The sequence below is a fragment of the Myodes glareolus genome, chromosome 2, assembly GCF_982192425.1.
Source record: "Myodes glareolus chromosome 2, mMyoGla1.1, whole genome shotgun sequence".
Lineage (NCBI taxonomy): Eukaryota > Metazoa > Chordata > Mammalia > Rodentia > Cricetidae > Myodes > Myodes glareolus.
In genome coordinates, this window is record NC_142027.1 from 96,152,071 (window position 1) to 96,273,966 (window position 121,896).

At 46.5% G+C, this 121,896-nt stretch overlaps 4 protein-coding genes and 1 long non-coding RNA gene across 15 annotated transcripts; 2 read left to right on the forward strand and 3 right to left on the reverse strand.

Annotated features, from left to right (window-relative positions):
• Window positions 1-4,809: 4,809 nt before the first annotated feature.
• Igll5 (immunoglobulin lambda like polypeptide 5) lies at window positions 4,810-13,206 on the reverse strand. Its single transcript, XM_048452269.3, has 3 exons — window positions 12,914-13,206; window positions 6,847-6,962; window positions 4,810-5,250 (listed from the first exon to the last, which is right to left on the reverse strand). The coding sequence occupies exons 1-3, from the start codon at window positions 13,096-13,098 to the stop codon at window positions 4,931-4,933; spliced, it is 621 nt and encodes a 206-aa protein (XP_048308226.2). The 5' UTR covers window positions 13,099-13,206; the 3' UTR covers window positions 4,810-4,930.
• A 22,337-nt stretch (window positions 13,207-35,543) lies between these two features.
• Window positions 35,544-38,700, reverse strand: Vpreb1 (V-set pre-B cell surrogate light chain 1). 6 transcript variants are annotated; one of them, XM_087903241.1, is made up of 4 exons: window positions 38,564-38,700; window positions 36,413-36,748; window positions 36,208-36,330; window positions 35,544-36,120 (listed from the first exon to the last, which is right to left on the reverse strand). In XM_087903241.1, exons 3-4 carry the CDS (start codon window positions 36,251-36,253, stop codon window positions 35,729-35,731), a joined length of 438 nt encoding a protein of 145 aa, XP_087759367.1. In that variant the 5' UTR covers window positions 36,254-36,330; window positions 36,413-36,748; window positions 38,564-38,700; the 3' UTR covers window positions 35,544-35,728. The 6 variants fall into 6 exon arrangements, with proteins under 6 accessions (XP_087759367.1, XP_087759366.1, XP_087759374.1 ...); XM_087903240.1 differs by having other exon boundaries at window positions 36,208-36,333; XM_087903248.1 differs by having other exon boundaries at window positions 36,208-36,333; window positions 36,413-36,617; window positions 38,560-38,700.
• On the forward strand, window positions 38,557-67,021 carry Top3b (DNA topoisomerase III beta). Of its 6 annotated transcripts, none has more exons than XM_048452411.3 (18): window positions 38,557-38,687; window positions 50,649-50,837; window positions 51,882-52,013; window positions 52,255-52,361; window positions 55,080-55,154; window positions 56,986-57,182; window positions 57,577-57,733; window positions 58,332-58,445; window positions 59,796-59,886; window positions 60,503-60,657; window positions 60,784-60,889; window positions 61,469-61,615; window positions 61,723-61,896; window positions 63,425-63,553; window positions 63,988-64,137; window positions 64,491-64,591; window positions 65,418-65,619; window positions 66,448-67,021. In XM_048452411.3, exons 2-18 carry the CDS (start codon window positions 50,768-50,770, stop codon window positions 66,927-66,929), a joined length of 2,589 nt encoding a protein of 862 aa, XP_048308368.3. In that variant the 5' UTR covers window positions 38,557-38,687; window positions 50,649-50,767; the 3' UTR covers window positions 66,930-67,021. The 6 variants fall into 6 exon arrangements, with proteins under 6 accessions (XP_048308368.3, XP_048308367.3, XP_048308371.3 ...); XM_048452410.3 differs by lacking the exon at window positions 38,557-38,687 and adding an exon at window positions 38,782-38,923; XM_085684627.2 differs by lacking the exon at window positions 38,557-38,687 and adding an exon at window positions 51,347-51,466 and having other exon boundaries at window positions 50,652-50,837.
• A 3,138-nt stretch (window positions 67,022-70,159) lies between these two features.
• Ppm1f (protein phosphatase, Mg2+/Mn2+ dependent 1F) lies at window positions 70,160-98,864 on the forward strand. Its single transcript, XM_048452409.3, has 8 exons — window positions 70,160-70,242; window positions 74,791-75,059; window positions 82,329-82,474; window positions 86,187-86,389; window positions 87,231-87,419; window positions 90,476-90,619; window positions 93,812-93,905; window positions 95,087-98,864. The coding sequence occupies exons 2-8, from the start codon at window positions 74,857-74,859 to the stop codon at window positions 95,464-95,466; spliced, it is 1,359 nt and encodes a 452-aa protein (XP_048308366.1). The 5' UTR covers window positions 70,160-70,242; window positions 74,791-74,856; the 3' UTR covers window positions 95,467-98,864.
• A 12,363-nt stretch (window positions 98,865-111,227) lies between these two features.
• On the reverse strand, window positions 111,228-120,942 carry LOC148123071 (uncharacterized). Its single transcript, XR_015735277.1, has 3 exons — window positions 120,713-120,942; window positions 112,953-113,013; window positions 111,228-111,675 (listed from the first exon to the last, which is right to left on the reverse strand). It is a non-coding gene; the product is annotated as an uncharacterized LOC148123071 (long non-coding RNA).
• Between the last annotated feature and the right edge of the window lie 954 nt (window positions 120,943-121,896).

The following is a 121,896-nucleotide window of genomic DNA, read 5'->3' on the forward strand; positions in this document are numbered from 1 at the left end:
CGGGAGACAGAGGCAGGAGGATCTTTGTGAGTTTGAGGCCAGCCTGGTCTACAAGAGCTAGTTCCAGGACAGGCTCCAAAGCTACAGGGAAACCCTGTCTTGAAAAACCAAATAATAATAATAATAATAATAAAATAAAGGTCCTGGTGTGACTAAAAATAGAAAGGATATATCTGAACATAATAAAGGTAGTATACACCAATGCTACTGCCAACATCATCCTAAATGGGCAAAAATGAAAAAGTATTTTCATTAAAATCAGGAATAAGACAAGGCTGCCTACTCTGTCCATATCTATTCAATACAGTACGTGAAGTTGTAACTGCTGCAATAAAACAACTAAAGGAGATCAAGAGGCTACAAATTGGAAAAGAAGTCAAAGTATCATTATTGGCAGATGATATGATGGTATACATAAGCAACCTCAAAAATTCTACCAGGGAACTCCTACAGCTGATCAACACCTTCAGTAATGTGGTGGGATACAAGATTAACTCAAACAATTAGTATTCCTCCTATATACAAATGACAAACAGACTGAGAAAGAAATCAGGGAAACAACATCCTTCACAACAACCACAAATAATATAAAATATCTTGGTGTAGCTCTAGCCAAGCAAGTGAAAAACCTGTATAATAACAACTCTAAATCTTTGAAGAAGAAATAGAAGAAGATAGAAAGCTCTCCCATGTTCATGGATTGGTAGATTAACATTTTCTGTTACACAGAGAAACCTTGTCTCAAAAAAATGGTCATCTTACCAAAAGCAATACACAGATTCAGTGCAATCCCCATCAAAATTCCAACGCCATTCTTTGTAAAAAATAAATAAATAAATAAATAAATATATTTATTTCTTTATTAGGCATACAATATTCTGTCTGTGTGTGTGCCTGCAGGCCAGAAGAGGGCACCAGACCCCATTACAGATGGTTGTGAGCCACCATGTGGTTGCTGGGAAATGAACTCAGGACCTTTGGAAGAGCAGGCAATGCTCTTAACCTCTGAGCCATCTCTCCAGCCCCCAATACCATTCTTTACAGACTTTGAAAGGACAACTTTCAATTTCATATGGAAAAACAAACAGAAAAAAAAGATAGTTAAAATAATCCTGATCAATAAAAAACTTTCCAGAGGTATCACCATCCCTCATTTCAAGCTGAAACAGAGCTATAGCAACAAAAACCACATGATATAGACATAAAAACAGACACTTTGATTAGTGGAATCAAATCAAAGATCCAGACATAAATCCTCACACCTATGGGTAAAAAAAAAGTGAGACATGCACAATGGAAAAAGAAAGTATCTTCAACAAATGGTGCTGGTCTAACTGGATTCTGCATGTAGAAAACTGCAAATAGATCCATATTTATCACCCTGCACAAAACTCAAGTCTGGCCAGGTGGTAGTGGTACACACCTTTAATCCCAGCAGTTGGGTAACAGAGGCAGGCAGATCTCTGTTAGTTTGAGGCCAACCTGGTCTACAAAGAGAACTTCAGAACAGCTGGGGCTATTACACAGAGAAAACCTGTCTCAAAAAAAAAAAAAGCCCTCAAGTCCAAGTAGATCAAGGACATCAACATAAAACCAGACACACTGAACCCTATAGAAGAGAAAGTATGGAACCACCTTGGAAGCATCGGCACAGGAGAAAACTTACTGAGCAGAATACCCATCGTGCAGGCACTGAGATCAGCCATTAATAAGTGGGACCTCATGAGCCTGACAAGTTTGTGTAAGGCAAAAGACACAGGCACTATACCAAAATGGCAGCCTACAGAATAGGAAAAGATTTTCACCAACTCCACATCTAATAGAGAGCTAATATTCAAAATATATGAATAATTCAAGAAACTAGACATCAGCAAACCAAATAATCTAATTAAAAAGTGGGGTACAGATCTAAACAGAGAACTTTCAATAGAGGAATCGCAAATGACCAAGAGACATTTAAAGAAATGCTCAACATCCTTAGCTATCAGGGAAATGTAAATCAATATTACTTTAAGATTTCATCTTACACCTGTCAGAATGACTAAGATCCAAAACAAAAATGACAGTTCATGCTGGTGAGGATAGAGGATATGGAGCAAGAAGAACATTCCTCCATTGCTGGTGAGACTGCAAATTTGGACAGCCACTATAGAAATTAATATGGTGATTCCTCTGAAAATTGGAAATCAATCTACCTCAAGACCCCAAAAGAAGTTCCACAACCACAAGGACACTTGCCCAACTATATTCAAAGTGATTTTATTCATAACAGCCAAAACCCGGAAACAACTAGATGTCTCTCAGCTGAAATGGGTAAGGAAAATGTAGTACATATACACGATAGAGTATTACTAAGATTTTTTTTAAAATTACATTATGAAATTTGCAGGTAAATGGATGGAACTAGAAAAACTAATCCTGAGTGAGGTAGCCCAGACCCAGAAAGACAAACATATTACTCTCTTATAAATGCGTGTACTGTGTAAGTAAAAATAATCATACCACAATCCACAGACCCAGAGAGGCTCAGTAACAGGGAGGACAGGGAATGCATAGCTCTCCCTGAGAAGGTGAATACAATAGATTTTGCAGTGAACTGCGAGCAGATGGGGATAGGATCAGGTGGGGGAGGGAGAGATGGAGGGAGAGAGTACAGGGAGAGATAACTGAAATTAGCGGGGGGGTGATGTGGAAACCTAGTGCAGAAGGTGACCCTGGCAATGGAGGATATGGAGCCTGAACTGCCCATCTTCTGTAACCAGACAACTTCCAGTGCTGAGACTGAGACACCAACCTACCTACAAAATCCTCAGCCTACAATCTGTCTAGCCTGCAAGATGTGCTGGGCAATGGTGACTCAGAGCTTATGAGAGTGGCAAACCAGTGACTGGTCCAACTTGAGACCCATGCCGTGAGAGGGAGCCCATGTCTAACACTGCCTGAATGGCCAGGAATCAGAAGCTGGATGGTTCAGAGACCTAGGACAGAACCAAAAAAAAAAAAAAAAAAAAGGCAGTGAAGTGATTTCTCGTGATATTCTGCTATACTTATAGATCCATGCCTAGCCCAGTTGCCATCAGAAAGGCTTCTTCTAGAAGCTGATAGGAGCATATTCAAAGACTCACAGCCAAACATAAGTCAGAGCTCAGGGAAAGAAGGTGAGGAAGGATTGTAGGAGCCAGAGGGGTCAAAGACACCAGAAGAACACGGCCCACAGAATCAACTAAGCAGGACTTATAGGGACTCACAGAGACTGAAGTAGGAATCGCAGAGCCTGCTTGGGTCAATACTATGTCATTTACATATATGTTGCGATTGTTTAGCTTGGGGTTCTTGTGGGACTCCTAACAGTGGGAGTCGGGGTGTCTCTGACTCTTTTGCATGTTCTTAGGACACTGCTCCTAGTGGGTTGCCTTGTCCAATTGATATAAGGGTTTTATTGCATCTTGTAATGCCGTATTTGGTTGATACCCCTGGGAGACCTTCTTTCTGAAGGGAAATGGAAGTGGTGGATGTAGGGGAGGGGACTAGGAGAAATGGATGAAAGAAAAGCAGCAAACGGGATGTATTTTATGAGAGAAGAATAAATAAAAGCAAAAAAGCAGAGACCAGCATAAATGAGGCAGAATCTTCTGGGAAGTGTTTCCTCGGGGTGAGCACACAGAAGCTGTGATCTAGACAGAGCCAAGGCTGTGTCTGGTGCAGGCAAACTTGGTAATATGTTTTTCAGGTAGTACTTACTGGTCATTGAGACTGGTCAAGCTGGACTCCAGTGGAATCGTTACTGTAGTCCATCACCAGTTCCCCATCTGAGGTGAAAAGGCATTTGTTCACCTCTCCCTGGGGAAAGTCATACAGCAGCTGGCCACTCCTGTAAGCTCAGGCTAAAATTAATGTGAACTTCGACCTAAATTAGAACTGAGGGTGATGAGGAAAAGGGGAAGATAGCCAAGCTGCAACCAGAAGGACCAGCAACAAACAGACTGGATAGACTCCATGTGAAGAAGTTGCCTTTGATTGCGCTCCAATCCCAGTTCTGATTGGGACTCAGATGCGACCTGGGCCACTTCCTACTGTCTGTAAGCCTTGACCCCTCAGACTAGAGATAGAAGGACGGTATCTCAGGAGGTCCTAGTTCCATCCTGAAGGGAGGCAGGAGTAAGGAAAGGACTACACTGGAAGGAGAAAGAAAACACAGGGGAGGTAACATGGACCAAAATCCTGAAAACCACACTTGTGAGTGCCTGTTCTCCAACACAAGCAACTGCCATCTTGGGGCATTCAGCCACACCCCCCGCAAAAATCATCCAGCTGGGCTTGTTGATGGTTTACACCCCCCAAATGGAGGGGTGGAGAGGGCATGGGACTCTTACCTGGGTATCACACTCTTCCCCACAGCCTGTTGAGTACAACTCTGCCTTAACTGGTGAGGGCTATGGAAAAGCCTTCACCCCTTCTGGCAAAGGTTTTTCAGGTACAGGCCTTGCTGTGAGGAGGGAGGGGCCACACACCCCTGTAAGTAACCCCTCACCTAGACTCTGTCAGGGAGCAAAGAAACTCTTTGGTTCTCCAGGGTGAACTTCGGTGGAATCATGCCTTGGTTTATCGCTGGGACCTTAGAAGGAGGGGAGATGTTGCTTATGTCTCCCTAGGAAGGGACTTTAGCAATAACACTGTTTCCCAGGTAATGTGCAGGTTGTGGACTCTCGCTGGGTGAGTTTCCCACTGAGCTCCAGACTCCCCAACTCTGAAGTTCCTGGGCATGCCAGTGAAATATAACATGGGGACAATGAGATAGAGAAGACTCTCTGTGGGTGACAAGATATTTATTGAGTATTGGGCACAGGAGAGAGAGTGGGGGGCGGGCAAAATAGACCTTTATTCCGGCACTTCAGATCCAGGCCCCTGAGGCTTCAGGGAGGATCATGGTCTAGGAACACTGAACAGGTGACACGCTCTTCTCCACAGTGTTCCCTTCATGAGTGACCTGGCAGCTGTATCTGCTGTGAGGTGTCCACTGGTCAGAGGTCAGTGTCAGGTAGCTGCTAGCTGTGTACTTGTTGTTAGTCTGCTTGGAAGGCTGGGTTGTCTCTATACCCTGCGTGACAGGGATTCCATCCACTTTCCAGTTCACCGTCAAAGTGCCTGGGTAGAATTCGCTCACCAGACACACCAGTGTGACCTTGCTGGCCTGGAGATCCTTCAGGGAAGGCAGGAACAGCGTGACCAAGGGGTCAGACTTGGGCTGACCTGTGCAGATAGAGAAGGGGATGAGAGATGTCCCAGGAGAGCCCAAATGACAAGGAAGCACCCTTCTCCTGACAGGAGCTCTGTGACCATTCATGATACCATCAGAGTTCCATCCTAGGACCCTGCTTCCTTCTTCTTTTCAGTCCACTCAAGTCCTCTAGAGAGCAGACAGCCTGGTACCTTATTAAGTGACATGACCCAGACCCAGACCCTTACAATCTCAGTTTCCCCACTAGGCCCAATGCTGACTCTGTTCCTGTCTCCCAGTAGCTAGAGTCTGAATTGGGACCTGACGCTGACCTCCTGTACATCCATCCACTCTGATTCAGCCCCACCACCTTCACTACTTCTTCACTGCTCAGAGACTCCCCTATGAACTGGAATACTCCTTTATTCTGGGAGCTTGGTCCTGGGGAGTAGATATTGAGGTGTGCCTGCTGTCTAAGGGCTCTGGTGCCTGGGCTCCAGACTCCATTCAGTTATGTCACCAAGGATTAGATTCCGTCCGGAAAAACCCTAGGAACTTCTCCAAGGATCTGACACTTTGTGCACAGTGGTTACCTAATCACAGGACCCTGCATTGGCTGTGTTCCTGGGGCTCCATCTCCCAGACTATGATGATAGCAACCCCCTGAGCACCCCAGAAGTCTCTGGTGACTTTTGATTTCATTTGGCACCATTTGCTCCCTCATTCCTCATCTAAGTCTAAGGATATCTAAGAAAGAAGGACAAGAGAAACACCTCGCCAAGTTAGCGACCAGGCCCCAAGCCTGAGAGAGCCCAAGAGCAATTGACAGTCTACATTCTTTTTTCTAGTAAGCATCCCAGGAGGACCAGGTTCTAGTTACCTTGTCACCTTGAGCCTTTGTGTGTCCCTGAAACCTCGTGGCCCAGTCGAAAATTAGAGGCCTGCAGCCTAGACTGAGCCAGAACCGTCTCCCGGCCTCTGTGATCTTCCACCTGGAGTGACCTGAGCTCTAAAGGCTGGGTTCATGGCACCAGCCGTACAGATGGCCCTACTATGTGTGGGTTCATGGCACCAGCCATACAGATGGCCCTACTATGTGTGGGTTCATGGCACCAGCCATACAGATGGCCCTACTGTGTGTGGGTTCATGGCACCAGCCATACAGATGGCCCTACTGTGTGTGGGTTCATGGCACCAGCCATACAGATGGCCCTACTGTGTGTGGGTTCATGGCACCAGCCATACAGGTGGCCCTACTATGTGTGGGTTCATGGCACCAGCCATACAGATGGCCCTACTATGTGTGGGTTCATGGCACCAGCCATACAGATGGCCCTACTATGTGGCCTTCGCAGTTTGGATATGCATCTGGGCCTCATTTCAGATGCTGAGGTCTAGTGGTCTTTAAGGCCTGAAAACCCAGCCTTCAAACCCTGTTAGGGATCTGTCTCTAAAGAGTAGATGAAGTTATTGGGGTCCTTCCTGTGGTTTACCCTAAGACTGCCGCCTCTCCCTTACCCACAGAAAGCAGTATATGTCAGGCTGTAAGCTGAGGAAGGCAGATGGGGAGAACGCCCTCGAGGGAAACCAGACTTTTCTGAGGCAGTCGGATCAGGAGAGCCGCTTACCTAGGACTGTGAGCTGGGTGCCACCTCCAAAGACCAACGATGACTGGGGTTCAGATGAAAACCCATGGGGCCAGCACCTGGGGCCTGTGCCCCGTGGGATGGTCTGGAACAGGAACCTGTTGCGCAAGACAGGCACACGGCCACAGTAAATGAACTACGTCCTTGGCAGAAAGGAGATGAGCAGTAAGTGTCCCACACGTCTTGCTATCCATCTGCCACTTCCATCTCTGAATTTTTCGATATTGATAGCAACACCAGGCCCAAAAGATTCTCAAAAAAAATTCCTGGGTGGTGTCTCTTTACTGATGGGAATGGTGGAACCAAGAAGGTCTGTGTGTGTGTGTGTGTGTGTGTGTGTGTGTGTGTGTGTGTACATGCTCGTGTGCACGTGTGCACGTAGTTTGTTTGTGTTTTAACAAATAAAGCTTGTTTGAAAATCACAGTGCAGAACTAAGCCACTAGAGGCCAGGCAGTGGTGGCACACACGTTTAATCCCAGGACTCAAGAGACGAAGCAGATGGATCTCTGTTAATTCAAGGCCACCCTGGGCTACACAAAATTGATTCAGTCTTTTTAAAAGAGAAACAGAGCTCACACAAAGGTGATCCCAGGACTTGGGATCTCATGCCTTTAATCCCAGCACTAGGAAGTTGAATATAGGAGTGATATGACTGGGCAGAGAGAGGAATAAAAGGCAGGAGGAGACAGGAGCTCAAGGCAGTCTTAGCATGCCGTCTGAGGAATCGGGAAAGGTAAAAAGTGGCTTGCTGAACTGCTACTTGTTTCGTCTGCATGTACTGGCTTTTTGGGATCCTAGTCTGTTTGGATGCTCACCTTCCTAGACCCGGAGGGAGGGGGGAGGAACTTGAATTTCCCATAGGGCAGGAAACCCTGACTGCTCTTAGGACTGGAGAGGGAGGAGGAGAGGGAGTGGGGGGGAGTGGGAGGGTATTGGGAGGAGGGGAGGAAGTGGAAATCTTTGTAAATTAATAATAATAATAATAATAAATAAAATAACTGTTAGCGATAAAAAAAAGAACTTTGGGTGACTGTCCAGGAGGTGGGATGTCTCTGTCAATTCTAGAGTTTTCAAAGTTGTTTACAATGAACTTTCTGTTTACTTGGGTAATATTATATCCTTCTGGGGTCTTTGATGGAGTTGAATAAAATATAGTTATAATTATGGTTTTCATTAGTTATGATAAAAGATAAAGTAATATAAATATTGTAACTGTAATTCTTGCTTGACAACTGCTTTGTTACATATAATTTTCTGTGTTAAAGTTAAAATCTTCCTTTTTATTTAAACAGAAAAGAGGAGGTGATGTGAGATTCCCCTCTGTATGCTATGAATACCATTGGTTAATAAAGAAACTGCTTTGAGTCTATAGCAAAGCAGGGAAGAATATAGGTAGTAGGGAAAACTAAACTGAATTCTGGAAGAAAGAAGGCAGAGTCAGCAGAAGCCATGTAGCACCGCCAGAGACAGACCCCAGATGGAACTTTACCCGGTAAGTCACAGCCACGTGGAAATACACAGATTAATAGAGATGGGTTAGTTTAGAATATAAGAGTTAGCCAAAAATATGCCTAAGCTATTGGCCAAACAGTATTGCAAATAATATGGTTTCTGGGTGATTATTTCGGGAGTCTGGGCAGCCTCCTCGTACAACAAATACCCAAACTCATTGTGTCCAGATGAGAATGACCCTGACTCCATCAGTTCTTTCTATCTTTGAAACAACCATGACTCTTCTTCTACCTTATAAATCACTGCTACTATAAGGAGTAATTAGGTTTTTATGATGCAGAATAATGCTTTTGCTTCAAATCCCTATTGCTTTAAAATTATAAGAACATAAAACAATTAAGCAAATATAAATGCAAAAATTGTGATAAGATAAACGTAACAAGTCAGACACGGTGGCATGTGCTGGCAATGCCAGTGTATGGGATTAGGAGACGGGAGGATCAGGAGTTTAACGTCAGCCTAGACTATGTAGGAAGACAGTGTATTTTCCCATTTACGTCATCTCTACCTGCTCTGGTGTGGATATACGCTCATACTGTTGTGGACCCTTCCCCAATCATACAGTTTTTCTGTACTCATTACACAATAACTTCTCATTCCCCTCCACCTGCCTCTTGTCACATTGACTGTGCCCTTGCTATGAATCTACACTTGTGAGGTACTCTACATGAGTGGAATCACTATTGGTCCTTTGGGGTCAGGCTTATTTCACTAAACACAATGTCTTCAAGTTTCTTCCACATTGTATATGATTTCTAAATTTTGTTCTTTATTAACTGATACAAGATAGATTTCAAAGTAAATAACAATTGCAACCTACTATCACCTACTAAAAGTCATTCAAAATTTATTTCTCAAAAACAAAGAAAGTGATTCCTACAGCATGGCTAGGAGACATTTACTTGGCCAGAGGATATGCTGGCTAGTATTATATCAACTTGATCCAAGCTACAGCTTGGTGCAACTCAGAGCAGACCATCTTATTATCTGAGACAGGGTCTTGTACTGAACCTGGAGGCCAGGGATTCAGCTAGACTAGCTGCCCAGTGAGCCACAGGGCTCCCCCAAACTTCCCTGTGCTAGCATTAGCAACATTGGAGAGGAGGGAGCATCAACTGAAAAAATGCCTCCTTAAGATCTGGCTGTAGGAAAGCCTTTGAGGCATTTTCTTAATTAATTAGTGATTGATGTGGGAGGATCCAGCCCATAGTGGGTGGGGCCAACCCTGAGGAGGCCATCCTGGGTTCTATAAGAAAGAAAACTGCTGGGTGGTGGTGGCACAAGTCTTTAATCCCAGCACTTGGGAGGCAGAGGCAATCAGATCTCTGTGAGTTCAAGAACAGCCTGGTCTACAAGAGCTAGTTCCAGAACAGGCTCCAAAGCTACAGAGAAACCCTGTCTCAAAAACAATGGGTGGGGGAGGAGCTGGAGAGATGGCTCAGCAAGTAAGAGCACTGCCTGTTCTTCCAAAGGTCCTGAGTTCAATTCCCAGCAAACACATGGTGGCTCACTGCCATCAGTAATGAGATCTGGTGCCCTCTTCTGGCCTGCAGGCACACTATATATAATAAATAAATAAATCCTTTTTAAAATGTGGACGCTGGAGAAATCACTCAGTAGTTAAGAGCACTGACTGCTCTTCCAGAGGACATGGGTTCAATCCCAAGCACTCACATGGCAGCTCACAGGTACAGCTGTCTGTAACTCCAGTTCCAGGGGACCTGACACCTTCACATCAATGTACATACAGTAAAGTTTAAAACGAAATAACTGGTGAAGGAAGGATGAGCATGCCATGAAGAGCAAGACAGTGAGAAGCATTCCTCTGTGGCCTCTGCACCAGCTCCCGGCTCTAGTTTCCCACTCTGTCTGAGCTCCCGTCCTGGTTTCCTTTAGTGATGAATTGCGATGTGAAAGCACAAGAACTTTCCTACCCGAGTTGCTTTGGCCGTTGTGTTTATCACAGAGGTCTTTGCCAGATTCTTCAGGAATGGTCACTGGTTGTGCTGTTGTGCCACATATGAATTTCAAGATGTTCGTCTGTTTGCTTTATTTGTGTGTTGAAACAGGGTCTCACACTATATCCCTGGATGACTTGGAAATCACTAAATAGACCAGCCTGGTTTCAAACTCACAGATATCTGCCTGCCTCTGCCTCCCAAGTGCTGGGATAAAAGGTGTGCACTACCACACCCAGTTTTATTCTTTTCTATTTATGTGAGGGAAAAAAAGGTGATTGAATCTTGATAGGGGTTACATTGAGTCTAGTCACTCTGGATAGTATAAACATTCATGACTGACCTGCTGGCAAAGGCGCCATAACAGTTCAAAGTGAGAATTACCATTCAACAAATGGCTCAGACAAAGGGACAGTCACTTCCCTGCCTCATGCCACACACATGAGCTGATCAGAGATCTCAGAATAAGAGCTACAACTTAAATGATGGGGTTATATGAAAATGAACGTGAAATCTGTTTACAAAAGAAATGTTTAGGACTCTTCCCCAAAGCTGCATACCACCTACTTTGAACATAGCCATAAAGGAAAATGACAATAAATCTGAACTAGGGGGTGTCATGTCCAATTGAAGTCAATTACCACACTGGAACTGAAAGTTAAGTGAACGCCTACACCTTGAAAGCTGAAATTCTTTAAGGCCTCTTTTCTCTTTTAGTGTCCCCAAATACTAGAAGCTAGTTTTTAATCTTCCAGGAAAACGGCGGTAAGATCTAAGTCAAGGAAAAATACCTAATGATGTTGAAGCATCTTGCCAAATTGTCCAGCCAAGATCACAGTGTAGTGAGGACCACAGTCTACCATCACCAGTGTTACAGTGTCCTCTGCACAATGTCCCGTTCTCAAGTAAAGAACAGACAACACTGTCACATGCCGGAAGAGGCTTCCAATGGGAAAGAGCAGTTTTCCACATCAGCATTGAGTTTTTTCCACAGAAGAAGGACTACAGGCTTGTGTTGTTCTTGTATCATTTTGATAGCTTGTGTTTTAAATGTGTTGGGACAAAGTATTTCTGATGCATACCTTCAACTATAGCACCTACTATGATGACCTCCACCCTGTCACAAGTAAAGATTTCCTTACCTGAAACTCTTAAATATTTCAGATTTGGGGATTTTTTTTGCACATATCTGATCTGTGAGGAATGAGCCCCAACTCTAAACAAAGCAGTATTTATATTTGCTATGCACACCATACAATAGTCTGGAAGTGTTTTTATATAGCAGTCCCAGTGTGCCTGCATTTTGACTATGAGGTCATTATACAGCATTCCCAGTGTGCATATATCTTGACTATGAGACCATAATACGACATTCCCAGTATGCTTGCATTTTGGCCATAAGGCCAATTACACAATTCTCCACGAGCAGAGCTAGGTTTGCACTCGTGAAGCTTGGGAGTTTGGAACATTTTTGAGTAGATATGTTCAACCTATATGAAGAGTAGTTTTATAATTTTGCTTTTATTTCTTCCATTTTCTTGATCATTTCTAATGTTTTTAATTATGACTTATTAAAAAATTTAATGTTTCATTAATTTTTTTTCTTTAGCTATGATTATTAAAAGTGGGATCCCGTTCAGTAATCAAAGAACAAAATATTGATAAAACAACTTGGATAAATCACAAAAGTATCATACTGAGCTAAAGAGTACAAGTTCAAAGATTATATACACTGAGATTCCTCATCTTTAAAAAAAGGAAATAACTAGTGATCCCTTCACTCCCTGATGAACATCCAATAAATCAGGCCAAATGAAAAATACAGTGCTTCCCTCTGCAGAACACAGCCATGGTGCAACTCAGAGCAGACCATCTTATTATCTGAGACAGGGTCTTGTACTGAACCTGGGAGCCCAGGGATTCAGCTAGACTAGCTGCCCAGTGAGCCATGGGGCTCACCCAAACTTCCCTGTGCTAGCATTAGCAGCAAGGCCTATCACTTCCCATTGTTTCCATGCGTGCCGACTCAGGTCCTCATGTTTGAGGGGCAAGGTCTTCTGGACCGAGCCATCTCTGTGGCTCCAGTTTCTACTCTCCCCACCCAAGACTTCCATAATATTTAGTGTCCTATTTGATAATTCTCTAAGAATAAATTTCTAGAACTACAACTACTTGACAAAGATGAACACACACAGTTAATTCTAAATGAATTAAGACCGTGGGACACTAAAATGATCTTGGGCCACGGCCTTAATCGCAGCTATTCCAGACAGTGTAGGATGGAAGATGGCAAGTTCAAATCATGCCTAGGCCACAGAGAGTAATATCAGCCTGGGCAACCTAGCAAGACCTTTTCGAAAAATGAAAAAAAGAGATGGGCTAAGGGTGTGGTTCATTGATAGAAAACTGACCCCACCATGAGCAAGGTTTAAACTTAATTTAAACCATCATCTGCCCAGAGCCCTCCTCCCAGGCAGATCCTCCCTTCTCACACCTCTGGCCTCAAGGGCCACCTTCCTTCCTAGTCACCCATTCCAGTCCATGGGCCCAAATATTCACCTACAAGCAAGTGCCTTACCTGCCTGGCAGGGCCCACAGACTAGGTCTGCTGCTTTTCATTGAAGCTCCAGGGCCTGTGGCTCTGCTCCTTCGTGCTGAGCTTGGAGAAAGTACACCACCTACTAGGCCCACCAACAGCAACAGGAGGAGAACTTTGCACTGCCTGGGGATGGTACCCAGTGACTGTCCTGTTCTGAGTTCCATTATCCCTAATGTTCACAGTTAACTCTGGCCCCACTTGCAGGGTAGGTTTCCTGGCAAAAAAGGCTTGCTCCTCCACTGATGGCCAGGAGCTGTGCCAGCGCAAATGGCTCTGTGTAGCCAAACCCCAGGTTGTCTCTTGTTTCCACCAGCAGCAGGCACCCTCTAGTGCCCATGGTCCTCTTCTGCGGAAGCCTCTCCCAGAGGGACATCTGAAAACTACCCTGTTGCGGTTGGAATGTAAGCTCACACCTGCCTGTCTAACCCCATCCTTGGAGCTCTGGGGGGATCTGCCTAACTGATATCCAGTTCCCCAAGGGCCCCTGGGTCTGTAGAGCAAGTCCCCAGAGCTTAGAGAGGCCACAGAGAGCAGCTAAACACCTGCCTAACAAAACAAGAGTCTCTAGAGGCTTAATGCCAAGGAGGTGCGGTTGTAGCTAATGCAGGGTCACGGGTGTCCTGAAAGCAAGGTTTGAATTTAGCAAAAAAACCGTTGTTGTTGTGATCCAGGAATTATGAGATAGTATTTAGAATGGTGTTTATTGCACCATGCTCAGCACCCATAGGTCTTTATAGATAACACTCTGTATCTGTAAAAGTATAACTGATAAGCATTAGCTGCTCATGGTGGCACCTGTCTGCAATTCAACACTGGGGAGGCTGAAACAGGAGGATGGTGAGTTAAAGGTCATCCTGAGACATAACAAGATCCTGTTGCAAAGAAAGAGACAAAACAGAGAAAATAATGAATTGTACAGTAGTATATTCCATGCTCATTGGATACACACCTTATGTGTGCAGTGTGAAATAGCTTGAACTCTTGTTTTCTGTATGATCAGATCATGTTAAGTCTACCCTCGTCACCATTTTTCAATGACATGTTAACTTCCTATGGCATGGCAGAACTTCAGAACTCATTTGTACGACCTTCGCCCAAAGCCCATAGGCTTCTTCGCCAGCTGTGGGAGCTCTTGCTTGGCCAGGCAAGGCTCTCCCATCATCTGTCCAGCCACACTGTGGGATTCTGTAACAAGCAGGTATCTTGCTTGTCCCACAGAGATTATGAGGGCCATAGTGAGCCCAGACACCGTGAACTCATGAGATTCTGCTTGGATCCCTGTGTCCTCAAAAACTGACTGCAGACCCTGAGAGACAAGTACTACATCTTGGAGTGCGTCCGGTCCATCCAGACAAGGATAAAGTACCAGAAAATAGAGTGTGAGTTCCCTAATAGATGTGAAGTACAGGGCTGCTTCTGGTGCAGCCTAGCTTCTCCTCACTTGAGGCACATGGCACTGCCTACTTTGGGCTCTTTATAACTTAAACATTGAAGGAAGAATCCAAAAGAATATTACTATGTTGTTCTACCCCAGAAACTCCACATCCCTGGATTCGTGGGTGCCCCCTTGGAGCAATGCCAGATCTCCAGTCCTTCCCAACTATCTTCTGAGTCCTGGTCCTACCATGGCCTCTGGGCAAGAAGCAGCCGCAAACCACAGCTTCCTGCAGTTATCCAGATGTAGCCATCAGACCGCGCCCTCGCTTAACACTCAAGATGCCTGACTCCTCTATTCAGGTAGAAAACTGTCTCCTCTTCAGGTACTTTAGCCCTGCTTTGGGACCAAAACATGCCCCCTTTTCTCTAGCTCCTGCCCATCTCTCCCCTCAAGGGTCCAGAGAGGCTGCCTGCCACCATTGCACACCCACCTACACAGACTAATTTTAGGACAGCTACAGAACTGCTTTTTCCAGATCACACTTGCTGATGCTCTAAAAGCCTCCTGGCTTTCAGAATCCCTGACCTGTTCTGTGGCTCCCAACACCCGCTCTGGGGTGGCTTCTGTGATTTTTGGAGGGCGCAAACCACTCTCCAAAGCCCAGAGGTTTCAAGGCTTCCTTGTACATGAGAATGATAATGTAGCAACCCCTGGCAAGTATTGAGGCCAGTGTGGTGAAGTCTATGTGTTTCTGTGGCTGAGCCACAGAGCCCAGGGACTTGGTCAAACATTAATCTTGATGTTTTGTGAATTATTTTGGTGAAATTAATATTTAAATCATGGACTTCAAATAATATAGATTTCCTTTTGTGATATGGATAGCTTCATCTAGCTCACTGGAGTACAAAGATGGAAATTCTCTGAACAAGAGAAAATTTTGCCGGCTGATAACTTTGAACATGAACAGCAACTCCTCGCTGGGCTTCCAGTCCGACAGCCCCCTTCAGATTCTGAACTTGCCATCTTCGAGCTGTGGACAACAATTCCTGAAAATCTTAATCTCTCTGCATCACGCACACACACACACACACACACACACACACACACACACACACACACACATTTTTTCTCTATGCTATTAATAAATCAGCTATGTTATCTGATATCCATGGAGTGTTCACTACAGTCTCTCATAGATGGGCTCATTGAAATGCAGAGGTCTGTACTGGTACACTTGCTGCCCAAGCCAGGAAAGAATAGAGGGCCTAAAGTCCAAAAACACTAAGCCTTTTATGAGTCATGAATATCTTTGAAAATATGAGGAAAGCCACAGAAAACCTTTCAGAAAAATAATGTATGCTTCTGACCCCTGGGGCTTCATAGTTAACTACATGTGTTAGAATTGAAACATGGGGTGAATGGGAAATGTCCACATTCATTACAGCTTCTCTGGTGCACTGAACCCCAAACATGATGGCACTCAGTGGCTTCAGGATTCACAGAGTTCAGTCCAGACAGGCGTTTCTAATCAGGATACATGAGATATAAAGTATAGTCAAGGCTCTCTTGATGAAGAGAATCACAGAAAGATCAAGTTCCAGATAAAAGACAAATCTAGTCACTAATTCTGGTGCCCCTGCCCCCCAGCAGAGGCCGACTAGAGCCATGGATACGAATCTGCAGAACTTACAGTGACCTGGGCATACTGGCCCTTTGGTCAGTGAATGAGGTGAACACCCACAGATAACCAACTCTGCCCTCCTCCCCTGCCCTGCCAACACTTCCTGGAAGAGATAAACCAAAACCCACAGCGACTGAAAATGCCAAAGCTGGGACTGGCCTGAGCAGAGCTAACAGCACAATTCTGAAAGGACTGCCCTTAAAGGAGACGCCTGGGTTGCACGTGCTAAAGAAGATTTCCATCACAGGCCAGTTAGAACTCTTCAGAACATCTATGTCAGAAAAGGACACACACGGGTGCCATGTGTGAGCGTAGAAAAAAAGCAACTCCCTCTCCCTGACACCCACTCTCTATGGTGTGGATGTAGTTTGCCCTCTAAAAGTTCATGTGCTCAAAGCTTTGTCCCCAGCATGACAATCCTGAAGATTGTGGGACCTTTAAAAGGTAGGGTGTGGGGGCTGGGGAGATGTCTCAGAGGTTAAAGTGCTTGTCACACAAGGGAGAGGTCTGCAGTCTGAACCCCCAGAGCCACATAAATGCCCATCTACACTCCCAGCACTCTGAAGATAGAAAGTGAAGATTCCTTGGAGCAAGCTGGCTAGCTAGACCAGCTGAATTGCTGAGATCTGGGTTCAACTTCCAACGTCTATATACAACACACAGACATCAAACACACACACACACACACATACACACACACACACTAACATGTGTACACAATACACATTCAAACAGAGGTAGAGTCTATTAGAAGGTAATTAGGTAATTGGGGCATTCACCTATGGAATGGTTTAGTAGAACCATACCAGACGATTGTATGGAGATCGTAATACTTGCAAGGCCAATGGTCTTACAGCATTTAAAGGGGCAAGGTCCCAATATCAGCACAAGGATGTTAGGCTTATAGAGCCACGAGTTCTAATGTCTGAGATCTGTGCAGGGATTTAAAACTGCTAGGCCCAAAGACTCTGATGCCTGAGGTTACCTGGGATGATAACATTTGTACAGCCTACCTATTTTTACCATTTAGTGATATTACCCACTTATGGAAATAAAAATTACTAGAGACCGGCATTTAAAAAGCTTTCCTTGCCCAACCAAAAGTCCTATCCACATAGAACAAGAGTCCTCAACCAGCTGGTTACTGACCATTGTCTTGCTCCCAGTAATACTCTTTGATTTAGAACATAACTGCCTAGAACTTCTCAACGCAGGAGACACAGCTCACCCACTGTCTTTCCCTAAGGAGTTTACTTAAGCCAAGTATGCCACACTATCTCCTCTCCCGAGCCTGGCTCTACTCCCACAGCAGCTCCTGCGCTGACCCAGTCTGAAGTTGGAATCAATATAAGACCAAGAAAGGAAGTTCACAAAAAACAAACACTATGAAATACCAAGATACTATGTTCCCTCCCTCGCCAAACCCACCCTTTAGTACTATAGAAATGTTCTCCAAAGAGAATTACTTAGATAAACCTCAGCACACATAAATTAAGAGAACAATCATAAACTTGAACAAAGAATCTAAAAAGATTAAAGAAGACATAAAAAAAACCTCAATTAACTTAAATGGATAACAAAAAGTACCTAAGGTATGTCTATAGGTGAATAAAATGATGAAGATAATTCAAGACTCAAAAGCTTACTTAAAGAGATAGAAATATTGAGAGCTCAAGTTGAAACAAAAATGGAACTGAAAACTCAATAACACAATCAGAAAGCTGAAGGGGAAGCCTTATAAGTATGATCAAGTAGAAGTAGAAGACAAAATATGTGAACTTTAAGGTAATGTGGAGGAATTAGACCACACAAGCAAAGAATATAAAAACAATACTTTAAACACATGAAGGAAACTTGTGGGAATTGTAAGATACCATAAAAATACCAAATATTCAGATTATAGATGAAGGAGAAGAATACAAAGTCAATGGCATAGATCAGATCTTCAACAGGATTACACAAGAAAAACTCCCTAAATTAAGGGGGAACATACACATACAGATACAAGAAGTACCTAGAATACTAAAAGACGGGATCAGAAAAGAAACTCCCCTTATCAATCAGGGTTCTCTAAAGGAACAGAACTGGTAGATGAACTTCTATGTAAGGGAACTTTATTAGAGTGTGGAGGACCGCAACCACATACTCCATTACAAGATGGCGCTGGCATCCCATTTCACCGCCAGGTGAACGCACATGTGCTTGGTAACTTTCCACTGCTGCGTCCCTGCCTACTTCTGAGGCATCATCTGGGATAATGGGCAGCGGACCAATCCAAGAGTGACACGTCCGAAGTGAGGACTGTTTCCTTTATAAGGGCTGGGTTCCCCTCGTCCTGGGTCTCTGCCATGTAAGCTTATGCTCTCTCTCTCTCTCTCTCAAGAAGCATTAAAGTTTTTCTGCAGAAGGATCCTAAAGTGTCCCATGTCGTTCTTGCAGGCGAGATGGTAGCGCGGGATATCTGGTGCTGAAGCCCGGGACGCCGGGAGACCCTGACCACTACTCGCACCATCGGAGACCCCTTGGACACAAGGAGGATTCAGAACTGCAGGTCTGCATGCTCAGAGAGGTATGACTATTCCTGGACTTTTCAATGTTGGGCTTGACTTGTCTCCACCTTGGAAAAGTTTCGTAGAGGCCTTGGTACTTCTTAGCAGTTCTCTATCACTTTGAAAGTGCTTAGAAGATGAATCCTGCCAGGCAGTTGTTGCAGAAGGACGAAATGTATTGGAGGAAGTCCGGGATAGCATATCAGAAACTGAGTGCAGTGAGAGGTTGGGCGTGCGCGCAAGAAAAGGACAGTGCCAAATAAGGAAAAAGGACCCCCCGGTGGTTCTAAGAAAATGAGAATAGGGGAGAAGACTGATCTACAAGGTCAAAAGCTTTCTGATACCAACAATAAGAAAAAAGGACAGATATATGTTATGTTGTTTGTGTTGTCTCTTGTGTACTGGACAGGAGAAAGATATTTGAATTTAGGAACTGCTAAGGATATAATGTTTTGGAAAAGAGGTTCTGTTTTCGTCTCTACAGAAAATGAGAGCCTAAGGGTGTACTTGAGATTTATGTGGTTTGAATCACCGAGACCTCCTGAAATGTTGTAGTGTATACCCCTAAAATGCAACGTCCCAATTCAACAGGAAGTAGCCAGAGAGACTAACGACGCCCAAATTCCCTAAAAGATTAAATGAGGTCCTTTCAGTGGTTGCAGAGCAGCAAGCCTGCTTCTCTGAGTTCTGCTTTACTCCGTGCACCAGTTTGGACTCGGAATGAATGCAGCTGCGGCTGGAGGGCGGCTGGAGCGGAGCTTTGCTGGGTGGCTATGGTGGGGGGCACGTTGCGCCGGCTCAGTCAGTGCCTGGCCTGGAGGGTGTCACAGCAGTACCGAGAATGAGAGCGGTGCCACAAGCTGCCAGGCCAGAAGGCTTGCAGTGTGCCTGAAACTGTGAGGGGCTCTGAGGCTGGAGTGGCTTCTGCTCCGCTTGGCTGAGCTGAGCTGTGCTGACTTTTCAGACAGGACTGGTCGTAATTATCATAATAAAAGCGTGCCAACATGGTTACCCGTATCCTAGGTAACAAAGGTGGACCAATAGCCTGGGGCAACGGGCAGGGCAAACAATGCTGGCTACTAGCCCTTGAGATTTTCCATCTGAATAAGGAGCTGAAGAGATAGCTTAGGGGTTAAGAATGCTGACTGCTCTTCCAAGGGTCGTGAGTTCAATTCCCCAGTGACCACATGGCAGCTCACAACTAATGTTTCAGGATCTACAGGGAGGTAGATGCGAAAAGCCCTTGGATTTTTAAGGTGATAGGGTCATTGGCTAAATCTGTGACTGTGGCACATGTTGAGAGTCTACTAATTATCCCATCTGCTCTGTGAGCCCGGGGCTGGCAGCGAGGCTTCCCTGAAGGGGCAATGTCCAACGAGGTTTGCCTGCCAAGTGCAGCCTAGGGGAAAAAAGCCCATAGTTTCCAACACACCTCTGGTAGACTTCTTGATGCAGCTGGAGAATTGCGCCCCTGCGATCCCAGATGCAGTGACTGATTATTAAGCAATTGTCTAGTTATCTTCTAGGTAATTGGACTGGAAAACTTGATGAGAAAGTAACAAGGATGACCCTCTAAACAATGACAAGGGCATGGCCTATACCGATACCAGTTCTTGTTAAAAACAAAAAAAGGGGGAATAATAAAGGAGTTGCCCCCGACGCCAAGAGTGGCCATTGCCATGGCTCTGTTCACTATAATTTTTTTTTAAATTTGGATGATAATGGCCAAAATGCTGCAACACGACATTGTTCGGATCCGCAGCGGCCCAAGGATTTGGTTAAATGGAAAGATGTGTTTTCTAATAAATGGAAAGGCCCGGATCCCATTCTATTGAGATCCAGGGGAGCTGTTTGTGTGTTCCCACAGGATCAAGAAAACCCATTCTGAGTGCCAGAGAGACTGACCCGAACGGTGAAAAGTGACCCACAACATGCGGACTCGCCTGAAGATTTGGCTTCTGTTCCTCCTGCCATTTTGCGGATGGATGACAACGGTTATGATGGAGCAGTGATGGGGGATACTCTCAGCCTTCCCGAAGCCGACACCAGTCAGCCATAGAATGGTGGTGTTTCCTCGGTTTTTTATAACCAATAAGACTCTGGGGCTCCCCTACCTTCCTAGAGATGATTTATAAGCTTAGCCGAAGGATTCCAGTCCTGGGTCGTGTCCTTCATCTCCTACTTTAAAGAATGGGTTGGGGTGGAAATGTTTGGAGCAGCCCTATGCTGTGGAATAGTGTTTCTCCTCTGAATGGTCTGCTGATTCAAATCCCAAAGTCATAGGGACAAAGTAGTTATTGCACAAGCTCTGGCTGCCCTAGAACAGGGGGCCTCTACTGATATGTGGTTATCTATGTTGAACCAGTAAGGTTTATGCCAACCAGCTCCTGCACCCCTAGGACAGTGGTCCATGGCACAGGGTGGAGTGCTTGGCTTAGCTAGCCCTGAAGGTTGTCGAGCTGAAGAGCATCGCACAGAGAGTGGCCCTCTCTGAGAGATATGTCACCCTGCATAAGGGTTTCCTGCTGCATATTCCCTTTCCCAGAAAAATGGCAGAGGGCAGGCCGGATAAGTTCCAGGTGTCATGAACCTAGGGGCAGATTCCGTGCAAGCCCATCATAATGTTTCCACTTTGGGAAGTGCGACCTCTATCTTTGCCTTCTGAGGGAGTTGCCTTTCTGCAAAGAAGTAAAAAAGGGGGAGATGTGGAGGACCGCAACCACATACTCCATTACAAGATGGCGCTGGCATCCCATTTCACCGCCAGGTGAACGCACATGTGCTTGGTAACTTTCCACTGCTGCGTCCCTGCCTACTTCCGAGGCATCATCTGGGATAATGGGCAGCGGACCAATCCAAGAGTGACACATCCGAAGTGAGGACTGTTTCCTTTATAAGGGCTGGGTTCCCCTCGTCCTGGGTCTCTGCCATGTAAGCTTATGCTCTCTCTCTCTCAAGAAGCATTAAAGTTTTTCTGCAGAAGGATCCTAAAGTGTCCCGTGTTGTTCTTGCGGGCGAGACAGTAGCGCAGGACATTAGAGGGCTTACACGCTGTAGTCCATCTGTCACTATCTCCCAAGAACCCAATAGCTCTTCATTCCACGAGGCTGGATACCTCAGTTTTTCATCAGCATACATCAAAATCCTGAAGAACTAGGCTAGAATACCAGTGAAGGAATCCTTCTGTAGCAAGATAAAATGTCAGGGAGAGTGAAAGCCAACAGGCAAAAAGCAAAAGCTTTCTTCTTCCATGTCCTTTATATGGACCCAAGTGTGGCCTAGGTTTAGGGGGGTCTTCTGACCTCATATGATCCAGATTTAAGGTTGGCCTTCCAACCTCAAATGATCCAATCAGGAAAAATCCCCGACAGGTGTGCTTCGTTGCTTGCGTTTGTCGTAAATTACAGATGTAGTCAAGGTGACAACCATGAATAGCCATCAATTCCCTACAATATCGTACAGTTACAACGCTAGATATAAATAATAAAGAGAGGGTACCAAAAGCTGCAAGAGAAACAGCGCAAGTCACATACAAGGGACACCTATTGGGATTACAGATGATTTCTAAGTGGAAACTTTAAAAGACAGCAGGGCCTAGAACAATATACTTCAAGTTCAAAAAGACCATGGATGACAACCTAGATGATTACCAGCAAAGCTACCTACTATAGTTGAATGAGAAAGAAAAATGTTACATAATATACACAGGCTAAAAGAATTCATGTCCATCAAATCAGACTTAAAGAAAATACTGGAAGCAATACTCAGTGTGAAGAAAGGAATAAGCAAAGCTCATAGGCAACCATCATCAGAGAAGCCTCTTCCTGCAGCAAATGGGATCAAAAAGAGACCCGCACCACAACCAGAAAGCATGCAGAGTGAGACCTTGAAACTCTAAGCCCTAATGAGATTTCTCCATCAAATCCCTCCACTCAGGGCTCATGGCGGTCCCAAAAACAGAGTACAGACCCCCTCTGGTTCCCTAAACGTTTCTGGCCATCCAGTAAGGTGTTTCCCCAGCTACTGGTTTTCTTTATTTACCCCATCCCATTTTGTCCCCAAGCACTCCTTTTCATCTGTGGGGTCCTTAGATCCATCAGCACAGCCTGCTTCAGGGTGGAGGGGATCTGAGAGCCAACTCCAGTTCTGAGGGGACCTAAGAGAGAGCAGACCAGAAAAATCCCCCAAGTACAGAGTTAGCCACAGCAAAGATTGGAACAAGACACCAAGACTCTCCTGCTGCAGACACTAAGAGACCATGGATGCAAGCCCAGACTACTATACCCAGCAAAGCTTTCTTTCACCATCGATTGAGAAAATAAGATATTCCAGGACAAAAACAGATTTAAACAATACATACCCACAAACCCAGCCTTAAAGAAAGTACTAGAAGGAAAACCACAACCCAAGGAAGCCAACAACACCCACAATAACACAGACATCTGACAACCCTCCAACAGCACAACTAAAAGAAGGGAAACACACAAACACTACCACCAAAAAAATAACCGGAGTTAACAACCACTGGTCATTAATATCACTTAATATCAATGTACTCAATTCGCCTATAAAAAGGCACAGGTTAAGAGAATGGATACAAAAACAGGATCCAACATTCTGCTGTTTATAAGGAACACACCTCAAACTCAAAGACAGACACTACCTCAGAGAAAAAGGTTAGGAAAGTTTTCCGATCAAATGGACCTAAGAAACAAGCAGGTGTGGCTATACTAATATCTAACAAAACTGATTTCAAACTAAAATCAATCAGAAGAGATGGAGAAGGACACTTTATACTCAGAGCATGAGTAATTCATCAGGATGAACTCTCAGTCCTGAATATCTATGCCCCTAATATAAAAGCACCCACATATGTAAAAGAAATATTACTAGAACTCAAATCACACATCAAACCCCACACACTAATAGTAGGAGATTTCAACACTCCTCTCTCACCAATGGACAGGTCAACCAGACAGAAACTTAACAGAGAAATAAGAGAACTAACATATTTAATGAATCAAATGGATTAACAGACATTTATAGAACATTCCACCCAAACAGAAAAGAATATACCTTCTTCTCAGCATCTCATGGAACCTTCTCGAAAATTGATCACATAGTCGGTAACAAAGCAAACACCCACAGATACAAAAAAATTTTAGTAACCACCTGTATCTTATCGGATCACCATGGAATAAAGTTAGAATTTAACAACAATTCTACCCCCAGAAAGCCTACAAACTCATGGAAACTGAACAGTCAACTACTGAACCACCCCTGGGTCAAGGAAAAAATAAAGAAAAATATTAAAGACTTTCTAAAATTCAATGAAATGACTGCACAACATACCCAAACTTATGGAATACCATGAAAGCAATGTTAAGAGGAAAGTTCATAGCCCTAAGTGCCCACATAAAGAAAACGGAGAAAGTGGCTGGACAGTGGTGGCACACGCCTTTAATCCTAGCACTCAGGAGGCAGAGGCAGACGGATCTTTGTGAGTTTGAGGCCAGCCTGGTCTACAAGAGCTAGTTCCAGGACAGGCTCCAAAGCTACAGAGAAAATGTGTCTTGAAAAACCAAAAGAAAAGAAAAGAAAAAGAAAAGGGAGAAAACTCACATTAGAAACTTAACAGCACACCTGAAAGCTCTAGGGAAAAAAAGAAGCAGACTCACCAGGAAGAGTAGAAGATGAAATAAACAAACTGAGGGCTGAAATCAACAAAATAGAAACACAGAAAATAATCCAAAGAATCAATGAAACAAAGAGCAGGTTCTTTAAGAAAATCAACAAGATTGACAAGCCCCTATCCAAATTAATCAAAAGGCAGAGAGAGAACACACAAATTAACAAGATCAGAAATGAAAAGGGGAACATAACAATGGACACTGAGGAAATTCAGAGAATCATTAGGTCTTACTACAAAAGCCTGTATGACACAAAATTGGAAAATGAAAAAGAAATGGACATTTTTTAGATAAGGACCATATAACAAAATTAAATCAAGATCAAGTAAACAATTTAAATAGACCTATAAGTCATGAGGAAATAGAAGCTGTCATCAAAAACCTCACAACCAAAGAAAGCCCAGGACAAGATGGTTTTAATGCAGAATTCTACCAGAACTTCCAAGAAGAGCTAATACCTATACTCCTTAATGCATTTCACATAATAGAAACAGAAGAGTCATTGCCAAACTCTTTTTATGGAGCTACAGTTACCCTGATACCAAAACCACACAAAGACTTAACCAAGAAAGATAATTACATGCCAATCTCACTCATGAACATCAATGCAAAAATTCTCAATAAAATACTGGCAAACCGAATCCAAGAACACATCAAAAAAAAAATCCATTATGATCAAGTAGGCTTCATCCCAGATGTGCAGGGCTGGTTCAACATACAGAAATCTATCAATGTAATCCATCATATAAATAAAATGAAAGAAAAAATCATCTGATCATTTCATTTCATGCTGAAAAAGCATTTAACAAAATCCAACACCCCTTTATGATAAAGGTCTTAGAGAGATTAGGTATACAAGGATCATACACAAATATAATAAAAGCAATATACAGAAAGCCAACAGCTAACATCAAATTAATGGAGAGAAAATCAAAGCCATTCCACTAAAATCCTATATACAAAGGATAAAGAAGCAGAGAGGGAAATCAGAGAAACATCACCTTTTAGATAGCCACAAATAGCATAAAGTATCTTGGGATAACTCTAACCAAGAACGTGAAAGATCTATTTGACAAGAACTTTAAGGCTTTGAAGAAAGAAATTGAAGAGGATACCAGAAAATAGAAGGATCTCCCATGCTTTTGGATTAGTAGGATCAACATAGTAAAAATGGCAATCCTACCAAAGGCAATCTATAGATTCAATGCAATCCCCATCAAAATCCCAACAAAATTCCTCACAGACCTTGAGAGAACAATAATCAACTTTATATGGAAAAACAAAAAACCCAGGATAGCCAAAACAATCCTACACAATAAAGGAACTTCTGGAGGCATTACCATCCCTGACTTCAAACTCTATTACAGAGCTACAGTATTGAAAACAGCTTGGTATTGGCATAAAAACAGAGACACTGAACAATGGAATCGAACTGAAGACCTGGATATTAATCCACAAACCTATGAACACCTGATTTTTGACAAAGGAGCTAAAATTATACAATGGAAGAAAGAAAGCATCTTTAACAAATGGTGCTGGCATAGCTGGATATCAACCTGTAGAAAAATGAAGATAGATCCATATCCATCACCATGCACAAAACTCAAGTCCAAATGGATTAAAGACCTCAATATAAATCCGACCACACTGAACCTGATAGAAGAGAAAGTGGGTAGTAGCCTGCAATACATGAGCACAGGAAACCACTTCCTACATATAGCCCCAGCAGCACAGACAATAAGGGCAATATTGAATAAATGGGACCTCCTGAAACTGAGAAGCTTCTGTAAAGCAAAGGACACAGTCATTAAGACAAAAAGGCATCCTGCTGAATTGGAGAAGATCTTCACCAACCCCACATCAGACAAAGGTCTGATCTTCAAAATATATAAAGAACTCAAGAAACTAGACATTAAAATTCTAAATAACACAATTAAAAAATGGGGCATTGAACTGAACAGAGAATTCTCAACAGAAGAAGTTCAAATGGCCAAAAGATACTTAAGGACATGTTCAATTTGCTTAGTTATCAGGGAAATGAAAATCAAAACAACTTTGAGATATCATCTTACACCAATCAAAAACACCAATGATAACCTATGGTGGAGAGGATGTGGAGTAAGGGGAACACTCATCCATTGCTGGTGGGAATGCAAACTTGTACAACCACTGTGGAAATCAGTGTGGCGATTTCTCAGAAAATTGGGAGTCAATCTACCTCAAGATCCAGCAATATCACTCTTGGGAATATACCCAAGAGATGCCCAATTATACTACAAAAGCATTTGTTCAACTATGTTCATAACAGCATTATTTGTAATAGCCAGAACTTGGAAACAACCTAGATGCCCCTCAATGGAAGAATGGATAAAGAAAGTGTGGAATATATATGCATTAGAGTACTACTCAGTGATAAAAAACAATGACATCTTGAATTTTGCATGCAAGTGGATGGAAATAGAAAACACTACCCTGAGTGAGGTAACCCAGACCCGAAAAGATGAATATGGTATGTACTCACTCATTAGTGGATTCTAGCCATTAATAAAGGACATGAGCCTATAGTTTACAATCCAAAGAAAAACATATATAGATCCTCCTGGAGTGTTAAGAGAAGTGCCTTCAAAAGAAAGCTGGAAAAATCTCACACTAGCAAATTTACAGAACACCTGAAAGATCTAGAACAAAAAAAACTCACCCGAAGGAGTAGACGGTGGGAAATAATCAAAGTGAGGACTGAAATCAATAAAATAGAAACAAAGAAACTAATACAAAGAATCATTGAATGATAAGAAGAATCATTGAGACAAAGAGTTGGTTCTTTGAGAAAATCTACAATATTTACAAACCTTTATCCAAACTAATCAGAAGACAGAGAGAAAATATCAAAATTAACAAAATCAGAAATGAAAAGGGGGATGTAACAAGAGACACTGAGGAAATTCAGAGAATCATCAGGTCATACTTCAAAAACCCATACTCCACAAAACTGGAAAATATAAAATTAATGGACAATTTTCTGAATAAGCATCACATACCAAATTAAATCAAGACCAAATAAACAAATTAAATAGATCTATAGCCCATAAGGAAATAGAAACAGTCATCAAAAGTCTCCCAACAGAAAAAAAAAGCCCAGGATCAGATTATTTCAGTGTAGAGTTCTACCAGAATTTCAAAGAAGAGCTAATACCTAAACTCCCCCAAATTGTTCCATATAACAGAAGCAGAAGGAACATTTCCAAACTCTTTTTATGAGGCTACAGCTACCCTGATACCCAAACCACACAAAGATGCAACTAAGAAAGAGAACTACAGACCAATCTCCCTCATCAACATTGATGCAGAAATACTCAATAAAATACTGGCAAACCAAATCCAAGAACACATCAGAAACATCATCCACCATTACCAAGTAGGCTCCATCCCAGAAATGCAAGGATGATTCAACATATGAAAATCTGTCAATGTAATTCAATATATAAACAAACTGAAAGAAAAAACCACATGATAATCTCATTAGATGTTGAAAAAGCCTTTGACAAAATCCAACACCCTTTCATGACAAAGGTCTTGGAGTGATTGGGGATACAAGGAACATTTCTAAACATAATAAAGGCAATATACAGCAAGCCAACATCAAATTAAATGGAGAGAAACTCAAGGCGATTCCACTAATATCAGGGACAAGGCAAGGAGTCCAGTCTCTTCATATCTATTCAATATAGTACTCAAAGTCCTAGTTAGAATAATAAGACAACAAAAAGGAGATCAATGGGATACAAATTGGAAAGAAAGGGGGCTGGAGAGATGGCTCAGTGTTTAAGAGCACTGATTGTTCTTCCAGAGGTCCTGAGTTCAATTCCCACCAACCACATGGTGGCTCACAACCACATGTAATAAAATCTAGTGCCAACGTCTGGCCTGCAGGGACACATGCAGGCAGAACATTGTATACATAATAAATAAATAAATAAATAAATAAATAAATAAATAAATAAATAAATAAATAAATTGGAAAGAAAGAAATCAAACTTTCACTATTTGCTGATGATATTATAGTATACATAAGTAACTCCAAAAACTTTACTAGGGAACTCCTACAGCTAATAAATACCTTCAGTAATGTGGCAGGAAACAAGATCAACTCAGAAAAATCAGTAGCCCTCCTATACACAAATGATAAAGAAGCTGAGAAAGAAATCAGAGAAATATCACCCTTTGTAAAAGCCACCAACAACATAAAATATCTTGAGATAACTCTAACCAGACAAGTAAAAGACCTATAGAACAAAAACTTCAAGTCTTTGAAGAAAGAAATTGAAGAAAACACCAGAAAGTGGAAAGATCTCCCAAGCTCATGGATAGGTAGGATTAACATAGTAAAAATGTCAATCTTACCAAAAGCAATCTGCAGATTCAGTGCAATACCCATGAAAATCCCAACACAATTCTTCACAGACCTCAAAATAACAATGTTCAACTTAATGTAGAGAAGCAAAAAACTCAGGATAGCCCAAACAACCTTGTATAATAAAGGAGCATCTGGAGGCATCACCATCCCTGACTTCAAGCTCTTTTATAGAGCGACAGTACTAAAAAACATCTTGGTTCTGGCATGAAAACAGACAGGTGAACCAATGGAATTGAATCGAAGATCCTGATATTAACCCACACACCTATGAACAACTGATTTTTGACAAAGAAGCTAAAAACATAAAATGGAAAAAAGACAGCATCTTCAACAATTCTTGCTGGTATAATTTGATGCCAACATGTGGAAGAATGCAAACAGATCCACATCTATGCCCATGCACAAAACTCAAGTCCAAATGGATCAAAGACCTCCAGCCACACAATCTGTTAGAAGAGAAAGTGGGAAGTAACCTCAAACACATTGGCACAGGAGACTACTTCCTAAATATAACCCTAGGAGCACAGATACTGAGAGCATCAATTAATAAATGAGACCTCCAAAAACTGAGAAGCTTCTGTTTACAGGAAAGGACACAGTCAACAACACAAAATGGCAGCCTACAAAATGGAAAAAGACCTTCACCAATCCCACATCAGACAGATTGTTGATCTCCAAAATACACAAAGAACTCAAAAAACTAGACATCAAACTACCAAATAATCCAATTAAAAATGGGGCACATATCTAAATAGAGAATTTTCAACAGAAGAATCTCAAATAGCCACAAGACACTTAAGAAAATGCTCAACAACTTTAGTCATCAGGGAAATGAAAGTCAAAACAACTCTGAGATATCATCTTAAATCAATCAGAATAGCTAAGATTGAAAACAATGATGACTGGAGAGGATGTGGAGTAAGGGGAACACTCCTCCATTGCCGGTGGGAGTATAAACTTGTACAGCCATTGTGGAAATCAGTCTGGTGATTTCTCTGAAAATTAGAAATCAATCTACCTCAAGACCTAGCAATACCACTTTTCGGCATATACCCAAAGAGGCACAATTACACCACAAGGACATTTGCTCAACTATGTTCATAGCAACATTATTCATAATAGCCAGAATCTGGAAACAACCTAAATGTCCCTCAACAAAGAATGAATAAAGAAAATGTGGTACACTTACACAACGGAGTACTACTCAATGGTTAAAAAAAAAATGAATCTTGAAATTTGCAGGCAAATAGACAGAACTAGAAAAAAAAAATCCTGAGTAAGGTAACCCAGATCCAGAAAGACAAATACGGTATGCACTCACTCCTAAGAGGATACCAGTCATAAAGTAAAGATTAACCAGCAACCCCAGAGAAGTCCCCAGCCCCAGAGAAGCTAGAATCCTCTTTCAGAAACAGATGGAAACAATGCAGAAATCCACAACTAAACACTGGGCCGAGCTCCAGTCGAAGAGAGGGAGGAGAAATACTATGAACAAAGGGGGTCAAGTCCACAATAGAGAAACCCACAGAATGCAGAGAGTCAACTGACCCCAAACTAGGGTGAGATCACTAATTCCATACTGACAACTGAAGAGCAACTGAACTAGGCCCTCTGGCTGCAGGTGACAATGGTGCGGCTTGGGCAGTATATGGGGCCCCTGGCAGTGGGACCAGGATCTAACTCTAATGCATGTACTGACACGGTGGAGCCTATTCTCTCTACAGAGACACCTAGCTCAGCCTAGGGGCTTGGTCCTCCTCAAGGAGGTGATAAGACAGACTTAGTTGACTTCCCAGGGGAGACCTTAACCTCTCTGAGGAACTGAATGGGGCTGGGATGGGAGAAGGGAGTGGGAAGAGAGGAGGGAGGGGGAACTGGAATTGGTATATAAAAATAAATAAATATTTTTTTTAAATGGGAAAAGGTGGAGTTGTCCTTTGGTTCCAGGGATGTTCATGTTCCTTGTGTAGAATGGCATATTTGCTAATTACTAATTACTGGTTTATAATGAGAAATCTGAAGTTCTTACCACTGCCACTCTAGGAGTGCTGACCGGGGCTGTTTTGTTAGGCTCCCGCTCTCCTGTAGAGACTTCTAGCAGGGGCCTCCCCTGAGTATACTCATTCTGCAGTTTTCAGGAGACAATTCAAGAGGGAGGGACTTGGGTCCTCCTAGACCTTCCAATATTAAGAACTGGTCAGTGTTTGCGTACTCTTTATGAGCCAGGGTTGAAGCCTGGTTGTTGAGAAGAAGTTAGTTTAGGACCTTTGTCAGCATCAACCAGCCATGACCTGTTTCTAAGTAACGACAGAGAAGCAAATGTGGAACACATACATCAGCATCATCACAGGCTAAGTCAGACAAGCGGGCACTGCAGGGAAAATAAAGGATAAGGCAAAATAACGTAATGACTTCTCTGTGGGATTGGATGACAAAAATCTAAGTGACTCCCTGTAAGACCCTCCCCCAGGAGCCCCTCAGATCCCCTCCCCCAAGGACTCAGAGGGAAAAGGTAGCCAGAAACAAGCCAAGCTAAGGCTGGGCAATTATAAGAAAGAATAAGCCTCTGTGTGTGATTTATTTGGGAACTGGGAGGTGGGCCCCCCAAAAGAGCAAAGAGTAAAATACCAACACAACATCCAGGAGCCCCTCAGATCCCCTCCCCCAGAGACTCAGGATCTTTCTCAGGTCAGAATGTTTGAGTCGCTGTCAACATGTCCAGTTCAGTTGGTACTGTTTCCTGTTGCATTTGGAAGCTGTGTGCATAGGTCACCGTCCTCAGAACCCCACAGTTCCACACGACTGTCGGGAGTCCTCTTGATTCCCTAAGCAGAGTCTTTGCCTACTGGGCAGTGGGCCCTGGCACTGGGACCCAGCCCCTCCACTAGCTCTCTGGCTCAGGCTCAGAAGGTTCCCTGAGTTTCTTCAGTGCCTTCGCCTCCTTCAAGCTTCGCCTTTCCGGGCCCCTCTTGGTTACAGCATTCAGTCACTTGTTTCATTAGTCAGTCATCAGAGGATATTAATGCGACAGAGAGAAGCAACAGAGAGACAGATGTACAGACAGTGAGAGAGTGTGGCCAGTCACAAATGTGAATGTGAGCCTGGGCTTCTCCCCAGTCTCCAGGAATCGCAGTGACCCCAGCCACTGTGGGGTCCCGATGAGATCCTAATGAGAGTAGCCTAGAATTCCCTCGCCCATGCATTCATCTCTCATTCCCTAGCTCACCGGCCTGTCTCATCACCTGGAGTGTTTATCACAGGCAGAGCCTCCAGCCAGCTGGGAATTTGCAGGCTAGTGTAAGAGCCTTGCTAAATAAAACCAGGGCTGCGAGGCAGGTGCTAACTGTAATTAGGAAAACAGGCTGTCTGCCCACTGGAGGGAGGTAACAACCGAAGAGCGGCCAGGAAGCGGTTGCCCAAGGAGGGGGGGAGGAGAGATCGCTGTGGAGCCTTGCCGCCCTGCAGAGGGCAGACACAGTCCAGGGACAGGAAACCCTCCCTGTGTAAGCAGCTTGAGGGAAGGTTTGGAGGCGACCAAGCGAACCAGGCACCTGATCAGTGGCAGTTAGCTGGACGCGGCAGAAATGGGCAGTGCAGGTGGGCGGGACAAGACAGGAGTTCCCGCACAGGAAAGGCTGGATGATGAGGAATCTGAATTCCGTCCCTTCAGTCTGCGTTCTTTTCATACACCATACACAGTTGTTGTGGTTCTGAGCTGAGGTAAACCACAACTGTAAAAGCATACTGGATTTCAAAGATGGAATACCAAAGAAGTAATCCTCATACGTGCCTATTATACTGGTTGCTTATTAAAATAACTATATTTGGGACATGTTGTGTTAAATAAAATATATAATTAGAAATCATTTTAAGTGCTTTTTTTCTACTTATTTCTTTTTTTAAGCTCAAGGACAATTTCATTAGCATTGAAAAGAAAAACAACAGGATAGGCAGGCTGAAAATAGCAGCTGCCCAAGGAGAGAGGGAGGTGGAGAAGAAAGAGTAAAAACCATGCCCTTTCAGTTAGGTCTGGAGGGTCAGCAGACAGCCACCTAGCAAAAAGGGGGTGGATTCAGAGAAAGACTGAAAAAAAACTAAAGTGCCAGAGAAAGCATACTTGCATTCTGGCCCACATTCCAAAGAAAAAGACAGAAAAGAAGAAAAAAGGAAAGTTCCACTTTTCTGAGTCGGGACTTAGATGAGGGGATCTCACTATGTTGCCCAGGCTAACCTCAAATTTAATTCCCCTGCCTCAACCTCCAGGATTAGAGATTCATGCCAACATACAGTCACTTTATTTGAAAGCGGTGACGAGAAAGTTGGGGGCTACAGGCATGGCTAGCCCCCATGCCTCAGAATAGAGGAAACAGTCAGAGTGAGGGCAAGATTGGACGAAGGGACAATAAGGATGGAGGACAAGTCACAGCTACAGCAGAGGGAGAGGTAGGAAGTACAATGAAAAGACAACACCTACACTACTCACTGAATACAGAAAAGGTGGGCTGGTGCCTCCCTGGAGTCTTCACCCCTACAGAGTAGTGTTCATAAGAAGGTACTCCGCATGGTACCAAAGAAGAGAGGTAAACCCCAACCCAGCTACAAACCCAGCAATCTACAAAAGTGGTCTGCCTGCAGAATCTGCTGATGCAGTGAGGACACAAAGCTTGTGGGAGTAACCAACCATATCTGTCCTGAGTTAAGGCCTACTCTGAGGTGGAACCCATCCCCAACACTGCTTGGGTGATCACGAACATGAGACTAGATAGGCCAGGAACCTAGAGGAAAACCAAATGCTACTGTTTGGAATGTAGCAATAAAGTGACTCCTAATGAACATTCTGCTACACTTACAGATCCCTGCCTTGCCCAGTCATCATCAGAGAAGCCTCCTCCTACAGCAGATGGGAACAAATAGACAATATGCAGAGTAAGGAGACCTTGGAACACACAGCTCTAAAGGGATGTCTCCATCAAATCCTTCCCCTCAGCGCTTAGGGAACCCTGCAGAAGAGGAGGGGAAAAAAGTGAAAGAGCCAGAGGGGATGGAGAACACCGGGAAGTCAAGGCCTTCTAGACACAGCTGGGCAGTGCACATTTGAACTCACGGAGACTGTGACAGCATGCACACAGCCTGCATGGGTCTCGACTAGGTGGGGTCCTAGAACTGAAAGGAGAAATGGACACACAGCCCATCCCTAACCCAGAAGCTATCTCCAACTGACGGCCACTTGCAAATGAAATATTTGTGTCTCCAACGGAGTCTCACTGGGGAAACAAACCACTCTTAAAGAGAGGCCCCATGCCCAGCAGTGGATGCCAACACAAAACAAACCCAATGGCATCTTTGGGGGGGGGGGAATCATAATGCTGAGTCAGAGTGTGTGTGTGTGTGTGTGTGTGTGTGTGTGTGTGTGTGTGTGTGTGTGTCCTGTGTGTCCTTCATGTCCTTTTGTGTATATTTTGGATTCTGGTTTTGGATTTTTGTGGGATTCCTGAGTGTTCCAACATGTGTGTCTCTGAGTCTATATGTGTTTTCTTGTTTTGCTTTGGCTCTTTTTGTTTGGTTGGTTGGTTCGTTCATTGGTCCTACTCTGATTTGTTTTTGTTTTATCTTATTATATTTTATTATTATTCCTCAGATACCTTTTTATTTTCTAAAGAGAGATGAAAAGGGTGTGGAACCAATGGGAGGGAAGGTGGGAAGAGCAGGAAGATGGGAAACTGTAATCAGAATATATGAAAAAGAGAATATATTATATTAAAATATATATTTTCAAAAAAAGAAAAAAGATAACAATTCAAAAACATATACAGACCTTTCACTTTATTTGTTGAATTTATTTTGATGTAATGTTTTATGTTGTCACTATTTTCGATGATTGTCTTGCATTGTTTGGACATCCCCCACACCGTGTGTGTGTGTGTGTGTGTGTGTGTGTGTGTGTGTGTGTGTGTAACTTCTATACCATTTCATTCATGGTTCCCAACAGACTCACATAAGATAACTTGTAGTTTCAGCAGTTTATTTTAAGCTGATAAATATTTGCAAGAACGCTCTGCTTTCTACCTCTCCTCCCTTCACACTGTACTCACTGATGTCACAATTTGCAACTATTCTTATAATGTGTTCACTAGAATTATTTAACCATAGTTATTTTAAATACTTTTGTTCTTTGACTTTTACAGAATGACAATTGACTTACTAACCAGCTGCAGTAATAGAGAATTATTTCACAGGATGATGGTGGCACATGCCTTTAATCTCAGCACTTGAGAGGCAGAAGCAAGAGGATTTCTGAGTTCCAAGACAGCTAAGGGTATAGAGTAACCCTGTCTCAAAAAAAACATCAATAAAGAAAGAAAGAAAGAAAATAATTATTTCTTGTGTATATAGTTTTTTAAATACTGGCTGGCCCCATCACTCCACTGCACAGAAGGGAGATGTATCTCTCTCACCCTGGGGATCTTTACTACTACCTGGAGCCATCTGGGGTTGTCATCACTTACAGTGGGGACATGTGCTGTGCACTGCATCTGGTAGTAGAGGCCAGAGAAGCTGCTCAACACTTGCAATGCAAAGGCAGCCCCATGACGAAGCAGTCTCATCCCTAAGCATCACTAGGTACCAAGGAGGGGAACCTGCTGTACCCCAAAGTGGAGGGCCAGTGATAGTGTGCCCTAAGCTCCTTCATTCTGTGACTAGGAAGGCGACAATAGAAAACCCAGTCCCTGGCATGGAGGTCCCCCTCCAGGATGTTTCTGTCATCCACTTGCCCCATGATCATAATGAGCTTGTTGTTCACGGTCCCTGGTCAAGCTGAGAATGACCAGTCAGGTTCAAGGGACTACTAGCCAGTTCTTACATTGGTTCTGAGATCACAAACCAGCCAAGCCAAACTCAGAGAAACAGCTTTAATTCTATAACCCAGCCTCCAGTGGGGCTCACAGCAACACTGCAAGACAAGGGAAAGCTGAATGGCTCCATGTCCTTGGCTCTGCAAAGCCCCATGCTCTACCCCTCCTCCCTATACCAGCCTAGCCGAGCAAAGCAAACTGCACCTAAAGTTCAGGGTCTGAATGTCTCTAGAGCCTGGGATCCCGAATCTGGAACAACTTTTCTCCTCCTCTCTCCCTCTCCATCCACTTCTCCCTTTCCTGGCTCCGGGGCCCCATGGAGCAGTAATACACAGCCTCGTCTTCAGGCTGCAGTTCAGAGATGCTCAGATACCCCAGGTTCCTGGCCACGTCTTTGGATCCAGAGAAGCGAGCGGGTATATTGGGACCCTGGTGTTTGTCTGAGTGTGAGAAATGTCTTAGCAGGAACCTGGGAGGGTGACCCGGCCTCATCTGGTACCAGTAAATACTGTAAATATCGATGTTATGGTTGCTGCTCAGGGCACAGGTGAGACGAATGGTGGTTCCAAGCGAGGAAGAGGCAGATGGTGGTTGATGCAACACGAGCTGAGGGCCACAACCTGGGAAGACAGAAGCATGCTCATCACCCGGGCAGAGCAAGGCAAGAGGAGGGACAAAGAGGCTCTAGGACCCAGGAGTTCCCTTACCTGTGAGGTGGGCCAGCAGCATGATCAGAATAGAAGTCCAGGCCATGGCTTACGACCTGCAGCAATTTGCTTCCCACAGCCACTGCTCCTGGGGCCCTTGCCAGCTGGGAAACACTCTCCTCCCTGCTTTGAGAAGAGGGTCATTGCACCCTGGTTCCTGCTCACCACCTTCCTGAGCTTTCAGGGGCTCTGGAGCGTCACTTACCAGAATAGTGTAACAGCAGCCTTTGTGGCTCTGCTTTGGTCCTGTGGAAGTGTACTGGGAGGAAGCACCTGCTAGAAGCTCGTGGACCAGAACCCAGGAGCTGGCTGGTGGGCTCATCTCCCTGAGGGAGGGTGACCTCAACTCCCCTTGAGAAGCTGAGCTCCGTGGAAACAGATTTCTTGTTCACATTTAAATGCCTGGTGAACTGGGGCGAGAGGGTGCATCCTCAGAGCAGGAAAAGCACCTCTTCACACAGCAGGAAATTGGGGGTCCTAGGAGATGGGTGCTCTGACCCCTTCTAAACTCTGAAGAGCTGTCAACCCAGGTCTTTCCCTCCTAGAACAAAGCCAGGTGAAGAGAATTCAAAACAGAAGCAACAGAGATCATAATCTGATGGACAAAGGCGGGGGGGCTGCTCTTTAGAATGGACTCACCCCTGCCAGGATGTTACAATGACAATTTAAAGACAGACACTTATGCTATCAGACTATTGTCCCCAAAGAATTAAAATTTCCCCAGGAATCCCATTCTGATAGAGGGGGAAGGCTGAAGACTTGGGGCCAGCCACCGAAGGGCCTTGCCTCTCAGGAGGAGATTTTACTCAGTCTGACAATCTATCAGATCACTGTGTGACAACGATGGGCAGATTATGGGCAAGCCCACACCTCGGAATGAAATAAAGAACTAAAAAGGAAAGGAAAGGCCATGACTGCTCCGAGGCATAGTGGAGGAAAAGGTTTATGATAGATAAAAGGCAGAGTGTAGCTAGAGACAGAGGCAGGGACATCTGGCAAAGTCCAGGTTGAGCTGGGCCATGGGGGTGGGGAGTGGGGGCCACGGAGAGAAAAGAGAGGGAAACCTGGTGCAGCAACCAGGAGGCCAAAGGGGCGGGTGACCAAGGAGTCTGGATTATATATGGAAGAGCCTCTGAGGGAAGGGCAGCACAGCCCCTGGCCTAGAGAGTTCAGGGTAGAGGGCAGAGGAATGCCAGCAGGCAGGGACTGAGGATGCTGAGGGAACCCGGAGGCCAGGTTCGCTTTGATATGTTAAATAGGCACCTCAGCCATTTATTCCAAGTTTGGAACTTAACAAGCTTGACCAAGTAGTAATGTAGTTAAGCATACCTCTTGCTCTCTACTTAAACCTAAGTCTCATTTCAGGACCCCAAGAACTTGTGAGGAGAGTTACTAGACCTCATTAGTTGTTACTCTACCAATTGTGAGCACATTGAATAAACCTCTTTTCTCTGCTTTTTAGTAATACTTATCTCTTTATTTTTATTTATGTCGTGTGCACATGGCCAGCTTGGCAGTCAGTGTCTTTACATGCCGTGCTATCATGCAGCCTTAGTTGTCTCTTTCACTGTTGTATTGAGGATGGGTGCCCAACCCTAGCTTGTTAGGACTGTCAGGGCCATGGCTTAGTTACAGAGTGATGGTTTAAAAACAGGAGAACGAACTCTCTCTATCTATCTCCATCTGGTTTTGTTTTGTTTTGTTTTTGAGACAGGGTTTCTCTGTGTAGCCCTGACTGTTCTAGAACTAGCTCTGTAGACCAGGCTGGCCTTGAACTCATAGAAATCCACCTACTTCTGCCACCCCACCCCATTCTGGAATTAAAGGTTATGTGTCACTACACCAGGCTATTAAGAACAATATGCTAATAAAGTCATGAAAACTATTTTAAAACTTCTGTGATCCTAATGCTCTAAAAAAAATTATACATCATCTTCCAGATATATTAACACAAATAGTACCGTCTACAAAACTTTAGGTGGTGTTTTGTTTGCTTTGTTTTGTATAGCGTGTAGTCCAGGCTAGAATGAAACTCAATGTGTAGCTCCTGACTGGCCTCAGTCGCCGGATTACTGAAAGAATTCCTGGTATGAGTCACCATCTTCAACTCTAAAAAGTTTCTAACTCTGAAAGAAGCCTGTTGTCTGCAATTTTAAAATTATTTTAATTACTAATAGCATCTGTTTTCATGTCAGTTTTCATAACCATAATGACAATCATCATCATTGTTTCTCTGGGTGATTTTGGGGGGACCCCCCCTTTCCAGGATGCAGGGAGAAGGGATATAGTGGAGACTTGGGGAACCGCAGCTGCACCAAACCGGACGCAGACAGCTGGGCGCCCGGAACTCACCAACCTCGGAACTTTCAGACACCCAAGTGTCGACATCGGAGAACAAACGAGGGAACGCCACATGCGGACAGAGCCGGAAGTGGATGAGCGAGTGGCCACCGGAGAAGCCCGGTGTAGCGGCACAGCGGGTGAGCGGTGGGCTGCTGCAGGCGCGAGGAAGCGGAAGACGCTAGCTTTCCTCAGGCATTTCCGGAATAATAGCGGAGCTCAGACCCGGGCGGGAGCGCGGGGCACGGTCCCTGCCTGGCGCCGCTTTCTCTCCGCCGCGCCGCGCCCCGCCCTCGCGGTGGGGCTTCTGGGCCATGCTGGGCCGGCGCGGAGTGGGCGACTGTGGCTCCTCCACCGAGCGCCCCGCGGCCCCGAGGTGAGGTGTTCCCCTCCCCCCCCCCCCCCGACTCACGTGTAGAGAAACAGGCTGGGGAGGCAGTGCGGCCCGCAGAGGCCCGCGCGCCGCCTCTAAGCTAAAGGTTCCACTCGCTTGCCTCTCCGTTTGGAGACCGCAGCTGTTCTCTGACTTGGAGAAAACTTGGGTGAACCCGTGAACTAGAATCGAGGGCCAGCACTTAAACATAGGTGAGAGGGAAGATGGTGACCTCCCTGAACCTGTTTGTCACTCGCGCCTTTGGCAACCGGTCGTAAGAAGCCAGAACAGTCAGGGTTTGATAGTAGGAGAGGCAAAAACAGAAACAAAACTTGCCAAGATTCCTTCTCACTAGTTCCTAATTGTTGCAAACTGCAATTTACTCTGGCTTTAAAACTTCAACTGCTGAGATGGCTCAGCGTTCTTGCCACCAAACTTGGCAGCCCGATTTCCATCCTTGGAACCGACATGGTGAAAGAAAAGAGCCGAATCCCAAAGTTGTCCTCTGACCTCCACTTGTGGCCTGCAGCATGTGTGCACCCATACATGTACACACACATAAAAAAATAAATGTTTTTTAATTTAACTCCTATTTTATAGAGATGTTGGTAGATAGAACTGCAGCATACTCAGTACAAAGAAGGAGCTTAAAAGGTGGGCAGTTTTCCTGGGTCTGTAAGTGTTTAAACGCCACTGGAGTGCTAAATACTCAGACTTTCGATGCTTTGCTGACCTCTTCCAGGCTTCCTCTTCAAACGAAATTTACTACTTCATAAGACACTGACCCGAAAGGAAATGCCCATATTTACAGTGATGGTGGCACTGGCAGTGAGATTTGGCAAAGTATAAACAGGCTGCCTTGCTAGTCTCTCTTTGCAGTGAACACATAAATAGCGCTTGCTTACCTCACTCCCGAACAGGACAGACTAGTCTCAGAGCGTTGGGAAACAAGATCGAACTTGGTGTATCATGTAGGTTTATGTTACGGAGTCTATTTTATTTATTTAAGTGATCATATAGAAAAATCTTAGCAGACATTTTGGCATTTACCTGTATTTCCCAACACTCAGGAGTTAAAGGCAGAAAGATTGAGAATTAAAGGCCATCCTTGGCTACATAGTGAACCTGAGGCAAGCTTTGGCTACACAAGGCACTGTCTCAATGTCCTCTCTTCACGTACACGAAAAGCAAGAACTTAAGTGAATTGCCGTGTTACTGAGTCCGGAGTGAGTGCAGTAAATAAGTGATGCTTGTCAGCCTTCACGTTCGGGTTTCTCATTAGTTTTCATTTTGAAATGGAAGATGTGACTTCATGGAGAATCAGGAGGTCTTGAGAGTAATCACAGTTACATCTGCAGAAATCTTTTTAAAAGGTAGAATCTGGTCTGGGGAAAGGGAAGTGTTCCTTTCTTGGATGTATATAATGTATATGTGTATATATGTATGTATAATTCCAATTATATTCCTTTTCCTGGACAAAAGACATAATCCCTACTAAGGCAGAATGTTTGTGACTGAAGGGCCTTGACAGTTTGTTCAATAACCTAGAATCTTGGGCTGCAGAGGAGAGGTGGAGATGGAAGAAGAGCACCTAGGATAGAAGTGTCTGCAGCCCCCTATGGTTAAAGTGTTGTGCTGCCCTTGTCATTTTTATGTTCCGAGGTGTCACTATGTAGTCCTGGCTGGCCTGGAACTCACTGTATGGACCAGGCTGGCCTCAAACACACACTGAGATCTGCCTACCTTTGCCTCCTACCATGACCTGCCTGAAGTAAGTTTTATTTTCAGTTTTCTTGTTTTGTTTTTGTTTTGTTTTTTAATTTTAAGACCCTAAAGCATTTTATTTGCATTACAGATAAATTTTTCTCTTGTATTCAGACATTCATTCAACAGGGTTTGCTCACCATATACTTCTTCCCATTAGAGTGAGCAAAGAAAAAATCCTTGTTCTCCTAAAACTTGCTTATGTTCTAGGGGCTCTAAGACAAGGACCTGATAGAGTCCACATCCGGCTTAGTAAGTGCTACAGGGCAGTGCAACAGAGAGATTCTCAGAGGCAACAGGATAAAATCTTAGAGCACAGGTTTTGGAGAAAACAGGGCCAGGGCAAATCCATGTCCTTCCACTCCTGCTCTAGTGTGACCCACCTTCCCATTATAGAGCAATATAATGACAGTGCCCCCATCCCAGCAACCCTGGCAGGACTATCCAGTGCCTCTCCTTTTTTAGAAGAGACAGGAAACTCAAAAACCCTTCATAGAACAGTCTCTTCCTGCTTCCAGTTTTCCTTTCTGGCTTCTGACATCTCTGTATGAGAGAAAGGCAGACCCCATGTCTCCTTTAAATTTCACTTCTAGGCCTCTGACTATAGTTAAGCCAAAACTTGCCCAGAATGAGCATCAGAAACATGGCTGTTCCATCCATTCATTCATTGTTCCAACAAACGGGTATTGTGCACTCAGTGCCAAAGATACAGCAGTAAGCAAGGCAGTGGAGGCGCACACCTTTAATCCCAGCACTCGGGAGGCAGAGGCAGAACTCTGTGAGTTCGAGGCCAGCCTGGTCTACAAGAGCTTGTTCCAAAACAGGCTCCAAAGCTATAGAGAAACCCTGTCTTGAAAAACCAAAACAAAATACAGCAGTAACCGAGACACAATCCATATAGAGACAGACCTATGGTGCCAGAGTATGGTTTTCAGGGGCAAATGAGTCAGGAAGTCAGAACAAATACATTTTTTTAAGAGCTTGGCTCTTTTCCCCTGAGATTGTATATTTAGGGAAAACATTCAAGTTTTTATTTGGGGCAAAATGCATTTCTTTATGGCTCTACAGGAAGAACTGACAGCCCAGGCTAACCTTGACTTAGGCTACTTCCATACATCATAAGGAGTAGCAGAAACCCCTTTAGTTAGTGGAGGAGTGTTTGTTGACGTCTCTGTTGTTTTTGAACAGTGCTCTTTGCAGCCCTCAGTATTCTAAAATCCATTGTCTTTGTTCTCTTCCATCAGTCACGCATCCATGGCACCAAATTTTTAAATCATACAGAGGAGATAGTGACAAGCTAGAACCACCACCACCGCCAAACCTTCATTCACACCCTTCCCAGGCAACTGCTTCCAAGTTGTATGCAGATGCATCTGCCTTTTGTAAACGAGCCTGTGTACACATAGATGTGTTTGATCACTGATAACAATGCTTTCTATTTGGGTTAATTGCATAAGTGTAACGTGAGGGCCGGCTTGTTGGGGTTTCTGTCCCACCCAGTACCCCACTGCCGGCATACCCCAAGGAAAATCACACACGGGACTCCATAAGATTAAAAAGCTGATTGGCCCATTAGGTCAGGCTACTTTTTAGTTCTTATGACTTATGTTACCCCATTATCCTTATCTATGTTAGCCACATGGCTCAGTACCTTTTCCAGCGGGGGCAGCTTACATCTTTCTGGTGGTCTGGGCAGAACTGTAGAGTGAGCTTCCTGCTTTCCAGAATACTCCCAGTCTCTTTGCTCCACCCCTACTTCCTGTCTGGCTTTCCCGCCTATACTGCCTGCCTGGCCAATCAGCGTTTTATTAAAATATGATTGACAGAATACAGACAATTCTCCACACCATTTCCCTCTTTTTTTTTTTTAAACAAAGGAAAATACCCATAGTCCATTTGTTGGGAATGTGGGCGTAGTATTTCAGGCTACTTCCTGCTGGTTAGGGGCGCTGATGATCTTATGGGGACCTAAAGAAAATTTAGAGTTATAATCAAGTCCTGACTGGAGTATCCTGTGAGTCTTGATCATCTCAGGCAGCCGTCTTTAATCTGTTCTGGATGTAGAACTCTGTCATCTGGGCCATCTGTTCCTATCGGAGACTTCTCAGGTGGTCTTCCTTTTTCGAACCTGATTTTTCTTAACTCAGAATGAATCCACAGCCTCTCATTTTCTGTGGAAACAAAAGCAAAATCTCTTCTCCAAAGTAACATACCTTTTGACTTCAATTTTGAAGCCAAGGTATTTTTAAAATACCTATCTTGGATTAATTCTGCAGCATTTATAAGCAAATGTCTTTTGGCGACTGTTGCTCCTTCCTCAGCATTCAAACAATTAAAAGAGAGCATAGTAGCATACAGTATCAAGATTCTCTGTGTATTTTCCATCTTTATGCGGCTTTATTTCAACCTCTTTCTTTTATTTTTACTTTTAACTTTTGGCTTTTTGAGACAGGGTCTCTGTATTTATCTTTGTCCTGGAATAACTCTGTAGACCAGGCTGTCCTTGAACTCACAGAGATCCCTCTGTCTCTGTCTCCCAGGCATTGGGATTAAAGGCGTGTGCTACCACACCTTGAAGTCACAGAGGTCAATCTCTACCTCTGTCCCTTGAAGTCACAGAGGTCAATATGCCTCTGCCTCCCAGGCATTGGGATTAAAGGTGTGTATCACCACACCCTACTTCTCTTTCTTTTTTCTTTTTAATGACTTTAACCTTTAGCCTGCATATATTTTTAACACACTGTAAACCATTTAGAGGTTTTTTCTTCGTCTTTGAATCTCTCTTTACTGTATATCTCTCTTTTTCTGACCACATGAGTCTTTAAGGAGAGGACTAAAACTGTGGCTTTTACGGCTGGAATTAGCCCATTCCTTAGCTTTCCAGCCTCATGGCTGAGGTACCGACTGCAGCCATTTTTATTGCCACAACTCTATGGCGTTTCAAGGTCCCTGCCAGCAAGCAAGCTGCAACATTCCACTCACACTCAGTCGGGACTGCCTTCCTGAAAGAGTCAGAGTTTGCCCTGGCAGGACAGCCCAGAAAGTCGGCATTTTAAAACAGCACAGCTTTTTTCCTGTTATGGCTGAAAACCGAAAAGCATGCGTTCAGCTTTTCATCAACACTGTTTAAGTGTTTCGTGGCAGGACCTCTTAATGAGCTGCAACATTTTGCATCTAAAGCTGAGTTAGGAAGCCTCTCTTAGATGAGAGCATTTGCTTGCCTCTAGCAAGCAGAGCAGAACCGAAAAATTGCTGCTACCAAGAAAACATGCTTTACTCTATTCTTTCCCAAGCTTTCTCAAGCTTTCTGCGGATTCAGTTATCCACGTTGGGTGCCATATGTAACATGAGGGCTGGCTTGTTGGGGTTTCTGTCCCACCCGGTACCGCACTGCCGGCATACCCCAAGGAAAATCACACACAGGACTCCATAAGATTAAAAAGCTGATTGGCCCATTAGGTCAGGCTACTTATTAGTTCTTATGACTTATGTTACCCCATTATCCTTATCTTTGTTAGCCACATGGCTCAGTACCTTTTCCAGCGGGGGCAGCTTACATCTTTCCTCTCTGGTGGTCTGGGCAGAACTGCAGAGTGAGCTTCCTGCTTTCCAGAATACTCCCAGTCTCTTTGCTCCACCTCTACTTCCTGTCTGGCTTTCCCGCCTATACTGCCTGCCTGGCCAATCAGCATTTTATTAAAATATGATTGACAGAATACAGACAATTCTCCCACACCACATAAGGTTCCCTATGTAACTCATCTTGGTGACCCCTGGATGTTCTGAGGTATTTACATGGCATTCTTTTATGTAACCAGTCCCCTGTTGACTACTGGGTTGGTGCTGCTCTTTTACTTAGAATGATGGTGCTGCAGAGAATTCCCCAGCAGTGTTTTCTCGTACATGTCTCATCTGGTCCTGCCTCAAGGGGCTCGCTCTCCACATGAACTCTTGCTAGCACTTACCTCTTCTTGTTTCTGTGGTCCCTCAGATCAGTGTTCATTATCTGAGCCTATCCATATTCCTGACTCAGTATCTTGAAAGCCAAGAGTTGCTCCCTCTGACTTCATTCCCACCTTAGTACCAAGATTTTTTACTATTAGAGACAACATAACACAGTGTTGTAGCCCCTTCCAACACCCTTTCCTTCCCCTCCCTAGAATCAGGTTGCCATTTTGATCATGCCTCTCAACCTCTGCCCTCTCCTGATCTAGCAGTGCCACCTCTTTTGCTTCCTGTCTGAGCCCCAGACTGCCTGAACACCCTCCCCAGCCTTTTCTCCATGCCCTTGGCTAGCCAGCCACCTCTCGACCCTTCACCCACTCTGATATCACTCCAGCAGCTTCCCCACTCCCTCATCTTCCTTCTGTTCTACAGGGACAGTTATCATGCCATTCATCTAAAACAAAATGTAAAAGCACACTTGGGATTTTCTAGAATTTATCCCATCAGCCTTTGCATTTATCACTGAATAGATGGCTCCCATCAGGGTCACTGGGTTTCATTCAGATTGCTTAAACTCATGGTCAGTTCTTGGCCACCATATCACACAGCCTGCATCTGACACTGTAGTGCTATCATAAAAGACACTGAAGTGTTCTCTTTTCTTAGATTTCAGGCCTCACCTCTCCTGCCACAAGCCAATGGCTCCTCTTTATCTCCTTGGCTCCCAGCTGCATTCCTTCCATGTACCACTGCTGCTGCTTCCACCACACCTTAACCGCTCCTGAATTCTGACTTCAGCTGCTGTTCACTCGAGTTTCCATCAACCAGCAGGAATCTCTTCAGTTGCCTCAGCCAAAGATCTAGAGGTTATCTGTGTTATCCATACCAGTCTCGCCTAGCCCTGGCTCTTTAGGGTCCAGTCACCTGTGTATCAGCTGTGTGTCCCTTTAATATTTGAGGTCAGGTTGTTAGACTCCACGGTAATCCTTCACTGACACCCGGCTTCCCCACCCCACACCACCCACTTTATTGCCCTCCAACTGTCCAGCCACCCGTCTCCAAGCCTCACCTTCCCTGATCCCTCGCCTACACACATCTCTCAGATGCCATCTTGTCCAGTCCTACCCTGACCCTTCTCACCCATGGAGACATAACGCTGTAGTGTGAGCTCTAAGAAGACATGAACCAGTGTTGCTTTGTATCATCTTACCCAAACCCAGGACTGGACCAAGAGTATAGTGGTTGCTCAATAAAATTGCTGTTGATGGCATTCATTTCTAGGCAGGGAATTGCTGAGGAGGTGCACTTACACAGATGGCTCTGGTTTAGCTGTCCCACACTGGTCTTTGCTACTAAGTAGAGATTTCTTTTAGCTCTTCTTTTTTTTTTTTTATGAGTGTTGTCACGCAGCCTTTCATATCACAATAATGTTTTTTAGATTTTACCTTTAATTATGTATATATAAGAGGGGGTGTATATAAGTATAGTGCCCATAGAGGCCAGAACTTGGAACTCGAGTTACAAGTAGTTGTGAGATACCTGTATGGGTGCTGGGAGCAAACTCCAGTCCTTTGCAGGAGTAGTAAACACTCTTACCTGCTCAACCATCTCCAGCAAAATTCTAGTTCTCTTTTACAATTCCTCAAAATAAGGGAGCAGTCCAATTATCCCCAATTGTGAGTAAAATATATAAGCAACTCTAAGTAAACAGAAAAAGAAACTTCTTATGTTTGCAGATATGCTTGCCCTTGCAGGCCAGAAGTCAGGGTTTTCCTTTGCTTGCTCTCCACTTATCTTTTTGAGACAGAATCTCTGGTAAGTCTGAAGCTCGTCATTTCTACTAGATTAGCCAAGCACTGAGCACCATCACCAGCCTGGCTCCATTTTTCCAGCCCTGGAATTCCAAGCCCATACCGCCACCTCTAGCTTTTCTATGGGTTCTCAAAGTTGCGTCCTTAGGCCTGCACAGCAAGCACCTTGCTCACTGAGCCATCTCAAGTTATGAAGTAAATGTCTCACATCACTTTCTTCCCCAGAAGGTTGCCTAGTTGTCTGAACAAGGCTCTTTGAGTTTTTAATATATACAATTCTGTATTTATAAACATTAATGCAGTTGGGCATGGTGGCTCAAGCCCATAATCATGTCACTTTGAGAGACTGAGACAGAATTAGCACCAGTTCAAGGCAAACCTGGAATAAAGAGGTTTATTTATCCTCTTTATCCATCTCAAAATAATCCATCTCAAAATAATAATGCTGTATGTCTGTAGATCAAAAAGGAAGGGAAACTGGAGGTAGCATTCATGTTTCGGCATTTGCCTGGCTTCCATGAAGCCCTGGGTTCAAACCCCAGCACAACAAATAAAAGGAAAGTGGAGCTGGAGAGATGACTTAGCAGTTAAGAGCATCTGTTGCTCTGGCTGAGGACCCAGGTTCAGTATCCAGCACCCATGTGGTAGCTGACAGCCATCTGTTAACTCCATTTCCTGGGAATCAACACCCTCTTCTGGCCTCCACAGACCCTGCATGCATATGATGCCCAGACACACATACCAGACACACATATAGACAAAACATCTGTACACATAAGAAATCTTGAAAGTAAGAAATGCAAATCTCACACATACACACACACACACACTCCATTTTATTTTGGTTGGTTTGGCTGATGTGGTTTTGGTTTGGTAGGGTTTTTGTATTTATTGTCTTTTTTTCTGCTCTACCATCAGGTTTTAGTGTTTCAGAAAACAAAAGCAGGGGCCAACAGTGGTCCAAGTAAGAAGTTTGCATGACCTCTTGCAAGGGATCACTGGCCATAGTGCAGTGTAAAGTGAGTTAGTTAAGATGGAAGCCTGGCCAAGGGCGGTGGGTGTGAGAGGAGAGTGATAGGGGAGTTCAGCCAATCACATCCTCTTCATGGGGCGTGTTGCCCTAAGGCAAAAGTTTACCTATAAACCTGGCGGGTGAAAGCCCCCCCCCCTCGACTTGGCCTGGATCCAGCATTCCAGACAGGTGGGATTCTGTGTTTTTTCTTCTGTTTTATTAAAGCTGTATCTTTTGTAAGATAGTCTGGGGACTTTTCATTACCGATGGCACTGCGACATCAGGAGAGTCTTGACTCTGGTAAGCAGTGTTAGAAGAACTCTGCGGACAGTACAGCTCCATGCCCTGCCCCAAAAATAAGCCAAAAAGAAGAGGGTCACTAAAACAGTTCAGCCAGGGAGCACAGGCAGAGGCTCTAAATGGATGTTTTTTTGGTTTTGCTATTTTGAGATAGAGTCTCATGTAGTTCAGGCTGGCCTTGAGTTCTCTGTGTAGCCAGTGACCTTAAACTATTGATCCTCTCACCTCTGCCTTCTAAGTGCCCAAATATGGTTGGATTGTTTTGTTTTATTTTTTAAGGCATTTTTAATGAAAAAAAAAGATTTTTACCTTTTCATACAATATATTTTGATCATGTTTTTCCCTCCTCCAATTCCTCACCACCTCTCTATGCACTCAACTTTGTATTCTTCTCCCCTGCTTAAAAAATAAAGCAAAACACACACACACACACACACACACATACACACACAAAATACAAGTGAAAATCAAACAAGAAAAAGATCAATAAGACAAAAAAAATCCCAAAACAAAGCAAAATGAGACAGAAAGACTACAAAAAATCCTATTCAGTTCATTTTGGGTTGGCCAACTACTCCTGGGCATAGTGCCTGCCCTGAGGTATGGTTAATATACACATGGAGATTCTGTTGGAGAAAACTAATTATTCCTTTGTCAGTGGATATCAATTGCAGATAGCTTCTTAGTTAGAGATGGGAGCCCATCTCCACTTCTTTCTCTTAGTGCTAGGACTCCATCTGGCTTAAATTTTTTGTATCCTGCCATAGTCTTTGTGAGTTCACATGTGCCGCAGTCCTGTTGTGTCTGGAAGACACTTTTATTGAAGTCTTCAAGTTTTCTATCACCTCTGGCTCTTAAAGCCTTTCTTCCTCTTCCACATAGCTCCCTGAGCCCTGAGGAAAGGGGTTTGGTAGAGACATCCCATCTAAATCTAAGACTCTTATTCTCTGCTCATTGTCCTGTTGTGAGTCTCTGTGTTAGTTCCCATCTCCTGAGGAAGGCACCGATCTGTGTGTATAGAAGAATGTCATCGGGAGTCATTTTACTATTGTGTTCCTGTAGGAACAGTAGTATATGATCTTGCTGTAGGCCCAGGAGCTATCTACTATCAGGTTCTTGGCTATTTTAGCAGCGTCAGGTATGGGTTCATGTCATGGAATGTTCCTTAAGTCCAATCAGGAAGTAGTTACTCCCATAGCATTCGTGCCACTGTGGTACCAATAAAATTAACTTGCAAGTCTCTGTTGTAGAACACGAAGATTGTAGCTGGGAGAGATGATAATTTCTTCTCTGATGGCATGCAGAGTACTTTGCAATACCATAAACACTAGTCAGTAGGGTGAAACCTAGTTTGGCACAAGCTCTGCCTCTCCACGTTTGATGGCATTCGTAGGTGTTCTCCTCGGTAATAGAACCTTAGCACTGGGCTGTGGAGAACAACCAATAGCCTTAACAACAGCCTGCTAAGATTGGGATTTCTAGGGGGCCCCATAGGCTCACTCAACAAGATGTAACTCATTCCTGACACTGAAGGTTTTACTTATGGTGGCATAAGATCTCTAGTTGGGGTATTGTCTCCTCTATTATTCGGCAACTCCTTTCTGGTTTCTTTCATATGATTATTTTAGGAAGCTTCTGCAGGAGTAAGTTTCCATATGGTTTCTCAAATGCCTTTTAGTATTAGTTGCCCCTCCTCGTTTTCCTTCCTTTATTCTTCTAGTCCCTTCCCTATTTAATCCTCCTATTCTAGTTTCCTCTTCGTTTCTCCATTACAGTGTATTCTGTTTCCCTTTCCTTGGGGAATCCTGTTCTTTCTCCTAGTCCAAATAGGTTTTCCCCGCATTGGGTGAATACGTAATTTGTAGAATATGACCTGCAAAATAATAGGGTAGTAAGGTAAATGTGAGACTACTTAAGAAGAGCTTGCGGTGTTCTAATGGGGACTGCACTGTGCAGTTAGTGGGTCTCAAGCCATATGATAGCTTTCATAGGGCCTAGAGGGCGCTGGCCTGGCCATCTGCATTGAGTAACATGGGTAGCCAATACCCAGCCAGATAAAGTACCTTTCTCAACCTAGAAATTAGTCATTCCTCTGCCATATAAGATATGAGTTCTCAGACAGGTATCCCAAGTCCAGGGACTTGGACATCCATATCCTGCCCTAGCCTATGAGTCTAGGTCTGTAGTTCCCAGCATCTTTCCAGCAAACTTGACGTAAAACTGTAGTGTCACTTTTGCTTCCCCTGCATAAAGCCAGACTCCCACTTGCTTTAGCCTGAGCAGTTGGTTGTAGGCCAGATTTTGTCCAGTTTACCCAGATTTTCTTCTTGCCCCCAGCTTTCATTAATTTAGTTTCCTTAGGACTGGGGTACAACTGAGTGGTAAAATATTTGCTTAGCATACTGGTGGCCCTCGGTACCATCTCCAGTACCAACGTAAGAAAGAAAAGTGATTTTCGTTATTCTACCCACCTAGCCATCTTGCCAACCCAGTCATTTAGCAAATGTTAATTATACCTACTAGTGAGTTTCATCATGACATTTTCATACATGAATATAATGTATTTTTATTACATTCATGACTGATTGCCCTTTTTGCCCCATTCTCTGTGAGTTCCTTCTTCCCAACTTGTTGCCCTCTGCTTTCATGTTACTTGTGTGTGTGTGTGACTCAGTAAGTTTCATTAGGTTATTTACAGGGTCCTGGACACTACACCACTGAAGGAAATGTTTCTTCTTCCCTCAGCAACTGTTAACTGCACTTAGGTCCTTGTTGCCTGGAAGAAGGCTTTCCACGTTTCACTCCTTCTAGCCCGTACCGTCTTCCTGCCCTCTTCACAGAGTTCCCTGAGCCCTGGAGGGGATGGGGTACATGTACTGTCTTCTCTTCCCTTCAGGAGTCAGCACTGGCAGCTGTGTGGAGCTACAGAGGAGACGTTTCTAAGCTTTTTCACTGCTGTTGTCTTGGGTGTGGGTGCTACAGTATAAACACAGGCCCTGACAGCCAGAAGCAGGAATGAAGACCGTGCTCATGGTAGCAGAAAAGCCATCCCTGGCACAGTCCATTGCCAAAATCCTCTCCCGAGGTAAGAAAAGAAAAAAATGCTAGACTGTGTGATTGTTTTAATCTGTGAGCACAGTCATTTGTGCTTTTTAGGGCATTTCTTTTTCCAAAAGTATACCTTTCCCAGTTGGTAGGTTCGGCTGGGATTGACAGGTTTTAGAAGCACCTCAGTAGCAAATCTCCTATGAAGTTTTGTTTCCACGTGTGCAATACCAGGGATGAAGCCTGCAGGAAAAACAGTGAAGTAAAAGAGGCAGTGTTTGTCATCATGCTGGACCAGTAAGGGGCAGTGCTCATAAGCACAAGAAGCAGTCCTAGAAGGAGGTAGATGAGACTGTCTTGAATTTTGCACCACTAAATACTCACTACTGCCTATTAGACCCTTGAGGTAGCTAGCGTTACATCCTCTACAGTTCATATCACTCACAAGTGGCCAGTGACTTACGAGCCAGGAAAATAGAGGAAGATTTTCCCATCAGGATCCACTCTGCAATTGAGGCCATACATAGGGGCTTGTTTCCCTCTAAATAGGAAGAGCACTTGGATCCTGGATACTGAGTACCCAGCAATGACAGACGTCCACTTTGACCTCCCAGTTGGAGGAGGAAGAGCCCCTACTTAAGCTGAGGATGCATCCAAAGGTCCAGAGGGGTACAGAAGACATCATCTCATCTCCAAGTACCAGGAGTATTCAGCTGAGGGAACATATTATAGAATATGATAATTACGAGGTTTCTGGTAACCTTAAAATCTAAATAAATGAAGGTAAAACTCAAAGTGAAAAAAAGAAAACAGAAATACGGTGAGAATCCAAGAGTCTCTGCCCCTAGTTCTCAGCCAATATAGGACTCTGGTATGAGTCACTATTAAATTTTCATAAATTCTTTTGTCCCTGAGCACCATTAAGTCACCCAGTACCTAGTTAACTGCAGTTGAGCTGGGGAAAGTTACCAGTGACTACTTTGGAGAAGGAGGACTCTTGTCCTCTGAGAGTCAACATGGAGGCTCAGGGACCCACAGCATCTGCAGCTCAACCTCACAGCTGTCTGTGTGCTTTCCTCCCCAGGGAACATGTCCTCACACAAAGGGCTGAATGGGGCATGTTCAGTGCACAAGTACACAGGAACCTTCGCTGGCCAGCCTGTCCACTTCAAGATGACATCTGTCTGTGGTCATGTGATGACCCTGGATTTTCTGGGTAAGATGATGATTCTCCTCCTGTCCCTGTCCTGTTGAAAGGAGCACTGTACAGCACTATCCATGATCCAGTTAGAGCCTGTTTCCAACAAATCATGAAGTGGGTTAGCAACTGGGTAAAGTACCATACCCATCTCTGCATGATGTGCCCTACCTTGTAGCTAGGGTTGTGACAACTGCAGAGGCTGAGCCTTTGTGAACTGTGAAGTGTGATTCAGTGTCTTCATGGGTATGGTTTACAGGAAAGTACAACAAGTGGGATAAGGTGGATCCTGCGGAGCTATTCAGCCAAGCTCCAACAGAGAAAAAGGAAGCTAACCCCAAGCTGAACATGGTCAAGTTCCTGCAGGTATGTGAGGGAGTAGGAGCTCACCAAGGAGGCCCCTCCCAGCTCCCTATATCATAGGTGCCAACAGCTGTCTTGTTGCACCATTATTTGTGTCCTCATCTACATCTTAGTACCCAAGGCTTCTTGGTGGCAGCCCTGGACCCATCTTTCTACCCTTTCTGTGAGTACTCTCTGCTGGTCCACTATCTATACCTGATTCCCTGTCCCAGACATCCTTGTGACCAGTTTTGGAGAGCTTTTATAATGGCTCAGTAAAGGGTTTTCCCAATTTTAAAATAAATATGTACAGGCTGGAGAGATGGCTCAAAGGTTAAGAGCACTCTGCTCTTCAAGAGATCCTGAGTTCAATTCCCAGCAACCACATGGTAGCTCACAACCATCTATATCTTCTGGCTTGCAGGCATATATGCAGGCAGAACACTGTGCACATAATAAATAAATAAATCTTTTTTAAAAAAAGTAAATAAATATGTAGACACTATTTTTTAAAAAACTAAAAGTAAAGATAAATTTAAAGAAGAAAAAAGTATAACCACATGATCCAAAACAACCACTATTAATATTTCAGCTCATTGAATGTTTATTTAGGTCGGGGCATTAAGGTCATATTGTAGGAGAAAAAGAGGGTTAGTGAAAGTGAACAAGAAAAATAATGGGGTTGAATATAATCAAAGCATATATGTGTGTGTGTGTGTTTGTGTGTGTGTGTGTGTTTGAAAATATTAAAAATAAAACCTTCAATAAGTTTGCTTTAATCCTTTATTTCCCTCTGAAAATTAAGGAGCACATATGTTTTGTGGCCACATAATAAAAGTAAGTATTTTTAAATATCTATCATAGGGGCTAGAGAGATGGCTCAATGAGTAAGAACACTTGCTGCACAAACATGAGAACCTGAGTTTGGATCCCAGCACCCGTGGTGAGTGCTGTGGAGTGCAGAGGCAGAAGGATTACTGAGATTTGCTGGCCAACCACATACCTCCAGGGTTAGCAAGAAACCTTGTCTTAAGGGGATAAGACAAAATGGTAGAGCAAAATATCCAGAAACCTACTCTGTCCTTTGCCAGCAGGTTTATGTACCTGCACAGCCTTGCACATACACCACACCACATGCAGAAGTGTAGCTACAAATATTCTCTGTCCATTGGTGCCCCTGGGCCAAGTTTTCTCCACTGCCTGTTCCCAAAGCTGCTTAGAAAATAACCAGTGTGCGGCTTAATATTAATTACATACTCTTTGGCTCATTAGCTCACGCTGCTTATTAACTCACTCTTACATCTTTAATTAACCCATTTCTGTTAATTTGTGTATGGCCACAAGGCTGTGGCTTACCAGTAAGGTTCTGACATCTTTCTCTTTTGGCAGCTACATGGCGTCTGCCTGACTCTGCCTTCTTTATCTCTTCATTCAATTTAGTTTTCCTGCCTACCTATATTCTGCCCTGCCATAGGCCAAAGCCTTTATTAACCAATGGTAATAAGACATATTCACACCATACAGAGGGGAATCCCACATCATCTCCTCTTTTTTGTCTAAGTAAAAAAGAATGTTTTTAACTTTAACATAGTAAAATTACATATAACAAAACAGTTATCAAGCAAGAATTATAGAACAATATTTAGTCCATTTCCATTTGGCAAATTAAGAAAGATACTCTATCCTATCTTTGTAAGTCTAAAGTTCTATATCTAATTCATCTTCCATCACAACCAAAGAAAGCTATAATTATAACTATTTGTCTTCAACTCCATCAAAGACCCCAGAAGGACGTAATATTACCCAAGTAAACAGGAAATGTTTTGTAAGAAACTTCCAAAGTTTAGAATTAACAGAGACATCTTGCTGCCTGGACAGTCACCCAAAGTTCTTTTGTAACATTGAGGCATCCATCTTCAGCCTACAGGCCCATAGTATCTGACAGACTTTTCATTGAAGCAGGAAATTTGAAAGATTGTTTCACCTATATTGGCAGTTTATATCCTGCAGAATGTCTGGGAGCCTCTTTCTTGAAGCTGGAACCCTGAAGGACTGTCTCGTGTTTAGACAAGTTCAGCAGTCACTTTTCTGTGGGTCCTGCATGTCCAGTTTGTACAGCAGATCGTCTAGCAGTCCAGGCAAGAGCGGTTTCTTACCCACATGGCTAGCAAACTCGTAAGGAGCCTCTTTGATGCCTCCTGAAGTAATTGGCACTGCCAGAAGCAGACATGTCTCACTGTCGAGAAAAGTCTAAGTTCTTAAAACCTTTAAATGCCATATTCTGTAGATCTTTGAAGTGTTGAAGATTATCTTACTGAAATATGTCTCTGTACATCTAGAAAACCTAACTAGCATGACTACAAGTTTGACTATAATAAATGACTATCTATTAATCCATAATTTTTAATTATACATTACATTTTTAAATGAGCTGTATAAAAATAGTACCTTAAATAAGAGTAGAAATATACATATAACTAAATTGACCTTAAATTTATAGCAATATACCAAAGTCCATACCAATGTATTCATTTCTATATCACAGAAGGATTGATCATATTGTAATTATAATTTTTTGATCTAACAATATGATAGTTCTGAACCAAAATCTTTTCTGAGTTCTAAGATAGCCTCACTTCAGACAGCTCCTTGCTCATCCAGGCTTGGTCCTCCACCTGACTTCATCTCCTGTCCGAAAAGGGAATGCTACAGAGATGGTTGTCAATGTGTGATTTGTGACAGGTGGAGGGCAGAGGCTGTGACTACGTCGTGCTGTGGCTGGACTGTGACAAGGAAGGCGAGAACATTTGCTTTGAGGTGAGTGTGAGGAGCACTCTGGTTCCCTTTAGACCTTTTCCTCACCCTTCCTGACCTGAGTTTGTCACTATTCTTCAGGCTAGCATAGGGAGTATAGTGGCTTTAAAACAAAAGTCTTCTCCCACTCTCCGTTTCAGAAAATCTGTAGCTACTTTAAAATGCATAGACCTAAGGCTGGAGAGATGGCTCGGTGGTTAAGAGCTGCTCTTACAAAGGACCCAGGTTTACCCTCTGTAATTCCCAGTTCCAGAGCATCTGATGCCCTCTTTCTGACCTCCCAGGGTGCCAAGCATGCACATGGGGCACATACATACATATGGGCAAAACACTCATACACATAAAGTGAAATAATTATTTTTTTAATTCATAAACTAGATGGTTCCTCAGGTAAAGGCGCTTGCTACCAAGTCTGACAACCTGAATTCAGTTCCCAGAGCCCCACATAATAAGAGAAAGCCAACTCATGAAAGTTTTCCTCTAACCTCTATACTCACACCGTGTCACATAAACACACATACCAATATTAATATTTTGTTGTTGATATTATTATTATTGTCATCACTTTATATATATTTTTTAAAGCCCCATTCTGGGTCAGTACAAATTTCCTAGTTTTCAGTGTTTGCCTAGCTCCATGCCTGTATCAGACCTTTAGTTGCTGTAGTAATCTTCTTGGCAATCTCCTAATACATATGAGTGTTTTGTCTAGATGTGTGTGTATGTACTGTGTACAAGTCTGATGCCCTCAGAAATCAGTAAAGAGTATCAGATTTCCCAGAACTCGAGTTACTCGTGGTTGCAAACCTGAGTCCTCTGCAAGAGCAAGTGCTCTTAACCAAGGAGCCATCACTCCAGCCCCAGGCTCACCTCCCACCTTCACATGTCCTCTGCCCTACTTATCCTTGGGAGCCCTGCCTGTACAGGCTGGTGAAGGTTTTTGATGTGCCCTCTGTAATGACACTTTAATGCTGCTGGCTATGCCTGCTGTTCCTACTAGTGCCCCTCGTGCTGTGGCTCCATACAGGTCACCTCTGTGTCCTTATGTTCCAGCCCTCCCTGGCAATTGACATACTTAAATGCAGGAGATGGTTCCAGTAAAACAGGAATTCAGGGTACCCAGCATTCTCGTATAGCTCTCCTAGCAAACTTAATTCCATACTGTCCCTTCTCAGATACCTGCTTCTCTCCTTTCCCTGTCCACTCACAGGAGTACACCCTCTGGGGCTAGAAACAATAGCAGCTCATGGGTCCTGCTTTCCCTTCATGATGTCACTGCATGTCCCACCTTCTCTGGTGGCTTTCCTCCCTCTGTATAGCCTAAGCCTCAATTCCAGGGCCACATAGCTCCCACACACACATAAGGTCTGCGGTAACCTTCCCATTCTTACACATTTTCTCTTTTCCTTGTCTTCTCCTGTCATGTAAAAATTCTGCCTATCCATCTAAGCACCCCCTACTTCCAGAAAAGGGAAGGGGTTTGGAGTGTGAGGTCCTCTATGTGCTTGGCACTGGCACTCACTGGTTGGTTTGGATAAAAGCACAAGAGAAGTGAAAGAGGGTAGTGGCTGTGGGGCAACACTAAGAAAGGAACTGGGCTAATGGGGTGGGTGGATATCTTATCTGGAAGTGTATGCAAGCAGAGAGAGAGAGAGTCAGCCATGTGATAAGGGATTTGTGGGGAGTCAGAGTTGTCTAGAAGGACAAAGGGATATAGGGGGACCTAGGATGGGTGGGGAAAGATTAGCCCTGGAAAGGGCTAACCCTGCAGTGGGGCCAAACAGTGAAAGACAGGGATGTAGGAATTAATCACAGCCAGTGTTCTTCCTCCCAGGTTCTTGACGCCGTTCTGCCTGTCATGAATAATGCCCACAGTGGTGAGAAGACAGTGTTCCGGGCCAGGTTCAGTTCCATCACTGACACAGACATCTGTAGTGCCATGACCCGCCTGAGCGAGCCAGACCGCAATGAGGCACTCTCAGTAGATGCCCGCCAGGAACTAGACCTACGCATCGGCTGTGCTTTCACTAGGTGCTGTTTCCTACCACATGCACATAATGCCCCTTGAGCTAGGGTACTGTCTTGCCAAGGGCTTTCGGAGCCTGCATAAGCAACCAGAGATACCTTTTTAAAGAAAAAAACTCAATAAAATTACATATTTATCAGGTGCACATCACATAGGCCACAACTTCAGAAGCAGATTATTTGTGTGCATTCTATCCTCGCTCCATCCTATGCACACAGAATGAACATCCTGCTCTTTGACGCTTCCTGCTCTGTCACTTTTGCTGTCTTCTAAGTGAAGAGCATCCTCCTTGTGTGACCTCTCTAAGCAAAACGAGCAGATCCACAAGCTGGGTTTGCTTAGGATTTGTCTAGAATGAATTGCTGATCCGCCATTTTTATCTCTTCCCCAATCCTATAGGTTCCAAACAAAGTATTTCCAGGGAAAATATGGAGATTTAGACAGCTCTCTCATCTCCTTCGGACCATGTCAGACTCCTACTCTGGGATTCTGTGTGGAAAGACATGATAAAATCCAGTCCTTCAAACCAGAGACCTACTGGGTGCTACAGGCCAAGGTTCTCCTCCCTTCTATTCGTGTTGTGTTGTAGGTTTGAGGTGTGAACTCTGAGAGTTTTCCTGGTCAGCATCAGCACTTCATTAACTCCAGGCTGAGTCCACAAGTGTGGGTTACAGTACCAAACAGTTGTTGGTCCCAGTGCCCAGGAGGAAGAGGCGCCAGCTTTCATGGGGACAGCAGGCTGGACTGAACCTAGATGCATTAAATTTGGATAAGTAGGAGTGAGTTCCCTCTGGGGGTGTGAGGTGAGGTCAGCCATTCAGCTGGTGTCTGCAGTGGGGAAGTCCAAGCATAGGATGAAGACTGTGCTTTCAAACTTCCCTCCTAAAGCATAACAGAGGTTTAAAACAGTACAGAGTTCTGGTTACCTCCAGGGCTGGGGACTGTGTGGGGATGGGAGAGGCACAGCTCTGTTAAGGGTCCACCAGACTAGGACTGTCTGGTGCTCAGTGGATGAGAAGAGTGGGGTATCAGCTTTGGATCCACAGTCCAACAATGAGACATCAGAGCTAGACCATTTTGCCTGTGGACAAAACCAGCCTCCTCTGCCTTGGTTTTCTTCCCTGCAGTGTGCTTTCCTTTTGTCTCTCCTACAGGTTCATACCAATAAAGAGGAGTCTCTCCTTTTGGACTGGGACCGCGTTAGAGTGTTCGACCGGGAAATTGCGCAGATGTTTTTAAACATGACAAAGTCAGAGAAAGAAGCTCAGGTATTCTTTCTCTGTCCACATTTGTCTTGAATGGGCAGGCCCTAGAAACCTGTGATCAGAAGAATCACTGTGACGCTGGGCCATGCCTTTCTGCCTTTTGTGAAATGCAGATGGCTTCTGGACAAATGTCACACGTACGTTCCTAACATTCTTCTGCCAGTGCAGCAGCTGTGAAGTACTGCCTCAGGTGCTGTCCACACCTAAGACACTCCAGGGCCATTTCTGCTGTCTCTTCCCCCACTCCCAGGTGCCAGGTCTCCTCTGGCTGGACTCCATTTCACACAGATGTTTCTTTTCTACAGTATCCAAAGCTACCAGCTGCAGACAGACATTTATACACATTGGTGGGCTTGCCTGAAGTCACACATCTAGAAGGATATAGGTCTGAGATCTCATATTCAATCAATTTTCACACTTGAGTGGTAGTATTTCTTACTCGGGGCTTTTTTATATCAGAGGGGTCTGCTTTTTGGTGCTTGGAAAGGTGGTGCTGCTCAGCAAAGACTGCGCAGGCTGGAGCAGGTCCTACAGCTCCACAGCTGATCATCACTGAGCCACTTCAGGCCTCCTCCGGTCACATTCTAATTCCGTTTCTCAAGCCTTGTTTTGATGCCATTCTGCTCAGGCTCTGCTGTTCCATGGTGGTGATGTCAGGACCCACCCTCAGGAACCCTAACCTCCAGTGCCACATGCACACAAATATCCTCAGTGTCAGCACCTGTAATTGTTGGTCTGGAATCCAGAATGTGTTACCTGTCCAGTCTGTGTGAGCTTGGTAAAGGCAAGAGACTGGCTGCTTTGTTTGGATTATTTTCACAGTAGGCAAAACAAAGAGTCAACTTTTCTATGGGTATGTTACCCCATAGTGAAAAGTAATAGCTCACCAGACAAACAGGGCCCATAGATAATTTCAAAATGGTTATCATTGAGCAAATGGGAGATTTAGCATAGAAATCATGACTTGCAGCTTCCTTTAAAAAATAGGAAGGTTTTGCAATGCTAGGGGCCCAGTTGACAGCACTCACAAACAGCCAGCAGCAGCCATTTCCCTTCCACACCCCACAGGCTACTCTGGGGCTCGGCCTATGCTGACTTTGGTGGGATTTACATCTGCAGCCCCTTCCCCATTCCTCCACATTTTCTTCTTCAAGGAAAACAGAATGTGTGTTTCTTATTTCTCCTCTCCCCTTGCTTTCTTGATTTAAATACTCAGTTCAGTTGTCAGACTGCTGGGGGAAGTGAATTTCAGAAACAGACCAAATTAATTAGTTTAGACTTTTGTCCACACATTTTAATTCTCTTATGGCTTCTTCATCTTGCCAAATGTTCCTCCATCTGTCCTGTCCTCAGGTGGAGGCTACAAGCAGAAAAGAAAAGGCCAAGCAGAGACCACTTGCTCTAAACACAGTGGAGATGCTGCGTGTGGCCAGCTCAGCTCTGGGTATGTAGAAGCATTTCCCTAAAGCTCCCCAAAGACATCTCTAGACCAGCATAGGGCAGAGCCAGTATCTTAACCCATACCAAGCACCTCTTATGATATGATGTTTGAAGCTTTGGGGATGGGATCTTAAGTCTCATGTGAGTTTCCTTTCTCCGTAAGTCCTAGAGTAGGACTTCTGTAAGCACTGCTTCCATAGGTATCACAAGAGTTAAGTTGAAAAATCGGTGGTCTTTGACAGTTGTATCCTAAAGCACTGTCTTGGCAGAGCTCCCAGGGCAGAGAGCAATAGGACAAGCTCTCTTAGAGTACAGAAGCCTGGGGGCACAGAACTGAGGTGTGTTCAGCTACCCAGAGGTCAGAGTTCAGACTGTGTCATCAGCGCCACTATGAGCACTGTAAATTGGTACCATGGAGCAGTAAGCAGTGTTTCCCATTGGGCCCATCTTTGCAGACAGGCTGTGTCCCAAGTACCCATCCAGCCATTACCTCTGAGCCCTGGCAATACCCACTAAGAGCTCTTTGCCCTCTTAGGAGGTGCTGGCCTATTTGGGGGAAAACAAGAATGCCCAAGCCTGTGGGTGAGTTCCAGACCTCTGAGCCTCCTGTATTTTGGCAGGTATGGGACCGCAGCATGCCATGCAAATAGCTGAGAGGCTGTACACCCAGGGCTACATCAGCTACCCACGGACAGAGACCACCCACTATCCCGAGAACTTTGACCTGAAGGGCTCTCTGCGACAGCAAGCCAACCACCCTTACTGGGCAGACTTGGTGAGTGGAGTGGGCCTTGCCCTGCATAGCCCATTAGCTGTGGCCTCTGGACAGGCTTTGACCAAATCCAAGACCAGTGGGAAGCAGTCAGCCTGGCTTGACTCTGCTTTGCCTTCCGTCCCTTAGGTAAAGCAGTTGTTAGCCGAAGGCATCAATCGCCCACGGAAAGGCCATGATGCTGGCGACCATCCTCCCATCACACCTATGAAGTCAGCTACAGAGGCTGAATTAGGTATTGGGTACTCCTCTTCCCAGCGTCCTTACACTCCTCAAGCTTCCAGGGTGGGAAGGGCAAGCTGCTGCAGGCACATGGCACCAGTGGACAGGGCCAGGCCTTTTATCAGTACAGCTCTTCCTCAGCCTGTCACTGGCTTAGTGAAGCTCTCATCACCAAGCACCTAAGACAGAAGTGAAGTGATTGTAGCTGCTTGGGGAGAAGCCAGTATACAGACAGCCTTGTATTAGGGAATGAGGCAGAGTAGCAGAGCTCAGAGGTAGACTGTACCTCCTACCTAGCCTAAGGCTGTTCTGATGACTCTGTTCCAAAACAATGCCTGTAGAGAAGGGAGAGCAGTCTACTGGAAACATAGTAATTGGGTCACCCAGGCAGCAGGGGCAGCTTCCTTTGCTGTATTTACTCCTCCGTTCAGACTTTGAGGCTGGGAATAAGACTTAAGACATGGCTTTTGCCTAATATGTGCTTATGGCCCTACGTTCAATCCCTGACATCATAAATATGCATACATCCTTGGTACCCATGCCAAGACCCTGTTGTTAGTCCAGGGCACCTGGTAACACTCAGTCTTCACAGGGGGTGATGCATGGCGACTGTACGAGTATATCACCAGACACTTCATTGCCACAGTCAGCCATGACTGCAAGTATCTGCAGAGCACCATCTCCTTCAGAATTGGACCTGAAAAATTTACATGCTCGGGAAAGACAGTCATCTCCCCAGGTAAAATGGCAGGTCCTGGGGTCCCTTTCTTCTCATCTCCACAGACACATGGGATCCCTGATGGGAGGCCCAGGTGGGGACCTCAAATGGCAGTGGTATCTCTCTAGGCTTCACAGAGATCATGCCTTGGCAGAGCGTGCCCCTGGAAGAAAGTCTGCCCACATGCCAGAAAGGTGACACCTTCACTGTGGGTGAGGTGAAGATGCTAGAGAAGCAGACGAACCCACCAGACTATCTGACTGAGGCTGAGCTCATCACACTCATGGAGAAGCACGGTATCGGTGGGTACCCAGATCTAGGGTTTCCATTCCCAGGGCCTGGGCCAAGAGGTGATGCTAGTAAGCCTGTCCATGATCCATATGCATCTGGCTCAGCGTGTGGTCACAGGTGCCCAGTATATGACCCATGGCTCCAGGCTGACTCTGAGTAAAGCTGTTTACAAGGCCTTTACATCTGGACCTGGCCTTCCATATGAAGACTGTGATACAGCCTTGTGCACCATGGGACCGGTACACACTGACAAGTCAAGTGCCCACCAGACTCAAGGTTAGCCCAGGATTCTGAAGGATTCCTGAAAGAGATCAGCAGCATCCCCAAAACACACAACTAACTGGGCAGGCTTACCCTAGAATTCTGGTCTGGGTCTGCTTCTCCCCAGGGCCTAGGTGCCTGAAGTAACCTGAGAGTAAGCTCAGCCTGCAGCGAGTTCCCATTGATGGCATAGCAAAATGCTAAGAACCTTTTCCACATCCTTGACTTCTAATAGCCACATGTGAGACTGTTCTGGACCCAAGGACCAACATACACTTCAGTGAACAGAGTTCTTATGTGAACTTCTGAACAGGAAAGTGAGTGAGGGCGGTGCTGTTGAACAAGGTCCATGGGCAAAAAGGCTTCCCTACCTGGGCATACTGACTCATCTGTAATCCTAGCACTTAGGAAACTGAGAAAGAGTGCCACAAGTTCAAAGGTAGCTGAGGCTGTGGAGTGAGACTCTGTCTTCTTCTTCTTTTTTTTTTTTTTTAAAGAAAAAAAGAATCTGGATATAACAACCATCCAGGAACTCTTGCAGGTGCAAACTGCCATGATTGGGGCCAAGACCTACCCTTACCTATGAGCCATGGAACCTCTGAAGACTCCCTAACTCCCAGTGCCAGTATATCCCCTGTAAAACTTGCTCATAGTACCCTATGCCAACACTAGGAAGTGTGCAGTCAGTGTTAAGTTCCATTTTCATATCCTCTGCCCAGCAACAGCAGAATGCCTCACCTTCCACCTCTCAATCAAGAAACTTCTGCAAGGTGAAATAAGCTGCATCCCTGGAGTAGGAAGCATGCCTTGGGTGTTGCCCTGGTTCAGCAGTAGCTTTATAAACTCTGTTTGGGAGAAGCTGGACCCTGACATCTAGAGGGCATAGGTAGAAAAGGCCAAGTTGTATTTAATGGTTTCAGGAAATGTCCTCTGACTCTGTTAACAGCCCTGAGCCTCTGTCTTCTAACTACAAAACTAAAATAAACACCAGTGAAGGCTGTCCTTGGGTTCACAGCTGTGCCAGCACAGTGCAGAGACAGCCCTGCTCTGTCTTGGGAACCTTTCTGCATCATGGCTTCTGGCAGCCATACAGGAGACAGCAGCCTGGACCCAGTGAGCAAAATAAGCTTCAGTTTGTGACATGATGCTCCTTCCATGATGTCTGGGAGGGTCCGAAAAACAGGGTTCCTCTGACAGGTGGATGAAACTAGAGTGCATAGTCCAGAGCATCTGTTGGGGCAGGCTGAGGAATACCCAGAGCCATGCTGTGCATTCCAGGGACTGATGCCAGTATCCCTGTGCACATCAACAACATCTGCCAGCGCAACTATGTCACTGTGGAAAGTGGCCGCCGGCTCAAGCCCACCAACCTTGGCATCGTCCTGGTACATGGTTACTACAAGATTGGTGAGTCTAGGCTCCTCCCTGTGCTGTGGCTCTGCTGACTTCCTGCAGTGGCCCTGTACTCCTCATCCATTTCCCCAGTCCCTACAACATCTTTGCAGTGGGGATTTGATGAATGAACAGATTATAATGGGTCCAACAGAGTTCTTCTGCAAACCAAACCTGTGTTCTTCACTAAGATACCCACCAGGCTGCCCACTAAAGTGTGCCCCCAGTTCTTTGGGAAATGGAAGAATGCACCACAGACCTGGCCATTCTGCACAGAAAAGTCTGATGGCAATAGGAGCTACCCTTGATGCCTTTCCACTCTGTAGACAAACAGTCCAAGGGGAACCCAGGAAGACTGGGTCAAGCAAGACAGCAGGTCTTGCCTGCCTATTGCAGTGGCAGGTCCCAGGTGCCAATGTCCACAACAGCATCTACTCATTGGCTTATAGATGCAGAGCTGGTACTCCCCACCATCCGCAGTGCAGTGGAGAAGCAGTTGAATCTGATTGCCCAGGGCAAAGCTGACTACCACCAGGTCCTGGGCCACACCCTGGATATCTTCAAGAGAAAGTTCCACTATTTTGTTGATTCTATTGCTGGTAAGTCTTGCCTCTCCCCTGCCCCTCATCAGCAGCCATTCCAATAGGATAGAGCCTCCTGAGGCTCACTGCCAACTCTGGGCTCTAAGGTGCTGCGGGTCACAGCAATAATGTCTCCTCATTGGTTGTTGTCTGGAGCAGGTTAATTAAAGTCTACATCAGGGATACACAAAGCTGATGAACAGGGCTACAGCTCCATAGTCTATCACTGACAGTCACCCTTGGACCATTGACCATGTATGCTGGCCTAGAGAGGCCAGCTGTAGTTTACCTAGTTCCGCTAACTCACCTGTTGGAGGGAGGGCTGCCGAAGACCAAGAGAGACATTACTCCTGTGCTCTATTTGTTCTCAGGCATGGATGAGTTGATGGAGGTATCCTTTTCACCCCTGGCTGCCACGGGCAAGCCCCTCTCACGTTGTGGGAAGTGCCATCGATTTATGAAGTATATCCAGGTATGTGCAGCTTGAAGGACCACAGCCACTTCTGCCCACAGTATTCCTGCACAGGCATCAGCTCAAGCTCTGCTTTGTCATTAGTCATGCAGAAATAATGTTCACTGCCTCCATTGTCACACAGAATGACTAAAAGGCCTGAATTAGCACCAGCAGCAACATAAACCACAGGCTACATACACAGTGACCATTCACTCTTGCCACTATTTCGCTTTCCCTGAGATGGGATTTCCTTGTGTAGCCCTGGCTGTTCTGGTACTTGCTCTGTAGACCAGGCTGGCCTCAAACTCACAGATCCACCTGCCTCTGCCGCCTAAGTGCTGGGATTAAAGACATGCGCGCGCCACAACCACCCACTGCCATCATTTCTCTTGCTCATGAATATCGTTAACATTCCGGGGCTTTACATTTTCTCTCTCTCTCTCTCTCTCTCTCTCTCTCTCTCTCTCTCTCTCTCTGTGTGTGTGTGTGTGTGTGTGTACATGTGGAGGTTAGAGAATGACTTGTAGAAGTCAGTTCTCTCTTTCCATCAAATGGCTTCTAGGTATTGAACTCAGGCTTAACATCCAGCACCTTTATCTGATGAACCATCCACCAGCCCCTTGCTGGGTCTTTAGAATCCATGCCTTTGAGAGGGAGTTAGGAAAGGGGAGGTGTGTCACGGGGCTCACTCCAGTAGTTGAGAGGTCCTTGCCTGACACCGAACTGTACAATCGATGTATCTGTTAGGTATTCCACATTTCCTATCCAGTGTTGTGAAGTGGAGGGATAGGGAAGAGAGTCAGACCCAACAGCACTCATCCCCTCTTACTGTCCCATCCCATAGGCCAAGCCAAGCCGCCTACACTGCTCCCACTGTGACGAGACCTATACCCTCCCCCAGAATGGTACCATCAAGCTCTACAAGGAGCTGCGGTGCCCATTGGATGACTTTGAACTGGTCCTGTGGTCCTCAGGCTCCCGGGGCAAGAGCTACCCACTATGTCCCTACTGCTATAACCACCCACCCTTCCGAGACATGAAGAAAGGTGAGTATGCCCCATGACTGTTCCCAGCTTTATACTTACCAGACTCCCATGAGTCCCTTACCCATCCTTCCTTACTTATACCCACTAATACTGAGTCAGGAGATACTTGTGCCACAGCTCTGGCACTGGCCAGCCTGTCTGCCCTGGGTATGTCTGGGTCATAATTGAGCAAGTAATTGGCTTAGGATCTGGGCAGGGAGCAAACTCTGCCCCAGGGCCTGAGCTAAGTAAGAGGCAGGCAGCCTCAGATAGTGACACCTGACAAACAAAGCCCCCTAGGCTCTCAGACACTACTGTTGTCCTCCTTTGCACTCTTTGCTGGAATAAAAGAGAGCATGTATCCAGACTAAGCAGAGCATGCCACCAGAGGGGCTCACTGTCCAGCACACTTACCCACTCTCCAGTGGTACCATCCCGTCTCAAACTGGGAGCCAGCATCTTTGTACATGGCTTTTATCAGAAATCCTCAGGGTCTCAGTCTGCTTTCATGCTGCCAAGATAATAAGGCTCTCTTCCTCCCCACAAGTGGCTTAGATAAGTACCAGGTGATTGGAGGGCAAACTAGAACAGTCATTAGTATAAGCTTCAGAAGCAAAATGAGGATTTAGGGGTCCAATGGAATCCTCAGCGTTGAGGACTGAACATTTTTAAATAGGCAGAAACTAGATTGATAATACTTAGAACTCAGGCCAGTATGAACAAGATGCCCCCAAAGCAGGTTAAGAGTGCTGCTTTGTTCTAGAACAGGATCCAGCCATCTGACATTGAAGGGAGCCAGAGATGAGGGAGCCAGGGCAGGTTTAGGTTACTGGACTCTTCTCCCCTCAGGCATGGGCTGCAATGAATGCACACACCCTACCTGCCAGCACTCACTGAGCATGCTGGGCATTGGCCAGTGTGTGGAGTGTGAGAATGGAGTCCTGGTTCTGGACCCCACCTCCGGTCCCAAGTGGAAGGTGGCCTGCAATACATGCAATGTGGTGGCACACTGCTTTGAAAATGCTCACCGAGTCCGGGTATCAGCTGACACCTGCAACACCTGCGAGGCCGCCTTGCTTGATGTAGACTTCAACAAAGTCAAGTCTCCCCTTCCTGGCAACGAGACACAGCACACAGGCTGCATCTTCTGCGACCCCGTCTTCCAGGAGCTGGTGGAGCTGAAGCATGCAGCCTCCTGCCACCCCATGCACCGAGGTGGTCCTGGAAGGAGGCAGGGTCGTGGGCGTGCCCGGGGCCGGAGACCTCCAGGAAAACCCAACCCCAGGCGGCCAAAAGACAAGATGTCAGCCCTGGCTGCTTACTTTGTATGACAACCCATCTTCCCTCACTCGAGCTCAGTGTAGACACATCATGGTGGTTGCCTTTGAGCCACTGAAACTATTAAAATGCTTTTTATTTTGTATTCTCCGGAGCAAAAAGCCTGGGGCCTTTTACTGGTGAAAGGAGGGGGAGCTATATCTATGGAAACCTGTGAGATTCTCTTTTACCCTCTATTCTTTAAAGTTTAAAGTGTACCCTACTCTGGCCACACCATGCAGTGCCAGCAAGAACACCATCACACCTGATGGGAGCAATCAGTCGTAGCTCATACCAAGTATGTACATGTACAGTGGTGTAGCTGTGTACAACACAAGCAGTAGGCACTCTAAGGTTAGCAGGAAGATGGGCATCAGCAGCCCAGAGAAGTCTTGATGAGCCAGGTGAAATATTCAGCCTGGTTTCTAATCCTTTGCTCACTGCCTATAGCCTAGCTTCCTGATCCCTAACCCATGTTGTTATGGCCACCACTCAGAAACTTCAAGTTTGGCATGTAGAGCCTGTGTGTGACTCTGGTAATGGTGTGGGTCTGTTTTGAATCCTGTTCTCATCATGAGTCTGTATTGCCTCAGGCGCTGGGTACCCCATTAAAGCTGGTCAGATGTCAAGTCCAAAAAATACTCTGTAAGCCAACCAGACTGTAGTAGGTAGGTGTAGCTATAGGGCACCTTTCTGACCGTAACCCCTTCCTGTGTCCCCTTCTCCACCCATTTCACCTGTTTTAGTTGTGATAGAAACTGAGTGCCCTCTGGCCATGCCTAGCAGGGGCTCAGCAAGCCAGCCGCCCTAGAATGCGTGGTTGGGAGGTGGCCGACAGCACTCCTCATAGGAGCCCTTCCTCTGCAGCAGGTTCCCAGTCACACAGGGCAGGTAGACTCATGAGAAAGCCAGAAGACACCTAGTTAGTTGTTCATGTAGCAGTCGGTCCACATAGCCCACCAGGATGTCCCACCTGATCCCTGACAACCAAGGAAGATCATACAACAGAAGAGGTAATACCTTGGGAAAGCTGCCCGGAGACTGGACAGGAAGCTGCATAGAAGTTGCTGGAATGTGTCCCAGGAATAAAAGTTGTAAGAAAAAAAGAATACTCAGAACCTGTCCTCTCCATTCCAGTCATAATCTAGGACCTTAATAAGGCCACATGTCTAGCACAAGGCTGTGTCTCTGCTGTTCAGCCCATTTGGTCCAATTCTGTCCTGAATAGACTGCAGGAAGGCAGCTCAGTTATGTGGTTAGTTTGGGCTTAGGGAAAAGACTGTCCTATAGGCCATAAGCCCAGACTACTGTATAAAACTCTACAGTGAGGTTTTAACCATAGGGGCTTCTTAATGTATCCTGTAGTTTTCCCCTGAAATTGTCCCTTTTGTGTGGAACTGCCCTGTAAACCTGATCCCTCACCTTTCATCCTCAGCAGTGTCCAGCCTCTTAGCCTTGCCAGCCTGCCAGCTGGGAACAGTTAGGACGAGGGGTGAGTCGTGTTCTAAGCCTAAATGCCTTTGGAGCAGCTGTGTTTCTGGCATCAGCTCTTCTGCTCTGCAAGCTGATGAGGTCAGAGCTGCCAGGTGACCTGTGTTGAATGAGGCAAGCGAGATCTCAAACTGGCCCTCCTTGTCTTTACTTGTCCCCCACTGTCATTGCAGATACCATTTCTGTTACCTTGGGTTTGCAGTGCACGCTGACATGAGGAAGTCTGTTTCCTTAAATGCAGCACCCTCCCAGCACTGTAGAAGTGCCATGGACCTACCTATACATCATTCCTTCCTATCCATATGAGAACAATCAGTACCCAAGAGGGAGCCAGCCACCTATCACTGAGAGTTTTTAAAGCCAGAGTGTGATGTGTCTGGTGAGATGGGCTGATGTGACAGGGAGGTTGTCGCCACCTGCAGAATGCTCAGAGCAGGCTTCTGGAAAAGACTTTAAGGAAGCAGGGAGAGAGACATGACCGGGAGATCTGGGACCTGCTGGCGTTACCCTACAGCTTGGGTGTCCTTGCTGGAGAAGCACAGGTTTGGGCTAAACTAGTTGGTATAGCTAACGAGTAAAAGCTGTAAGCTTCGGTAAAAGGGAAGACATTAACTACGTTGGAAGCAGGACAAAAGGAATGTTGTGGGTATGTCCTTGACCTAGAGCCTAACGAGGTAAGTTCCTAGTGCCTACCTTGGCTGTCACCTCTGAGCCATCGTCCTCAGTGGTCTCAAACCTTGCTCAGATTGAATGAAGCACTACTGTACTTGCACGGTGACAGTCTCCCCATGCACACCCACCCACCCCTGGTACCCACACCATGGAGGTGATTCCTTTCGAAGCAGTCATCCATTCGTTCCCTGAAGCCTTCCAGTCTAGGATTCCCTGAGACCTTAGTTCCCTGAGTCAGTGTGTTCTGATGCTATGTACTTGTTAGCGCAGTTCTGAGGGGTAAACAAATTGTTACAAAATTATAAGCCTCTCACAACAGATTAATTTGCAGAATTTCTTTTGTAATGTCACTTGAAACCAACCTTGTTTTTTTGTTTGTTGAGACAGGGTTTCTCTCTGTAGACCAGGCTGACCCCAGACTCACCAAGCTCCACATGCCTCAGGCTCCCAAGTGCTGGGTTTAAAGGTGTGTGCCACCACCACCTAACCGCCATGCTTGTCTTTAAGGCTGCCTTTACTACCCAATGTAGTAAGCGAGTGTTTTCATTTCCTGTTTGATAGCCCTGGCCTCAGGCTACTGGCTACTTATCTCACAGGCAGTCCTGCTGAGGCACAAAGGGTCAGAGACCCTGACCACATGGATCATGGGCCAATGGGCAGGACTGCAGTGAAACCTGAAAAGGTGCTTCCACACTGCACACAGTATTATACACATCCGCTGGTATCAAATGAATGTTTTCTTTAACCTAAAGGTTTTTATTTCCTTTTGATTTTCAAAGAAAACATTCCCATGACCCTCTCATTTAAAAATAAAAGGTAAACACGTAACCTAGAAGACTGTGCCTCTTGTCTCTGATGAGTGGCCAGTCCTAGGCAGTATGTAGCCACATCCCTGCCCTGTGACTAATCACCACACAAGTTGTTTAGGTTCTGAGCTTTGTGAAGCAAGGGGGGCTTTCTGCCTACTCAAGACAGAGAAGTGAAGCAACTCGCGAATGGGGCGCATCTCCTCCCAAGAACAAGAGGGCCAAGAGGCCGCCAGGGGGCAGCAGGGGCCCGCCTGAGGCCTGACTGCGCTTGCGCAGAGCCTGCGGCGCCCCTGGACGGGAAGTAGGCGGGGCCGACCCAGAGCAGCTCGTGGGGAGCACTGCGGCAAGCTGGCAGGTGAGGCCCGCGGGGTGCTAGGGATGAAGGGCAAGGGTGGAAGACTCGGACTATGCTAACGGTCAGGTGGGGCATGAGGTGCATGAGGGTGAAATGAGACTGAGGACGAAATGGAGAGACGAGAAAGCACTAAGGCCAAGACGGGTTTCGGGTGCCTGAACCCGAGAGACATGGGGTTAGCAGTGAGCAAAAGAGCGGGGCAAGCAGCCTGGACCCTGCGGAACAGAGGCAAAGCATGGGGACCTAAGGACACAACTGGGAATCCATTGACCCTATGGGGTGTGACTGGAACCGAGGTTCAGGAGGGGGCTGAGCTGTGAGACTAAACAGTACCAAAGGGTGACAGTCCTCCGTTTTCTAGGATCTCTCAACCCCCACCCCAGCCCAAACATAAGGGCCAGAGGCCCACGGCCTGCCCTCAGCCCTCCCAGAGAAGGCCCCCTCTGGGACCACATTTTCATCCTGAATGCCTGGCGCCCCGTGGCTCCCCTGCGTGTGTTTAAAGCTGGTGTTTTAGTTAACGCCTGGCTTGCAGGCTGGGACTGAACCCGGTTAGATAGATTGCGGTAGAGCCTAGGTCATGAGAGCCTGGGGCCCCACCTTTACAACTATGTGGTCTCAGGCTGGCCCCTAAGCAAAGGCACCAGGCTGTAGGAATTTCTGCACAGAGACTAACATCTAGGGAAGGCCCAGCGGAAGGCGGTGGTCTCCTCCACCAAGGCCTTCTACTTGGAGGTTCCTTAGTAACAGATGTCTTCACAGTATGCCCTGGAACAAGTTCTGTGAACTGTACCCACCTGAGGAACTGAACGCGAGCCCGTCTCTACCTCACGGACTCCATACCCATATCCCTCCCATAGTCAAAATTTTCTCTCTGCAACCATCCGGTGGAAGTGGCCCAGTCACTGTGCATCAGAGCCCTCAACTGAGTCTTGCCTTGGTCATATCTCTCGTTTGTGACCCTAGAGTAGTACTTTCCCCCAGCTCTTGTTTTTCTCAGCTGCAGTGTGTCCTGATGACATGCACAGTTCTGAGAGGTAGACAGAACAAACAGTTGTTTTAAAAGCCATAAACCTTGCACAACAGATTAATTTTTAGAAGCCCTTTGTGATGTCACCTGGAGCCAACCTTGTCTTAAAGGCTGTCTTTGCTATCGGTGTGCTAAGGGAATGTTATTGTTTCCTGTCTGATAGCTCCAGGCTTCAGGCTGCATATTCCATGGCTATTCAGTTTTGCTGAGCTCTGATCCATTGAAAAAATACCAACCCTTTAAAAAGAAAAATGGCTGCATAGTAAAATGGCTATCCTTGTTGTGGCTAAATGACCCATTAAAGATGGATAAAGTGGGGGGGATGGCAGAATGGCCTGTTAAAGATAGCTAAAGTGGCGGGGGGGGGGGGATGGACATGGCTGGGGTAGAGAGCATCCTGAGCTTGCACAGGATTCCAGGTTGAATCTCCAGCACCACAGAGAAAAAAAAAATATTCTTAAAGTGTTTTTCTGTGTCCTTTTGAGTTTTTTAATACTTTGGGGTATGCCCCATAGGAATAAAAAAAACTGGGAAAGGGTAACCCCTGACTTCCAAGGGGAAGAAAGGAAACACAAAAAGGACCTGCAGAGTCAAGACAAAGGGAGTGTTCCAGAACCTATGAGCATGATGGGACTGACTCCATACACACAAAGGATGGGAAAGTTGAACACGAAGCCTCTTGGGGTCTTCCCTTTCATTCACCTTTCTCCTTGTCTACTGCATCATCTCCAAGTCTCTTAGTTTGCAAGTGGCAGCAGAGAGCTTGTCATCTCTCATTCCCTTAAGCTGAGTTGTTCTGCTTGATCATACGTCTGTAGCTTGGCCTGACTTGGATTTTGCTATGTAGACCAGAATGGCCTCAAACTTGAGACAACCCTCTTGCCTCTGCCTCCTGAATGCTGGGATTACAGTCATGTGTCACCACCAGCCTATAGCTTCTTTTTGTGTCTCTCTTTAAAACAAATTAGCTCTTTATTGCCGCCTCTGAAAGAAGAAGGAGAAGTTGTGTTTTGTTTGCTTATCACTTGTATCAACTACTTTTCTTGTTGCAGAAGAATACTGGACAGAAGGGATTTCTGGAATGAAGGGTTTACTTTGGTTTTCAGTTTGAAGGAATACAGTCCATGAAGGCACTGTAACCTTGAAGAGGCAGCTGGTTACATTGAGTCCACAGTGAGGAAACAAGAGATGGATGCTGGGCTCAGCTAGTATACTTGATTTATTTAGTATAGGACCCCAGCCGATAGAATGTTGCCACCCACGGTTGCAGTTGGCCTCACTTCAGAGACTCCCAAACAGACCCGACTTGTCTTTTCAGTAATGGAACCCCTCTCGCATCGACTTCTCTTTTTGGGTTTTGTTTAGTTTTGTGTTATTTGAGACGGTCTCCTGTATCCCAGGTTGACCTGTGGCTCTGCATGTAACCCAAGATGGTCTTGAATTCTGATCCTCATGCCCCTACCTTTTCAGTGCAGGATCAGGATCACAAGTGCCCACCTCCACACCCAGTTTATGTTGTGCTGGGGTTTGAACCCAGGGCTCTGTGCATGCCAAGTAAGCAGTCTACCAACTGAAATGCCTCTCCATTCCCTCTTTGTGTTTTCTCCTTTTTTTTAATTTTTTAATTTTTTTATTTTTATTTTTATTTTTTTTTTTGGTACTAGAAACTTTGTTACAAGTGAGGACAGCCTTGCTGCCACTGTGCTTTGAGTTGTCCTGGCTTCCTCAGCCCTGTTTCACACCTCAGCCCTCCCTCACAGCAAAGCTTAGACACACCCCATGGTTCTAGAAGTCTCACCTGTCTTTCCACCTGGTGGATTTGGTAGTTAGAATCTGAAAGGCCTCCGGAGGGAGATGGACTGTGAAGCTGCTCTCCAGCTTCTCCTGCCTAGAACTTGGGGTGCTCAGATCTTGGTTCCATTTTATCACCATAAAGATCACCATTTGTTCCCTCTGATGGTAAACACATTGAACTCTTCCTGATGAAAGTTCCTAAACCAGAATATTAAGTAGAACTCCAAAAGGTGCCACATCCTTGGGGTGTTAAGTGAGTGGACAGCTACACCAGGTCTGCTGTGTACCTGGCAAAAATCAGTGACTGCAGAGAGGGGACCTGTGTAAGCAGATGCTGGCAGGGAGGCTACCTGCCCAGATGTGATGGGGGTGGAGCTTTGTTCCAACACCAAGGGGAGCGAGGGAGGGAGGAACCAAAGCGTATCATAGGAGGTCATAAAAGAAAGGCAGAAGGGGTTGATATGTGGCTGGGTGATACTGGACTTGCCTTGCATGCATATGAAAGGAAAATCAAGACATAAACAAGAGACACTCAAGTACTATTTGAGGCTGAATGATTGTAAAGGAAGATAGGAGTCCATTTGGGCTATCAGGTATCTAAAGGGGTGACAGACTGAAGGACCAGCCTGCAAGGCATGGACATTAAGTATAGAAAGGCTGGTTGACCATGTTGGAGGTGACTCTGAGCCAAATGAGAACTAAAATCCCGCCCCAGGGAAGAGGGTAGGGTACAGTTATTGACGTGTGAGAGTCTTGGGCATTTTGTGAACCTCAAATCTGAAAGGGCTGGTATGTTGATGGAGATAGGGTTCCTGGTGGTTCCTGGTGTGGGTAGTGACAGTCTGAAGCTCAGACAGGCATTCCCCCAAGTCCTAACCTTACCTGAGACCTTGGTCAGGGACCACCTCCAAATCTTGGTGAAATGGGGATTTAACCTGACTTTGCAGAGTTTGGGGGCTCACCCAGGACCTGGCAGCTACAGAGCCCTCAGTGTCCATAAGGATGTGGGAAGAGGCTGGAACCCATGTCCCCAGCTTCAGGAGCCTGAGGTGTTCTAAACCCTTGGCTCACACTTCCTATTAGAGAGCCATGAAGAGACCTGACCATGTCCCAAAGGCCCCTTATCACTGACTAGCCTCTGCTTCTCCCATCAGGCAGCCCCAGAGGTACCTGGGGAGCCCTTGCTCCTAGTTCTCTCTGGCTCTCAAATAACAATGCACTGACAGCCCCTGTATGTTGGCTCTTCTGTTTCCCACCATCTCTACAGCCTGGCATATGTCCCTTTCTGGCAGCTGGTCAGTTATTACCATGCTGGCATCACTTCTTCCCTGGGCCCTCCTGGCTACTGGCATTCTGAGGTCTGGTTAAATGTTGATGACCTGGTCCCAGTGTCCCTCTCCTGCTTGCCTCTGCTCTTGCCCGCCACTCTGCAGGGAACATGCATTCCCCCATCACTTCTTTGAGATGTCTTCCTGCCCTGCTTCTGATACCGTCTCCTGAGGCTGTACTCTGTGTGTGTGTGTGTGTGTGTTTCTCCACTTGAACCCGTGTCAGATACTAAATGGGATTACCACTCCATTAGCTGTGTTCCCTGAACTGTGAGGCCCAGGGCTTGTTGAGGTACCGGCCTCACCTTTGCTTCCTGGTGAGAGAGACAAAGCAGGGCACCTGTACTCCTCATCTTGCAGAAGCTGTCACCCTGATACTCTGACATCTCTCCCCAGAGTGAAGACCTGACTGGGGACCAGCTCACCCCAGCCTAGCTGCAAGCCCCCCGGGATGCACTGGGCATGGCCTCTGGAGCCCCACAGAACAGCGGCCAGATGGCCCGTGACAGCGAGATCCCAGGCTTCCTGGACACCTTCCTCCAAGACTTCCCAGCCCCACTGAGCCCGGAGAGCCCTTTGCCATGGAAGGTCCCAGGGACAGTACTGAGCCAGGAAGAGGTGGAGGCTGAGCTAGCTGAGCTAGCAATGGGCTTCCTGGGCAGCAGGTAGGCCTGGGCTACTGCAAAAGGGAGAAGCCTGGTGGGAAGGAGCAGGGTGCAGCGTTGTATGTCAGGTGCTGACCTGGACCTAAGTCCAGAAAGTGGCAGGGCCGCCCCTTGTCTGTAGCGGCACATTCTGGTAGAGCCCAAAAGTGCCGAGAGTGATGAGCCCTGTTACTCAGTGCCTTTTCCTCCATAGCAAGCACTCAGAAGCATAGACCATGCCGCTTCTTAGTCTTTTAGTTTTACTGACAGAAGAGTCTTTCAGCATAGATCTTAGCAATCTCAGCATGTTTGGGGAAGGGGCGTTTTTGAATTTCTTTTGTTTCCTTTCCTTACTAGGCCAAGAACTTCCACCATCTTTTTTAAAGGAAATACTTTATTGTTTCTCCTCACTGTATCACTACCCCGTGCTTTGCAGCTATTGCTAGGTAAAATGAGGGCCATTTGAACGCTGTGGTTCTAAGACAGCTGCTGAATGGCTAGTGACTAGGTGTGCTAGACAGACATGGTTACTCTTCCCGGAAGACAAGCACATGGCTAAGTACCATGATGCTCAGAATAGTACACCTGCTTAAAGGTATTTATTTCTTATTGCTGCAGGTGGGCTTTTTTCTTTTACTAATTTTATTTTACATACAAGCATTTTGTCTGTACATACAGATATGTACCACACGCCTGCCTGCAGATGGTCGTGAGCCACCATGTAAGTGCTGGGAACAGAACCCAGGTCTTCTGGAAGGACAGCAAATGCTCTTAACCACTGAGCCATCTCTCCAGATCATACCTTTTTTCACTTAATGTTTTCAACTCATTGCTAAAAGTAATTGAAGAAACAGAAAGTACGATTTTGAGCTAAGGATGCCTGTGTAGTCTGTGGCCACGGTAATAAAGTAATGAAAACAGAAGTTTGTCCTTTGACAGGTATGAGGGCCAGAAATCAAAATCAAGCTGCAAACAAGGCCTTGCTTTCTCGGAGGCCCTGGGAGAGATTGTTCTATTATTCTTTCTTGTGGCAACTTGTGCCCCTTGACTTTTAGTAAATGCCTTCATTATCATGTGGCATCCTCCCTGCCCGTGTGTCCTCACTGTTTTAATTTTCACTTTGTATGGGTATGAGCAGTGTATGTTGGAGAGCAGAGGAAAGTCTTGGGTATCAGTGCAACAATCCACCTTCTGTTTGAAGCGGTCTCTCATTGGCCTGAACTTCGCCATGTAGGCTGGGCTAGCTGGCCCTCAAATTTCTAGAGATGCCCACGTCTCTCTGCCTCCCATCTCACCGTCACTGCGATTGCAGGTGTCCAGCCTTACAGTCAGATGTTTATGGGGTTTGGAGGAATCTAAGTGCGTGTCTCCATGCTTGTTTCACCGGCTGAGCTAGCTCCCCGGGTTCCTCTCCTTTTAGGGCTCCCTCCTTGGAGGACACTAGTCAAGTTAGATATTGGATTAGAGGCTGCCCTTCCCCAGGATGGCCCCACTGTACAGTAATTACATTTATAAAGGTTGTAATTCTAGATCAGGTCACATTCTGGATCACTAGGGCTTAGGTCTTCATGCCTTTGTTGAGGGGTACACAACCGAACTAATTTAGGTGCTCAGAGCTAAGTCCTGTTTCTGCCCATTTTTAAGACAGAGGTGAGTGGGCTACAAGATTGGCTTCATGGTCTGGGCAAGGCCGGGCCACATACAGCTTTTCAAGCCTGGACAATCCAAGAGGCAGCTGGCGCTGTCCCATCTCCCAGATGCAAGGTGTGCAGGCACAGCGAGGTGCGTGGTCCAGCCACTCCGCAGACTGGAAGAAGAGAAGTGCCTTTGTGAGGGACTGCAAGTCTGTCCCCTGGGCTGGCCCTTGTGGCCCTTCCCCTTCGGTTGTCCACTCTAGAAGGATTTATGCCACGAAAGACAGTAAAGGACAGATCTGATCTCTGCCCCCTCTGCTCAGATGGGTGCAGGTTCTTGCGGCCAGGCTACTGTCAGTCAAAGGGGTAACTCATGGAGGTGAGAGGACTGGCAGGCCATACAGCATCCGTACACGCCTGGCCGTTCTTTCACCAGGGAATGAGCCCACCACTCTTACTGTCAGCTTTGCTCATGACTCTTCTGCAGATATCCCAAAGCTAGAACAATGTCTAGCCTCGGCATGTTGTCACCTCCGTGTCCCCTGGGGATGTACTTTCCTTGCCTCCTTGCTGCCCATCAGCTCCATCTCTGCTCACCCAGCAACAGTTGCTAGGACCCTAGCACAGTAGACAACGCACAGTCTGCTTCAGAGCCATGTCTACCCTGGACCCCACAGACCCACGAGTATTGCTCTGTGACCGCGTTATATGCATGTGATGTTGCTGCTTAATTTGGGGAAAGTCTTTTGGAGACAGGTGGTATAAATTAACTCATCCCCCGGGTGAGAAAGAACTGACCATTTCATGGTCAAAAGCCTTGAGTACAGGAAGTGAGGGAAGGGGACAGAGAAGCACAGCCACACTTGGGAGCTGCAGGGGTGAAGCAGTTAGGAGAGAGCAGCCCCACTGGACCTTCTACATAGACACAAAGGGCCTTGCTACCTGCAGGGCTTAGGAGTGTCCAGAAAGACAGCCAAGTCCGGAAAGACGGGAATGGACAGGGAAAAGCTGCTGGGATGGCAAGGACACGTGGCCTGGGCTAGGGATCGGTTCCTAACCCCCAGGGGATGACAGGGCCTCTAAGCTGTGCGTAGGTTCCCAGGGGTAGGTGGTGTCGAGGAAGGACTTTCCTGGGGAGACCTGGATGGGAAGAGCTGGTGTTGCTTTACAGCAGTGAGATGGGAAGGGGAGGCATGTAAAGGCTTTAATGGCTGCTAGCAACAGCAGACAGCCCAGGGATGGCCATAGCAGGAGCTGTTTTACCCCTGATGAGGGCTGAGGGAGGAGCACAGAGCCCCAGGTCAAAACTCGTTTGAGGTACATGCAAGTGGTCAATGATAGGCAAAAACCCTGCGTTAGAAGCTGGATGGGCCAGAAGGCAGTATAGTGGGAGGCAGGGGGATGGGCGGCGCTGTGGCAACAGTGTCTTCCAGACACAACAGACTGGTGTACAGTAGTCCCAGGGCCTGCACAGGCTCAAGCCAGATGGGGTGCCAGTGCTGAAGGGGAAAGTGGACATGGGCTTCCAGCCCTAGCAAGAAGCTGTCTCCAGTTGACAACCACTTGCCCAGGAAAAATTAGTTTTCTCCAATGAAGTCTCACTGGGCTACAAACCAGACTTACAGGCAAGCCCATGTCCAGCTATAGATAGCCAACACGATGGTATTTTTGTAGATTTTTGTGTGTGTGTCTCATATTGCTTTATTTGGGCATTTTTTTTTTTATCTTACTGCCTGGCCTTTTGTTTGTGTAACATGGTTTCTGATTTTGTATTTTTTTTTTAATGGTGTGTGTGGTGTGTGTGTTTCTCATGCTTTTTCTTTGGCTATTGTTGTTATTTTGTTTGTTTTTTATTTGCCTGATTGTTTTCTAAAGAGAGAAGACCTTGGGATTGGATGGAGGGGAGGATATTGGGAAGGAATAATCATGATCAAAATATTGTGTTAAAATGTTATTTTCAATTTTTAAAAAATGAAGAAGATGGATGGGGTGGCACAGAACTCCAAGGACCTGTTTTGGCCCTGTGTGCATCCAATAAACAAACCAGAAGTGTACTGTTAAAATTAAGTACAATCCAGGTGTAGTGGCGCACACCTTTAATCTTAGCACTCGGGAGGCAGAGGCAGGTGGGTCTCTGTTCGATGCCAGCTTGTCTACAAAGCAAGTTCCAGGACAGTCAAGGCTACACAGAGAAACCCTGTCTTAAAAAAGAAAATAACAAACAAACAAGACAAAAATTTAGTACAGAACTAAAGGTCTGTCTTCCAGCCCTCCAAATGGATTTGTTTGTTCTTTTCCAGCATTTTCTCTTACGTGTAGACATGGGTACTCATCACCATTACCTGTGATGTGAGGCTCATCCATCAGCTGCGTCGCACGCAGCAGTTCACATTTACCCGTGTGTGCACACATAGCTACTCTGTGCCTCACAGACCCTCTTGCCTTGCTCATGTCTCCACAGCCAGTTTAGCTTTGTGGATATAAAGGTCTTCTAATACGTTGGTTGATCCATTGGCTCTTTTCGACTTTTAAGTGGTATTCCTCTGAGACCATCCGGAAGTCATACATCTGACCTCTGGGCTTTGCACACTCTTTTCCTTTCTTTTCCATTTATTCTGACCTCACTGTCTCATCTTTAGGTCCCTGGGCAATATAAAACTTACACTGTAATTACCTAGACATCGTTTTCACCCCGTCATAGTGTAACCCTTGAGGTGGCCATGTCCTCAGCGCAGCATCCTCCAGCTGAGTCGAAGAGCTCCACTCCCAGACTCAGAGCTGACATCTGTGGTGCGGTGACAGGGCTGAGGGCCTCCAGAGCACATCCCTGGGTGGGTCCCTGGAATAAGGAAGAAGCTTTGTCCAGGAAGGAAGTGCTCGTGGCGAGAGGCCAGGCATTGTCTGTGTCTCCAAGGCTGGAAGCTGCCTCCCTGCCCCCATCAAATGGCAGCAGGCAGCAGGCAGGAAGCTTCAGCATGACCTCACCAGATGAGCAGGTACCCCTTCCCTGCCTCTGAAGGAAAGCCCAGCGCCTGGCAGGAAATGCCTCACACGGGGAGCTTGTTCTCATGTTTTGGCTTCTCCCAGATGTACTCTTCCTTATTTGGGGGTAGGGAATATGGCAGAAGTGGGGTGGAGACGCGACCCAGGGTCTCAGCAGGCTAGGCAAGTGCTTTACCACTGAACTGCGCCCCATCTCGGCTGGTCGTTTTTCAAAGGCACTTCAGAGGCCTCTTCCTGAGTCTCTCTCTCTCTCTTGAAAAATTCAGCCCATTGTACAGTTCCAAAGGCCGTCGGTAGCAGAGCCTGGCAGTGCTGTCCCATAATCTCAGCCACTTAAGAGGTTGATGCAGGATTGATGGCTCAGGCCTGCCTAGAATACAGGGCATAATTGAAGGTCTGGGTGAGACCTTGGCTCAAAAAGTAAAAAGAAAGCTGTGACAGACTTTTGCCTAGCCTGCAGGAGTCTCTAGGTTCAATCCCCAGTTCTCTAAAGCTAAAGGCCATCAGTAGATGGCCATTCGCCTTAGGATATGACTCATCAGCCAGCCTCTCAGAAGGTCATTGTTCTCATCAAAGTGAAATGTCAGCCTGCCATGTTGGTAACCCTGGCTCTCTACCTGAAAAGGCAGAGGTCGGAGAATTAGGAGTTCAAGCTCAGCCTTGGCTACCTAGCAAGCTTGAGGCCAGCCTGGACTACGTGAGATACTGTGTTTAAAAAACAACAATAAAGGCAGTAAAGCAGCTAAGGAAATGATGGTTCAGTGGGTCAGAGTGTTGTGCAAGCGTGAGAACCTACATTCGGATCCCCAGTAACCGCCTGAAAGCTGGAAGTATCTGCATGTACCTGTAATCCCAGGATTAGGGGAGAGACAGCCGGATCCCAGGAGCTCACTGGCTTTTAGGGTCAGTGAGAGACCCTGTCTCAGGGGAATCATAGGGAGTGATAGAGCCAGACATCTGCTGTCCTCTGGGCTCTGCAGGAGCATGCATATGCGCATGCACACGCCTATTTATGCACACATGCATACACACATAAAAGCCAGGCATAGTGTTCACAGCTATAATCCCAGCTGAAGCAAGGAGAATCCCCAGTTTGAAGCCAGCGTGGGCTATAAGCCAGCCTGAGCTACAAAGTGAAACCCTATCTCAATTTTTTTTTTTTTAATTTAAAGAAGTTTTAAAAGCCAGGCTGTCAGGCGTGAAGACTCAGCCAGATGCCCTTTGGAATAGGCACACTGTGCTAGAGCACATACCTAGCTTCAGGGGTCCCCCACCAGACATGGGAGCAAATTCTGAAGTTGAGGTGCATCCTAGAAGCTTTTGGTGCCCCAGGAAGTGTGACCCCTCTGCCTTAGACTCGGGGCCTCTGTTTTTAACCGGATCCCCAAAGCCCAGTGGAGAGAGACGTGTGATCTCAGCCCACTATCCACTGCCCCAGCTACAGCAGACTTGTCTCTCTCCCAGATGCCTCTTGTCTTTGGTCCTTTGTCCCATTTGCGCTGCTGCCTGCCCAAGGCCCCAACAGGAAACTGACATTTCCTCTCTCCTGACTGCTGTCAGCACGAGGTGACATTCCTTCCCATGCTTCTGTGACTTCCGGAACAGTCTACATTCCTCCAGACCTTTCTTCCGTGGTCCCGAGGAGGACCCCTATTTTGCCACTCTTTGCTCCACCAACCCTTCTGGAGCTGGGTCTCCCAGCCTTCGTTCCTCCTGGGCTCTATCTCCTGCCGAACCATGATCCCACAGCTCCCCAGGTCTCCTGAACTCTGCAGAACCTGTGGAAACAGAACCTGACTCCCTGTCCCAGCTGGGCTCATTGGTGGCTCCACTTCCCTCCGCCTGACTGCTCACATCAGATCCTTTGCTTCTCTGCTCTTTCCTCACACAGAGGCTCCCTGCCCAGCCCTTAGGCTTTGGCCTCTCTAGTCTGTTGTCATCAGCAGTCATCATTCAGCCCGTCCTCTAGTGGCCCAGCCTGACCCATCCCAGCTCCCTTCTTACCTGGGACCCCTCCTCCCAGCAGCCGTTCCCTGGGGCTGTCAGCCCAGGGCGTGCGGACCAGACAGCATAGTTGTCATGTCACAGAGGCCAAGTGTCAGCTCCGCTGAGCCCTCCTGTAATATTCAGATCATCCTGGGCGTTCCTCGGTGTGTGGGTTCCCCTGCATCCCTATCCTCTAGCTACAGAATTTTCTTCTCATGGGGTATCTGTGTCTGTGTTCACCCTTTACACAAAGAAGCCAGTCATATTGAAGGAGGGGCCCATCCCGCTCTACCATAATCTCATCTTTGCAAGTGCTGTCCTCCTTGAACCTACTTAAAAGAATGATCCCATCTGAGTCAATAGATGTTCAGCCTTCCGCATATGAGTTGGGGAATGCAGTTTAAATCGTAGCATGTCCTGGTCCCAAGGATTCCTGGCCACTGAGGTTCGCATGCCTCAAGGATACCTTTTCAGCAGATCCTATCAGATAGTGTACCTCTGGTGTTATGTAAACACCCATTCCAGGTATTTGGATGCAGGGATCCCCTGCTTGTTATGACACCCGGGACGTGTGTATGAGCCATCATCTCCATCTCCAAGGTGGGGGTGCCAGGCTTAGACTTCAGCTGGGAGCTGCTCCAGTCTTCCTCTTATGTCTTCTCCCTAGGAACGCTCCCCCACGATTTGCTGCAGCTGTGACCCACAAGGCAGTTTCCCAGCTACTACAGATTGACCTTTCTGAATTCAAGAAGTTGCCTGAACAAGAGGAGGAGGAGGAGGAAGAAGAAGAAGAAGAGAGAGCCCTTGTGACCTGTGAGTTCCTCTCATATGGCTCTGAGACTGCTTAGCAAGTGACAGACTCAGGTTGACACTAAAGGTCAGTGCCCAGGGTGCCATCAAGACAGCAAGGACAAAGTACAAAGAAGACATGATATGTCAGTAGAAAACCTGCAGTGGGAACTGACCAGCACCCAGGGCAGAATCGGCCAGAGAGACAGGCATCTGGCTGGTACCAGGCACCACCTTTGTCTTCTCCTGGTTATGCTTCAGAGCCCCTAGAAATGGCCAACACTTGTCCTATTTACACATGTGTGTTGGCTCACAGCCACACAGCTAGCTTCACCTCTACCCGCTGTTTCCCCTCGGCTGACACGAGGCCCTCAGCAGCGTGACATGTCCACCCGTGGAGGGGAGCAGCTGTTGTCTAGGCTCCCTGCCTTGACTTACCTTGGTGGAAGCCCATTAGATGTCAACACTCAGTGATCCCACAATCATCAGGTGGCAAAGGTAGAGGCTTGCGTATCTGCTGCTGCTGGAGCTGCAGCCATCAGTGGGTGGGCCCTACAATGGGACACCACAACCAGAGGGGCCCAGGGGCTGGGAGTGAGTGCCCAGAGGCCTCCAGGCCACTTGGCAGAGAATTTCCTTCTAAGAATACAGGGCTCTTCCTCTGTGTGTCTCTCTTTCTTAGTCTTGTAGCAAGACAGTGGTTGTTGTGAGACCACAAGGGTCAGGAAGGAAATGGCTATTGCAGGAATGCCCCACTCAGGCTATGGGGCCACGCTTTCCAGACAGTAGGAAGCTGCTTCTCTTTCCTTGCTGCCTTCTTTGAGGTCAGCCTTAGGGCATGTGTAGAAGGGGAAACAACCCAATAGAAGAAAAAGGGAAACAGTTGCAGCCTCTAGCATTGTGCCTACCAACCACCCTCCCCACCCCTCCACAACTCCCTGCCAGCCTCTCATCCCAGCATGGCCTCTGCTTGGGAGAGACATTCACAATGACAGCAGCCATTGTTCTCTGTAAAGCCAGCAGGCTTCCAGCCTGGTGGCATTTGCCACCAGGCCCCACGAAACAAACACCCCCTCCTTACCCCTCCAGATGGGAGGGAGCATCACCTGCTGGTAGGAAGGAAAATTGCAGCTGAGAAGCCAGGCCTTCCACCCGGGCCTATGGAGAAGGGTGGAGCCTGCCGCACCCTCCCTGTCGGTTCCAGAACCTCCATGCAGGCCTTGGCTTGTGGAGTTGAGCACTTGTGGCAAGTCTGTAGTCTCCAAGTTGTTCTTGCCCAGCTGTATCAGCTGTATCAGCACATTCTGTGAGGCTTACTGTCACAGGCAGACATGTGACTATAGCATCTCTGTGCCCATCTGCCAGCAGCTTCCCTGGGATTGTTGTGAAGATAGACCTCCCAGGTAGTCACAGAGGCTCAGAGCTATAGCCCTTGGCCAGAAGTCAGGCTGGGGCTCCAAGAGCCTGAGGCTGGGTATTACTGTAGGCCTTGTTTTTTAATTGCCCTTCATTTGCTTGAGCAAAATTCAAGTCTAAACCTATTGCTAGAAATAGCAGTGTAACCTAAGACTGAAAAAGAGGCAGTCCAGGCCTAGAGGTCCTGGCATGCCCAAAGCTTCCGAAATACCAGGAGCAGGGAGACCACAACAGCACCCGAGGCAGTTTTAGGAGTCCAGCTTTCTACAGAAGAGAGAATGAAAGACCTAGGGAGTGATATGGTTGGAAGCTGGCTGGATAAGGAGCACATCAGTTCATCAGGAGTTTGCACTGGGTCACATTTAGAGCTGTGGTCCCTAGGCTGGGCCTAATAAAGTCAGTTCTCCAGCTCCTCAGTCTGCCACACCCACGGCTGTTGCTAAGTGCTTGAGTTGTACAGTGTCCTGGACAGTGCTGCTGGATGCTGCAGCAGACCAGATTTCCTGCCCCCACCTTGATGGAGGATTCTAATTGGCTTTATCCTTCTCCCTGCTCCTTGCTTTTCTTCTGTGGCTCCCTTTGGCTTCCTTCACTCCTTCCCTTTTCTTCCATAGCTATACTTCCGACTAAGGACACTTCTCCCAATTCTCCTTGTCCCTCTGGCATGGGCTTTGATGTTTGAACCCTGTGGTTTTCTGTAGCTGAACTTTAGCTGCCCTCTTAGACGGTGGCTCTGCCACACGCACCCAGACTGGCAAGAAGACTATGCGTTGAGATGAAGTGAGGCCTGAGAGCTCAGCCCCTAGAGTCCTTGATCCTCAGTGGTCTCATTTTAGAAGCTAGGCTTGTGGGCCTTCTTTCTTTTAAAGTGTGAATTCAGCTCTGTAGCAGCAGCCTACCAGGTCTGACACTGAGGAGTGGCTTGAGCCTCACTGGCTGAAGAAACAGCAGAGTTCAAGGCCACATGGGGGCAAGCACTTGTAATGGGGAATTAGAAAATTATTAAAACATCATACATATGGGGAATTGGGAAGCCCACAAATACAGCTCCTGGGATCCTACTGCCTATGTCTTGATTATACAGAGATCATTTCTGCCTTTTTTTTTTTCTGGAACTAAGTGATTTTTTTTTCATGTATTTGCAAATATCTATCTATATATATATATAATTATCATTTTCTTAATTTAAAATCATAAACAGTTTCACATTCTTATAAACATTATGTCTATTTCTAGGCTGCCGTGTAGTTTCTTTGTGGTGCTGGAGATCTAGCCCAAGCCTCGGATGTGCTAAGCAGAGACTCTGTCACCAGGCTGCATCCCCAGACCTAACTGGGCTTTTGCTTGCTTGCTTGCTTGCTTGCTTGCTTGCTTTGGGGTTTGGGAGGTGCTTTGGGGTTTGGGAGGTACGGGAGGTTGTTCTGTTCTGTTCCGTTCTGTTCCATCCTTTGTTTTGAAAATAATCATAGGAACATGTGCAGTTAATGATGGGAATAATGCAGAGATATCCATCCCAACTGTACATGACCCAGTTTCCTCCCAGGAACATCATACAAAGCTCTAATAGTGTGTCACATCCAGGATCTGAACATGGTCAGACAAAAGACAGTTTCCTATTGCAAGGATCCTTCTACGGGCCACGCTAACACACCTCCCCTGCTAAGCCCAGCCCCTAACTCCTAGGCAGTGACTGGTTTTCTCCATTTAATGATGTCATTTCAAAAAAAGCTTAACATTTGGGGAGTAGCAACTTCCATTTGGTGTGATTCCCCGGGGACTGAGCTAGCTGGGCCGCTTAGCGTCCTTCACTAGTTCTGCTGCTGAACCCTCTCCCGGGGTCTGGCCGTCAAGGCGTTTGTAGGTTGGAGGAAATCTGGACAGATTACAGAATTAGTCTAGTACAGATGAAGCTAGTATGATTCATGCACTGTTTTCGTGAGAACAGCCCTCATTTTTCTGGGACTCATGCCCAAGAGGAAAGTTATTGGCCTAGAGGGTAGTTGTGTGTTGAGTTGTAGGAATCTTAATTTTTCATTGGAACAGGCAGAATTCACTTACGCCTCTGTCCTTGTACCTGAAGTATTCCTTATTAATGGGCAGTTATTAGACCTTTTTTTTTCCACCTAAGACAGGCTTTCTTGCATAGTTTATAGGTTAGTATGCTGAGCATGCCCTGATTGGTGAGGTGGGGCCCATATAGGCTGTTGAGAGGAGCTATTTAAAACCTGGGAATGTGTCAGGAAAGGATACAGGAGAGTAGTTAAGCCTCAATTGCATGTTTTCACTTTTTGATTAACAATTTCTCCATTATGCCCATCAGTGCTAGATGTCAAAGGCCTGGCCCGAAGCTTCTTTAACTGTCTTTGGGAAGTATGTAGCCAGTGGCAGAAGCAGGTGCCGTTGCCTGCCCAGGCTCCTCAACGGCAGTGGCTGGTCTCTATCCATGCCATCCGGAACACACGGCGCAAGATGGAGGATCGGCATGTGTCCCTTCCTACTTTCAACCACCTCTTCGGCTTGTCTGTGAGTGTTGACCTGCAGAGTCCGGGAACGGGCACTGTGTCACGGGGGCACGGGGCCCATACAGACTGTGAGGCGCCCTGAGTGCTGAGAGAGCCACCAGCCAAAGTCATGCCCGGGGAGATTCTGAGAAGCCGCTGTCTTGGGGCTCAGTCTGTGCCACCCTGCGGAGCCTGGGAAGCTCATTCACAGCACCAAGCTTCCAGGCACATTGCTTTCCACAACCAAAGACTAAACAAAGCCAACAGTTGGCCTGTGTTTGTAATCAAGAGGCCAGGTGCTAGGTTCAGACTTGAATTACTGTGTCTCCTACCGCAGATGCTTCCTGATGCATCTCACCTTGAGCATGTCTGCAGTAGCCAAGAAGAGCTGGTGAAACTGAGGCTGAGGCTGACCTTTCCCAAGCCTCCCTGTTTGTAGGACTTGAGCAGTTTGACTTGGCTGATGGACAGGGCCCTGCCAGTTCTTCCAGACCCTGCCTGTCTTGAGTCTGTTTTATTGCCTGAGGCTGGGTCATTTATAAAAAATGTATTTCTTACTGCTCTGGAAAACGAGAGGCCTTATGTCAAGGGACTGCATCTGAAGAGGGCCTTCCTGGTGATGGGGAACTCCTCAGAACACCAAAGCAGTGCAGGCCTTCACATCGCAAGATAGAATGAGTTTCCCAAGGAGAAAAACAGCTCCTTGATAGTCCATTCATCCCTAATGAATTGATCCCAGCTGCCTCTCAAAGATCTCCCTTACATACTGTGGGAATTGGGTTTCCACATAAGAATTGTATGGACAAACTGCAACCAGATGAGAGCAGCTGGCCAGGGGTCTGACTCCCACTGTACTCCCACAGGACTCTGTGGACCGCGCCTATTTCGCTGTGTTTGATGGCCATGGAGGAGTGGATGCTGCGAGGTATGCCTCTGTCCACGTGCACACCAATGCGTCCCACCTGCCGGAGCTGCTCACAGACCCAGCAGCGGCCCTCAAAGAAGCCTTCCGGCGCACTGATGAGATGTTTCTCTGGAAAGCCAAGCGAGAGGTGAGAACTGGCAGCTGGGTCTAACGTGCTGTTTGGGGAACTGTAGTTGTTAGCATCAGAGAGTTCTGGTCTCCATAGAGGAAGAAAAATGAAAGTGGTTGGTGGTTCAGGAAGGAAGGGTCTCACCAAGCACTGTTGACAAGCATGCTATTTCATTCCTTCAGGCGTGGGGCTCAGTTCTCATTTAAATGGAAGCAACACAGAGCTTGTCTCCTGTACTAGTCTTGTTCTTCATCACCATAACAAAGTAATTGAGGTCGGAGCCCTTTATAAAGATGGGTTTCTTTTGGCTCAGTTCAGGATGTGCAAGGCAAGTGACCTTGATAATGGCCTTGCATCTAGTACATCATGATAGCTCAGAACAAGAAATAGGGGAAGAGAGAGAGGAGATTTGTGTGTGTGTGTGTGTGTGTGTGTGTGTGTGTGTGTGTGTACATACAAATATGCATGCGCACATATGTGGGTGTATAGTGTATATGTATCTTCTGGTCTCTATCTGTCTCCCAAAGCCACCAGGACCTAACTATGAGGAGCTCTACTCTCTATCCATTCGTGGCCTTATCCAGTCCCAGTCCCTCCCAGTGCTCATACCAGCAAAGTCATCTTTCCAGTACTACAGCGGTTGCTTTTACCCTCTTAATATCTCATGATGGAAATTAAGTTATAGTACGTAAAGCCTTGGGGCTTACAAACCGCAGTATTCCTGGGCCACCATGCTGGAGCTATATAACATATACATGGTCCGCCAACCCAGCAAAGGGCCGCCTGATTTAGACGCAGGCTGGTTCCTGCAGCTGAGGATGGCAGAATGGCAGACAAGTGTTGGAGAAGGGCCCGCTTGTTCATCCAGCTGCCTGGCTAGCTTAGCCCCGAAATAACCACACAGAAATTGTATTCATTAAAACACTGCTTGGCCCATTAACTCTAACTTCTTATTGATTAATTCTTACATTAATTTAACCCGTTTCTATTAATCTATATATCGCCACGTGGAAAGATCTGGCATGTCTGTTTCTGTGGCTCCATGGTGTTTCTTCCTGACTCCGCCCTTCTTCCTCCTAGCATATACCCTAGCTTTCTCTGCCTGGTTCTGTTCTTCTCTGCCATAGGCTCAAAGCAGTTCTTTATTAACCAATGAAAGCAACACATAGACAGAAGAACCTCCTACACCAGGCAAGTACTTAAAAGAATCAACCACTCACAGCTTTGGTGAGCAGGAGTCACACGGCAGAGAGGCAAGCCTGGTTTCCCAGGCATCTAAATCCCAGCAATCTCAGTTATAACCCATGCTAGTCTGAGCTGTAAGAACAGCCCCCCAACTCGTATCAGAACTTGGGCCCTGTAGGTTAAGGAGGTGGCTTTGGGCACATGGGCTCCAGACTGTCTGGCGTGCCTGTGAAAGGCAATCCTAACAGAGCAGGGTTTGTGTCACTAAGAGTTCGACAGCCCTGGGAGTGGTGGTCTCGTCAGGATCAGTAAGGCCCCAGATGTCAATTCATCAAAAAAATAAATAAATAAATAAATAAATAAATAAAATAAAAAATATATATGTATGTATATATATTTATATATAAAGCATGATTAACAAACTGTCCCAATGCCCCTTGTTCAGCCAGGGCTCAACAGGCCACTAATAGCCACTGGAACTTCTCTTCCTGGAATGACAGCTATGTGTAAGGATGAGGCCCTTGTAACACAAGGGGCCGGCTTATTGGGGTTTCTGTCCCGCCCGGTACCCCACAACCAGCAAACCCCAAAGAAAATCACACACAGGACTCCATAAGGTTATAAACTGATTGGCCCATTAGGTCAGGCTACTTATTAGCTCTTATAACTTATGTTACCCCATTATCCTTATCTACATTAGCCGCATGGGCTCAGTACCTTTCTCAGTGTGACAGCTTACATGTTGCCTCTTCGGTGGTCTGCGCAGGAATGGCTGAGGGACCTTCCTCCTCCGTAGCCTTATTCTATTCTCATTGCCCCGCCTCTACTTCCTGTCTGGTTGACCCGCCTATACTTCCTGCCTAGCCAATCAGCGTTTTATTAAAATACATGATTGACAGAATACAGATAATTCTCCCACACCAGGCCCTTGTTTATGAAAACAGACGATGGGCCTCTCCTCTGTGCCCTAATGCAGACGTCACTGGGCCCTCCCAGCAGCAGTGAGGGCAGGGTCTAATACTGCAGTCATTTTAGACACTGAAGTACCAATGCTTAGACACTTAAGAAACCAACCCCCAAAATGGGCCTGAGGGGCCTGTGCTCAGGCCAGCACAGAATCCTACAACACAGGCAAAGACGGGATGGCCACTGGCCGATAATGAGCAAGGAAGCTGTACTGCCCAGAGTCTGGAAGACCCCGGACCACCCTGCAATAACAGAACCCTGGAGAGAGATTCTCTTTTATCATATGCTGACCAAAAGGCTTTAGTGAAATACAACTGAACTGTGTTCCTCTTCTCAGCAGAAAGCCATGCAGCATCCACAACTCTAGGGGAGCCTCGTGGCCGTGAAGCAGGCCACGGAGATTAGGGTTACCCCTCCGAATAGAGAAAGAAGTTTCTTAAGCAGGTGTTTCCTTCCCTTCCTTCTTCCTCACTCTGGGGACCAAACCTAAGGGCTCACATGGCTACACAAGTGGTCTGCCATTCTTCTACACCTGCAGCCCCTTTTATGTTTTTGTACAGATTTGCTGAGATGCAATTCCAACGTATGCTGTACTTGTTTACAGTATGCAGTTGGAAAAGTTTGACTTACACATACATACACTCATGAAGCCCTGCCTCAATATTGGTCATGCCTAGATCTTCTTCCTGCTCTCTGTGGTCCCTGCCCCACTCCTGCCCTTCCATGCCTTCCCAGTATCATAATCTACCACTGTAGACCGTCTTGTCGGTCCCAGTGTTGGGTATGAAGGGCTTCCTGTAGGACATGGTCTCTCCATACAACATGAAGACAACATGGTCCATGAGTAGCCGTGGGGACCCTTTGTGAGAGGTCACCTTCCTCCTCGGTCCTCAACCCTCCATGACTCTCCTCTCTCCCTGCAGCGACTACAGAGTGGTACCACAGGTGTGTGTGCACTCATCACGGGAGCAACCCTGCACGTTGCCTGGCTCGGAGACTCCCAGGTCATCCTGGTACAGCAGGGCCAGGTAGTGAAGCTGATGGAGCCACACAAACCCGAGCGACAGGTAAGGGACACCCTTTGTCCAAGCTTAAGACATTCTCGAGCCCCTGTTGTGCTGGACCCCAGGAGGGGACCCAAGTCTGGGACCTCACAGGGAAGCGGAATGCCAGAAGGTCCCAGCTCGGTGTTGTTGGTGTAAACTAGGAAGTAGCAAAGGGTCCAGAAGACTCCCGGTGCCCCTGCAAAAGAAGGGTCCCTTTGCCTGGTGAAAGTGATCAGGGGGTCCCATGTGAGCCCTTCCTGGGAGCTCAGAGTTTTAGACAAGAACCAGGCCTTGTGCCCTAACAGGCAAACCTAGAAGTGGGGTCTGTCGGGCCTGCGGGGTCTGCACAGAATCCTGCAACAGTGACAGTTAAGATGGCCCTGGCTGAGAGTGACCAAGGAAGTCACACTGCCCAGAGTCTGGAAGACCTCAGGCAGGCCTGAGTAGAGTCTGCCCTAGAATCCCAGAATTCTAAAGTCATGCAGCCCCTTGAGCCTTGAGGTCTTCACCTTGGACATAGGAGTTACAAGTGCTCAGATTCTGACCTCACAAATGTGTGGACTGCCCTGTACATCCAGTCAAGGAATGCTCCACACCTCCTCCCCAGCCCTCCTTTCCCTATGCTCCTCCTGCCTCAAGCCACTTCATTGTGCAGCTGGGACCTCCCCTCATCAGCACATAAAGCTCCACACTTTCTTACAGGCACAGCGTGGCCTTCCATTCACTGACAGTGCAGTCCCTGTGTCACAGACATTCCCCCCGGGATTCTCTTCTTTCCACTCGGAAACATGGCAGCAGTGATAACTGTGTGCTCACGTGGTCCAGGCTCAGGTATCTACACAGCAGGTTTCTAGGAGGAAGGATGCTAAGTCATGGTAGACACACTACAGTTGGAGATTTGCCCAGCGTTTGTCCTCAGCCTGGACCAGCCTGAGCCAAGCCCTGCTGCTGTTGAGAGTCCATTGTCTACAGTCTCACCAGTCCATGGAGCCTGCCCGTCTGTTTCATGACATTTCATGGAGACAAGGACACAAATGCCTGTTCTTTCCAGATAAAGCATCACTGGCAGACCAGAACCACTTCTCCCAAGTCTCCTGGGTGAACCAGGCATTTATCAGGATTACTTATGGATAGCTTGAAGCTGCTCCATGGAAAACCTACCCCAGGCTCATAAAGGCTTCATCCATGCAGCTTCCTGTACAACATTCTCAACCCTTAAAAGTCTAGTGAGCATCTCTCCCTCCAAAAGGGTGTATTTCAGCTGCAAGGAAATTGTTATACAACACCAGCTGAAGGCAGGCATTCCTCATTTTCCCTTCATTTTCTCTTTCAAAGTGAGTTTTTGTTTGTTTTTAGGTAGGTTCTGTAGCTCTGCTTGGCCTGGAACCTGCTGTGTAGGCCAGCCTGACCTCAGACTTGATAATCCTTCTGCTAGGAATGCAGGTGTGAGCCACTGCATCCAGGCTTACAGAGTAAATTTGAACCTATTTTTTTGTCATTGAGATTTTATTATTTTTATTTATGTGCATGACTGTTTGCCTACAATGTGATCCACATTTTTGCCTAGTATCTGCAAAGACCAGGGAGGGTGTCAGATGTCCCAAAACTGGAGTTACAAGCAGTTATGAGCCACCATGTAGGTGCTGGGAACTGAACTCAGATTCTCTGCAAGAGCACCCAGTGCTTTTTGCCACTAAACCATCTCTCCAGCTCTTGACCATCTTTTCAGAAGTTCAAGATCATTGCATTCTTTTCTGCATGCACTGACCTGCAGCTTCTGAAACTTGAGTGGAAAAACTCGACAACCCTCTCGTCCAGGCCACTAGAGGGCAAGCTGAGGTCTGGTCTCAAAAGAGTGGGGCTGTGAGGTTGTCGATGACATCTGTCGGTGGCCTCGGGAGGGAGGAGTCCAGGCTTTGGGGAGATATGGAAAGGGCCTTGGAGTCTACAGGGATGCTGAGGACTGGGGATACTGAGACCTTGCTGAGCGCAGCCCTGATGCCAAGGAAGGGCACTGTGGCTGATAATAGCAGCTGCTGCACCGTCAGGCTTTGGCTGCAGAGAGACTGTCTTAGGAGGTGGGGCGGAGAAAGCAGGAGGAGCCAGGGGGAGGGTGTCAGAGGAAACAGGCAAGGAAGAGTGGCTTGCACCTGGAACAAGCATGCACATAGAGCAAGACTCCGTCAATCCAGACTGAGGCGGGGTCCAGGAAAGGGAAGAAGGACCAGGAGAGGACCAAGGTCACAGAGCCAAGCTCTGCAAGGCCAACCAGCTCACACATTACTCTAAATCCTGGTGCTATCGCCACCGCAGACTGGATGGACCTGTCAGCACAGAGGCCTTGGCTAGGGATTTCCCAATTCCCTGTCATGGTGGGAATCATTGGCCCTGGTGCCCAGTTCAGCCCAGTCAAATATCTCAGGACTTGGAGCTTCAGAAAAGAGGGTTCTGCCACTTAGAAGCCTCAGGGCGGCTCTGCCCCAAGGAAGGTGTGAGCCCAGTTTTATAAAACTAGTAAAGTAGGAATATGAGTGACCTCCCTCATCCACAGGGCACAAGGTGTGCACTCAGCTACTTACACCAGCCTCCAGGAGACAAACTACACCTGGGAGGCCTCCCCCAGAGGGGACTGACGGAACCAAAGAGAGTTTCAAGATACTTGTGGCTAGACCAAGTCTCTGCAGATTTCCTTGCAGTCAGGGTTGGAGTACCATGAGCTTCTAGCAAACAAAGACAGTGCCTAGGAGTGAGCAGGGAGAGGAAGGACCTAGGGCTGCACATAGGGCTGCCTCTCGTGGCCTGGCCCCAGTGTATTTCCTGCCACATGGCCTTCTGTACACAGTGTGTGCTTCACCCAGCGGTTTTCGAGGTAGACATAGACGCCCCAGGCTAAAGTTGAGGAGTCTAAGCTGACACTGTCCTCACACCCCAAGAACACCTTCTTGGCCCAAACCCTGCTTAGAGATGCATCATGGCTTACATGGCTGACCCTTCCATGCTGCCCCATTCTTGATTAATCAACCATTCCCACAGCTAAAAGATAGTGAGGTTAGTTACAGATTACCCTGTTTTTAATGGTGTCTAATTTGGATATCTAACTAAGCCTCTTGACTTGGTTCAAGTACTTTGGACTGACTTAAGCTTTATTTATATAGTGGTTATAAATAAAAGCCCACCCCCCGCCCTGACCCTACTTTATGCTGTGTCTTGCAGGATGAGAAAGAACGTATTGAAGCACTGGGTGGCTTTGTTTCTTTCATGGACTGCTGGAGAGTCAACGGGACGCTGGCAGTGTCTAGAGCCATTGGTAAGGGGATACACAAGGGCTGCCACAGGGTGGGGAGCCGCAAGCTCACTCGGTGACTTAGGGCAGCATAGTGTTCCCTGAAGTACTCACAGCATGTAGGCCTCCTACTGTCCAGTGGAGCTGCCCCCAGACAAACCATGATAAACTAAAAATACTGTGTTCAGAATGTGATCCACCCAACCTAGTGGGCCCCAGCTCAGCAGTCTAGGGGAGCGTCAGAAGCTGCCTCCAGGATCCCAGCTGAGGTAAGCTGTAGTTTTCTGCTACCTCCTCGGCGCTGAGAGGGCTGGACCAGGTCACTCTACCCAGGAAAGCCCTGGGTTCAGGCTGCAGTTTCTGTTGACTGTGAATACTGTCCCACACGATAAAGTCCAGAAACTACTAACTAGGAAGAGTGTGGCTCAGTCAGTAAAGTGGCTGCCCGGCACGCACAGAGTCCTGGGCTCAGTTCCCACTTCTGCCGGTCCTTAAACCAGGCAAGCTGATACACGGCCGTGGTCCTTCCCAGCCTTCAGGAGGTAGATGGGGGAGAATCAGAACTGCAAGGTTATCCTGGGCTACATAGGGTATTTGAAGCCAGCCTGGTCTAGAGATCTTGTCTCAAATAACAGTAATCGAGTAGAAACGTAGAAAATCAGGGACTCTCTCTAAGTCCCCCTAAAATGCAGTAGGAAACCCCTCACAGTGTTAAATAGTCCATAGATGATGTTCTTCTCTCAGCCCATTCATGCTAATGAATCTTTTCTTACTCCAAAAATAATGGTCAAGATCCATTTTCCTCTTAGAAAAAATAGCTTCCCATTTTCCTCTGTATGCCACCACTGCTGGGACCCAACTCAGAGACTACGCCTGCCCCTTCCAACAGCTCCATCTCCGTGCTGTCCTTGGGGTTGGGCATCTGCCCCTCACTCTCCCAAAGCGTCTCCATTGGCTCCTTCCCCACAGCCTATCTTTATGCTGCTGTCACTGTTTCTCTCTGGTCACACTGGAGGCAGCAGCCATTCCTGGAGTGTGAGCTGCTCCCGTAGAACTGGGGGAGGATGCTCTGCTCCCAGGAGGGTGGGAAGCACTGGGCAAGTGACCCCTCAAGAGCCAGCTGGGCTCTGCACCTACACGACGCCCTTGGGGATGGGGAGAGGAAGTGTAAGCAGTAAAGAACAAGGCTCTCTGTCTGTTCCCAGGGGATGTCTTCCAGAAGCCCTATGTGTCTGGCGAGGCAGACGCAGCGTCCCGAGAGCTAACAGGCTCAGAAGACTACCTGTTGCTTGCCTGCGATGGCTTCTTCGATGTTGTCCCCCACCAGGAAGTCTCGGGTCTCGTCCACAGCCACTTGATCAGGCAGAAGGGCAGCGGGCTGCGTGTGGCTGAGGAGCTAGTGGCTGTGGCCCGTGACCGGGGCTCCCATGACAACATTACAGTCATGGTAGTCTTCCTTAGGGACCCCCAAGAGCTGCTGGAGGGTGGAGTCCAGGGAACAGGGGATGCCCAAGCAGATGTAGGAAGCCAGGACTTGCCCACTGGCCTCTCAGAACTTGAGATCAGTACCTCACAGAGAAGCTAAGTGGTTCAGGCCCCAGGTCCCCTCCTGACTCTCCCTTTGCCCTTGTGATCCTCCCCTTCAAAGACCTTAGATCCAACAGGTATAGTGGGCAGGGGTGCGTACCCTCACAGCGTTCCCTTAGCACCCAGCCCTTCATGCTGCCTGCCACAGTCTGTCCTCAGAACCGCAGAACTGCAGGAGGCAGCAAGTGGATCTCAGAAGGAAGCATAGGAAATGACCTCACCAAAGAGAAGATGGCTGAGGTGGTCTCGGCAATACAGGCCTGAGGACAGAAACCACAGGCACCTGTTGGCAGCCTAACCAAAAACACAGGTCAGGTCTTAGGAGACCCTCCCACAGACCTTTCAGGCCCATCCTGGGGTAAGATCTGTAGCCAGGTGTCTGGCCCAGGTTTGTGACTTCTCCCTGTACCCGTGGCTGGGAGGCTTTGGTCTGTACTGACAGACAGGCTCGCAGTCCTGCTTGGCTGCTGGCTTCCCAAAAAGGAGATGTTGGCCTTGCTGGGAGGAGTCCCAGACGACTGGCTTACTGCCACTCTTAACTGAGTACTAAGGCCACTAGGGTCTTCTAGACCTCTCTTTCCTTGAGTATCCGAGGGAGGTGATGTCAGATGTATGTGTGTTTTATTTGTGTGCTTAGATTTATTGTAAGAAAAGGTCTAATCCAGAATCAGTATTCAGGTTTTTATCAGTGCCAAGCTGACCCACAAGGTCATGTAATTTAAGCTAAGCTTAGCATTTATTTTGTTCCTGAAAACTTAAGTATTTTACTTTTTTATGTATTCATGGAGACATTTGCAGTATTACTGATTTTGTTTCCCTAAATCAGGATGGAAACAAACTTTTCTAGGTTGTGTTAATAAGCCATTGAAGTGCCTTAAACAGCTTTGGCGTGGATAAGAGCTGCTGGGCCCACCATGGATCCTGATAGGCAGACATGTTCAGGTTCTCAAAAAAGCAGCCTTTGTTGTGGGAAGGCATGTTTTCTGGGAAGGTCCTTTTGTGTTTCTGAGCACCTCAAAACTTCCTTGAAGTGATCAGCAGAGGCTGTGACTGTGGGCATCGGGGGTGACAGTGGCCTCCTTGCCTACCCTCGGGGTCTAGCTGGATTCCAGCTAGGAAGATCTTACTGTTCTTGGCGAGAAGTTTCAGAATCTCTTGGTATATTTGTAGTCACATTGAGTCGTTGAGGACAGTGCATAGTTAAGGAGCTTTGGCAAGCCCAGCGGTCCACCTCCTTGGGAAGGCTGCTTGCAGTCTGCCACCATGGTCGCCACCTGTCTCCTGTGGCTGGTGTGACTGTCCTCTACCTGAGCGACGTGAAAGAAAGACCTCCACATCCCTGGAGCAGTGGATGGGAGACTCAGCAATGATGCCTGGGTGCTTGAAGAGCTGGAATGAATCAAATCAGACAAGAAAGCCTGGCAGAGGGAGGGACACCCAGAGTAGAAAGACTAAGGAGGCCCCAAGGGAGGGCCCAGTGTAGGTCAAGGCTGCTCTATGCAGACACCAGTAGGTCCAGAGGATGACGGGTGGCTTAGCAGAGGCTCCGGGAGGGCAGCGTTGGGAAGAGCTCAGCTATGAGGGCCCATGGAGAGGACGACAATCCACCTGTAGAGAGCAGAGTCTCAGCAAGGCTGCCAGAGCTTTGCTCGGCACACCTAAGTGCTCTCTCAAAAGAAGCAAGGGCACATATGCTTTTGCCCCTGAGGCAAATCCACTGTCCAGCAGTGCAGGAGGGGGGGGCAGCTTTGTTTGGACACACCACCTGTATGCTTGGCATTCACCCGTTCCCGCAGCAGAGATGGAGGAGTTGCGACCATGTAGTTGATTCCTTGGTCAAAGTCTAATAGGAGTCATCCTAAACACTCAGATAATTGGCCACCATAATGACTGGGTATTGCTCATCTTGACGGCCTGGTGCCCTCTCTCAGCACAGGGGTGTGGTTGTTGGCCCAGCCTTCCTGTAGCAATGACCTTGATAGAAGGAGATACTGACTTTGGTTTTCTCCCCTTTTTGCTAATCTTATTCTGTTCATTGCTGGTAAGAATAGAATTCAGGCCCCATAGATGTCCCTTGATGGCCTGAGTCATCTCACATATAAGGTTGTGCCAGATATCAAGGCCTAGGTGTAAAGGGAATCCCCCTTTCCCAGGCTTCTCTGAGTGCCTCCCCCATCCCCTCAGTCCATCTGCAGTGGTGATAGCCAAGTCCCTGCCGGGTAGTAATCCAGGACCAGCATTAGGCGCTGCTCCATCCTTACCTAGTGGCCAAGAGAGAGCACATTGCGTGCTGTTTAGGGCTGGCCTTGTGCTAGTTCATAGACACAGAGAAGGACTCTTCTGTCTTGACTGGAGCTGCCAGTATCTAGCCTACAAGACTTCATGGCCGCTCCCTCTTCAGGCTCTCATCCCAAGAGAATCCCCTCGCCAGAATGTTCCCACTTCTTAAGTCTCAGCTTTGCCACCATCTCATTGCATGAGCTGAACAAGTCACTGTATCTTTCTGGCCTCAGTTACCCTTTGGTAAGGCATGGAGGGGGTGCACAGCATTACCAGTCCATCCAACTTGGAATTTTAGAGGTGTCAGAACTGCTCAAGGTGAGCAGCTGCCAGAGCAGAGGAGCCCATCCTCCACCGCCAGTAGAGAGGGGTTAAAGTATTATTAGTGTCTATTCTTAAAATTAAGTGGGCTGGAAAAGAGCTGAGTTACAGATGCCAGTGTCTTGCATGGATACAAAAGCTAAAGCAGTCGGGCTGCCTCCCAGCTAAGCCCGTAGGAGTAAGAGGTGGGAGGGCACAGGCAGGCTTTCAGGGTTTTAGTCAGAAACCAGCATAGGACGTGGTGTGTTTTAAAGGGTGTGGAAGCAACGTACGTGCAGCCTACCTTTGGGCGTCTTGGGACTCATGATGGGAGAGGCACAGGCACCTGGAGGGCTTGGGAAAGCCCGTGCCCCTGCTGGTCACCATGATCTGTCTGCCCCTGCCCTTTTGGGTCCTGCATGCAGTACCCCCTCTCCCCGTGGTAGGTTTCAGCATGGGGGTCCTGGGTACCTCAGCTGTATTCTCAGGGCCAGGAGGACAGCCCTGGCCATACTGTATAAAGCAAGCTGTGTTTCTGGCTCGACTGTGCCTCTGTAGCCTCCAGGGATCATCCAGAGCCCTGTGCTTTCACTGGGCTCTACACCCGTGCCGCGCACACCAAGCTTTGCCACTTACATGCCATGTGGGCCTTGCCAAGGGTTTATTCAAGGGGCTTCCTGGGAGTCATGCAGAAGCACGTATTGTTCTAAGATGCCATGTTTCTCTAATCTTAGGGACAAGTCCCAAGATGATGAACTCAGAAGGACAGTCTCCTGGGGCCCATTGTACTGGTGTCAATAAACCATATATTCAAGACTCCTGCGTACCACTTTCACCTCTCCCCTCTGAGTGTCTGGAGTTACTTCTGCACCACTGACAAAATGCTTAGCTGAGAACCCTTAAAAAGGAAGGTATTAGCTAAAGGTATTCTAGAGAGTTTACCCTGTGGTTGGTTCCATGTGCTTGCACAGGACATGGTGGCAGGAGCCTATGACAGACTATGGGTGTCTATCTCAAAGGCAACCCAGGAAGTGTGAAGAGAGGTGACCAGGGACCCACACCAAGTGACCAGCTTCCTCAAGCCAAGTTCTGCTTGCTGGTTTCCACCATTTCCCAAAGTAGTACCCACAACTTGGGACCAAGTGTTGAAAACATGAGCCTTCGAGAGGCATTTGGGATTCAGGAACCTCTTGGTGTCCAGGGTTTTGAAGCTGCTGAGGAGCTGGAGGAACACCTAGCCAGCTGTCCCAGTTGTCATCCTGAGACTGTCCATCCCACCGGCCATGAGGACAGGAGAGGGGTCAGGCCTCTCAGGAGCATCATTGGTACCTCGTCACAGCCAAGAGCCTGGAGTGGCCCAGGCATTTGGCCACTGAGCAAAGGAGGAGCCCGCAGAAGAGGGGTGGACGGTGGGAGGCAGAACCGCCGAGCCTTGGGCGAATACAATAAGCTTTCACTGGTTTCTGAGGCAGGGCTATGGGACATTCTTTTTCCTTGTTTAGATTTTTTCCGAGTTCTGTTTTAATACAGCAAACATGCTTTTGTTTTCAGTCAAGTTTTATTTCAGTAGGACAGATGAATGTTAAAATACCATATTTTGGCGTATATTATCTCCAAATACTCAAATGAATTAGTTACTTTCACATTACTGTGATTAAAAAAAAAACTGACAAAGAACAAGTGATAGAAGGTTCCAGAAGGGTCCAGTCCATCTGAGCAGGGAAGGCATGTCAGGAGCATAAGGCCAGCCCAGCATCCTGGAAGAACAGATCTCATTTCAGCCACACGGGAATCAGAAAAAGACCAGAAAGTGGGGCCAACTATAAACCTTCAAAGCCTCCCACCCCCAGAGACCCACTTCCCCAAGAAGGTCCCAAACAGCACCACCAGCTGAGGACAAGTGTTCATATACACAAGCTTGTGGGTGCATTTCATATCAAGCCACAACACTGGGTGATCTTAAAACACCCCTTAGAAGTCTTTCACTGAGGGGAGTCATAAGGACTTGGTGTTGCTATGGAAACAAACTGCAGCACAGAGCTATGCAGGATTTACACACAGTTCTATAACTGAATCAAGTCCAAAAGGCTTTGTCATATCTAGAAACCATTTTGGCCAAGAGCATGTTTTAGGCTGGACTTGGTGACACATGCCTTTAATCCCAGCACTAAGAGAGGTAGAGGCAGGGCAGTCTCTGAGTTCCACGTCAGCCCGGTCTACAGAGTGAGTTCCAGGACTGCCAGGGCTACATAGAGAAACCCTGTCTTAAAAAAACAAACCAAAATAAAAGAAGCAGCAGCAGCTTGTGAAAGATCAACTGTTAGCATAAGAGAAGGGTGCTAAGACCCAGCGTCTCTCTGCAGACCTGGCAATGGCCTGGGCAGCCACACAGATCCACAGCCCAGGTAGCTTAAGTCAAAGGTATGGAGAACAACAGCCTGAGAGTCCCTCTCGGTAGTGGGCTTCAATGTTAGACAATGCTCACTCGTTGTTCTAGTGAAGGGCCTGGGACTACAGACCCAATAGCTAGTGAGACTGGTCCTTCAAGGTCTGCCTGACCAAGTTAGAAACGTGCCTCAGAACCATTAGAGCAGGTGGCCTTTAAGAGAGATGTGCCTGGACCCATCCAACCCCCATTTGAGTCTAGACCTGCAGCCTCCCATCCGTCCACAGGGACCTCCAGCTCACCTTGGGAACCTCAGCCACCTTGGGGACAGTGGCCAAGCTGGGATTTGCTCCCAGAGGCCTCAGCTCCAGTAAGCAAATACAGACTCAAGTAGACTGCAGCCCCCAGAACAAAGGACACCGCGAGTCTTCTCTGTGCCCTTCAGCATCAATACATCAAGATGACTGGTAAGCCACCAGTAGCAGGACTCAATCTGTCTCACACAGCTCCCAGCGCTGGGATGAGGGCAGCCCATAGAGCCAGCCACCAAGTCTCCACCAGAGTGGAAGATACACTGCCTGCCAAGTCTTCAGGGGCAATTCTTCAACCTGAGGAAGGGGTGACTTTCAGAACCCCTAACTGTAGTTGCTGCCACTTGGATTGTGATTCCTTCCTCAAACAGAAGAAAGTAGCAGGCGGCGGCAGCAGCCTCTTCCTGGGCTTTCTCGGGGAGCCTTGGAGAACATTAAAGTTGCCTGCATGAAGCACAGCCTCAAAAATGCCAGTGAGGACAGGATGGGTCATTCACAGCAAAGTGTGTGTGAAAATGCCATCAAGAAACCCGGTAATGTATAAACTGTTGAAAGCCAAGAGGTCTTCCAGTAAACCTCACTCTGCTTTTTAAAATGTTCTGAACTGATCCCTAGAACGGGGAGAGGCCCATGTGCCTTAAGCCTGGGGGGTGGAAGGTAATCAGCCTAGGCCTGCCGCACCCTTTCCTTCCCAGCACCGTCTCAGCCCAGGCCCCATCTACTCTGCCTGTGCCTTTGGGCCTCTGCTGTTTCCAGCTGTCTACCTTGTTTCTCTCAGCACCTTCTCAGTCGCTCACAGCGGCCATTCCAAGGCTGCAGAACACGTTTTGTCGTCTGCTGCTGCTGGGCCTGGGGGGGCTGGGGCTGGGGTATGGCAGAGCCAGGCAAAGAGGTGGGAATTTTTTTTTCTGTTCTTTTTCAAATGTGCATACTGCATACACTCCTCCAACCCACCCTCGCGCATCTCCCTACTACCCCTGCAAACCACCGCTCGCCTACAGATCTCTTTTCTGACTAGTGGGCTGATGTCTAGCCTGTCCCCAGAGCTCCCTGCCCCCAGAGGACACAGCTGCCCACTAGGCAACCAGCCCAGAAGACGATAATGCCAACATACAAATCTGGGGGTTCCTGATCAGGCCCTGCCCCCTGCTACCCACACATCCATCTGTCTTCCCCCTCCCCCCACCCACACAACTCCTCCAGAGCTCCTGGCAAAGCCTCCTTAAGTATATGCTGCCTTACTGTTCCCTGATGAGTCGGCTCGGGTATCTGCATCTCCAGATGGTGCTCGGCGCTCCCCCTGTCCTCCAGTTGCGTGTAGCTCGACACCCTTTTCGGAGCCACCAGATGGGAGTGGGGGAGGCCTGAAGGACAAGTGAGGTGTGATGGGCAGGCGGGTGCAAGCTGGACGGACTTCATCCAAGTGACCAAGCTTCCAGGATAGGGCAGAGCACGCCTTACACTCAGCCGGGAGGAGAACAAGTGAGATCTAACACAGCCTGCTAGGATATGTGGGACTGGGCCTTATGTTCACCAGAAACAAGGGCTTCCTTCTGAGGAAGGGAATCCAAAGGCCAGGTCCCCCAGGCTAGGTCTGGAATGTAGCAGAACCAGGTGAAAAGAGGCAGAAGTCCTGATTATCAAGCTGATGTCTAACTTGACCACACATCTCCCCACTCAAGAGTCCTACATTACCACCTCAGCCTCATCAGCTTCTCTGGGGCCTGGCTGGGCTCTAAGCTAGTCAAAAATAGGTCAAAAGAGGACTTCAGATAGGACCTTTGGCATATCGGTCACCAATGGGCCATAACCCCAGCACTTAAGAGGCCAAAGAAGAGAACTGAAATCTCAAGGCCAGCCTGCACTTATACTGGGGGGCTTTGTTTCAAAAAATCAAAACAAGAGGCTAGGGAAAACAGCCTTCTTGGTAAAGTGTTTGCCTTGCCAGCATGAAGACTTGAGTTCAGTCCTTAGAATCCATGATTTTAAAAAGCCAGACTTGATGATGTATGTCCCAGAATGGGAAGTCAAACAGAAGGATTACTAGGCCTCTTTCACTAGCTGGCTGTATTAGAGCTATTTAAAAGAACAGAAGTAATAGAATGAATATATATATTAAAAGGAGATTTAATATTGGCATATATCATAAAACCTGGGTAGTCCAACAACGGCTGTGTCACACCATGAAGGTCAAGAATCTGGTAGTTGCTCATCCATAACGGCGGGTTGCCTGATAGCTGCCAGGCTTCAGTCTACATCAGAAGCCTTAAAAAGCTGGTTATAATATCGGCAAGGAGTACAGCAGTTGCAGCAACAGAACAGATGAATTTGCCAGCAAGAAAGAAAACAAGCAGGCAAAAAGCAAGCTTCCTTCTTCCATCTCCCTTTTATCTAAGTTGCCATCAGAAGGCACCATCCACATTTAGTGTCTTTCTATTTAAAATAATCTAACCAAGAAAATCCCTCAAAGAGGGATGATGGTGCACACTTTTAATCCTGGCACTTGGAAGGCAGAAGCAGGCAGATCTTGTGAGTTTGAGGCCAGCCTGATCTACAGAGCGAGTTCCAGGACAGCCAGGGTTAAAGGAGAGGAGAGGAATGCCCAGCATTAGTTGACTTAGTTGACAGCAGATCCAGTCACCTTGACATCTGAGATAATCCATCCCACAACCTAGTACACTTGGTGAGTTCTGGGTCAGTGAGAGACCTGCTCTCACGAGAAAAGAATAAATAAGAAAGGTGGGAGGCATTTGAGGAATGAAACCTACGATAGTACACACACACACACACACACACACGCACACACATACACACACACATACATACACGCATACACACACACACGCATACATACACTCATACACACACGCATATATACACACATACATACACGCATGCATACACACACATATACACACACGCATATACACACATATACACACGCATATGCACACATACACACACACATACACAGACACACACACACAGAGGCAAAACAAGTTGGCAGAGGAGCATGGTGAGTGGACACCTGCTGGGGCCTTGGTAGTTGAAAACTGGTGCTCACTGCAGTAAAAACATACTTCTGGGTACTTAGATACTAGGGGTTTTTCTATACCAAAATAAATGTATTAAAATGTATTTTTTTGTTTGTTTGTTTGTTTGTTTTGGACAGGATCTCATGTACCCCAGGCTGGCCTTGAGCTCCTGATCCTCCTACCTCCACCTCCAAGCATAGGTGACAACTGCGCACCACCACACTTTGCCGGCATGCTTTCCCTTCCTCCTCCTTTTATCATCATCATCATCACCATCATTGTCATCTTACGGCTAAGGTTGAGCTCCAAGTCTCACCCATGCCAAGAACACACTCAGCATTTAGCTGTTTCCAGCCCTGTATTTTCCATTCTCTCTCTCTCTCTCTCTCTCTCTCTCTCTCTCTCTCCTCTCTCTCTCTCTCTCTCTCTCTCTCTCTTTTTTTTAGTTGGTTGGTTTTTATTTTTGCTTCAGGGTCTCTTGCCTCATACTTACCTGCACCTGGAAATACAAGCACACATGATCACACCTGGCAGGAAAGAAAAAAATGGGTTCTGATGATCAAACTCAGGTCATATGAGCAAAGCAAGTCCCAGGTTCCCCCGTTTTGTTTTGTTTTTTTCAAATGTGTGTGTGTTTGCGCATGCGTGCATGTGTGTGTGTGTGTGTGTGTGTGTGTGTATGTGTGTGTTTGAAAACACCTGTGCATGCAAATTGTGTGCATGTATGTAAGTGAATATTTGAGGGCCAAAAGTCAGCCTCGGTTGTCTTCTTGAAGACACCTCATTAAGATAAGATCTTTCACTAGAGCTCACCAGGTAGGCTAAGCTAGGCTGGCCAGCAACTCCAGGGATCCTCCTGTCTTTCTGTCTCCCCAGTGCTGGGATTGCAACATGCACCACCATGCCTGACTTTGATTGGGACTGGGGGCAGGGAGGGGGGAGGGGGATGGACTTGGGATTAAACTCAGGTCCTCCTGCTTGCAAGCAGGTTATTTTTTCATTTTATCCTATGTGTATGGGGGTTTCACCTGCATATATGTATGTGCAGCACACGTATGCAGTGTCTGTGAAGGCCCAAAGGTGTTGGATCCCTAGGATTGAAGGCACAGATGGTTGTGAGCCACCATGTGGGTGCTAGAAATCATACTTGGGTCCTCTGGAAGAACAGTCCGTGCTCAACCACCGAGCCATCTCTCCAGCCCCAAGGCCAGCATTTCACCAACTGAGCTATCTTCCCAGCCCATTTTCTATCTTATTAATAAGTTTTTAAATCAGAAAAAAATAACATTATTTCATAAAACCAAAATGGATCCATTCATTACCCCAAGGTCTGCTGGCCTTATTTCAGACACTGGCGCAGAGTGTCAGAGAGAGAACAGAGCAGCCGCCTTCTGCAGCCATCCGATTGTGTAGCAAGTGGAAGGGGCAGGCAGGGAGATGGAAGCCATCTTGATGCTTCCCAGATCTGATTCAGAGGTAGCAATCCTGGGAGACCTGGAAACTGGTGCCCTCCAGCCTTAATAGTGCGGAGACAATTGCCTAGGGCTGCAAGGGAGCACAGATCAGACTTCAAGCCTCATGTCTGACACTCTGAACCTTTGAGCTCTAGGGCAGTTCTGGGCTAGAGACTGGCCACTTGATGCTTTCTGGCACTCCACTATTCAATAATTGGAGGTAATAATAAGTCCAGAGGCCTAGAGGCTGTCATGGGCCTGACAGACTTAAGGAGAAGCCAAGGCAGGATTTGGTGGCTTAGGCCTATATATACCTAGCACTCGGGAAGCAGAGGCAAGAGGATCGCCTACAGTTGGAGGCCAGTTTGGTCCACACAGCTGGAATCTAGAGCTGGGTCTTCCATTCCTCACTTAACAACACCCATTCCTATTGAGCTGTAGACAAGACCTGAGAGGGACACAGGAAACTAGCAGATCCCAGGAAGAGCAAGCGGTTGGCGCTGTGGTAGAATCTCAGTCCTGTGTGGATAGCAAACGGCAGTGAGAACAGGAGCTGGAATGGCATCCTCGGGAGAGGAAAGACCAAGATGGAGCTGGTAGGGGAGGAACAGCTTGCTATCTCCTCCTGTCCTCCAGTGGTTTGAACACACATGGCCTGTAACAAGCTGGGGAAGGAGGCAAGATGAGGCTGGCTGGCTGCAGCTTGGACGGCCCTGGCAGCTGCTCACACTCAGAGAGCTTCAGGCGAGAGGTACAGCAGAGCCTTGGGCGGGAACTGGGTCAGAGGTGGAGCCAGAGGACCAGATCTGCCCTAAGCCCAGGACCAAGAGACACTTCACTATAGACATGGTGGAGTGCCAGAGCCTTGATGGTGTTGATAAACACAGCTGTCCAGATTTGTCAGAGCTAGACCTGAGACTAGTGCAGCTCTCTCTATAGGAATGTCACATGAAGAGTAGATTCCAGGTCTAGTGGTCCAACCGGTGATGCCTGCGCTTGGGAGCCCGGGCCAGGAGGATCACAAGTTTGAGGTGTAGTAAGACACTGATTTAAGATAAAATACTTGTCAGACTCTGTTAAGTCACGTAGTGGTATCTGGGGTCTTCCCTGGGCATGCCCTGAGGCAGGCCATGAGTGGATAATGAGCTAACTGTGTTTGAGGGTGGCTCGTAGCCTGACGGCTAGTGGACATACTATAATAAGCCGTAGCCACTGCCCAGATGCCTACCTAAAGGGTGACCACTGGGCCAAGACACCAGCGAGTCTGGGAGTAGTGGGGATGAAAGGTGGCACTCACCGAGGCCTCCCATATGCCTAGATGTGTCACCATAGCTGGACGGAGACTCACACAGCAGAGCCCCACTGTGTTCTTCCAGGCGGTCAGAGCTGCGCTTTCCTCTCTCTGGCCACTACCTGCTATATCTGAGAACTGGGATGGCAGGTGTGGACATGTGTGCGAAGGTGAGGTGTGAATGTGTGTGTGAGAACATGAGTGTGTGTGAGGATGCCAGTGCGTGTACTTGTGACTGTGTCTATGAGTGTGTGAGTATGAAGAGAGTGTGTATAGATGGAATTGTATGTGTGAGTGCATGAGAACATATGTGAAATATATCTGTGAGATGTGTGTGTGTGCACACACACACTCTGAGTGGCTCAGAGTAGCAAGTGTGAGTGTGTGTGAGCCATGTGGTTGCCCATGGAGCCACGCGTGTGAGCCATGTGGCTGCCCATGGAGCCATGTGTGTGAGCGTGTGGCTGCCCGTGGAGCCATGTGTGTGAGCCGTGTGGCTGCCCGTGGAGCCATGTGTGTGAGCCGTGTGGCTGCCCGTCTAGCTGAGTAGATTTAAATAGAACAAATTTCTTAGAAACCAGACGTGTGTGCCAGCAGTTGGTCTTTAGCAAGCATTACTGAATTCTTACGTCCTAAGAGATAATCACTTGCTTAGTTTAGAAAATAAATATGGAGTTGGCACAGTGGTGCTGAGCCTGGGGTGTGTGGCAGCCAAGGTCTTTAAAGGTGACAGCCTGGGATTTGCTCTCTATTTTGCCTGTGAAAGTCTCTCTTGTGGGCGGTGGAAGGAAAGTGTCCTTAGATGTGAGTGTGCCTTCCAAGCTGTGGCAGTTAGTTTTAATTATTAGCTTGATTAGTCCCCTGGGAGAGTCTCACGAGTTGCCCTCTGGTGTGACTGTGGAGAAGGAGCATCTTCAGTGTGTTAACTGCTTTGGGAAGACCTAACTGTCCGCGAGGCAGGAGGTGCTGAATTGAGTGTGACTGAAGAAATCCAGCTGAGCACAAGCCAGCAAACGAGCATGCGCACTCATTCTCTCTGCTTTTGACTGTGGATGTGTGACGTTCCTGCCTCGACTTCCCCACAGTGATGGACTGTGACCTGGAATTGTGTGCTGAAATGAACCTTCTTCCTTCTTACCTTGACATGGTATTTTGCCCCAGCAAGAGAAATGCAGCTAGAGCTCACGCCTTCTTACACGTGAGTGCTGGCCCTTGTACAAAGAGACGGCATCTCTGGATAGCATCAGCTGAGCTTGTGGCTGGGCTGGGAATGCAGCTCAGCTGATCGAGGGCCTGCATAGCATGCACACATGAAGGCCTGGGTTTTAATCCCTACCACCACGTAAATTGGTGTGGTGGTCCATGTCTGTAATTCCAGCACTCAGGATGGGCCGGCAGGAGGGTCAAAACTTCAAGGTCATTCCCAAATACAGAGGGAGTTTGAGGCCCCTCTAGGATACAGGAGATTCTCCCTCAACAACCAAGGGTTGCTGCTTACAACAAACCCCTTTAACTACAGGGGACAAATCCCAAGACTTCCATTTAAAACCAAGGACTACATAGAACCCACAAATATCACCCCTTTTCTGTTTCAGCTGTGCATGGGTTGCACTTCGGCTATCTCTTCCACAGACTGAAGGGAAAAACAGTACTAGCACAAATTTTCTATTGCTTCTTCTTAACTTCGTGGAAAGATTTGTTCTTACTGTAGATCTCACCAAACTTAGTGGATAGGTTTTATAATTTCCTTATTAAGTCAAGATTTTTCACCTTTTAACTTAAAGAAAATACGTTTTGGCTTCTTTTTGTAACAAGAGTCTTTTTAGGTCCAACCCCAAGACTCTCTTTAGGGTTTAGACTGGAAATTACAACAAGCGAAAAGAACTTTTTCTTTGGGTATCTGAGGGTGAATGAAGGCTCTCACGCGTGCTTTTCTGAATCAGTCTCTTTGCTGGTCTGCTTCTGTTCTAATTCTCCTGTCCTCTTTCTAATTCCTCCTGGCTTCTTCTTCCAGCATCTTTTCCTTTAGCCTAAAAACTCTTCTTACAGGAGACTTGAAGCAATAAAAACAAAATTACAAGAGTTACCTCTCAAAGGTCAAAAGCACATTTCTAGGATAAGCGATAGGGAGCTGAGCCACTGCCATGGCAACCCAAGGTTCCAAGGTTGCAGGAGTAAGACTGTGACCAGATGGGAGCACAGTGCCCAGCGACAAACTTTGAGGCATAAGTCTGTTATTAGCAGACTGGCAAGTGAAGAACTGGCATGCTTTCCTTAGGGTGCTTTGTGTAGCAACCTTGGTTGCACACCTGCGACCCTGACCTTGTGTACAGCTGTAAAGTTTCAAACTTAAGATCCATTTACAAAAAACCTCTAGTCTAACTTGAACTTGCTCTGAGGTGAAAATGAGCTAATTGTGTGCCTTAGCAAATGTGAGGTACAGTTTCCAGAGTCAATGGTCCTGTCGGCCTTGCCTGAACAGGATTAACCTTCATCAGAGTTACTTCTCTAGTGGATGGACTTCTGAATTATCAATTGCTTTATGCTATATATTTCCATAACCTCTGGAATTTTTGTTATATCAAAATCATCAATATCAATATTTTTTCTTAGTTTTTCAAGATAGGTTTTCTCTGTGTAACAGCTCCGGCTGTCCTGGAACTCTCTTTGTAGACCAGACTTTACTTGAAATCCCAGAGATCTACCTTGCCTCTGCCTCCTGAGTGCTGGGATCAAAGGTGTGCACCACCACGCCCAGTCAGTACCAATATTCTTGTGCTTTGGAGTCAATACTAAGTAAAGTAAGTGAGAGTTTCTGAAACTCAAGCATTTATAACACCAATACAATCCACTGTGAGTAGCAGGTGGATAGTGTCTATAGCAGGATACACCAGACAAAGGGGTGACTCACATCCTGAGTGGAATGAAGCCAGTTAGTGCGAACTTCATTACCCTACTCAGAATGGCATGCAAGTTAGAACTGACAGATTGTTTATTTCTATAACTTTCCAATTAATGTCTTGAAACCACACATGACTATGGATAACTGAACCCACACAGGGTTGGGCAGTGAGAGAACTATACCAAAGTATGTGAAAGGTGAAAAAATTGTAGGGCCAGCAAGAGAGAGTCTGGGGCCATTGTCCTACCTAAGCATGAAGGCCAGAGGATGAATAGGGCCAGGCACAGAAGTAAGAGAACTCAACCTTCAGCCTTCCTCCTCCCCCACCCACTAGTCTCTTTCCAAAAGCTTCTAGTCATACCCACTGGAGAACCAGCCCAAAGGGCAAAACGAGACTGAATGGCAATGTTAATGAAGGCCTTTGGCACAGACTGAAGTGTCCCTCAGTGGTGTGACCTACACGGGCCTAAAAGGATAAATGGTGGCATATTCTCATGATGGATCCCTGTATATCTGTTTGGAAGATGATACCAGAGTTATGCTCAGACATGGGCAAGAGGAAGCAATGAAAACACACGAAACTATCCTATTTCAACATTGAAAATAATAAGACTGGTGTGTGTGTGTTTTTCTAATGCTGGGGATTGAACACGGGGCCTCCCCATACCAGGCGAGTGCTTTACCACTGAGCTACAGCTACAGCATCCGTGTTCTTCTGCCTCTCTCCTCTCATCGTTATCATCAATACCTTCATTAATTTCTTAGGTTAGCATATAAAAAAATAAGTATCATCACGTATGGTTGTTCTGAAAATCACGCGGAAGAATCTAGTTCCGTCTTGGAACTGGTGTAAATGAAATAGACAGACTTTCATGGCCTGCTTCACACCAGTTACATCACTTCTTGATTTTGTAAAACTAAGTGTCTTAGTCACTGTTCCTTTGCTGTGAAAAGACATTATTACCAAGGCAACTCTAATAAAAGAAAGCGTTTAATCGGGGACTTGCTCACAGTTTCCGAGGGTTGGTGTATTGTCATCCTGGCAGCTCCGGAGCATGGCAGCACACATGCAGCTGGAGCCGAAAACTACATCCTGATCCACAGGCTAAGAGAGAGGCCGTGGGCTTGATATGCGCCTCTGAAACCTCAAAGCCCACCCCCAGTAACACACTTCCTCCAACAAGGCCACACACCCCTAATCTTTCTAATCCTTTCAAATAGGGCCACTCCCTGGTGACTAAGCATTGGAATATATGTGCCTATGGTGACCATTCTTGGTTTTTTGTTTTGTTTTGTTTTTTTGTTTCTCAAGACAGGGTTCCTCTGTGTAGCCCTGGCTATCCTAGAACTCACTCTGTAGACCAGGCTGGCTTTGAACTCAGAGTTCCACCTGCCTCTGCCTCCCAAGTGCATGCACCACCATGCCTGGGGGAACGGGCATTCTTAGTCAAACCGCCACACTGAGCATGAAATAGTTTTCTCTTCTTTGTATGTGTGTATGTACTTGCATGTGTGTAGCATACATATGTGTACATGTGGATGCATGTGTGTGTATATGCACTTGTCCACCTCATTTTTAAGGCAGGGTCTCTCACTGAACCTAGAGCCTATTGATCCGGTGAGGGTGGCGAACTGACAGGCTTCAAGGGCCCACCTGTCTCTGCTTCCAGTACTATGCACACAAGTATGTGGTGCCGCACTGACTCTGATGTAGACTCTGGAGATCATAATTCAAGTACTCATGCACATGCAGAAATCATTTTACTGCCTAAGCCATCTCCTCAGCCCCACAGGAAATATTTTATAATTAAAAATAAAAATAATAGACAAGCATGGTTATACATGAGAGTTAGATACAGGAGAATCAGGAGTTCACGGGTATCATTAGTTGTGTAGCAGGTTTGAGGCTAGCCTGAGCTACATAAGACTCTGTGCGGTTGGGGGGCATTAGAAGACAGAAAGAACTGCCAGATCACCAGGCTGAGGAAAAGGCTTAGGTGACAGAAAGGACTAAAAGTGCTTGACAGAGAGATCAGGCAGTCGAGTCAGGACCAATCAGGCAATGGCGATGTGGCAGGGTCTGGGCTTCGGAAGACTCGCACACAACCCTCTGCCTCCTTACCCCTCTCCTCTCTTCTCTGCCGTCCTCTCAGAAATGACAACATGGCTGGGAGCCAAAGGAAGCAGTTGGCACGGTTGGAAAACTGAGCAAATATATTGAGGACAGCACAAGGCAGGATTCTCACTGCTGGAGAGAATGACAAATAAAGCTCTTATGTAAAACCCCAAGAAATGGAGCTGAATTTTTTATGAGTATGTGTGTGTGCAATTACCAGCTTTCAATCACTGTTGCAAAGAAAAATGTCCTCGGTAATCAGCTTTAAAGGGAAAAGCTCAAGGTTTCTGAGATTTAAATTCTAGTGACTTGGTACTGTTGTTTGTAGGCCTGTTGTGATGCAGAACCCCTCCATGGCAATAGTCATGCCCAACCTGGAGGAAACAACCACACAACACGTGTATAAAAAATTTTATCTAAGGACATATATTTGAACTCTTAACAACATATGTAACTTCTCGATACATGTATATATGTGTGTTAATTCTCTTTGTACATTTGCATAGTTGTCAAGATATAGCAGCCTGAAAGAGCTCCCCTTCAACATTCTATCTGGCCTTTGGAGCGTCAAAATAAAAAATAATGAGTGGATAATATATGCAGTCCAGTGAATGACTGCTTCCTAGCATTCACAATGCTCTGGATTTGATCCTAGCACCAGCATCCAATGGATCTCAAGGGCATCCTTGGCTACATAATAAGTTCAAGGCCACTTAGGGCTCCATGAGATTCTGTCTCAAAAAAAAAAAATGAAAGACTACTAATTACTGACTTATGGAGACCTCTACGAGTCCATATTGTTCAGTGAGGATGGGAGCTCTTCTCCGTGCACAGAAACAACTCATGAATGTAGAAAGGGCAATCACTGAGAAAGGAGCCATCTAGTCAGCTTCACTTGGTCTAGGGAGAACAGGCATAGTGGAGCTGTGGCTGCTAGTGCTGGTAGGGTAGAGGTTTAATGAGGAAAAAGATATTGCAAAATATAAAGTATATTTTGAAGATTGCTACAATAGAATTCCCCTCCCTCCACTTTCCTGTCACACCCACCTGTCACCCACCCGTCACACCCCCTGTCATACCCTGTCACACCCCTGTCACACCCCCGTCACACCTTCCAGTCACACCCTCCAGTCATACCCCCTTTCACACCCATCCATCACACCACCCCGTCATACCCCCGTCACACCCCGTCACACCCTCCAGTCACAACCCTGCCACAGCCTCCCATCACACTCCCCAGTCACACCCCCAGTCACACTCCCCTGTTATACCCTCCATTCACACCCTCCCATCACACCCTCCAGTCACACCGCCCATCACACCCCCAGTCACACCCCCTGTCACACCCTCCAGTCACACCCTTCCATCACACCCCCAGTCACACGCCCTGTCACATCCCCATCACATACCCCTGTTACACCCTCCTGAGAAAATGAAGCTCGTTTCTCTCCCTTGAAACTTCTGTGGCCCCTAGAACATGGCAGGAGAGACACCAATTAGCTCCCAAGGCTAGATCCGGAAGACATCCTCCCTTCCAAGCAGAAAACACCAGAAAGCCAGTCATGGTGATGTACAGCTTGAATCCCAGCAGTCGGGAGGCAGAGACAGGTGGAACTCTGAGTTCGAGGCCAGCCTGGTCTACAGAGCCAATTCCAGGACAGCTAGAGCTACATGGAGAAACCCTGAGTCAAAAAAGAAAAGAGAGAGAGAGAGAGAGAGAGAGAGAGAGAGAGAGAGAAAGGAAAGAGAGAGAACATCAGACACACCTACACTGAGACAGGACCAATGTGTCCATGATACTTTAGAGGCCCACAAACAAAGTTTTGATTTTAATGTCTTTTAAAAGTAGAGGAGAAATGAGCATCATAATAATTAATTTGGCCTTCACTGTCCTTACCTCTAACAAATCATCACATAAAGAGACTCTGTAGCATTCTTTTACTGGTTTGTTTTTATTTGTTCTTACAAGCTCTCTCACTCTTATACCTTAAACTTGCAACATTCTTCCTGCCTCTGCTTCTCAAGTACTGGATTGTAGGTGTAAACCATTCCTCCCCCCACTCCCTTCCTCCCTCCCTCCCTCTCTCCTTCCTTCCCTCCCTCTCTCCTTCCCTCCCTCCTTCTCCCTTCTCTCTCCTCCGTCACTGAGAGAACCGATGCCAGGTTGGCAGCATACACCTTTAATCCCAGCACTCCAAAGGCAGAGGCTTTCTGTGAGGATCTCTGTGAGTTGGAGCCCAGCCTGGTCTACAGAGTGAGTTCCAGGATAGCCAGGCTACATAGTGAGGCTCTGACTCAAACAAAACTTAAAAAAGAGCAAGACTACATAGAGCCTGAAGTGCCACCATGCATCCTGGTGGAAGACAACCTATAAAAGGAATAATCCAGAGAAGATGGAGTTGGTGCATACTCGACCCACACACATACACACATTCATATCCTGTTTCGCCCATTGAATGCAGCTGTAAGACTGGATCAGATCTTGGGCATCCAGCTGTAGACATTGGCATCTTAGACAAAGCTGCTGAATTTTAAATATCACTGCAACTGAACACAGTGGGCTTATATCATGGTGAGTGCAAAGCCAAAGACGCACAGCTAAAACACAGAAGAGAAGAGTAAGATTTATTACTGCAGCAGGCCAGGGCAGCACAGAAGTCCACTCCAAATCAACGCTCTTTCAGAATAAATGAAGCAGGAAGGGTTTATTCAGAAGCTTAAACGTTCACATATGGTTGGTCCACTCCTAAGCATGATCAGTTAAGGAGAATATTCTTAGTCATACTCATTTTAAGGTCATCATTTAAAACAAAAGCTAGCCAATGCATTTGCGGACATTCTTAGCTCACACATGTAAGAGGAAAATGATAGGCAGAGGCTGTCCTGCACGTGCTTATTTGCACCATGACCATTCAGCTGAAAATAGGGTCAGCAAAATGATTCAGTAGGAAAAGTTCTTACCACCAAACTTGACAACCTGGGCTCCACCCCCTAAACTCACACAGAAGAAGAAAACCAACCCCAAACTGTCCTCTGACCTCCACACATGTGCCACATACCCACACACACAAATAAGGGGTTTTTTTTTTAGCTGCTTTTTAAAAAGATTTCAGTGAAAATAGAGAAAATGCTATTTGAAGACATATTAGCATGCAAGTTTCCACAAGTGACTGCCTTCCTTAGCTGCTAACAAATTCCTCTTCTGTCTCTGCCTGAAGGGTCCCAGTCAGGCAGCTGGCAGGGCCCCCTGAGTCTTGAAGGAAGGGCCTGGGTGCTGCAGATACTGGCTGGGGAGTTCCCTGTGGGGAGCAGGTTGAGAACCCAAAGAAAGGAGAGGGGCTGGGAGGAGGAGGCAGCTCCTGGTGCCCTGAAAGGGAGCTCAGGTGGTCTGTGTCTCCGCACCACGTGGGCAGGCCAAAGGGACCCTGATTGGGAGGGGTCTTGGATATGGAAAGTCACAAAGGGAGGGAGAGGGACCGGGAAGAGTTGATGCTCCCTGGAGGCTGCCATTCTTTGGAGTTGTATTCTGAATCTACTTCCTTCCAGACAGGGCTGCTGTAGCTAGAATAGAATAGGTCTTAGGACAGCCTGGGCAATCTTCTTTTTCTTCTTCTTTCTTTTTTTCTTTTTTTCTTTTTTGAGATTTACTTTTTTATTTAAGTAACACTTTTTCGTTTATTTTACATCCCAACTAACTTCCCTCCCTCTTCTCCTCTCATTCCCTCCCCTCTTGTCCCCTCCCCTTTCTCATCTACCCACTCTCCCCATCAGCTCCACCTCTGTCTCCATTCAGAAAGGGGCAGGCCTCCAGTGGACTTGCACAAAGCATGGCACATCAAACTGAGGCAGGACCGAGGTTCTCCCCTTACATCAAGGCCTGAGGTAATCTTATAATGTCTTTTTAATGTTTTTATATATTGTTCTGTCAAAACATTTTAAGGCACATCTAAATATGACATCAATCATGAATAAAATCAGTAACCTTTTACATTTGTAATTTAAGTGGCCCAAAATATTCCCTAGGATTTAATGTCCCAGAGAATTCAGGTTAAAACATAAATAAGCAGACCAGCTGAAAAAAAAATAAGAGAAAAGGGATAATAACTGTCATATCTTATACTACAGTTGCATTGAATATGATTTTAAGCTGCTAGCTGAAATGTGATAGAACCTACACATTTATACAATTAAGGCTAAATAAGCAAACAGATCAACTAAGATGGTGGGACAAAAAGGTTCACTTACTGATTGAGTTTCTTTATTTTTTGACTTCTAGCTTTACCATGTGTCCTGGTTCTGGTCCACAGAGCCAGCATGTGGAGGCTCACCTGATTCTTTCTTGTACCCTTTCTACTCTTGTATTATTGATTAATCAAAGGAGTCATATGTTATCTAAGAGGGATGCTTTCTGTAGTTAGAAAAATTAAATAAAATAAGGACCTGTCCAAAACAGGTTGGACCAATCTTAAAGGACCAATCTAATTTTTTAATCACCTAGTGTGTGGAAGTTAAGTCCCAGGTTGATTTGTGCTTTCTGTCTGTCTGTCTATTTGTTTGGTTTGTTTAGGAGACAAGATTTTTGCGTCCCAGGCTAGCCTTGACTTGATTTGTGCAGCTGGAGATGACCTTGAACTCCTGATCCCAAGAGCTGGAATTACAGGCCCATTAGTCCTGCCCAGCTGACATGGTTTTACAGGCTGAGTGTAGGGCTTTGTGCAGACCAGGCAAACTCTCTACCAATGGAGCAACAAGTCCTGGCCAGCTGATTATGTTTAATGTCACCTTAATTTTGCCATCAGGGTGTACCTTAGAGCTAGTTTTTCCTAGAAAGACATTTTGTGGAGTAGACTGAGCGATGCTCTGTTTGAGGCATCTACTACTATTGCAGGTCAGAGCAATATGTGCAAGTGTTTTGGGGGAGGTTGTTATCTGAGAAATATTTATTCTCCCCCAACATAATGCTTTTATTAATTATTTAGGAATTTCATTCAGTGCACTCCAATTACATTGCTTCCCATTTCTCCTAGATCTTCCCTCCCACCTTTGTGCCCACCCACCCTTGAAAAACTGACCAAGTCCAATTTGTGTTGCCCACATACTCACTGGAGCATGGTCAAACTCCCAGTGGCCAGCCCCTTAAAGATGACTGAGTCCCCACCCACTCCAGAAGCCATCGGCTGTGAACAGCTACACCTCAGCATCTTTATCACAATTTTGGAGAACTCTCTTCAATAGCTTCGTGCCTGGACTGTTTGTTGGGGTGGGGTGGGAGCAGGGAGGTTGTCACAGAAGCCTTCAATGTCTCTCATTCTCAGTTGTGAATCTGTAGTCATTGAGATCACTGCAAATGATACCTCCCTGCCTATAGCAGCACAAATCACAGACATCAATGTGGTTTCCAGTGGCCGCGCAGATCTTGAAAGCCTTGAAGGAGACTCAACCCAGAAAATGCACCATTTCATCTTGGATATGTTCTTGTTGCTCAGAGTCAGGGTGATCTGTGGTTGGGCACGGTGTGTCGGGACAGGACCTTCGAGAGCTCCAGACAGCGTGCTGTACACCATCCTGCCCCTCAACCACTGTCTTTGCAGTCCGAGGGCAGCACCAGGTATGGGGGCTCCCCAAAGTGAATAAAGGAGCATGTTGTTGCTAAGTAGAACCAATCCTGGGAAAGCCAGAAGGTTCGGGCCACCTCTGGTCCCACCTCGCCCTGTCACGTCACCAGATGCTTGGCCCACAGGAGGCATACTGCGGCTTATGGTGGTGCTGCCAGCCCCTATGGGGAGAGGAGAGCACAGAGCCAATGCGCTGCAAACACAACAGTGGAGCTTTCTGACCTCTGCTAGCATAAGGCAGGCACACGGTACATACACATATGCATGACGTAGGAAGTCCTTCTGTATTTCTGTTGCTTTCATTGGTTAATAAAGAAACTGCCTTGGCTTTTTGATAGGGCAGAATTTAGATAGGTGGAGTAGACTGAACAGAATGCTGGGAAAAAGTAGCAGAGTCAGGCAGATGCCATGATTCCCCTTCCTGAGAAGGACGCTGGCTAGACTCATGTCGGTAAGCCACGACCTCATGGTGACATACAGATTATTAGATATGGGTTAATCAAGATGTGAGAGTTAGCCAATGAGAGGCTATAACTAATGGGCCAGGCAGTGTTTAAATGAATACAGTTTCCATGTAATTATTTCGGGTAAAGCTAGCCAGGCGGCTGAGAGGCAGGCTGCAGGAAGCTGCCCGCCGCTCCTTCTACATATGCAGACAAGTATTCCTACACATAAAGTAAATACATCTGAAATAGTTAAAGATAGGGCAGAACTATAAGCATAAGTAAGTAAAAATGATTAATAAAACATAGTAACTAGATATCTCGGAAAACCTGCTTCTCGTCTCAGTATGCTCCTGATATCCTCCCTTTGGGAGAACGGTTTGGGCAAAGCTCCTCTGTGTCTAGCAGAATGCACACTGACTTGGTCCGACTTCACTGATGGTTGAGAGATCCTATCCTGGGAGCCAGGGACATTCACCCAGAATGGCTTCTTCTTTTGAGTCCTGGAGAGGACTAGAGAGTGACTATGAGCAGAGCAGCTTGTTTCTTCACCTTCCTCTTCATCAGGACTGTTACCAACATTGGCATTGCTGTTGAAATCCTTAAAGGCAAGCTCTTCAACTGAGAAGTTAGTCTCTGAAGCTACAGCCAGTTTTGAAGAGTTTATTATTTTGGGCATCAGAGCTCCTAGAACCAGAGTGGCTGATGGTTATGAACTGCCATGTGGATTCTGAAAACCGAACCTGGGTTTTCTGCAAGCTGCATTCTCTCCAGGCCTCTGCCTTATCTTTATTTATGATCTTATTGTATCATACAAATAATTTTATATAGGGACAGGTGAGATGGTAGAATGGATAAAAGGATTACCGCTCAGGCCTGATGACGTTAGTGTGATCCCTGGGACCCATATAAAGGTGGAAGGAGAGAACTGACTCTTTAAAGTTATCTTGTGATCTCTACACATATGCTGTTGCATATAGATGCCCACACACAGACATCATATACACACACGATAATAATAAATAAATTTATACAAAAGTTCTTAAAAATAACTATCAAATATATTCATATATTTAGAACATTTTATATTTTTCCACTACCTATTAATTCCTTTTCTATCCTTTCATTTCTTGTGTGTCTATGTGTAAGTGCATGGTGTACATGTCCAGACATCAGTACTGAACATCTGTGTGTATGTACATGGTGTACATGTCCAGACATCAGTAGTGAACATCTGTGTCTAAGTGCATGGTATACATGTCCAGACATCAGTAGTGAACATCTGTGTGTATGTACATGGTGTACATGTCCAGGCATCAGTACTGAACATCTTTCATAACAGCTTGCCATCATTTGTTTTGTTTTGAGACAGGATCTCACTATGTAGCTCCAGCTGACCTGGAACTTACTATATAGACTAGGCTGTCCTAGAACTCTTTGAGATCTGCCTGCCTCTGCTTCCAGAATGCTGGGATTAAAGGTGTGCACCACCTTTGATAAACTGACCTGCTCCGGCTTATTTTTTAGACATTAAATATTTTTACTTTGATCTTGTGCGTGCGCACGTGGCTGCAGGTGCCTGTGGAGGTGTTCAAGGCATTGGATGCACTGGAGCTGGAGTCGGAGGAGATTGTGAGCTCTGTTGTGCGTACTGGAAATCAAACTCAAGACCATGGCAAGTGCCGGATGTGCTCTAACCACTGAGTCATCTCTCATATGTTTAAGACAGGGTCTGGCTATGTCAGCTTGGCCTTAAGCTTCTAATCTTCTTGCCCCCACTTCTCAAGTGCCAGAAATGCAGGAAGGTGTGTCCACATGCACCTGGTTCATGCAGTGCCATTGATTTAACAGTTCTTGCCTGCTAGGCAAGCACTATTGGCTCAGCTATATACATCCCAAGTCCTCTATTTTGTATTTTATAGTTTTTAAAGTTTGCATATGAAATGACCAAGTGAATTTTCAAACTCTAGAAGCCCTAATTTATATTTAAGACCCAAAAAGAGTGCCAGGCATAGTGGTGCATATGTTTAATTTCAGCACTTGGGAGGCAAAGGTAGGCAGATCTCTTTGAGTTTCAGGCCAGTTTGACCTACATCATAACAAGTTCCAGGCCAGCTGGGACTACATAGAAAGAGTTTATCAAAGAAGTAGAAGGAGGAGGAGGAAGAAGAATTTATTGTTCTGAGTTATCAGCTATATATCTAGTTTATAATAGGTCATACATGTTGATAGCCTCAAATATATATTATTCCTTTTTATAGCATATATAAAGCTTAAACTGAACACTTTTGTTGCCATTCTAGGATGATGGCTGTGTTGAGCTATTGTAGCCTCAGAACAAGGATGCTATTGTTGGGTAGAGTAGAAACGAGGCCATTGTTACTTCTGAGCAGGAACTGTATGTCATCAGGAATTGACCATAACAGAGAAGTTCAATCTGTCTTAGGGCACCAAGACATTGCTATAGAGAATTCCATACTTTATCGTGGACTCATACCATGACCCAAGACATTCGACATAACCAGTCCCAATAAGAAACAACCCACACTGTGAAACTTATTCTCAGCAAAATACGGAGACGCCACCTAATCATTTAGGCATGAGCCCTACACAGATGTCTACTTGATTAGACAACCTAGTCATTGATGTGAGCCCCATGTGCGTGTCCTATCTGATTGAACCTTACAATTTTCCTTGCAACTATTACAGAGTTTTCCTCCCTCCAAATAGTGTGATCCCTTCTATATCTGCTTGTAATGCAATGAACACTGTAATTTAAACATCTGACAGACACAGAGCTGACTAGCAGCAGCCCAGAGAGAACTCATGTTATTCTTTGACAATTTCTTACATATAAATAGTGTGTTTTGGTCATAATCTCTCCCCTGTTTCCTTCTCATATGCCCTGCTAATCTTTCCGAAGCATATCTTTCCTCCATCTTGTTTCCATGCTTTTGCTTTCGTTTTAAACCCATGGGGGGTTAGTCAGTGTTGCCTGCATGAATACGAATGTGGGATTAGTTACTGGATCATGAACAGCTTACCAGTGAGTGGATCCCTGAAACAAAGTGACTCCCCTCTCAGCAAAATTTACTGCCAATATTTCCTTACCTCGGGTGGGGGCTCACGAGTCCCTCCTCGATTCACACTGAAATGGTGGCAGGCTGGATCGTGTGCAGGTAATCATGGCTACTGTAAGTTTGTTAGTGAACAGCACTTCTTCTCAAGCCTTGGGCTTTTACCTTTCTTTCTGCCCCCCTTTCCATGATGCTCCCTGAACCTTGAGGAGGAGGGTGATCTAGATGTCCCATCTTAAGTCTGAGCACTCAGCAGTCACTTGCTTTGGCACTCCGCCTAATTATGAGGATGAGAGGGGAAAGTACACGAGATGTGAGTGAACAGGACAATCAGGAAAGCCTTGTTTAGACTGGCTGGGGAAACAAACACAGTCCTTAAAACCCACTAAGCACTACACAAACAAAAGTGAAGCCATTATGAGACATACCTCAGACAGGGAGATTAAGCAATAGAAATTAATTAATTAAATACTTAAGGAGTGAGTGCTGGCACAGCTGAGCTGAGTGGAAGGGGACATTCTCAGGCCCTCTGGCCTACCAGGCCCTGTTTTGGTACTATGCGGAGAGGGGCAGCAAGGGATCCATCTCTGCAGCCTCCATGTTCTTTGTGGCTCTAGCATGTACAGGAGGGACAGCTGTACCAAGCCCTCTCCTGGTAGCTTCCTTGGACCATGGCGGTCTCCTGACCCGACAGGTGGGGCGTGTGGAGAAGCAGCTCTTCCCCTTCTCCATAATGGTTCTCTCTATCAAGATATCTCTTTCATTGCTCTCCCATCCCATCCCTCCCCCAGCTCTACCATCCTGTTCCCTCATGTTCTCATTCCCCATCCTCTCCCTTTACTGACCCCCACCCCAGTTTACACAGGAAATCTCATCTACTTCCCCTTCCCAGGGTGATGCATGTGTCCCTCTTAGGGTCCTCCTTGTCACCTAGTTTCTCTGGAGCTAAGGATTGTGGTCTGATTATCCTTTGCTTTACATCTAGTATCTACTTAGGAGTGAGTATATGCCATGTTTATCTTTCTAGGTCTGAGTTACCTCACTCTGGATGGTTTTTTTTTAGTTCCATCCATTTGCCTGCAAATTCACGCTGTCATTATTTTTTACAGCTGAGTAATACTCAATTGTATAAATGTACCACATTTTCTCTATCCATTCTTTGGTTGAAGGACATCTAGGCGACCCCAGCTAAGACTCCAAGCAATAGTGGAGAGGGTG

Bases quoted from the DNA above. Each gene is read 5' to 3' on its own strand.
- Top3b (XM_048452411.3), top strand. From the start codon at position 50,768: ATGAAGACCGTGCTCATGGTAGCAGAAAAGCCATCCCTGGCACAGTCC. The intron at 61,616-61,722 runs GTAAAATGGCAG...GTATCTCTCTAG, and splicing joins AAAGACAGTCATCTCCCCAG to GCTTCACAGAGATCATGCCT. The intron at 65,620-66,447 runs GTGAGTATGCCC...TTCTCCCCTCAG, and splicing joins CTTCCGAGACATGAAGAAAG to GCATGGGCTGCAATGAATGC.
- Vpreb1 (XM_087903241.1), bottom strand. From the start codon at position 36,253: ATGGCCTGGACTTCTATTCTGATCATGCTGCTGGCCCACCTCACAG. The intron at 36,121-36,207 runs GTAAGGGAACTC...CTGTCTTCCCAG, and splicing joins GCTGCTGGCCCACCTCACAG to GTTGTGGCCCTCAGCTCGTG.
- Ppm1f (XM_048452409.3), top strand. From the start codon at position 74,857: ATGGCCTCTGGAGCCCCACAGAACAGCGGCCAGATGGCCCGTGACAGC. The intron at 86,390-87,230 runs GTGAGTGTTGAC...GTACTCCCACAG, and splicing joins ACCACCTCTTCGGCTTGTCT to GACTCTGTGGACCGCGCCTA. The intron at 90,620-93,811 runs GTAAGGGACACC...TGTGTCTTGCAG, and splicing joins CACACAAACCCGAGCGACAG to GATGAGAAAGAACGTATTGA.
- Igll5 (XM_048452269.3), bottom strand. From the start codon at position 13,098: ATGGAACTCAGAACAGGACAGTCACTGGGTACCATCCCCAGGCAGTGC. The intron at 6,963-12,913 runs GTAAGGCACTTG...CTTGCGCAACAG, and splicing joins CTGTGGGCCCTGCCAGGCAG to GTTCCTGTTCCAGACCATCC. The intron at 5,251-6,846 runs GTAAGCGGCTCT...CTATCTGCACAG, and splicing joins CACCCAGCTCACAGTCCTAG to GTCAGCCCAAGTCTGACCCC.